General features: G+C 41.4%; 1 protein-coding gene and 1 pseudogene across 4 annotated transcripts; one reads left to right on the top strand and one right to left on the bottom strand.

The window, feature by feature from the left end:
* Positions 1 to 19,480: 19,480 nt before the first annotated feature.
* Positions 19,481 to 62,716, bottom strand: Zbtb44 (zinc finger and BTB domain containing 44). Of its 4 annotated transcripts, none has more exons than XM_032909632.1 (6): positions 62,204 to 62,716; positions 39,697 to 40,770; positions 28,023 to 28,107; positions 25,814 to 25,977; positions 23,395 to 23,695; positions 19,481 to 21,024 (listed from the first exon to the last, which is right to left on the bottom strand). In XM_032909632.1, the coding sequence occupies exons 2-6, from the start codon at positions 40,712 to 40,714 to the stop codon at positions 20,742 to 20,744; spliced, it is 1,851 nt and encodes a 616-aa protein (XP_032765523.1). In that variant the 5' UTR covers positions 40,715 to 40,770; positions 62,204 to 62,716; the 3' UTR covers positions 19,481 to 20,741. The 4 variants fall into 4 exon arrangements, with proteins under 4 accessions (XP_032765523.1, XP_032765526.1, XP_032765524.1 ...); XM_032909635.1 differs by having other exon boundaries at positions 23,612 to 23,695; XM_032909633.1 differs by having other exon boundaries at positions 25,814 to 25,926.
* Positions 62,717 to 74,689: 11,973 nt separating this feature from the next.
* Positions 74,690 to 75,003, top strand: LOC116907304 (annotated as a pseudogene).
* Positions 75,004 to 122,711: the final 47,708 nt, after the last annotated feature.

The raw sequence follows: 122,711 nt of genomic DNA, 5'->3' as shown, positions 1-122,711 counted from the left end.
TCTATGCTGTAGCAGACACACAGAGAGAAATGCACGAAAAAAACAAATACAATCGTACACAGGTTATGAAGCCAGGTCTGGCCTCTGTTGACAGATTAAACAGGCTAAGGATGGGCTGGAGAGATGGCTCAGCGGTTAAGAGCACTGACTTGACAGAGGTCCTGAATTCAAATCCCAAAAACCACATGGCGGCTCACAATCATCTGTAATGAGAACACATCTGTAATGTGTCCAAGGACAGCTACAGTGTATATAATAAATACATCTAAAAAAACCCCCAAAACCAAAAACAAACAAACAAACAAACAAACAAAAACAGGCTAAGGACCCAGAGCCAGCAGGAATGCAGACTCATTACTGAGAGGGACGAGTCACTAGTGCCACCAAAGAGCTGGGGAGACGAGGTGCCACAGCCCTGTGGGGCCATTGGCTACACAGGTCTGCAATGGTGTTGGCCCATCTTATCTTTACCGGGTGGGGGCAGGGAGGGGGTGGCTCATGGCCCAAACTGCCCTGCTGTACACATTTGCATTCTCAATTCACAAACTCTGCACTGGCAGAAGATTCAGTTTAATTAGTGTAGGCTGCTGTAGCCACAGGGCGTGGGATGAATAATGCATTCTGAGACCACTCACTGGCCCTGCAGCCCGGAGAGAAGGTGTTGAAAGCTGGAGAGAATTTTACTCTACCTAAGGCAGCTAGGCAGGGCTATCTCCCCTGTGCCTGCAAAAGCACCGGGCTCCATCTCCCCTCTGCCCCCCCACCCCCGTACTCGCTTCCACTCCTGCCTTTGAACAAGGGTCTAAATATTTTATTTTGCTCCATGGACTCTGTAGCTAGCCTCGCGCACCCTGTGCCGTTCTGTGGACAGCCTGGTGTGGGGTCAAGGGCAGGCTGGAAGAAGTGATCATGGCAGGTGAGGCGTGGCATCTAATATCTGTCACATTACACAGGTGAAAGACACCTTAAGATCCGGCGCTGTAGGGTTACTTGGCTGTAGCTGGATCTATAGGAGAGGAGGCAGAGGCAAGGCGAAGCTGGTAGCCTCCCTGATCACAGACTGTGTGCAGCTGGGCTTCCTGGAGACAGTCCAGTATTACGACTGGCCTCATCAGCTTAGCACTCACAATGGAGTTGTTCCCTGGCTGGCCGTCTTACGCTGGGAATCTCAAAGCAATTCATCCACCCCCTCCACCCCCCAAACTGCCTTGCATCTCAATTACTTTAGTCACTGAGCAAAACCTTAAAAGCGCAATGGACAAACTCAGATTCCGTTTGCCCCTGCTTCCATCAAGGTTCTGTAGGGGACACCGGGAAATAAGTTAGAGAACAAAAGCCTAGCAGAAGAGGGAAGGTTCCAAATCCTGGGTCTAGGTTTAAGACTGGATCACGGGCTGGTAAACGGTCTTTCAGGCGTTTGGCCACAAGGTGGCGATGTTGTGCTGTCACAGAAGTGAGAGCGCCTCAGGAGGTGGGGCCTCTAGTTTCCAACTACCCTTCAGTGCAGTAGAATTGGTACCTGTCTCAGGGTTAGCATCGAAGGGGCCCCAGTACAGTCTTGCTCTATTCAGTTTTCCAGCCCTCTGTCTGCAGGCAGGGCCTGCTGGACTCGCAGCACTAGAATCCGTCTTGGGAGCCCCCATGTGACTTCGAGTCCGATGTTGTCTCTAGGTGAGACGCAGTATCCCATGAGACATAACGGGTGCCTGTCCTAGCTTAGCTTGGTGCGTACCACACATGCGCATGTCTCTGTGCGCGCGTGTGCGCAGACACACACACACACACACACACACACACACACACACACACACACTTTAGGGGTGGGTGGTGTGATGTATGTTGGGATTAGAGCATGCCAAAAGACCTGGCTGTGTCACAGGGCACCTCCTCTGAAGCAACATGCGGGGTGTCTATGGATTCTAAGTCTGTGCCATGGGAATCAATGATACAACCTTCCCATTTCCAGGCTTGGAGTTTGTGTGTTGCCCACCTTGAACCTGTGTAAGGGAAATGGTTCTTTCAGCCAGTGGACCTCAGGCGGTAGAGTTTCTCGATGCTGTAAAAGTGATGGGAAATTTAGAATTTAATGAAAAACGACACCTCCTAATTTTCTTTTCCTTTCATTTTTGTTCTTTGGGTTGGGGCCTTGATATGTACCTGGCCTACGTACCCACCTCTAACCCTTCTGCCTCAGCCTCACAAGTGCTGGGATTACAAGTGGGCACTACCATGCTGGCCTAAGTGGTCTATGTATGGAATTCTGCTTAATCCTCAAGATAGTCCTACATTTTACAGAGAATGCCAGGGGACCAGGGTCTTAGATGACTTTCCCAAAGCCCACACTTAGAGGAAAGCGGACATAGGATCTGAGCACAGGTGACAGAGCCCCTGGGCCTGCACTGGGAAGCCCCACACTATCTATTGTGCGGACACAAATGTCCGTTCCAGCATATTCTGGGTGTGTATACACGCTACCAGCGCTCCACAGAGAAAGGAGACTAACACTCGGAGTGGACGAAAGTGGTTCACACTCCTAGTACAAAAGTCTGGAAATGATTTAGTTTGTGGGCCCTCTTCTGTATGTATGCCTCAGGGTAGCTGAAGGACGTGAACCAGCACGTGGGAACTCTTTGCCAGGCATGAGTCCCCCTGAGCTTCCTAAGCCAGGAGGTTCGTTTCAAGGCTGGGCCTTGCTCTAGGCTAGTGATGAGCATGTCTTCCTCTGGCTTTGCCCGCCTGGGTAGAATAGGGTCCACCTACCAAGTCAGTAGCTTTGGAGTCACCTCAACTTTCAGATTAAGGGTGAAAATTGGGATAGAATGAACAGAAAGCTCAGACCCAGCTACTCCAAGTGGGGTGACAATCAGCAAGGGATTCTGGGAAGCTGCTGAATACCACTGAGAATGATGAGACCAAACCCATAGTAAGAGCGGGCTACCCCTCATTTCCCCCACCCCCAGTTTTAGATCTTAATAAGGGAGGCCCAAGTCGCTCTTCCATAGAGGGACAAGCATGACTGGCAGGGCAGAGGTGACACAGGTGCTTGCAAACCCACTGCCAGCAAGTCCTAGTGACATCTGTGGCCCGGCTCTGCTCTGAGATGACTCCTTTGAGCTCATGACAGAGACAGTGGAAAGAGGGACACAGGAAGCAAGCAGTCCCGCTGCACAGAGGACTGTCTAATGTGTACGCCACAGTGATGGCTGCTGGATCTGTAGGCCTGCGGGGAGACTATTTAATGAAGACTCCCAACTCAGGGTTTCAGTGAGCCTCGTCCTGCTCTCCATCTCTCATTCTAGTTCTGTCACTGTGCCTGCAGCTGTGGCTTTGCCCTTTCCACTCGTGTTTCCAGGCGTGGGCGTGGGTGGAGAGGCTCCATTGTCTGTCTGTTCCATTGTCTCAGCATCTTCCAGCAGGAGGGCCCTGCTTTCCTGGGGCGCGGGCTCAACTTTCCCTTCCTCTTAGCTCATATGCTTCCCCCACACATCATCTTCAACTTCGAGGTTATCATAGCTTCTTCCACCACACCCGTGACCCATAACAGCTTATCTGTGTGCCACTCCATGTGGTCCTGCTTAACTCAACGGGGGAATTTTTCAGGTCCGGCCTAGCCAGAACTCCAAGGACATGGTGTGCAGGGACAGAGGCAATGAGAGGAGATCTTCCAGGGAAGGGCGGAGGTCCCCTCAGACGGAAGGCCATTCAGAGGCCGGTTCATAAAGGAGAGCGCACCTTAGCGCTCTCTCATGGAGGGTTAAAGCTTAGGCAGTCTACAGGACAACACAGGGACATGGACTTAGGAAAAAAGTTAATCTGCTTGAAAGATTTGTGGCAAAACAAAATGAATGCCAGGTTACTCATATAAGCCAAGTGGGAGGAGAGACTTTCTGTTCATTAACTCAGCATGGTGCCCATTGTGATTGGGACTGCGGGCACTTGATACAGGATGCCCGGCTGACTGGAAGTTAGAGGATGACTTAAGTTGTCAAGCTCGGTGGGTGGCAGCTGGACCCTATGGACTGAGCCATCTTACTGGCTGTGTGCAGGGACTTTTTGCACAACCCTTCAGCTTTTCAGTGTAACATCTTTTCTGAGGTGAGTTTAGGTGTGGAAGAATACTAGCCTCACTTCAGTGGGAAAGAACCTTAACCTGGAGGTCCCCTAGGCCTGGGAAGACTTCGAATGACTTCAAGTTGTGAGAGCAGACGAGCTTCTTGGATGGAAGACTCACTGTCCTTTCATTGTTTGCCCTGCCCTTGTCGAGTGTCCCACTGGGCCCTCTGCTGGGTATTAGAGATGAACAGGACCTGAGCTCATGGGCTCAACAGTGGCAGGCACAACCAGCAGCGTGTGGCCGACACCTTGTATATATCCCCTGCCTCATTCTCCGAGTGTCCCGGAAGTGGATCAGTCGTTCCGGCTGCAGAGGAGCTCCAGGCCCAGAGATGCCCTGCTCACGGCTTCTCAGCCAGCGGAGTACGTCCCACAGCTGCCTGAGGAACAGAGGAGCTCTGGCCCTCTCTGGAGCCTAGGTCATGTCCACCTGGGGCTCTGGAGTGCCAGAACTCTTGTGTCAGACAATAAATCCGCTGGCTGAGGCACACGTGGAAAAGGCTAGAAGAAATGCTCACTAGCTGGGCTGCACTGGCTCTTTCCAAGTCTTTCCCATTCCCATGCCTTTGGCTTCCTCCAGTAGTAGCTGCTGGGCATTTCCCTTATGCAGGGGCCAAACCATCTGCTTTCTCTTACTACTCTGCCCGGGGCAGTGTGGATGGAGAAATGGTTCCTTGAGGTCTTGGCTGTGGGCAGAACACCATGTTCCATCCTGGAGTTCAGGACCAGCCCCTGCTCCTCACCAGCCTCCTCTGAGCCCTAAACTTCTGTGGAAAACTGGCCCCAAGAGATGCTTCTGCAAAGGGAACAGAGTCCACAATGCAGGTGCCTTCGCTTTGAGCTAGGCCTGGAAAGATGGTTAAAACTCTGCTGGGGGCAGGGACCTAGGGCAGACCCCTTTGTCAGATTTCTCAATTCCAAAGGTCAATATGCCAACCATGTGGATGGGCTTCATTCTGTACCTGAGAAATAAGAATTTTTATGGAACTGGGGTAATGGAACCAAACAACCCCATTTTGTTATTAAGGGATTTTGAAAATAAGTCAAGTGACATTTGGACAAGTTCATCAGGTGCTTAAACAGAAAAACTTTAATTGGATTTTAAATGTTTTGTAAAGACAAATACAGAAAGTTCACTTTAGTTTCTACCTTGCAGTTCATTCCAGGTGAGGACACTAGGGGGCGCTCACACACCGTACTTAAGTGTGGTCAGTGGGGCACAATGAGACAAGTGCAGTCCAGAAGGAAGCTTTGGGCATCCTCCGCCAAAGCAATTATGGCAACCATGGATGCTGACCACCTGTGTCCCCATAAAGGGTGACACTGGACTTATTGTGAAGGTGGCTTTCCATAACTGGCTGTATCAGCTTTCCTATGCTGTATATTCCCATCATGTGTAAACATCCCAAGGGAGGTGGTGCATGCTGCCTGTTGTCCATGCGGCAGGGAACCTGGCAGACTCCTTTTAAGACCCAGTGGTTCCCGAGCTCTTGAACTGAGCGTCCAACACTGTTCGCACGTGCGGAAGGAGCCTCTCTGCTGTGACAGAGGCAGTTAAGGGTTGAAGATGCAGGCTTCTTCTGGGGTAGTGCTATAAATCTTTAATTTCAGCTCTTGGCATGCAAAGGAAGGTGGATTTCTATGTGTTTGAAGCCAGCCTGGTCTACATAGTGAGGCCCCTTCTTCAAACAAACAAACAAACAAACAAACAAACCAGCAAACCAGCTTTGCTGGCTGATGCCTTGGGTGGAGCTAGTCTGCGGGAGCCAGGAAAGCAGTGCATGGTCACAACTATGGGGAAGCAGTTTAAAATTGTTCTTTCTTTTGGGTGCTTGTTTTCAATACACACATCCTGACCACCATAGTTTCCCCTCCCTCCTCTCTCCCCCGGATCCACTAAGAGCAGGCCTATGGGTGGGGGCATCGCCTGAACACAGCGTTAACAAGGTACAATAAGACCAGGCACAAACCCTCCTGTGTCAAGGCTGGATGAGGCAACCCAGCAGGAGGAGAGGGGGTCTAGGAGGTTGGCAAAAGAATCAGAGACACCCCCATTTCTGTTGCTAGGGATCCCACAGGAACACCATGCTGACCAGTACAACATACAGAGGACCTATGCAGGCTCGGTGATTGGCCACCTCAGTCTGTGAGCCCCCACGAGCCTGTTTAGTTGACTCTGTGGGTCGAGTTCTCCTGGGTACCTGCTCTCTCTGGCTCACACAATCCTTTTTCCCTCTTCCTGCTTCTTCTGCTGGGTTCCCTTAGTTCCAAAGAACCTGATGGGAATCTCCAATTTGGGTTCTCTCTGCCTAATGTTTGGTTGCGGTTACAAGTGTCTGCTTACATCATTAAGCATCCTTTTCAAAATACATTTTGATTCAGTTGGGATGTGTGTGTTGGGGGATGGTAAGTGAGCAGGTGGCCAGGTAACTTGCAGGAGTCAGCTCTCTTCCTTTCACGCTGTAGGTCCTAGGGTTAGAAGTCTGTCAGTCTTTGTGGGAAATGCCTTTACCTCATTCAATGGGCCCTTCCTTTTCCTATGGCTGGCCTGGGAGTGTTCCTCATGTCAGGCCTGCTTTTCTAGCCTCTCTGCTGTTTACTAGGGCAGTTGCAGTGAGTGTAAGCCAAGCACCTCGTCCTTCTAGCACTGGAGCCTTCAGAGAACATTGAGAGCTGGGAGGAGTCTGCCTGCTCTGGGAAGATTCTAACTGGTGTGTCCTCCTTGCCGAGGGTTCAAATGGCTGGGGGGAGGAAGGACACTAAGGGTCACAACATAGTACCCTTACCCCTTTCAAAGACAGAGTCTGGTTATATTGCCCAGACTGCTCTTGGAACTCCTGGGCTTACGTGACTCTCCTGCTGCAGCTTCCAAGTCACCAGGATTTGTGGTGTGGGCCAAGTTCGTTGGCTTTTTGTTGACTTCTGTGATTGTGGCCCACGTTCCAAAAGCTTTATGTTCCCATCTCCTCATTTGGTCAACTCAAAGACAGTTGCTGATGTCTTACCAGGTACCAGGCCTGTTTTCCCCAAGCATTGGAGTGCAGCTGTGAACTCCAAAATAACATGGGAAGTGAGACATAGGGAGGAGCAGGGCTCTCATGATGGACCCAGCGTCCTGAGTGCAACTCCCTCAGCCATTCATCTTCCTACCACAAGGGTAGCAAGGCATTTGACAAGCAGCTGCTGCTGGGTGGGCCAGATTTTAAAATGCTCAAAAGATCTAAATACTTCTTGAGGTAGTACAAATGTCTCAATGTCTGTCTGTCTGTCTGTCTGTCTGTCTGTCTGTCTCTCTCTCTCTCTCACACACACACACACCCCTAGAGCATTATTCAGTCATAGAGAACAAGATTCTGTCATTTGCAAGGAAAGGGATGGGCATCAGGTAAGTGAAGTAACTTCTCCCCAGGAAGATAAGCACTGCAGTCTGTGGTACCCACTACCCAAGCGGTAGACTGTCTAGTATGATCTACACTCTGGAGTCTCGCTCAGCACGGCAACCAACCAATCAGACCTGGGGCCGGATATCTTTGCATGTGGAAACCAAAATAAGACAACCTCAAGAGAGACTATTAAGGGGCTGGGGAGAAGGATGTACAGAAGTGAAGAAAAAGAAAATGTGAAATTGTGACCATACACAAGGTATAAGCATGTATGAAAATGCCTTAGTTTAAGTCATTATTCTGTGCAATTAAGGGCTGAAGAGATGGCTTGGTACGTAAGAGCATGGACTGTTCTTCAAGAAGATGCAGGTTCTACTTATTCCCAGCACCCACACGGCAACTTACAACCACCTTTAATTCCAGTTCCAGAAGATTCAATGCCCTCTTCTGGCCTCTGCAAGCACCAGGTATATATGTGGTACACACTCATCCATACAGGCAAAAAAACTCACAGAAAATTAAAAAAAAATTCAGGAGCACAAGTGCTTCCACCACCACCACGACCACCACCACAACCACCACCCAGCTTCAGAGTACACAAAATAAGCATGTTTGGTACCATATATCCTGGCCCAATAGTCACATGTGCTAGACTGTCTCTCTCCTTGGAATCAGTGAATAAGCACAGCAGTAGCAAGAGGGCCAGACCTCTGTACTGACAGCTTCAGCCTTTCAGAGCACCGTGTTTGCCCTGCGCATCCTCCTCCATGTGAATGGGAAGGGAACTGGAACACTCACAGCACACCCTAAGCGCTGGGGCAGGCAGGGACTGGGCATGAGGGTGCTGGTGGTGGGAGAGTCAGCCCAGTGGAGAATGCTGACCTCAGGGCCTCAGAGCCAAAGGGAGGGAGGATGGAAATGTGACTGGAAAGGGTGCTGCAGGCGACAGCAGGGAGAACCCCAAGAAAGGAAGGGTGGACTCGCTGGGCTGCTCTTACCAGGCTTGGAGAGGCTTTTGGTCCGATGCCCTCGGTAGTCTGGTAGCAGTCAGACCTGAAAATGAGGCCTTACCAGACCCTAAGAGTTCAGCAGCACTGCAAGGCCTTGGAGGGGACTCAATTAGGAAAGTCCTCTTTCTTCAGCACTCCCACTTGTTACACAGAAATGTGACATGTACACATGGATGTGCATGAAGATGTGCACTTTAGTCCAAAGGGAATCTGCAGAGACCCCGCTGAATGTGTGTGCCCATGTAGTAGGTTAGAATTCTCACACAAGCCACACAGACGTGGGGTGTTGTGGACTAAAGCTCTGGAGAAACTACACATGTAGCAGCATGGGCTGGGCTCTCCAGGAGCAGTGTGCCCTTTACACATGCCCTCCCACTTTACAAAGCTGCTTCGTGTACTGGGTGAACAGAACAGCATAGTCGTTGGAGGAATACATGCGGGTGCATTCGGGACTAGCAATAATAGCAGTTTACCCAGCCAGAGGTCCTGTACCACCGGCATGCTACTCTAGAACTGAGCAAACAACTAGTTTGCAGAGTAGTGTAAACGACATATAATGCTGTTAAAGTAATAATTCTGGATACTGAGAACAAGGTCCAACACTTAAATAAAACAAAACAAAAACTCCCAAACCCAAACCTCAATCTATAATGTTATAAGTGCCTGACTGGATTAACCCAGTTGGTGACTTGCTCTGGGAAGAACAGGCCTCTGAATCTGCAGGAAGACACCCACTGGGCCTGGAAACAAATTCTGTCATTCTGTCTCATATTCTAAACCTCCCAGCAATGCCTGCTTTTAGCTTTTGTTCTGGATAACTCACTGCCTGGTCACAAGTTAAGCAGGGTAGTGAGTGTGTGTGTGTGTGTGTGTTGGCACTACCCGCTATCTATGCCTGTGTGTGACACTCATCTCCTCCTTAGTGACTTTGATTAGCTGTCACTTCTGGCCACCTAACTGCACTCAGCCTATGAACACATTTTTCTTCAGCAATTACTAATCCATATATTACATTCCTTTTTTAATTGTTGACCCTGTTCCCTACCCTCGCAGGACAACTCTATCAGGGCAAGATCTGGGCTTGCAAGCCCAATACCTGCTCTCTGGGTTCTAATGCTTATGAATAGAAAATGACTTGCAAGCCACCAACAATGTCTGGGATAAGCAATCCCATAAACCAATTCAGCAGATGAATTCTGCTAGCAAGCAAGTACATTAATACACTAAATATTGTACAGCCATAAGGAGGGACACTGCCTCAGCCGAGTACGAGCTCCTGTGACCTGCAGCGATGGTGTTCTGGCACATGCATGCACACTTCACCTCCAAGCTGCACCACAGTCCTCTTGCAGACTCTCAGTCAGAGCTCATCCTTACTCTGCTTTCTTTCTTTTTTTTTTTTTTTAAATTTTTTTTTTTTTTAGATTTATTCATTTATTATATATAAGTACACTGTAGCTGTCTTCAGATACACCAGAAGAGGGCACCAGATCTCTTTACAGATGGTTGTGAGCCACCATGTGGTTGCTGGGAATTGAACTCAGGACCTCTGGAAGAGCAGTCAGTGCTCTTAACCGCTGAGCCATCTCTCCAGCCCCTTACTCTGCTTTCTTATGGAGTTTCCTTTAAAAACAAAGCCAGGATGCCCGGGCAGTGAACAGGCTGCAGGTATAGAACGGCCATGGCAGGATCCCCCACTGCTGGGAGCCAAGACTCACAACTAAGCTCAAGGCCCACTTTCCAGCCCATCCACTAATGGCTGCTTCTCTAGCAGCCCTGCTCTCTTACCTTTTCTTGGGCTCTAACTCTGATGAACTCAAGTCTGTTATGTGCTCCCTCAGATCTTGTTCTTAATTCTAGAGATCGGATTCTGGTCTTTTGTTCAGTTAATGTGATTAGTTTTTCTACCAATTTATTTTTTATTCAGACAGTGCCTCAGTACATCCAGGCCAGCCTTAAACTCCTGCTCTCCCTCCTAGGTGCCAGGCTTTAAACTCCCCCAGACCCTCCCTTCTCCTAAGACGCTGGGATTATGGGCAAGTGCTGCAGCCTTGAACTCTGGCTTGGCCCTAGCCAAGCTTCTAACACAATCCTCGATTCCTCTCATCCAACAATGCCACAAAGTCCAGCACATTACCTTCCGCTCTTTCAGCACTCCCCCTGAAGGCTCAGAATGGACCTCTGAAGCACCCTCCTTCGTCTGTACAAACCCTTCTTCTCCCCAAGAGCCCACCGAGGTGCTGGCTCCTCCTCATGCTTTCCTCGCTGTCCCTTTAGCCAGGTTGCTACTCCAGCCCCACCCCCCACAGAGATTTTCCAGTCTTGGTTCTTTTTTTCCTATTAAAAGTCCTTCCCTTTTTGTTCTTCATGCTGTCCTGATTTGCTGTTTGTTTATGCCTTTGGAGAACAGAAAGAAGGGCTTCGGGTTTGGCAGTGTCTTCAGTAAACGCAGCGTTTGGAAGATGGGAGGGACAGGTATTGGTAGCTTGAAAGGTTTATCTGTTAGTGGCCCCTACAGGAGCGGGAGCCCACAGACAGCAATGGAGTCCTGACAAAGATCAGTTTCCTGGTGTGCTCACCATAACTCGGAGTTTAAAAAACTGGCCTAAAACTGTTCACGTGTATCTGCAGCCATAGATGAACTAAACTCCGTTCCCGTTGCCATTCCTCTCTGCAGCTTTGGTGGCAGCCCACAGCCTTTGGGCTGCCTTCAACTGGATACTATACAGAGTTCTTGCATTTCTCGGAAATAAAAAGAGTTTTTTTTATGATTCCTTAAACAGGCCATCTGACCTAGGAACTGTGGGTATATAAAATACATGGTAACTGAAGTTTCTGAGATGGGACTTGCTGTGTTAGCCAGGCTAATGTGGCTGGTGCTTGTCCCAGCACTAGGGAGGACAGACGTGTAGATTTCCTAGGACGAGTGGCCAGCCAGCCAGCCTGCTCAGGGACCCACCTGCCTCCATCTTCCTAGGCGTGGATCACCCATATGCACGGTAGGTTCTAGAATTGAATTCAGGCCCTAGTGCTTTCAAGTTAAACATGACATGAGCAGTCTCCCTGGCCCACTGTTTTACATGTGATCCCTAAAGGCATTTTACCTTTTGCCTTTTGCACATTAGTCATGTTTTGACGATGCTGCCATCCTTTGGTTATAAACTTACATGTTTTCTAGGGATATTTTGTTTAAAATGTGAATATTCTAAAAACGTTTGGAGACTAATTTATACAATTTTCTACGATCAAAGTATTTTACTAAATAGAGAACAAACTTTCAGAGTAATACTCTGTAACCTTGTGAGTTTTGGAACAGTAAATTCTGTTTAGTTACTTCAAATAAACTTGAACTTGTCAAGCATCTCCCACCCCCCCCCCCGGCCCTGCCTTCAAAAAAAAAAAAAAAAAAATCCTTCCCTTCTGAAAATTCTTTACTTTAGAAGCCATTGCCTCCAAAAGACCAAGAGGGTTCGTGCATTCTGTTCAGTCAGCCAAGGGCCTGCAAGCCATCCATGAATAAGACAGTGTCAGTGACAAGGAGTAAAGATCCAGAGTGTTATGTTAAGCTGAGAGGGAGTCCCACTGAGTGCAGGAGGCTCCCTTATCAAGAGAGGTGTGGATTGTGATGTTTGAGGAAGCAACAGAAAATTTATGATACCTCGGCCAGCTATGCACAGTCGTTCTGAGGATTAAAGGCCAGCCTATGATACTCAGCAAGACCAGAGCCAGCCGGCATCCTCCCTCTCTCCTAAAAATAAGGCTCTACTGGAGGATCCCACTGTGTATATATGTTTGGATCTTTGAAGAGAGCACTTCTGCCTTTGCCCTCAAAGTAGACAAGAGTCTGGGAACTTTTACTTGGCTGTGTTCTATAGCAACTTTTCCAATGGATGATCTCCAGTTGGCAAGAATCAAGGTGATTCATTTGAAGCTGGCCACATACGAGCTGTGTATTGAAGTGGGGTAGGTTAGGTATTGATTCTGCCTAAGTTGTCAAGTTCTCTGGTAAATGAGACTTACTCGTTCAGTAAAATAATTTCCGGTCAGAAACAGCAAAAGGGCTTAGCATCAGGAACTAGGGAAGGGGCCAAAACCACCAGGTCATGCATGATACAAAGGTAGCATGAAAAAGTCCCCTGAATAACCCAAGAAACTGGAAAAAGAGATAAGACTTTCAGAGTCAGAAAGAGAAACTCCAAGGGTTAAAGACAAAGATAGCCGGGAAGGACTGACCACAGGTGGAATTAAGAGATCTGGCAAAAATATAAACGATTCCTTCCTTCTATGAGGAGGCAGTGATCACTTCTCATTCCTAGTTAAACATCAAGATTCTCTACCACATTATCTTTTGCTTCCTATGGCTGGAACAAAGTGTGGTCTTGGAGCCTGCTGTACACTGCTAATACATTTTTTATGGGTTAAAAAAATAAAAATATAGTTGTGAGAAGGGACTGACAAATGAGGGGTCCTGTATTTAAGTACTACCAACTCTGCTCATGGCCTTTGTAATGAACTGTTCCTTATTTATGGAGAATGAATACTTACTTTTTGGTAGGAAACACCAATGAGAACTGGAGGAAGTCACAGGTGTTACAACAACAACAGCCCTTCTTGTCCAGGGGGGCTCTAATTCCACTCGGAGCATTCTCACAGGGGGACTGCTTTCTAGGTTAAACACACCTACCTGTTTTACATCTGTGAGGTTTACTGACATCCAAGAGGGTCATGTAAAATAAAGACAGATTTAATACATACCTTCCCTCCTTTAAGGTTTTTGTTTATATAATTTGAAAACTTTCTCTGTTCTGTTCATTTCTTAGAACAAACTTTCTAGTTCAAAGGCCCAGATTATTAATTCCACCAATTTTTTTTTTTTTTTAAAATTTGGAGCTGGGGACCGAACCCAGGGCTTTGCAGCGCTCTACCACTGAGCTAAATCCCTAACCCCTAATTCTACCAATTTAGAAGACACGTCTTTATTTAGTTACCACTTTTACTATCAGCCTCAGAATCTTTCAGAATTTTTACGCAAAACCTGCATTTTGACTTTTATCCCTGGCCTGTAATCCATGGTTCAGGGTTAGAGAACCAGACTGCTGACTTAGTAAAAATGCCCACTACCAAACACTTAACCCTCTGTCTTAACCTCTGAACCTAACTGACGAACATGACTGTGGCTCACTGAGCTCACTACAGTCATTTCCTCTGAGGCCCCTATGCACCACTTCTGTGATGAGCTGCTTTTCTGTTTCCCACAGTCACTACTGAAATAGCAGCACCGCATCTTCGCCTAATCAGTATTAAATACGAAACAACTTCAGAAAAAAAAAAATCACAGGCCACCATCATCCAATGAGTAACCTTACCCAGGAAGCTGGCTTCCTAGCTCTCAGACTTGATGGCTTCCCCAACTGCTCTCCTGACATTTTCCTCCCCGGCCTGGGCATGGTATGGTGGGATCTGCACTTAGGTGCACTGACAGATGCTATCCACTCTAAGTCTCCAGTCTGCACACACTCAGGGCCCAGTCCCTCCTGCTAGCCACCAGGCAATGACAACAGCAGGAGACTTATTTCATAAAACATCAGTAAGGTATTTTAATGAGAAAAAAAAAAAAACAAAACCAAAACCAAACAAACAAAAAACCCGAAACAAATCTTAGTCTCATGTTTCTATCCAAAGACACTCAAGACTAAATTTTCCCTGTCCATCCCTTCTAACTGCAACTTTATTTGTGACCATTAATAAAGGCCAGTTTAAAGATTAAAAAAAAAATTAAACCTTTTTAAAAAAGATTAAGCAATCAGGCTAGCAAAAAGGTACTCAATACATACTTTTTCTCATATCAAACAAGCTAATATTTCAATACAGTATAACTATACAGAATATATACAATACACATATTTTTCACAAAGCAAACACTAGGCTCAGAACAGATTTGAAAAAACATGATATTCACATTGATTACAATAACTCTAAAAATGATTGTAACGTTGAAACGGCACTTTAGTTTACAAAAAAGTCACAAAAATATATATATATGTATATATATGTAGTCACCAAGAACCATGGTTTCTGTAAAATACTAATAGCCAGATACTAGTTTATAAAACGTGAAGTTATGACACTGTGTACATTTTTTTTAGGAAATCAAAACAAAAATTTAAGACCATTTTTGTTATTGTAGAAAGTCAAACATGCTAAGTAATTTAGCTATGGCCACTGTCACCAAGTAAAGCCACACTTGAATGAGATGACAACTGGTACAGAGCTGGTGACGTGGGGACTGGCACAGCTGGAGAGTAGGACTGCTATAGGAGAGTGGTAGAGAACACGGGGAACATGGAACTGCATTCACACTCTCTCCTCAGCGGTTCCCTCTTTGGCCTGTCTTGTCTCCCAGATGCCAATCCCCCAAGAATCATAATGCTCTACCTGGCAGGGTAGGAAGCTTCCCTGACCTCCGTGCTGCCAGCTACAGGCAAATATTAAAGCATGCATCAGCTATATGAACACTGGCCAGCGCTGGCAGACTGTGCTGCAGTCTCTTTCTAGGCTGTTTGGATTAGAAAGGACCTCAGTTTTAAATGGGGCCAGATTTATATATTAGCCCTATAAAATAGTGAGCTACTATAGCAGCAAATACGAAATCACAGGAGCAAAACCACAAAACTTTATTTAAGAAGTTAATTTGTTACATCAAAGTAATTGTTTTCACCTTTAAATCTGTCTCCCCTCACCAGATATCCTTTTCCCTATCATCAAACTCTCTGGTTTATTACCTCAATCTGACTTTCTTATCACGGTTCTGAAAAAAGATACTCCTAAGCCTGGAAAATCTTTAGTTTACTCTTAAAAATGGGAATACAGGAACTTTAAAGTTAAAAAAAATTCGTTCTAAAAGTATCTTTCACAAATATATATATTTAAATATTAAAATACCTAAGATTTTTATAAAATGGCTTTTGAAAAGACAGTAGAGGCACAAAGAGGCCACATACCATCCTTCAAGTTGAACGTAAGGTGCCACAGGGTGCCTTAACAAAGAGGCAGGCAATATCTAGCTGATGCAACAGGAGACACCAGTATCAATAAACTAAATACATCATTAGAACTTGAGTCAAAACCAGATTTTACCTTGTCAGAGGCTGTTCTTTAAGCAATACTTTCATACATAAGCATCGGAAGCCATCATTTTGTATAAACAAAGTAACAAGTTTATGGCCTCACTTCTAAATATCCAATGCCACTCACTCTAGGGGGCAGAAAAGCAGTGCAACTTCCAAAACTGCATTCTCAGTGTCAAAGACCTTCCTATCAGCTGTCAACCGGAGAAATGCTACCTAACAGGACAAGCCCAGAGAGCACGCACACACTACTCACAGAAAAGGCTCTCTGGAAAACACCACTGCGGACAATGCTTCCATCTTGAAGCCACTCCCTCCTGTGCAGACAGCGCTGACTGCTCAGCAGGTGACGGGCTTTGGTAATGAACTCACTCACAGGGTGACTTTTCAAGCTCTAGGTATAGTCAGTCTGCCATTTGAGAAAACAAGGAATTTAGTAAAAGTCATGACACTATAGCTCCTCAAATGATTACTGGTGACTTTACTAGTAAATCATCACAACTGAGCCCAGGGTTTTTAGGCTTAGCAAAGCTTGATAACTTAGAAATAAAGAATTTAACTTTATAAATTAGGCACTTAAAAAAACTTAATTTTCTCTTATACTTTTAATAAAAACATTAATTTTAATGTTTCTCAATCAGGGTCTGAACTCCTAAGTTTTTGTAAACTGTTATGTCCACAGGAAGCCCGGTGTCTGCTGGAACCGGCCTGGGTTTCACTCAGGGAGCACTGCTAAAGTTGGAGAAGCAGTTAAAGCAACATGTTCAGACACCGCCAAAGCCAAGGCTCCAACTGCACTGTCTGGAATCTACAGTGACTACTTCCAAAACCATGGAACTATCGCTTCTATTATAAACCAGAATTACGATATGGGAAAGCATCTCACTCATCACTTCAGTAACTCCTGGTAGTGCCCAGCAGCATTCCCTGTTCTACACAGTTCATGTTTCTAGGCTGCAGCAAACATCTCAAGTTATGTATTCCGGAGTGAAACATTACAGCCTACTTCTTAACCGGCTTGCGGACTGGCTCAATGCCACTCCAGTGTTTAGCTGACCCATTGCTATTTTGGTAAATTTGTTTTGCTGAAGATTTTTCACGTAAAAATTATCCCATGTCACCACATTCTGTCAAAAACAAGAGTGGATAAATACTAGTATAAGCAAAATAAGAAATCTTAATTTTGATCTTATTTAAAACATGTAGTTATAAATATTCCTCATAGCTGTATTTACTACAACAATAACATCTCTCTACTCCCTCACTTTTGTTCCACTGCCTTCTGGTTTCTACATGTTCTCTTAGCAACTATGGAAATATAAAAAGGCATCTGATGTCAACATTTACAGTGAAAACCTATCTTCCTCCCCTACCTTTGGGCTGTCTGCTCCATTATGTGAGCTTTCCTAGTTCTTTTCCCCCACTCCTAGTTAAGAACTCACATCATTCCTTCATGTAGGTGTATACTTCAGTTTGAAGGCCCTTTGGGCAGATGAGTGATGCTGTACAATGGAAGTTTCCAATTGGCCTGGTCATTAGGTCTACAAACCAAAATCTCTCGAGTTAGAACTGAGGACTGCTCATTTGCCATTGTAAGAAAACAGTGTCTGAGATCCTGCATAACACTGTATGGTCATGTACCTTAGAAAAGCTAACAGACTAACGCCTAATCTGAAAACAGACACTCACCATACAAGTGCCTTCTACTAGTTAGACAAAGGAAAGGAGAGCCTTTTTTCAAGGAGTGAAAGACTTAACATAGCTTCTAAAGGAATGGGGGGGTTGGGGATTTAGTGGTAGAGTGCTTGCCTAGGAAGCGCAAGGCCCTGGGTTTGGTCCCCAGCTCCGGAAAAAAGAACTAAAGGAATGGGGATCAGTTTTAAAACAGGAGAGCCTGGCTCCGTAGTTAGAAGGCAACTGGAGAACCAATGACTCAGTGAACCAGAGGCCCTGACTCCTCCACTCTATTTAGTAAAACATTTTTAACAAAACACAAGTATTTTCTGTTTGTTTTTAATAACAAAGGGAATGTATCTTAACACGGATCCTATTTATTGGGACTTAAAATGTTCAAACATAAGACTGAAATGAAGCCACTTAAACATTTTAGTACATTCTGTCTTAACAAAATTGTGAACTTAAAAAAAAATTAAACTCCACCCCTGAAAAACCCGAAATAAAACCTAGTAATAATGAACTGTGATTAAACTTGAAATTAAACTCAAAATAAAAATTAGGATTGTTTAAAATGACCAATTAAGAGAAGCTCACATATTTTTGGATAATAACATTATCAATATCCATTTCTTAGAAAATTTAAATGCACAAGGTAAAGCGTCCTGTCAACTTTCTGTTTCTGAGTCAGTGGCGTCCTGACGTGACCCTCTGAAGCTGGAAATGCAAAGACTGACAGGAGGGGCTACCGCCTCCAACACGGTGAAGACTTTACCTCTAAAGCACATCCTATCTATTTGGTAGTTGGAAAAAAATTGAAAACAGAGCTTTTCTTATATAAAATGCTTAGATTTTTAAAAAGTAACTTATCTACATTCTAAAATGTAAGCCCTTTAAATATCACAAAGTTACCCTCGTAGGCCTTATGAAAGATAGCTACCTTTAAATATTTATTCTAAACAAGACTGCTTCTCTGTTTAGTTCCCCTGGTGATTTCTAGGATGGGATCACATTAACTGGCTTTCATCTCTTCACAATGTTTTCCATATGTTCTGGTGAAAAGTACACATCTAGGCATTCCCCTCTTAAATCCACTTTAAATAAACTTTAAATATTACTATATATACAATTATCTCTTGCAGTTGTATTTCCTATAATAGACCCATAAACAAAATGTCCTCAAAAAATGTAGAGTCATATTGGAACAGAAAAAGGCCTTTGTATCATTTTATATTAAACACTGGTCAGGTAACTTTATCAAAAAGATTTGGGCAGTAGGCATCTAACCATTTGTGCATTCATAGTATATTGGAATTTCTCATAGTATATTGGAATTTCTTATTGGAAAATCCACAGTGAGGCACGTCCTTCCCAAGGAAGCTAGCAGGGCTGTCCTAACTCAGAATTCCTAGGAGAGGGCATACTGAAACACTTTCACCAAAAATCTCAAAAGAATTCTTCAAATCAATTCATCTCTGATTTACTCTTATTTCTTTCTTCCTTTCCCCTTTTTCTAGCTCTTAACAAAATAAAAACAAAACAACCCAGTTTAGAACCAAAAACATTTACCTTACTAAAATAGGATTCTAATGAGTTTTAGGATTTATTTATTAGTAGGCACAGTTTTCAAAGATCATATGATAATAAAATAAAAATTACTGACTCTTTTAGTTGACTTTTCTGAAGGTCACACACATGCTTGGGAGCAAATGAGTCAGGTAAAAAACTAGAAATACGGGGTGGGGTTGGATCTAGTGATAGAGCACATGCTCATAATATATAAAGTCCTGGGTTCAACTCTCGGTATTAAGAAGAAAAAAGGACAGAGATAGAAATTAAATTGCAGAATTAATAAATTTTAAAGAGACAAATTACTAAAACATAAAGAGTAAGTAAGGTCTGGCACTGGGGTAAAAGTCAGATCATGTGTTTGACTAAGACTATAAGTTGATCTGGATGTGGTGATGTGTCTATGATATGTAATGTTAACAAGCATTGTGGGGGAACTGAGGCAAGAGGATCATGAGTTCTGGACCAACCTGGGCTACCTATGATCCTGTTACAAATATCCAAAGTCAAACAAAAAAACATATGTAGTTTTTATCTTCTAACCCCATCAGGGGCTACCATAATGATAAATGCTGGGGCTACTTTCTATATAAAAAATTACACATAAGTTCATTATTTATTGATTCATGGATACTTCAGATCAAAGAGGCTTTAATGGCAGCAGATAAAAAAGTATATCCCAATCTAGAGTATCATATAAATTTTATCATCTGAGTAGCAAAGTTTTTAGATCTTAGTCTTAACAATCGCTCCTCTAAGTTTTGAGTCATAGATGATCATTTTACCACCTCTTATCTTTCACATTATTGCTCACATCCTGTGAAAACTATGTAATAGCGGCTTTTAACAAACTTGGCAATACCTTAAAATATTTTGGAATAAGAACATTATATTGTTGTCAAATGTGATCTTGTAAACAATCTTAATTGGGTTAAGAATGTAGCCTCAAAACAGAATTCTTTTATTTTGTCCAAAACAGCACAGCATCGACATCCTCAACAATACATAAACCTATATATAAAATATAGAATATCTTCAATATTTTTCTTTTATATGGCAGCACAATAGTATATATGCAAGTGAAAGTGCTGTTGATGGGACACGAGGACACTTATGTGAGCAATGTCCTAGTTAACCAGATGTCAGCAGTCAATGGCCAGTAAGAAAAACAGTCTGAAGAGAGTTCCTGCAAAGCTGGGTATACGTACCTCGTTCTGCACCCTGCCATTCCACGCACGCCTGACTCTTCTCAACCACACCTAGCCTTTGGAGGAGTACTATAAAGGTACAGGAAATACCTGCCTGATACTAATTTTTCACCATGAAAATCCAAAATGGCTTAAAAAAAAAAAAAGAATATACTGGATTCAGAAGTTATTTACCGTCATCTGAAAAAAAAAAAAATACCGTAAATTCTTCCAAAACTACAGGGTTTCTAACACCCTGTGTCCAGGAGTAAACATTCCTTAGGCTTTGTCAAACTCTTTAGTAACTTCTCATTAGCCCTCTTATCTCAGAAAGGTCAACAACAACCCGACTTCTTTTGTATCTGCTGCTGCCCACTTTTAACAATGGGAGGAAGAACTGCCATGTTCTAAGTCAGCTGCTTTTCCTTACTCTTAAAGTTTATGTTCTGTTTCAATGTTACCTTATTGTATACATACTAAAGCAATCTCTCAGCTATGAAAAAAACAAAACAAAGAACCCTCTAGTTTCAGAGCTTACAAAGGGAACCCTTTTTTAAAAAATTAAATTAAATTTAAACATATGAGACCAAGCACAGGCACTTTCCAAAAAAACAAAACAAAACAAAAACAAAAACAAAACAAAACAAAAAAACCCCAAAACCCAGGCCAATCACAGAATCACTCAATAGTTATAGAAGACAGCTCTGCCTTGGGGGGGTCATCTCTGGGAGCATCATCGTGAGCACTGGTCTTTGGCTGCTCTTGCAGGTCCTCCTCCTTTTCTGCAAGCCCACCAAGAGACCCCAGGGGAAAAGTGCTTTCACAATTCTGGGTTGAGGAGACCTGTGAAATCACAGGCATTTGAACAGAAGAGTTGCTTTCAAAAGTATGTTCTCCAAGATCATACTGAACAAGGGTCTCTTCTTGCTCCTGGTTTAAGTAGTCCGGTACTAAGAAATCACTAAATGAGAGGCAAAGGATAAAATACAAGATTAATCTTCAAACTATAATAAAAAGAAATCATCTATAAAACAAGACTGGGACTTTTCATTAATTATTCAATGAAGTTAATAATAAATAAGCTTTCTTAATTATCAACTGAAGCCATTCAATAGAACCAAAGTACATCCCATCTCCCTGTGGGCAATAAAAAAGATTAAGGATCACTTCCAGTGATTCTCTGGACACTTCAAAGGTCTTTCTGGATCTACATATAGGAGTCTGTATATAATGTAAGTGGCATTTCACTAAAGCTGAGTAAAAGGTTTATATAAACCCATTTCTTTATTTCTACCTACATAGAGGTTAGCAAAGAAGCCCAGTCTTTATGCATACATGACCTTACACGTATTTTACTATGTGAAGTTGAAAGATATAGAAATTAAGTGTTCACCTTACTATGTATAAAAACAGTAATACATTTTGGTAAGAATTTAGAAAGAATCTCATTACATTTGGAGTGATCATTTAAAACTTTGAATATTCAGCTTGTGTGCAAAGTAATTTCTGATGTCTGTGCTCTATTTCCTAAAAAGTCTTCATGGGTTAGAGACGAGCAGTATAAGACACAGGGCCCACATGGGAAAGACCATAGGAGAGGTAAAACTGGACTAGTAAGCACATGTAGGATGATGTCATTATGCAGCAAGGCAGGTCCAGGATAAGGTGAAGCCTATCACTGAACGAGAAGAAGGGTAGGCGGGAAAAAAGTCTAGGAAGAGAGGAGGAGGAGAAGTGGGAGAATCCAGATGGAGACGACAGAGCAGGATGATCCAGATCAGGTGGACTGGATCAATTTTACCTTGTCTAGGTTTCTATCTTTATTAATTGGCAATGAGTTTATTGTGTGGATGTACTGTGGACTGAGAATTTAACATATAAATCTGATTGATACATTACAAGTTTCTAGACTTTTGATTTTACCAGGCTATAGGGGATGAGAGCAAAGTTCCTGGAGGAACAGCCTGGAGAGGGCGGCTATAGAATGCCTGGGGCTAGCATGGCATGGTGCCACGCTGGAATGGCCTTTCGGAACGTGATGTGTGTCAGGCGTGGTGACAGCCCGCCAAGGGGACAGTGTGAGAGAGCATGCGGCTCCAGCGGCTCCGCACGGGCACACCGCTGAGCCTTTTATTTTATTTTTATTTTTACCGCAAGTGTAATCTAACTTTACTGACATAACCATACATTCAGAATCAGAACTGATTAAATAAAATGAATACCTGGTCTGGAGGGAAAAATAAATCTATACATTAATAGTTTAGAATTGAAAAGATGTTTATAAAAAAAAAGGTTAGTTTAAAAGTATAAGGGTTTAGAAGGATTTTATTTTTTGAGGAACCAAGGATTCCTACAGAGGTGGAATTCTAACCATGTTAAAAATCACACATAGGGGTTGGGGATTTAGCTCAGTGGTTGCCTAGCAAGCACAAGGCCCTGGGTTCTGTCCCCAGCTCCGAAAAAAAGAAAAGAAAAAAAAAAAATCACACATAACAGAGTGTTATATCCACAGGAGGACTTAGATACTCTCCTGTTAAAGCTTGTGTTTTATCTTCAGCCAAATTTCAAGTGATACCTGACACGCTCAGTCAGCAGCAGAGCTAGAAATAGAACTGCATTTACTTGGATAACCTATAAATCATAAATATATTATTATAGTGAATCATTAATGCTAAGAAGCCAGAGCACTAAATTAAGAAAACAGGAGACTTATTGGATCTAATCATATCCATGGTAACAGGTGTCAAACAGTGTTTTCTAGGAAATGGATACTCCTTTACATAAGACTATTATGTATTTATTTTGTTTTTCCAGATACGGTTTCTCTGTAGACCAGGCTGGCCTGGAACTCAGAGACCTGCCTGCCTCTGGGATTAAGGCACGTACCACTAAACATGGATATCTAAATTTTAGAAAGAACTCTGCTAATATTTATAGTCTGACCTGTAGTCTACTAAGATACAGGTGACATGGTCTATCTGGTAATAAGATCTAGTTAAATCTAGCATATTATATATATTATAAATAGTATATGGAAATTTAATTCCATAAAAACGAAAACCCAAGAGGACAAATAGTCGTCTGTGGGGGTACTTCTACTATTTATTTTGTAGGAAATATTCTAAATACCAATAATATAACTTTATAACTTAGGAGACCTACCAAAATTTCATCTGATGATCAGGAGGTCAGAGTATGCACAGTGGCAATTTAAAGTGAATGTGAATGATTAGCTGGTAACCTGATAGTAACACAGCAGGCTGGCTGCCCTAAAAGCAGGAAGAGTTTAGAAAGCAGGTTTTCCTGATGGGGTTTTCGCTGTGCACCTCACCTGCTCTGGAAGTAGTTTGCTAGCTCTGATGCTTCATGGTTCAGACTCCTCAGGTGCACGATTAAATTTCCAGAGTTGGTGAACATGGCGCCACATGTTTTGCACTCGTAAATCCGAGGCTTGCGGATAATGTGCCGGGAAACCCTCATATGGTGTTTATACTCCCCGAAGGAAGTGAAAGTGGCACTACATATCTGGCACCGGAAACAGCGTTTACCTTCGTGCTTTAGGCGATGCATCTTTAGCGAGTAAGCCCTGGTAAACTTTTTTCCACAGCAGTCACACTGAAATGGTTTAATTCCTATAAAACAAAACAGCAAAATACCATCTGAAAAATAGACTGAGAGGTCATAAAATCACACATTTCTGAATAACATTTTTTTAACAATAATTAAGAAAAAAATGCCAATAAAACAGACTCAACATTCTTTCAGAGATGGTCCAGAATATTTGAAGTCACTACTGCTTTAAAAAAGGGCAAGATAGGGAAGAAGCAATGAGGTAATACATATTGAATTGTTTTCTGAATGATGCATTTTTCAGACTTCAAAAATTAATTAACCTAGCTAGCTTTAACTGTCAACATGACAACAGCCTAGAGTCATGTCAGAATGGAGTCTCAACCGAGGACCTTCCAGAGATCAGCTCAGCCGCATCTGTTGGGGACTGTCTGGATTGCTAGTTGGTGCAGGAAAGCCCAGCCCACTGCGGGCAGTACTACTCTCCAGAGCAGCTGGTTCTGGGTTGTATGAGGAAACTAGGGGATTACAAGCCTGTGAGTGAGCCAGCAAGCAGCATTCCTCCATCGTTTGTGCTCAGATTTCCCTAATAATGGACTATGACCCACCTGTAGGACAAAATAAACCCATTCTCCCCTAAGTTTTATCACCGCAACAAAGGAAACTAACCATTATTTCATTGTTTGTGGAACTGGGATACACTTTAGGACCTGTGCATACTAGCTAAGAGTCCAACCACTGAACCAAAGTTCTAGCTGTAAAACACACCTAAACTACACCATTTATACACCCCCAGTCCCCCCAAACAACAAATATTTTATCAGAGAGGTTTACACTCAAAGTTTAACCATCACCTGTCTGTGATGGTTAGTGCTGTCAATTAAACAAAATGTAGAATCACCTGCAAGATGGGCCTCTGGGTTTACCTTTATTAAGTTAATTGATGTGGGAAGAATCTATTAATTGCTAGTGGGCTCTTTCCCTGGGTAGGGAATTCTGGACTATATCAACAAGAGGGCAAGAAGAATCCTACCTACCATGCATGCATTCCTCACTGTTCTCTGCTCTTGACTGGACTGACATGACCCCTTCAAGCTCCTGCTGCTCTCTATGCCCTCCCTGCCACGATGGACTTACTTTAACTGAACTGTGAGCCATATGAACCCCTTTTCCTTTAGGTCGCTTTTCTCAGGATATTTTATTACAAAAGGAAAAATTCTAATATCTCTGTATATAACAATCATGATAAGCTCATTAAATGATAATTAGCTTTTCAGTATTTAAGATATTAATAAGGGAGCTATAAAGAATATTAACAGTTTCATTATAGTTACTACCACAATTTGGGGGGAAGGAGGCTAAAACTGCAGAACACAACACAACTGTGGACTTAACGAGAATGCAGGAAGTAGCACTAAGACAGAGACTGCCAGACCGCACAGAGCTGGAGAAACAAGCTGCAGCTGACACAGCCACCACCCTCTCAGCCTTCAGGCAGAGTTCTACTGTCTACCCTGTACCATCACCATAGTCAAACTTTGCTCACCACATCCATCTAACATTTTTTTCCTGTCCAAAAAACTACTACAAAGCTAACTAATCAAAAGCAGATACTGACAGAATTAAAACAAATTATGAAATCCTTCAAGCAGGTTAATTTGTCAAAAATCTCAAACTTAGGGAGAAGTTCAAAGTATTGCCTATGTATAATTTTTAACTTTATTTGCACTTGTGAAACATATACTCAATATAGCCAGTACCTGTTAACGTATACATTTACCATACATAACTGCATCTAAGTTTTAATCAGAATATTGGATACCTGTGGTAAAACATTCTAGTTTCCCAACATTTCAAAGAGAGACCGTAGTTAGCTAACTCGGTCTCATCTGACTTTTCAGGACTACACGTTTCTTTTCTGTTCTGTAATTCACCTCCCTCATCCCACCCAGCCTCCACTTCCTAAACCCTACCCCCTTGCTTAGATGGAATGGAGTCTTTCTATTATACAGTCTAGGCTGGCCTCAAATTCTAGACCTTCGTGTCTCACTCTTGAGTTACGGGATTGAAGGTATGTGTCATTATGCCTGGCACAAAGTCTTTACTTTCTATTTTAATCGGATTACAAAGCAAAATGTTTGGCACACCCCCTTAGACAACAACATTGAAGGTAACATTACCTGAGTGGATAAGCATGTGCTGTTTTAGATTCTGAATACGGGTGAAGCGAACCCCACAGGTTGGACACTGAAAAGGTCTGTCTGGACCATTTGGACTTGGTCGTTCTGTACTGCTGGTAGAAGGAGCAATGTAGAGTTGATAGGGATACTGAACATTTTCCAATCTAAAAAAATAAACCAAAGAAGACAACGAGGCTCTCATGTTTAAGTTGAATACACATTTCTGTAGCCCAATTCTTACATGAACCAATGAAGCAACAAAGACTTTTATTTATTTAAATTTATAAAGCAATGTGACTGCCAGAATGCCCAGAATCTTTAAGTGTGGATTTAAAACACAAAACATATAAGCTGTTTTACCTTAGATACCCTTCAATCTCTTGAATTCCCTCCTTTCTTCTGTTTTAATTTAGACCCTTATCATTTCCCCCTTTAAAATCTTGCGACAACTGTCTTTAGAATAAATTCTCATCCCCCACAAGAAGTGTCCAAAACTACTCATATATGAACTTTCTCTTCCCAGTCTAATTTCTGGTCACACTCCCCATGCCTCAAAATATACTTTTCCCTAAATAATCCCTCTAGTGTGCTTATGTTCTGTGCTTTCACTTACTGAACGTCCTCTATGAGCCTGCCTTCTTTGCTCAGGTTGTAGCCACTCATTTTATAAAATGTAGCTGATGTAATCATCTCCTCTTCCAGCAAGCCTGGATTGGTCTACTGCTTAAGTAGGTAACTTCCTAATGATAGCGGCAAACCCCTGCAGATTACCCTATCTACCTTCTACCTCTTCGCTTCCCTGAAAACTCATGAAGCTCTCAAGAGAAAGGCTATTTCATTTCTATACTTCCATGACTCAGCAAAGTGTTTAATAAAGAACAGGCAACTTGATTACTATTTAAAAAATTTAAATCGAAGAATAAGGGCACTTATGCTTACTTATGGTTTTATTAATTTATTCAAGTGGTTTGGTTCATAATCTTCCAGGGTTATCTACTCAAGAACACATCTTTGATCCTTCAAGTTTTCAGCAAGTACAGATATTAAGAATTAAGACCATTCTGCACTCTATCTGAGCAGCAGTTCTTCCAGTAGAATCTATACTCAGTGGTGAGAGACAACTGAGTGCTGGTTTAAGGTGGCAGTCAGTGAAGGCCTTCTCAACGATTGACACCAAGTCAATGATTTGAAGGTCAGAGTCAGAGGGAGCCGGCGCACTTGTTAAGAGCACCGGATGCTCTTCCAGGACCTGAGTTTGAGTCCCAGCACCCACATAATAGTGCCTCACAACCATCTGAAACTCCAGTTCCAGGGGATCTAATGCCCTCTAATAGCTTCTGCAGGCACCCGGCAGAGATGTGATACATAGTACACAAACATATACGCAGGCAAAACACCCATATACATTAAATTATAAAAAAATTTAAGAGTCAAAAGAGTGAGTGGAGAGGAAGGGAGAAAATATCTTAAGCAAAGGTTATGAAACAGAAAGGTTCAAAGGGAGGATCAAATATGGAGTGCTTTAGGAACTGATGAGGGCTTGGTAGAAGATTATTAAAAAGTAAGTAATTTAGCTTTTGTTTGTTTTTTGAGACAGGGCTTCTCTGTATAGGACTGCTGTCCTAGAGTTCATTTTGTAGATCAGGATATCTGCCTGCCTCTGCCTCTGCACTGCTGGGATTAAAGGTGTGTACCAGAACTGCCTGGCACACATTTAGATTTCAAGTAAAAACCATGACTTCTTAGTTAAACATAAAGTGATCTAGTAGTATATGGAGAATGGACTTAAGCAGAAGAATGAAATCAGGGACCAATAATTTCCAAACTACTAGAGTAGTCAGGAGAAAGACAGCAGTGACTTAAACCAGCATGGCAGTTTAACTAGGAAAAATGAAGTAGGAATTCTGAACACAGAATTGAAAGGACTTAAAGATTAGTTTCAGGGCCATCAAATGAGAAATGATGAAGGAAAAAGGATAATATATATAGTTCTCATAGGCTGAATGAAGACCTTGGAAATCACATATGGCACCTAGAACTATACTTGGCAAATAAGAGAGCAATCATTCCATATATAAGGTTAGGAGACTAGACAGTTTTAGAAACATGCAAAATTGTACTTAAGTTTCAATTTCTTACACAAGTTTGAATTGAGAACTATAAGCACAGTCTTCATGAGGAAAGGACATCCTACTATGTTGACACTAACCTGTCATCCTCATCTGCATGAGCATTGGTGCTAGAAGTGCTCTGAAGTGTAGGCAATCCTTCAGTGACTCCTTCATCCACTGAGCCTGCAAAAGGAAGTTTTAGAAGGAACAGCTGCTAATGTTTGGTGCAAATAATCCAAGATGTTAACTGCAAGTCACATATCAATCCTCTAACTTATCTAGTGCTCACATCTTATTAAAGTGTAGTGATGTTTTACACACACACACACACACACACACACACACACACACACACACACACACACACACACACACACACACACACACACGTTTTTCCCAGACAGGGTTTCTCGGTTCCTTGGCTGTCCTAGAACTCATGCTGTAGACCAGGTTGGTCTTAAACTCACAGAGATCCGCCTGGCTCCTCCCAAGTACTAGGATTAAAATTGTGTGCCACCATCCCCTGGCTATAAACCACCTGGCTATATTTTATTTTTGATTAAAAGTAAATCACATAGGGCCAGCAAGATGATTTAACAAATGGAACTTCAATATTTAAATTTTTCAGGTATATTTCTTTTCTAGGAACCTTGGGAAAATATGCAGAACAATCTAGTGCAAACTGAAATCCACATAAAATTACATAATACTGATACTTACCTTAAAAACATTGTTATTTTGTATCTTTTAAGAGTTACTTTATTGTCACAATTTTTACAGACAATTTAAAGGACAAGGATCTGAGAGATGGCTCAGCAGTTAAGAGCACTGGCTGTTCTTCCAGAAGATCTGGGTTCAATTCCCAATACTTACACGGTGGTTCTAACTCCAGTTTAGCATTGTCTAGTTATAAACTTGAATTATGCATTCATATATATTCATATACTGTATGTATCTTGCAGCTTCTTCACATACTGTAGGCATGTTCACATTGTCATTATTTTCACTGTTACAGAATATTTATAAGCTGTTCCCTTGTGAGGGAAGTATGGGATTTTTCTATAAACTCTGCTGCTGGTGAATGCTCTTACAGAAGTAAGTTAATGTACATGTGTAGAATTCAAGTCTCTGTCTACTGGATTGGAAATTATATACTTCCCTACTGCTTTTACTGGTTAGTTATCTTAGTCATTTCACATACTCTGGGCTGGGATGTAGTAAATCAAATGCCTAGCATGCAGAAAGCCCTGGGTTCTGTCCCTTAACAACTCCTTCTCCCAGCTCTTGGGTCAGGATATAATTTACCAAAGTCTAACAAAAACCTTCACAACTTTCCACATAACCCAAGGGTGGCTGACAGCCTGAACCCCCTTTCCTACTGGCTTTAATTCTATAGCAAATTTTCTGGCATTTTGATTGATTAGCCCTGCAGATATTACTGCTCTGTTATGTTGCTTATATTTCTTCTTTAAAGAACATGCCTGTTCTTAAAATATGATTTAATGTTTAGTTTTGCTCCATGAAAGCCATCCTTACATTTTCTAGTAATGAGTTAGTTAACTTAAAAAACTTTCCCACCTGAAAACATCTTCACTTTATTTTTTGAGACGGGGTCTCATGGAGCAGGTGGTGACTTATACCCAAGCCCTCAGAAGGTGAAGGCAGGAGCATCACAGCTTCTTATTTTTTGATACCTGAACCCCTGTATCCTAGGCTGCTCTTGAACTTATATTCCTGCCTGTACCTAGGATTACAGAGTAGGCCACTACGCCTGGTTTTCTGCAGCACTGGTGGTTAGGCCTGTAAGCTAGGCAAGCATTCTACCAATTGAGCGACATTCTATTCCTCACTTCCCCCCTTGAACTCACTGTATGTAGTAATCTGGATCAGCAGTGACTTTTTTTAGGATAACATCCCACAGACTTCTGATCTTCTCTCCCTTATGTATTTGTGTGTTTTCCCACACCCTGCTTTCTCTAATAGAGTCTTTATTTTTCCTGTCTGTCCAACAAAATATTAAAATGATTTGTTTTTAGACTTTTAATTCTTTTTTTTGCTAAATTTAATCTACTGCCAAATATTCACTGAGACTTTAATTTTGTTTTTAGCTGGAGTTTTTCTTCTAAATCTGCTGTTACTTCTTTGTGTATAATTTGCTCTCCAGTCACTGCTCAAAGTCGTTAACCGTGCTGAGTAAGTATATTTGTTAGAAACTTTCAATGGCTTTCTGGTCCCTTCTACTCCAGGTCTGTCATTTTTTCCTTGTCAATGCATCTCTGTTGCCTTGTTTCACTTCTTACCCTTGTTTGTGGCCTTGTTTTCTGTCTTTTAAAATCATTTATAAGGGACCAATTAACTGGGACTGAAGTAAATATAGTCTCTTCTGAAGCTTTATGTTTGCTTCTGCTAGGTTCTTGAATATGACTTGTGATTGCTTGGCTTGTCTACCTGTATAACCAAGATGACTGTACGTGCAAACGATCTAGTGGGTGACTGCTTTTCAGGAAGTGTCCCCACCCTTCTCTTGGATATACATGCAAATGTGTGTGTAAGACAGAGGTAGACACCTCACTCCTCCTGGAATGCACTCTATTATATACTGAACTCAACAAGATCTCTCACTTGAAACTAGAACTCACCAATTCAACTAGTCAGCCAACTTGCTCTGGAGTATGTGGGGGAGAGTGTCCTGTCTTCTTAAGCAACAACATATATGCCTCTACTCGTGGCTGGTTATATGTGGGTGCTGGGGGATCTGAATTCTGGCAAATGCTTTACTCACTGAACTTATCTCCCCAATTCCCTCCTTCCTTTTTGTCTGCCCACTGCCAAAGAGAGGACAAGCAGCAGGTTTAGCTCCAGTGATTCAGTCTTTTAAGGTGAATAACCTCTCTAAGATTGAAAAACATGCACTTTCTTGTTTAGAAATCTGGCCTCTAGGGGCTGGAGAGATGGCTCAGCGGTTAAAAGCACTCACTGCTCTTCCCAAGGTCCTGAGTTCAGTTCCCAGCAACCACATGGTGGCTCACAACCATCTATAATGAGATCTGATGCCCTCTTCTGGTGTGTCTGAGGACAGTGACAGTGTACTCATATACGTAAAATAAATAAATCTTAAAAAAAAAAAATCTGATTTCTATACCCTTCCCTCTGTGTTTGGAAAAGTATTCAACACTCGCATGCCACCCAGAGAGTCTATTTTTAGTTGTGTTTTTCTTAATAATTATGAGGCCCTTTCAGTGCAGGCTTGTTTGAGACAGGGATCTCATCTGGCTCCTGCTAGCCTTGAGTTCCTTATGCAGCAAAGGTTGGCCTTTAACTTATGAGGCTCTAGGCTCCTGCCTCCTCCTCTTAAGTGCTGGAGTACAGAATGTTGCTATTATGCCCAACTGAAAATCTGCTCATTTTTTAACTCTGTTAAGAGTTATAACAGCAAGATTTGATTTGCAATAGAAGACTTCATTTAATCTCTGAGAAAGAGAAAAAAGGAGAAGTAGAAAGGACACAGGAGGAACTTCTAGAGAGCTAGAAAAGCTTCTAGAGAAAGCTTTAAGAACTATTCCTCCTAGAAAAGAACAACAAACAGTCATGCTGTCTAACTTGATGCTTCTCACTGACTACTTCAAGGATCAAAACTTGAATAATGGTAAAGCCCTAAAGTGGAGCTGCTTCAACTTTCCATTTCTATTTAGCATTCTAAACCTTTTTGGAATAATCCACAGCCCAATGTATGATTTCTACAAACAGAAGGAAGGTATGGCATGTATACAGCATACAGCAAGGGAGGTTCTGTCATGGCAGACACCAGGCTTTCATAGTTCTTGTACAGCAGGTTCTTATGGCCAGTGTTCTTTAATGATCAACAGTAGCTTATTTGGAAGATTGCTGTTGAGAGTTATAAATGAGAAGCCATCTGGGTCACTGACAAAACTGTAGAGTAGATACTACAACACGGACAGCCAAGTCAGGGATCCCATGATGAACAGTAACTGAGAAACAGACCTGTGATGATGCTCAAGCAGGCGCCAGAGGCAGAGTCCAAGGCTTTTGAGTTCTGGACATCAGCACTTCTAAGTGGCTATATTCCTTGCTATCATAGACAGCTGGGATTTCTTGGCAATAGGCCTCTTAGGAACTAAGAAGTATATTACTTTTGGTTGGTGCTAAGGTTCACAGGCATGGCCTTAATGGCAGGCGATCTGTATAAATGAGTTTGAGGCCAGATTGGTCTACAAAGTCAGTTCCAGGATAGCCAGGGCTACACAGAGACCCTTCTCAAAAAACCAAACTCCCCCACCTCCAAAACAACAACAAAACTCAAAACCAACCAAAACAAAAAGAACCCAAAGAAAGAAAGAAAAAGAGAAAGGAAGAAAAGGGAACTACATAGTAACATTTCCAATTGTCTTGGTAAGAACTGGAAAAGTCCCTGATCATAAGACAGTATTAATGTTTATAGGTAGAAACTTGCAAAACAAAGGCAAAACCAGGTAAAGATAAGGGCAAGCCTTGCTTCTCATCATTAGACAGGTTACACTCCTAGGAGGGGTAGCATCTTGGTGAGGTAGAAATAAGAACTACTGGGTCTTGGTTTCTAGGATGTCAATAGCTTATTTAAAAAGCTGGTCAAGGTCCTGGAGAGATGGCTCAGCAGTCAAGATTGCTTCCTGTTCTTCCAGAGGACCTGAGTTCAGTTCCCAGCATCCATGCTGGATCACAACAGTCTGTAATTACAGCTTTAAATGTGATGTTCTTCAGGCCTCTACAGACAACTGCATACATGATACATACAATACACATAAAGAACAAAAAAGACTACTTCGACACAATAAAATGTCACTTATATCTTGGCCATTAAATCCTTAATTCAACAGATAGTAAGCATGCAAAAAATAAAAGTAGTTTACTCTTACCCATGGCTATCAAGTGTATCCAAAGCTAAAAATAAAATACCTCAAAGTTTCATCCATATTGTGGAAGTTTTAGTGTATGAACATATTACTTATATAACTATGAACATAAACTTAATAAACTTTTTCCTGATATGATAGTTTTTCTACCAATCACGAACCTGTGGTATGAACTAGAATCTGAATTAGATGACTTAACAACAAGCTGTACAAATTATTTATTGGCAATGTTTCTTATATTATTAAAATTTAATTTTAATGCAAGTTTTGGGTTGGAAGTATAGCATTCAGTGGTAGAGTCAAATTTACAAAAGGCCCTGGGTTCCATTTTGCTCTTAGAAGCCAGTGATGACAGCTGGGAATTTTGGACAGACTCTTCTTCAGTGAGACAGTAAAATTGATTTTGGTCACAATTAGCTTGATTTGGTAAGATCTGGCTTGTAAAATCAACCCACCCTCTTGACATAAAGAATGGTATACAAGGGGTTGGGGATTTAGCTCAGTGGTAGAGCGCTTGCCTAGGAAGCGCAAGGCCCTGGGTTCGGTCCCCAGCTCCGAAAAAAAGAAAAAAAAAAAAAAAAAAAAACAAACAAACAAGAATGGTATACAAAATAGCTTCTGTTGCATCAAGAACTCATCAGACACAGCAGCTCCCCCACCCCCCAAAAGACGGGTATACAGCCCTTTACTTATATACAGCCCTTTACTTATAGCCATAAAGTGGTACACACCTAGTACTACAATGGCATAGCCCTACACCCACCTTACAACTGATCTGTTTATCAAGGACAGGGCAGGCACCTCCTCCTTCTCAGTGCCCTAGGGCATCAGCCTGGCTTTGTTCTCCCCAAGGTTGAGAGCCCATCCACCTGGCCCCATTTAAACCTTCCTGTTCTAGCTTTGCCTTCTCACCTTGCAGCGGACTCCACTCTTTGTTTCTGCTTTCAAGTCTCTAGACTGTGGAAGCTGGTTCTTCTCTATGGCTGTTTTGGGTTCTTACTTTACCAGTACAGACTATTTCCATTTCTATCAGTCTACTTCTGAGACCTCTTCAACTCTGTTGTAGACTACTATAAATCATTCTGTAACACACACACACACACACACACACACACACACACACACACACACACTCACTCTCTCTCTCTCTCTCTCTTATTGTGTGCTGCAGGATATGAGAGATAATATTAATGATTAAAACTGGAATAAAAGAACTTGTATTCATCTTGACGGTTACCAGAGTAGGTGAGGCTAACCACTGGTAAACTGCTACCAGTGAAGCTGCGGTGTCTTGTGACACGATTATTATCAAATTCAGACATTGTCTTTAGTACAGTGTGTTAAGGACAAGAGGGCTGAAGAGCTAGTGATAGAAAACTTTTGCATGTGCAAAGCCGTACATTCACTGCCCAGTGTCAAAATGAGCAAAGGAAAAAGAAGGGAGGGAAAGAAGAACAAGCAGCCTTAACTCAGGACCAGACCAGACCCTCTCAGGAGTAGGCCTACAGCCCTTAGCTAGCCCATAGTATTGTTAGACATAACCTCACAAAGCATCAACATCAGAGTTACTCTGTCACTGTTATTAAATGTAAAAACAGAGCAGAAAAGTGCACTTTGAGACAGAACAAGCTGACTACAGTCACAAAAATATCCACATCCTTCTCCTTTCTTAGCCAGTAAGTTATAGACACTAGACTCATTTTAGTCTGCACTTCTAGAAGGTATTTATTGAGTTCAGTCATAAAATTATGCCTGCTTTCTGGTATCCATGGTACTAAGCAAACTGCTTCCTGGAACACTAGCTAAAATCACCTACCTCAGGCTTAACTCCTATAAGTTACCATCTTATCAAAAAACAAACAAACAAACAAACAAACCAACCTAAAAGCATTGTGGTGTATCTTCCTTGTTGCAAAGGAGCAATGATGTGAACGGCTCACTACAGCTGGTCTGTGGTGATAAGACTGACAGAAATAGTAGTCTAAGAGATTCTCTAGTTGCCATGTATTAGCTCTTTGAAAATACTGAAGATTGAAAATCCTTTTTGGGATGCAAACTGCCCTTGCCTGGAAGGTAAATTTATGAGCCAAGCACAAGCATTTCAGTGACTGCCCTTTGCTATTGGGTTTTGTTCCCTGTAAATAAGGTCTTTTACGAGTATTTTTGACTATGTAATCAGATACAAATTGTTCTTTGGTGAAATTGTTTTGTAGTCTTTTCAAAGACTTTTAAGTTAGTAGATAGCCAGTTACAATTGGGAATTTAACTTAGAATCTTATGATTCTAGTTGACGGATTCATGCTTCAAAAGACCTGCATGCTGCCTAAACTCTATCACAAACATGTAAGGAGCTGCTTTCAATAATATCAACTGCATCTTTGGAAATATTTTACAAAGTAATCTTTTGGTCCTCTGAAAAAGATGACTGAGTAAATTTGCCCTTGAACACCAGGCAAGTATTCCTCAGTCACTTTAATTTTAATGTAGAATTATAGAGTACAGAAATCCTTTACTAGTTCAGTGAACTGTAGCTTATCTAAAGCCATTTGTATTTGTTCTCAGTGAGCATAGATAATCAAAACTTTAATATAAATAACGAAGCACCCATCCAAGATTCATTTTTCCTTAAAATGTTCTACAAATCAATAGCCTGTGTTTAAAAACAAAAACAAAAACCTTAGGCTGACAAGATGGCTCAGTGGGTATAGGAGCTCACCACCACGGAGAATGACCTGAGTTCTAGTCCCAGAAGCCATTGTAGAAGGAGAGAACTGACCCCCACAAGTTGTCCTCTAACCTGCACGTGCCATAAATAAATGTAAACAACAACAAACCCAAAAACCTACTTTATTTTTACCTGTGTGTTCATGAATGCAGTAACTACAAAGGCCAGAAGAGGGCACTGGGAACTGAACCCATTCTGTGAAGAGTAGGAAGCATTCTCAATCCTGAACTACCTCAGCAGCCTCAGCCTTATCCTTCTGGATAAGAAGGTAACATAACAGATTTTTTTTTCTTTTAGATTTGTTGTAATTATTGTTTCTATTTACCCCATGTGCCAGGTATTAAGATTTTACAATCTTTTACTAAGTAAATTGGCAAAAATGGGAACCTTCAAATATAGGTAAAATTTCACTTGAATAAAATTCATGAGTAGTCAGATTTTTACTTCTTCAGAATCTCAGAATGCCTATTAATTAGGTATCAAATTTATCAGGCAGTAGAATGACAAGTTATCACTTTGGTATCAAGGCTTGTAGAAATGCTCTTCTGAAATACAGAGAACAAAGTGCCAAGAGTAGAACATTTATTGACTACTACAACATTCAAGGAATTTACTTTTTGGTTCATTATGGATTTATTTTAATGTAGAAATCTGTAGATGTAAGATGTTTAGAGTAATTAGTACACTTGATATGAAGGCAGAAAAAAAATCCACTTGGAGTTTATGGTATATTCAGGTCAGGTATTCCTATATTCATGCTATAGAATCCACAGTTATACAGGTAAAAACTCTTATATAACTTAAAAATTTTGTCTATTTATATTCATAAGTTCTCTATATAACCATGTTTAGTAAGACTGTTAAGGCAAAATATGAACTAAGTAAATATACTTGGAAGTAGAGAATGAAAATTTCAGTGTAGTTTAAGGTATTTAGTTAAATATTTGAATTTCTAAATTTTCAAATATTACTTAGAAGGTACTAAAATAGTTTTAAGAGTAAAGACTCAAAATAGCTTTGATCTGTGTACATTAAATACTTATTAGTTATATTTATTCAAATTACTCAAAACATTTGAATCAAACTCAAATATATAGAACTGTTTCCCAAAAGTCGATATCCTACCTTGGCTATTAAGAATAAGACCTTATTTGCAAATGGGGCCTTTGTGGGTAGACTCAAGTTAAAATGTCGTTATAGAAGACTAGGTGAGGGGGCTGGAGAGATGACTCAGTGGTTAAGAGCACTGACTGCTCTTCCAGAGGTCCTGAGTTCAATTCCCAGCAACCACATGGTGGCTCACAACTACCAATGGGATCTGATGCCCTCTTCTGACCTGCTGGTGTACATGCAGGCAGAACAATGTATACATAATAAGTAAATAAATCTCAAAAAAAAAAAGACTAGGTGAGGTCCTCCACATGCTCACTAAGGACAGATTTAGAGACAGATCTGGACACACAAAGAATGTCATGTTAAGATAGAACAATAAAGCTGCAATTTATAGGAATGTAAATGTCAGTTGCCAAGTATCAGAACTTCATGAAGAAAGGAAGGATTCTGATTCTTCCTGCAAACCTTTAAAGGGAGCAAAGATCTTTTGGCACCGTATTTTGGAGTTTTTGCCTCTGGGCTGTGAGGAAAATAAATTTGTATTGTTTCAAATTGCCAGGTTTGTGGTACTTTGTTGTAGCAGCCCTGGAAACTCAACGGTGAGTTAAAACACAAGAAATTAACAAAGCTATTATGGTTTTTGTTTTTTTTTTAACCTTTAGAGAGATCTTTACTATTGATTTTTTTTTAAAAGTAACTTCCCAATCCCGAATATAGGAATCACATAGTTTCTTAAAGTCCCAAATTCGTAAACATCACCAATCCCACCTTTGATTTGTGGCCTGACATTGCTTGGTCAGATTAAAGCAAAATTTACATATAACTGGTCCTGCTGATTACATTTAAAATGAGGCGCCTACCTTCTCTCACCAATATTCATAGTGCAGTTACTGTATGTAGATGAAAAAAATCCTATATACATTTTATAATTATCAAATTTTATGCCCTTAAGAAAGAAAAAATAACAGCACAAATTATCAACCATAAAATGTATCTGAATTCAGACAATATGCGATGAAATGAAATCCCGTTACTCAGAAACAATGAATACAATAGAAGCAGTTATTTCATCCTGAGTACTTACTTTTTCCTCACTGCACATACTCAGTATTACTATGCTGTATTGATTCATTGTTTATAAAATATAATTTAAAAAGTTTGTCTCTTGCTCTAACAGTTTTTGAGCCAAATCTCTTGCATACCAATATCAAATGCAAACTAATTCTCCTCAAGTATCTGCATACTTTTAACTCTTTAAGGCAGGCTTTTTAAGATTAGCCTATCTAAGGTGGGCAATACTCTTGCATGTTCACTATCCACTATGTTTTATTATTGTTGTTGTTATTTTTGAGATAGGGTCTTACTATGTAGAATAACAGCTGGCCTTAATTAAACTCACAGAGATCTACCTACCTGCATTCGTCTCCCTGGTAATGGGGTGAGGGCACATGGTACTAAACCCAATACTACTCTGCTCTAACTCTGTTCAAAGCAGTCATGTACTCAACAAATAATCATTTTCTCAGATTCTCTGTGGCTAAGGAAGACCATGTGGTATAGACTAACAGTTTTTAAAGAGCCTCTGGGAAACCTTAATAGTGCATTCTTGATTACAAGCACTATCCTTTTCTAGAACCTAAATCTCAGGATGAAGTGAACATTTTTAGAACTACAAAGCAAATAAGCCTACAGATGACTGATAAAGATGGGAAATTATATACAAGGGCCTAAAACACTGATTACATTGTAGATCCACATTACCAGTTCTAGACTTCCTATTTTAGATATCATGTAATTAAAAATAAGATCCTGTTTGAAAGGATCTGTTACCTGCAGTTGAACTAGTGTTCAAGGCTTTCTACAATTTGTTCTTAGCAGCTCCTTTGGACTTGCCACTCATTCCCCGCTGATCCATGTATCCCTGCTTTTCTGTACATCACTTTGCACTAGATTCACGATTACTATAACAATGCCTTTAACTTGTCTAACACAGGGTCTTTACTAGTTTTTTTGGTAGTAATTTATTGACATATCTGCTTCTCCATTTGGGCTAGTATCCTCTTTTTTATAAGAACAACAAATGCCTTCTTCTTACACACTGTATTATAAGAACAGTGTCTTCTCTTTATATAGAATCATGTTTGGCACACTGTTTAAATTTTCAATAAATATTTTGGGTTTTTTTTTTTTAAACATTTAAAGCCTGCAGATCTCTCTCTCTCTCTCTCTCTCTCTCTCTCTCTCTCTCTCTCTCTCTCTCTCTCTCTCTCTCTCATAATCGATCACAGGCTCCAGGGTTCAAACTTAGGGTCTCAGATATATCAGCAAATGCCCTTACCCATTTAAAAAAGAACAAAACAATAAGTGGATCCCCTACCCCATACACAGGGTCTAATATAGTTTAGACCTTGACTATGTAACTGAGAATGGAAGTGTGCTTACTATTCTGGCTAGTGCTAGGACTACAGCCCACATCATTAAAGAAATGCCTAACTTCTTTAAATAGATTTTCAAAGCCTATCTTCTTCTGTATTCATAACTGGGTGTGGTATATTCTTGTTATCCCAGCAACCATGAGTATGAGGCAAAAGGATCACCAGTTGAAGGCCAACCTGGACTACAATGCAAGACCCTCTCTTTAAACAAACAAAAGGTAATCCACAATTTTTATTTCTACTTTTGTCCCTTATATACTATTGAACTTTGTTCTTTCTCACGTGTAACTTGTTAAACACATACATAAAATTTATAGTGCTAATACTATTTTTTTAAAAACCCAATCATCAGCAAGATATGGCGGCTCCTGCCTTTGAGCCCAGTACTCTGCAAGCAGAGGCAGGTTGGACTTCGGTGAGTTCCAGGCCTGCCACGATTATTCACTGAAACCTGCCTCCAAAACAAACACACTCAATTATGTTTTAACTTGATTTTAATTATGATTTCTATAGAACTGAGCCCATAAAATAAAAACTTAAATATTTGAATTGACCATAAAAAGATAGGAAAATATAAGAAGCATTATACCTATAGAGGAAGACTGTGGACTAATCAGAAGGTCCTCTTGAACTGGTTCACTTCCAGGCACCGTCTGCTGATCACTCAGTGAGCTCTGAGATGCACTAACGGGCTGGGACACTTCCTCATGAACCTCCTCATCACTTAATCTTTCTACTTTGACCCGGACATCTTCTTCTGTACCTAGAGGCAAGGTAGTTTTTGTGCTCTCACAAGTCACATAGTCAGCCATCCTTCTACCTGCCTCGGATGGGCCAGGCAACTCTAAAGTCCGGGTATTTTCTGCCTGCTTTGCTTTCTCAGGCTGAATCCTCCTATCAATTCCAAAAGGGAAAGTCCATGGAAACGCTAAAGAAGAATCAACTGGCTGATTTCTATTTTCTGCATAGGAAGCTGAAGAATTCAGTACCTGGGGGGAATTTGTTTGTGTGCTACATTTTACAGGGCTCTCAGGAGACATAACAATGTAGCTTTTGCGTTTTCTCCGGGACTCTCGGCAGACAGGAATGGTCCTTTCCACAGCACTGCACTCGGAAGACACTGGAGAAATGCTTCCATCTCGAGAAGTAAAATTGCAGTTGGAACTATTTTCTTGTCCAGCATCTAGACCCTTTTCTGGTTGGCTATTAGGTGTATTCCACAAAATACTTGATTTCATGAACTCTGAGCATGTACTAGCAACACTAAACATTTGCATATAGCTGGCTGCTGCTAGAACATCAATAATATTTTCCGTGTTAATGGACAGAGTGGCTGTGTAAGCGTATTCCAGCAGAGGTATAAAGCCAGTCACTGTAACATGATGCAGATCCAACACATTTTTGTTCTCATCTTCTGTTTGGCCCACAAGTTTGGTTCGAAAGAAATCACTGCAAGCTGCTAGTACCACCTTGTGAGCCCGGAAGATTCTGTCCTGGACACGAATAGTGATATCACAAAAATGTCCGTCATTTCGTAGCATATTTAGTTTTCCCAGCATTTCCTGGCTGTGGGAAGAGGAGCTGTGAGTAAATGTTTTCACACCCATCTTTTTTCCCCCTCTTCTATTGATGTTCTTCAAGGATGCAATGAATCAGAATTACCCTAAAAAATACAAAAAAACAAAATATCAAATGACAGCTTATCAGTTGAAATCAACTATTTATACTATTTTCATATAGGCACTGTGCCAAATAAAAAGCCTAAAATAAGATACTGTGAGAGAAAAAATTCAGGTATGGAATGTATTAAAAATACATTTTGTATTCTGTTGTGATGTCAAATCCCTATAATCCTAGTACTATGAAGGTTGTGGCAGCAGGCTGCCACAAGTTCTAGGACCTCCTGTAAGTAAGTCTGAGGCCAGCTTGAGCTATAGAGTAAGATCCTGTGTCATATAAATAAAAATGAAGGCACTAATAATAAAAATACATTCTCTAAACCATCAACCAGTGGTTTATAAATTACTATATTAATGAGAGGCGTTTTAAAACAACAGTTAAATGACAATTATAGAGTCTTTTATGTGCCAGAAACTACTGTAAATATCTAACACATGATAATCTTTTGATTGTCAAAGACACCTTGGTCAGTAGGTATATAATTATTCCTTGTTCTAAATGTGAACAAGGAGCAATTATTATTAGGCAAGCATTATATAATAATTCTATCAAATATTTTATTCAGATAAATGTATAGGGAGAAATGAGAAGAGAAGAAGAAAAGATTTCAAGATTTTCAATAAGTCTACTGAATAATCTAATGACAGGAGACAAAACTGTTCCCTGTCTGACATCATGATAAAGGATAACATGTAATGAACCCTGTGCTATGAAGGTAAGAGAAATGATGCCATAGAAGTAATGACCTTGACCAGTTTTGAACCTGCTCTAGGAACACTTATTCTGTTATACGGATTAAAGAAGAAAGTCAATTAAGATATTTAAAGACAACAACTAAAAAAACCCTGCTCCACAAACTCTTAAGTACAAGTAATCACAGGTAGACAGAATAGTGCATGCCTGTGATCCTAACTAGCATTTCGGAGGCAGTAGCATTAGAAAAATTACCACAAGTTCAAAGCCAGCCTGACATACATGATGAGTTCCATCCCAACTACAGCAAGATTCTATCTCAAAAACTCAAAACAACAAACCCAAACTTAAAAACAAACAAACAAAACCCCAAAGTAATCACAAAGAGATAATATAGTTAGGATTGATCTAGGCACAAAATAATTTGATAATAGATTGATAATTTTTCTCTCACACAAACAGGTCATTGCTATATGTCAATAAACTGGCCACTTGTTTTAAAGCTGGGCCAGCAAGAATGACTGTGTTGATTTCAGTCACGTGGTTGACAGCAGAAGAATGACTTCAGAGCAAATGACACTTATGACCCAGGGACAATCTGCATGATACACAGGCATTAAAAAAAAAAAAAAAAGAAAAGTAAACATTGTAGTTTGAATGCTAAGAAGAGACCACTTCAAACATAGTTTGGGTAGATGCCCTGGTACTGTATCAGCCTTCCAAATAAGTACAAGGCTACTATTTTTGCAAGGAGGGGGTGGAAAACGTTTCCAACCTGGTGATACCTCCATTTTCCACAACCAAAGAGCTAGAAATTAGAAAAGGAGTTTTGCCAATAATCAGTAAGTTTTGAATTCCAAACTCCATTCAACTTTTTTCTTCTTTCCTAAAAGGAAAAAAATAGTGATTGCCCTCAACCACATGATCCCAATCAAAGTAATCACTCTTGATGGCCCAACTTAAAAAGCAGAGAGGCATGTTTTCTCTTTATCTTGGGCCTATTATACTTGGAAGAGCTCTAAAGGACTGAGTCTGATTTTAAAGCCAGCCAAGATGGGGAACTATACCACTATTTTCCCAACAGTACTTAACAGAAAGGGTGGAGTGATTAGAAGTACAGGATGGAACCTATACTGGACTGGCATCTTGATTACATCAGGTAGTGATAGGAACTTTAACCTTTGTACTTTAGTTTCTGTAGCAGTACAACAGGGATAATAGAACACACACACACACACACACACACACACACACACCAAGTACACGTTTCAGATAGTAACTAGCAACAGAGAAATTCAGTAGTTGGAATAGTAGTAGTCTCTCCCAATTCTAAAAGGTCCATAAACTACAGTAAGCTCCTTGGGATCCTCATGTCTCTGTGTCCTCAGCTCTGAGATCACAGGTACATAACACCATGACTGACATTTTATGTGGGTGTTGGTAAGTGGAACTCAGATCCTCATGCTTGCTTAACAAGCACTTTGCCACTGAATTATCTCTTTTTCTGTTTCTATCTTGATTAAGAATACGGTGTAAGGGATTGGTCTGACGCTGTTTGTAATCAAATACTAAATTCTGTACTATAAGATCTGGTTTCCTCAAGACAAGCATGTACACCAGCTTTTGTTATGTGAACCTTGCTCCCTTGATCAATAAAGGCTAAAGCCAGTGATTGGGCAATAGATAGAGGTAGGCAGGTTTTCAGTTACCTGGCCAAAAGTCTCAGGTAGAAAGGAGAGGATGGAGAAAGGACAGGGAGGAGGACTTAACATCTATCTCGACTCCTAACACGCCTTCCATATCCTCTATTCACAAGCAGCAATCTAGAAAAGAACCTTTTCCCCCCCAAAGATTTATTTTATGTAGGTGAGCACATTGTAGCTGTCTTCAGACACACCAGAAGAGGGCACCAGATCCCATTACAGATGGTTGTGAGCCACCATGTGGGTGCTGGGATTTGAACTCAGGACCTCTGGAAGAGCAGTTAGTGCTATTAATTGCTGAGCCATCTCTCCTCCAGCCCTAGAAGAGGACTTTTAACTGAGGCTGCCCTAACCCTAAGCTAGGCTGCAGTTACCTGCACAGGATACCAAGATCAAGCTTTAGAAACACTGCAAAGGAACAGAATGGATTAAAAACAAGCAAGCAAGCAAGCAAGCAAGCAAGCAAGCAAGCAAGCAAGCAAGCAAGCAAGCAAGCAAGGCTGCCCATCTACCACCAGCCACTGAGAGCTCGGCTATTCATTTCCTCAGTCACTCCTGAGTATGGCTAAAAGAATTAGGAGGAACCAAGAGTGGAAGAAGTTAATGAAGAATGATTCTGACTTTTCTAATAAGGAAGACATATCCTTCCTTCCAGTCAACAAAGGAAACCTCTTATCAGACTACATAATTCTTCTGTGTAGAGTGTACACCTCTTCACAATCTCCACATTCCCCCATCCACTTCTCAAACCATGAATTAAATTATAAACCTTCAGCGAGAACTGCTCTACTGGAAGGCCTGTCAGTCCTCAAGAACATCTCAGTCAACCTCCTCCTTACTCATTCAGTTGAGTGGACACTCATCTGCATAGATTTGGTAAATCGACAAACTCATATCTCAATACAAACAATATAACTGTTTATTCAACCTTACTGACACCTTTTGGTGCTGTCTAGAAGCATTTCCCTCTGAAACAAAAAATACTTCAGAAATCAACCATGTAGTCCTACAAGAGATAATCCACAGATCTGCCTGCTACTCAAAACTTCTCTCCAAAGTTATAATGGTTTGCAGTCTCTATTTCCAAAAATAATTCAACAGGTCTCATAAGGCTTTGGGTATTACCTTTATATTGTGTATAAACCCCAATCTTCAGGAAAAATCGAAAAGTTCCAATCTATCTTAAAACACCTTATCAAACCATCTCTGCAGGTTCAACAAGAGGGGTCCCAACTCAATGCCTTACTTCTCTCTTCTCTTCTCTTCTCTTCTCTTCTCTTCTCTTCTCTTCTCTTCTCTCCCCCCTCCCCTATCTCTTTCTTTTCTAAGATTTAGAGACATTCTCAAGGCATGATGGTTAGTGCTGTCAACGTGACAGAATAGAGAACACTTAGGCAATGAGACTTTGGGTATGGTCATGAGGAATTATTTTGGTTGCATAAAGGTGTTAAGCCTGGCTCACTGCGGATGACAGCATTCCTTAGTTGTTGGGACTGTACAAATAAATGAACAAAGGAAACTGGGCAACAGCACCCATTTTTTTTTTTTTGTACTCTGATTCCTGATTATAGATGGTATGTTACTAGCTGCTTCAAGCTCCTGCCACCTAACCTTCTCTGTTATGGCAGGCTTGAACTGTAAGCCAGAATAAACCTTTGGTTCCTTAAGTTGCTTTTGTAATACTAATTTGTCATAGCAACAGCAAAGAAAACAAAGATAATGAGAACTTTTGTGCTTAAGTCCTTTCAAGTTATTCTACCACAGGCTTTTTCTCAACACTCATGTCTTAGTTGGGGTTTTACTACTGTGAACAGACACCATGACCAAGGCAACGCTTCTAAGGACAATATTTAATTGGGGCTGGCTTACAGGTTCAGAGGGTCAATCCGTTATCCTCAAGGTGGAAACATGACAGAGTCCAGGCAGGCATGGCGCAAGAGGAGCTGAGAGTTCTACATCTTCATCTGATGGCTGCTAGGTGACTTCCAGGCAGCTAGGATGAGGGTCTTAGGCCCATGCCCACAGTGACACACCTACTCCAACAAGGCCACACCTCCTAATAGTCACTCCCTAGGCCAAACATATACAAATCCCAACTGGCATCCCTACCTAACTGTCCCTTGAGAAACCACCTGCCTGATCTTTGTAGCTTGATTCTTAGAAGCCTGATCAGAGTTCTAAGCTGCTCAACATCTTCTGGCTCCTTCCTTTCACCCAAGATCTTAGAATCAAACCTGGAGCTTGTATCCTCATAAAGGACACAAGGACAACCAGCCTTTCCAACAAGGTAAGGGTCTCACTGCAGCTAGGCTTTCAGGATTTGTCTCAGAACTCTTAACACAAGCTTAACCTTTCACACTATACCAACAAATCTACAGATGACCTGCTCCTCTTTGAAAAGGTAAAACGCCCATATGTCTGAAAGAACAGGGAAGGTCTTAAGAGACTTTCTACAGGAGCATTACTCAGTACTTGAGTTGTCTGCCCATGGATCAGACTATTTGGAATGCTCTAACTCTAGCCAGGAACAAACACCTTCAGGGGCATTTCTAAGATTAAGTATACTTCCAAGAAATTTAACCTTGTATTTAAAAACTGCTGAGTGGGTTGGAGTGATTTCTCAGCTGTTACAAGCACTGGGTGTACTTCCAGAAAACCTGGGTTTGGTCCCCAGGACCCACATGACAGCTCACGTTTTCAGTAACTTCAGTACCCAAGGATCAGATGTCCTCTTCTAGGCTCCTACATGCATTTAGTGCACACACATATAAGTAGGTAATATGCCCACACACATGAAATAACAAAATAATAAAAAATAAAAACTATAACTATAATTTTTAAATTTTAAACAATCCCTTTTTGTTTTTCTTGTTTTTCTCCTGGGTCAGTGTATGAGAGCTCTATCTCCAGCTATGTGGTAGTCATTTCTTTTACTTAGACTGTGACTATCTTTACCATCTGTCCTGAACTTCTTTTATTCACTGTAGGAATTGCCTACCATTTGTTATCACAAGTTACTCCACTCTGTACTACAAAACTAGCCAAAATCGCTCTGTTCCAGATTGTTGGATTTATGTCCTCACACCCCTGTCTGTAAGACACATCCTGAACTGGAGAAATGGCTTGGCAATCAAGAGCACTTGTTGTTATTAGAGAGGACCCAGGTTCAGAACGCACACTGTAGCTTACAACCATCTGTAATTCTAGTTCCAAGGGATCCAATACCTTCTGGCTATCTTGGGTACCAGGCAGGCATGTGGTATATACACATAGATACGTGTAAGCAAAACACTTATGCACATAAAATAAACATCTTTTTTTAAAAAGTGTAAAATAAAAAAGGCGTCTCACTGTAACAACCGACTGGGTAACTATCAACACTATCCTTTACATTCAAACAACGGTCATTGATATTATCATTGTTATTCATGTAAAAGATCAAATTCTCAATGACAAATCCCTACCAATATTCAGATCAATAATCTGAACTAAGATGAATTCAAGCACAGAACTTATGGGTAAGATGGTAGATTGGAAGTCCCGACAATAAGACACAATGAAAGAAAGTCAAGATAAAACACAGTAATCTTTATTCCTATAAGAGACAGTACCCGTAATTAACTTAGCTGCCCTGGTTGTGGAAGCTGGGACTGAAGTGAATTACTGTCTAGGCTGGTTCTTAAAGCCACCATGAGCTCCTACTCGTGCCTGGCTCCATCATCCAGAGAGCACCAAGGAGGAAACAGACTTGATGCAGTACAGCTGTGCCAGAAATGTCCTTGAAAGCATAACTCGTCTAAATTCCCTGGTGCAGTACACACCCCAAATCTGGTTTTATGAGTTTGAACTGGAATTGCAAGCTGAACACCTCCATGACTCAAAACTCATCCCCCAACGAAGAACACGGATACAAAAAAATGTAATCTATTATTACACTTACCCCTTGGTTTAGTATTCTTACATTTGTCTTTTTAAAAGGTATTTTAAACTTCACTCTTGCATATCTCATAACAGTCTTGCTTTAGTTTAGAATTGCTTGGATAGGTTTTAAGACTGTTCTATCCAGTCCCTGGTTGGGCACCTCTATTCCTATGCACAAGTCGTATACTTTTTTATTCCTAACCTACCTTTCTTTATACTCCTGAACCAAAAACTCCCATAATTTTAACAATCTGTAAAATCTGAAGATCAGAACAGGATCTTAAGCTTCCTCTCCAAGCTTCTCTCCCACTTTGCTTTTTTCAAAGTTGATCTAATACTTATCCCTATCTATCCCCACATTCCCCCTTCTTTCTCCCTCTATAACTGAGTAACTAAAGTCCTATCATACATCACACTATCCTTATCTTTGTTCCTTTAGCCTCCAACTGTTTAAAAAAAAAAGGGGGGGGTTGGTGGGGAGACTACTGTTGTTTTCTGGCTGGATTGGCAACTGTATAAAGGGAATAGTTGTTAAGAGTTGTGGTTGTCCCCTGAAGTTAAAATTCTACCTTGGGGGAAGATATACAGGAAGTACCGAGAACTCTGGGCCCTTGGTCTGAGATTATAACTTCTGAACTATATATATCTTAAATCTTCTACAATCTAGCCCCATTTGAACATTACAAACATTTCAACTGAAGGAATACAGCTAATAAAAATTTCAGTCAATGAAATAATCCCAACACAGTAATATGAAAAACAAGAAAAACTACAAAAACAAAATTTCTCCCAAAATTATTAATCCCATCGAGAATTATTGGCACCCATCGAGAGTGAATTAGATGAAATCCCAGGTAACAATATAATTAAATTATAGACCTGAGAGAGCAGTGAGCATAGAATACTCTGATTATTACCTTTGTACTAAAATTAACTCTACCAAATATCTGAAACCCACTACTTTAAAATTCAGCCTCACTAAAAATTTCAGGCCATAGTCACAGTGAAGGCCTGATCCTCACCCTGCCCCTCTCATGCACTAATATAACATGAATGGCATCTAGTCCACTTCCCAACAGAGATCTTGTTTCTCTCTGAAACTTCATGAGCTGGATATCTACACTTATATTTCTCTTAGCATTCTAGTTTCTTAAACTCCAACCAGATTGGCCCATTATCTTCTGCATCTAGCGATTTTCTAGTCCCAAATTCCAAACTCTATCACATTCCTGCTGGAAATCAGTTCCAAAAACTTAATTACATGGTCAGTTTTATCACATCAACACTGTGATAAACTAGTACTTCTTGGCACCATCTGTACTAGTAATTTTTTTCTTGCTGTACAAAATGCCTAGTAAGAAGCAACTAAAGAGAGGATGTTAATTTTGGCTTACACTTTGAGAAGAAGGTATATTCAAAATGCTTAGAAGTAAATGAAAATCAAAATCAATACCTTTAGGATCCCATGAATGCTGTTCTACAGAAGGAAATCCATAACTATAAGTGACTACATTAAAACAAATAACAACAAACCATAAAACCCAGATGTCTACTGAAATGGTTCATGGGTAAAGACATGGATGGGCCTGTAAGTAAAGCACTTGTTGCCAAGTCTGATAACTGAGTTTTGTCTCCAAAATCCACATAAAGGAGGAAGAGGAGAAACAAATCTACATACTGTCCTTGGGCCTCTACACACCAACACAGCAACTGTGTGCCCCTCCTTGCCTCAGGACAAAATATTTTTAAAAAACAGAGTGATTTCAAAGAAATAATTTAGTGTTCCAAGGGCCTTAAACACACACATACACACACACACACACACACACACACACACACACACACACACACACACACACACACAAATAAAAAGAAACTCAAGATCCTAACTGATGAAACTGAAATGAGGGAGAAAATATAAATCAATTAAACAAAGAAATGGTTCTTTATCTTAGCACTTGGGAGGCAGAGGCAGCCAGAACTGTGTGAGTTCTAGGCCAGTCTGGTTTACACAGTGATTTCTAAGACAGCCAGAGCTATGAATAGAGACCCTATCCCAAGGATGATGATGATGATGATGATGATGATGATGATGATAAAAATAAACAAATGAATAAATAATGTTCCAAAAAGATTAACAAGATCAAAAACTCAAAGCCAAGCTAATCACCAAAAGAAAGAGAAGACTAATTACAATCAAGAGGTGAAAAAGGAAACATTACAACAGATTCCATTTACATTTTAAAAATAATCATCAAAACTTAAAATTCCAAACATTTGGAAAATCTAGAAGAAATGGATGGCTCATGCAACCAAGATGAGTCAGACAAATTTGATCAATAGATTAGTAAAAAGCAGTATGATTGAAGAAGTAATTAAAAAAAGTAAAATCTCCCTTGGGACTGGAGAGATAGCTTATCGTTCAAGAGCACTTGAATATAGACCATAAAGATAGGTCTACATTACAGTGGCATTAAATACACTTACACTGGGAGACAGTAATCACTATCCAAAAGTCCAAAAACTTTCATTATTTCAAATTGGAACTCAGTACCCATTAAGCAACAATTTGGTCCTCTCTTCTCCTAGAAGACATTCTTCTAGTTTCTGCCTCAGAGTTTATAATTCAAAGTTTTAAGTAGTCATTTGCATAACACTCTCATAATTGTTCCATACTACAGCTCATCAAACTTTCCCTGCTCTCTAAGATTGAGTAATTTACAGTGTTGTGTGAATATACCACATTTGTTTTGCCCATTAATGAGCTCTGCTCAATATCATCCTGAGTGAGGTAACCCAAACACAGAAAAACACACGTTATGCACTCATTGATAAGTGGATATTTGCCCAAATGCTCAAATTACCCTAAATGCACAGAACACATGAAACTCAAGAAGGATCACCAAAATTCGGATGCTTCACTCCTTCTTTAAAAGGGGAACAAGAAAACCCTTGGAAGGGGATAGGGAGGCAAAGTTTAGAAGAGGCAGAAGGAACACCCATTCAGAGCCTGCCCCACATGTGGCCCATACATGTACAGCCACCAAACTAGATAAGATGGATGAAGCAAAGAAGTGCAGGCTGACAGGAACCAGATGTAGATCTCTCCTGAGAGACACGCCCAGAATACAGCAAATACATAAGCGAATGCTAGCAGAAAACCACTGAACTGAGAACAGAACCCCCGTTGAAGGAATCAGAGAAAGGACTGAAAGAGCTTGAAGGGGCTCAAGATCCCATATGAACAACAATGCCAACCAACCAGAGCTTCCAGGGACTAAGCCACTACCCAAAGACTATACATGGACTGACCCTGGGCTCCAACTGCATACATAGCAATGAATAGCTTAGTAAGGGCACCAGTGGAAGGGGAATCCCTTGGTCCTGCCAAGACTGAATCCCCAGTGAACAGGATTGTTGAAGGGAGGGTGGTAATGGGGGAAAGATGGGGAGGGGAACACCCATAGAGAAGGGGAGGGGGAGGGGTTAGGGGGATGTTGGCCTGGAAACTGGGAAAGGGAATAACAATTGTAATGTAAATAAGAAATACCCAATTTAATAAAGATGGAGAAAAAAAAAATAAGGAACCAATGTTACCTAGCAGGGTTAAAGCATTTACTCTTTGTCGCTAATATCTTACTGTGAGTAATTAAAGTACATCTTCCTTCAGTGAAGCTTTAAGAAAAAAAAAAAAAGAGCTCTGCTCAAATTCAGACTTTAGGAAAGGTGTTTTGAAGAACCATGTATTCCTATAGCCTTCTAATATACTTGACTGAAGTCCACCCAAAGATCAAATTCTAACATTTCACTAAATTTTCAGAACAGTGGTTACTTTAAATTCCTTTCTTTTCCAAGTTACCAGTCTCACTTGTATTTTTATTCTTTTAGCCATGACACAGGTGACAAGTATGGGATATATTTCCACAGGCAAAGCTGCTTTTTAAAAAATTATGCTGATAGTGTAACAAATATTATTCTGGCAATGAGTTTTAAGTGTATAGTTCAATGATTTAAGTATGTTCACACTGTTACATAAGCAGTACTCAAAACAGGGTTTCTCTGTATAGCCCTGGCTATCCTGGAACTCATTTTGCAGACCAGGCTGGCTTCAAACTCAATGATCTTTCTGTCTCTGCCATACTCAGCCTAAGTGGGACCATTTTTATCTATTTTTAAAACTTTCAGGGAACAAAAGTTAAGTAACAACACAGACCCATGGTTATATCCAAAGAATTTTACAAGATAGTACATTTAACCCACTTAAATCAAATTCTCATTTTCTCATTTTTCCCCTGTCTCTCAGTCTCTTTCTGTATGCTGAAATTAAAGGCATATGTTACCACATCTGGCACAATTTTTCCTGAAAAACCATGTATTATATCTGTGTGCGTGTTTTATGTGGGAAGGCATGCTTACATAGGTTAGGAGAACTCTGTGAAGTCAGTTTCTCTTGCTACATTTACATGGTTCTAGAGATGTTACTCAAGTTGTCAGGCTTGAGTAGTAAATGTTGAGTCTCAACAGCACAAAATTGTCATTTTTATATAGTTAATATACATTCAACCTCACTTTAAAATATCATGGATGCTTATACTAATATGGATGAATAATTATATGCTTCCTCTTTAAAAAATTATTAATGCTGGGGAGTGGAGACATGGCTTGGAAGTTAAAAGCAATTGTTGCTCTTACAGAGGACCTGGGTTTGATTCCCAGCACCCATATGGTAGCTCACAACCATGTTTAACTGTAGTTCAGAAGATCCAACATCCTTTTCTGGCCTCTATGAGCATCAGGCATATACTTGGTGCACAAGCATACATCCAGGCAAAACACCCATATACATAAAGCAATAAAACTAACAATGTTTTTATTCAGGTTAGGCATGGTGGCATATGCCTTTAATTCCAGTACTCAGGAGTCAGAGCTGATCTATAAAGAAGAGCTGGCATGTGGCTCAGTGGGTACACACAGTGTTTTTACTAACATGACCCTAAGTTGAATCCCCTGCTCTAAATAATAATAATAATAATAATAATAATAATAATAATAATAATACTATATATTAGTAATGGTTCTTTAAAAAAATTAAACTAGGAAACCCAATTCTTAAAGCTCTGATTTACCCACAACTAATTAACAGATGGCAATCATAAAAGTTTGGGTAAGATCTGCTCATTTGTGGATAGTGACTAAACTGATCAAGAACAGGACTTCAAATAGCTGCGTTGGAAATCACTAATCTATAGATAGCAACAACTACAAAGAGATGGAATTTGAATCTTAGACATAAGCTTAGCTAAATTAGTAATTTAGCAGAACTGGGAGTGGAACTCAAGATTACTTGGTTTCTAGAGTCTACAGCTTTATACACAACTCAAGTTAAAACTAGAACCTAAGGGCTGGGAAGTTGACTCAGTGGGTAGGGTCCTTACCTGAGTTCAGATCTCTAGTAGCCATGATGGGTATTGGGAGTATGGGGGACAGAGACAGGAGGATTGTTGGAGCTTGGTGCCACCTGCCTACCTGTCACTTTCCTCAAAAAACTCAAAGTTCAGAAAAACCCCATCTAAAGGGAATAATGCAGAGAACAGAGGCTACACCCTGGTGACTTCCTCTGACCTAGACATGTACATGCACATGCGCGGCTGAGGCTGGAGAGATGGCTCAGTGATGACCTGAGGTCAGACTTCCAGGACCTATGCATACAGTAGAGCAACTTGTATCAAGCTGTCCTCAGACCTCCACAGGCACACCTATAGCACTCATGTGCATGGAACACACATACACACAAAGCAAAGAAAGAAATAAAAAGCAAAATAAACATCACAAGGACAGTAACAGCAATTTGTATTTGATGCTAGAGCTTTTTTCACTATATGTACACAAGCTATCAGCTCTAATCTTTAGATGCTTTTCTAGGCTTCCACTCCTCCCTCCTCATACTTCAACATGAATTCTACTTCAGTAAAATCAACTCTGGGTCCTCATTCCTTAAATCCAACATATAGATTTCTAGTTCTCAACTTCTGGCATCCTTTTTGGAAGTTGTACTTGAATACTCTCACTAGGTTAAATTCTATTCTTTTGCCCTCTCTACCCCACATTAGTGCAATGCCTTCTATCTCTGTGTCCCTTTGCATTTATAATGCGTCTTAGCCACCATTCTACTGCTATGAAGAAACACCATGACCAAGACAACTTAGCTAACATCTGATCTGAAAGTTGCAGAGGACAGGGTAGGGGTAGGGGTTGGGGTTGGGGATAGGGACTGGGGACTGGGCCTGGCATGGACTTTTGTAACCTCAAAGTCTACCTACAGTGACATACCTCCTCCAACAAGGTCACATCTCCTAACCCTTCCCACACAGTTCTACTAACTACAACCAGGTATTCAAATACCATTCTCTTTCAAACCACCACAAATTATTCACATCTTAAAAACCTTATGACAGGGGTTGGGGATTTAGCTCAGTGGTAGAGCACTTGCCTAGCAAGCACAAGGCCCTGGGTTCGGTCCCCAGCTCCAAAAAAAAAGAGAAGAAAAGAAAAAGAAAAAGAAAAAAAAAAACACCTTATGACATCGTTGTGAAATAAATCAATCTCAGAACTTTGTCTTTTAATTAAATTCCACCCTATTTTTATTACTAGGTTATTGCTTTTTCTCCACAGAACTCCTGAGACAGTTGTATCTAGAGTATGGATGCAACATAATACTAATGTAGTTTACTAGCTCTGCCTTCTCCACAGATAATTATGATCATAATTCATTCCTTTAAAACCATTTTTTAAGTGCTTTAGTGGATTCATTAAGACCATGAGGCACTCCTATTTGAAGTATACAATTTAAGACTGGTATATCAGATATCAGCAGAGGTTTTCATTTAAAAAAAAAAAGGAAGAGAAATTATCTTATTTTCTGAAACAAGGGCTCACTATTTAGCCCTTGGCTGGCCTAGAACTCATTATGTAGACCAGGCTAGCCTCAAACTCAGAGATCTGACTGCTTCTGCTTCCCAAGAGATAAAGGCACATGCCATCATGTGTGGCTCAAAACTGGCACTGTTTTTCATTTCCTTCTTTTCATTACCTTCAAGTAAACAGATCAAGGATAGTTTAGTAATGAGGATAGAAATAACAGAAGGAAAACCTACGAAAAGTTATAATGAATAACCAGGGTACTGTGACATTCTAGAAGCCAAGAAGATTATATATTTCAAAGAGTGATTAATAAAATCAAATGCTAATAGAGCAAAGGTATAAAGCAAAGTCTTTTTGGTTTTGTTAATGCAGCCAGTAGACAGTCACTAAAGAAAAGAACTAATAAAAGCATAAAAAGCACTAGAGTTAGAAACAAAATTACAATGGGCAAAGATAATAGCCACAAAGATGGGTGGGTTGGTAAAGTGCAAGGGTGAGGACCCGAGTCTGAATCCCAGAACCCAGATAAAAGCAAGGTTGGTGGCATGCATCTGTAATCCCAGCAGTAGGGTGTGTGGTGCAAACAGGTGACTACTTGAAGCTCTTTGGCCAGATGGCCTAGATAAACTGGTGAGCTCTAGATCCAGTGAGAGAATCTGTCTCAAAAGCTAGGACAAAGGAATGGCTCAGCAGTTAAAGAGTTCTTGCACTTGCAGAAAATCCAGGTCCAATTCACAGGATTCACCTGGCAGTTCACAACTGTCCAGGACATCTAATATCTACTTCTGATTTCCACAGGTACCATGCACACACATGGTAAGACTAAGATATCCTTGCAAGAAAAACAGAGACACATAAGTACCTGTAATCCCAACACTAGGGAGGCTGAAATAGGAGTGCTGCATACGTCAGTCAGCATGATCTAGAGTGAGACTGTCTCCAACCAACCCACCCACCCACCCAGACTAGAAGGATGACAAGGCGCCACTGACAACTCAATCGAAATCAGAGATCAAAACTGGTAGAAGAATGACCTAAAACTGGGGATTTAGCTCAGTGGTAGATTGCCTACCTGGTTTCCCCAGCTCCGGAAAAAAAAAGAACAAAAAAAAAAAAAAAAAAAAGAATGACCTAAGGCTTTCTGAGTTACATTTAAGCTACACTTCATAAACTTAAATGATTCTTTTACTGAAAACAGTTGTTACTGTTTTGTTATTAGTTATTGTTACTAATAATAAGTTCCTAGCAATGTTTAAAGTATTTTTTTCACATTATAGGATTTCATTTCACATGAGATAGACATTATTTGAATCTTAATTTTACCAGTGAAGAAAATGAAGTGTCTGGGAGCACCTGTTGCTCTTTCAGAGGGCCCAAGTTCAGTTCTTAGCACTTATATAGCTCACACTGCCTATACTTCCAGTTCTAAGGGACTCGACACCCACTTCTGGCCTCTTGGGCACCAGGATTTACTCCAGAATAAGTAAATCTTCTGGCCAAGAGCATCTAAGGCACTGTTAAGTGAAGAAGCTAATGTAGCATTCAAGCAAGAATATAATTCAAACAATGTTTCTTTGTATTTTTATCCATCCATCCATCCATCCATCCATCCATCCATCCATCCATCCATCCATCCATCCATCCATCCACTCCATATCCTGGTCACAGACTTCCAACCTCCTCTCCTCCCAGTCCCATCCTCACATGTCCCTTCCCCAAGTACCCCTCCCCCCTAGGACATCATGTTAGAGCAGAACAATTATCCTCCTCCACTGAGGCCTGACTAGCTGTCAGTCCAGCTAGTGGAAAGGGATCAAGGGCAGGCAATAGAGATGGTCCTTGGTCCAATTGTGAGGAGACCTACATGAAGACTAAGTGCATACCTGCTTCAAATACGTAGGGGCCTAGGTCCAGACCCTATACACTATGGTTGGTGGTTCAGATTCTGTAAGTTCCCCCATGGGCTCAGGTTAGTTGACTTTGTAGGTCTTCTGTGGTGCTCTTGACTCCTCCAGCTTGCTTAACTCTATCCCCAACTCTTCCACAAGACCCACTCCCCACCTCCTGCCCCACCTGCAGCCCACTCTGCCTATGGCCCTGGGACTCTACATCTGTTTCCATCAGCTGCTGGAAGAGGCCTCTCTTTATATTTTTAAAGGCAAACATATAACTTGCAACACCTGCAATCTCAACACTGGGAAAACCAATATAGGACTGCCAGAAGTTTGTGGCTACATAATGAGTTCCAAAAGAGTCTATATATACACTACACAATGAAACCCAATCTCAACAAACCAGCATTAATACCAACAATCTACCCATGACTGAGACTAAAGATTTTCAGCTCATGATGTAAAATGAAGTATTTTCAATATAAAGAACAACAAACAACTTCTCCAAGACTTTCAGTTTAATCTAGATAAAGTTTAATCAATCCTTATTTAGTGGGAGAACTATTTGTTTCATAATGAACGTGGAGGCATTTAAAACAAAAACATCTAATAAAACTTACACGAATTGTGTTCTATATGATGTCAGGAAACCACATGGAGAAATTATTTTTGTTATACAAATTAGTTATAAGGGTATTTAAATTATTTTTAGGAACTTAATTAAGCGTCTCTTAAATAATGAGGAAAATTCCCTTTACAAGTCTAGGAAGAGGCTAGAGAGATGGGTTGGTGGTTAAGAGCCCTCTTACCCCCGCTGCTTGCATTTAACGCCTACCACTTATGGTAGATGGCTCACAACTACTTGTAACTGTATTCACATGCTCAGATTCCCCTTCCCCCAAGATAATTTTTTTAAAAGCTTAAAAAGAAAATCCTAGAAGGATGAACTAGAAGTTTCAGAGGATTATTGTACACAAAGACAATCTACTTTATTGGTTTTTAATCAGTTGTCAATACTTCTAATTCTTTGAGAACTTCATATATTTGATCATATTCACCCTAACTCCTCTCATATCCACCCTCACCTCCCTACCCACCCAACTTTTAGCTTTCTTTTTCTCCTCCTTTTCCATGAGTCCAATTTATGTTGCCCAATTTACTCTTAGGAGTGAGCCTTGCTCTGTAGTGCAGTCAATCTACCAAGAGTCTTAACATTAAAGAAAACCACCCAACAGCTGTCAAATATTCCCACTCCTCAGGTAGTGGTGGGATTGTGCAGATCTTGGTCATGCTGTCACAACCACTGAGCTTACCAGAACAACTGTCCTGTTGTGTACTATTTCCTTCAAGTCAGCCACCATCTTTGGCTGGCTCTTACCATTTTTCTGCACCCTCTTTGTAGAAGATCCCAAACTTTGAGAGAGAAAAACATATTCCTCTCATTTAGGGTTGGGTTGTTCTTCTTATCTCTTAGTCTCTGTACACTGACAGCATGAGGGTCTCTATTAATTACCATAATACTAGTGGTTGTTTTGAAGGACTCAAACTTTACCGCAGTTTTGAGACAGGACCTCATGAAGCAACGCAGGGTGACCAAAACTGCCTTAGGTCTAGAATGACCTTAATCCTCTTGCTTCCAACTCTAGAGTGCTGGCATTACAGGTTCATGCCTGTCACTATCTCAATTACACAGTGCAATGATCTCACATGCTGGGAGAGTACTCTTGTCCACTGAGCTAAAGCCCAGCAATACTTGTTTTTAATTAAGAATAGCTATTTATTCATCCCCCCTAACATACTACTGTGAAAAATGTCAAATATAGAGAAAAACTGTAAAACCCTTACAGCTGTTTATCTAAATAGCCATCCCTGCCTAGTTACATTCTGTCATCCACACTCTGCAATATACTTTTTCCTTCATAAACCTATCCATTCATCAATCCATCTTGATTTCTGATACGTTTAAAGTCTTACCCCACAGGTAAATCCCGATACAGGGTCAGGCCTCCCACAGTTCTTAGGAGGGGTTGAAATGTAAAGATTTATAACAGTCATGACGAGCACCTGTGACTTCGGGCATACAATTTTAGTGTTCCTATAGTATAATGTGAGTAGTGTGACTGAAAATAAGCTCCCTGTCATGGCTTGTTACACTCAGTTGTGAGATACAGAAAGTAGGTAAGCACTAGCTTTGAAAATACATTTCAATTTAAAACCCAAGTATGCCACTCACTAGCTGTGACATCTAAGATATACCAATTAATTCTCTGGCGATAGGGATCTAAATCCAAGTTTGCATGCTTGGCTTTACCATGAAGCCAATACCCATCCCATAGAACAGGATTTTTTTTTCAGTTTTTCTTTCATAAATTGTTACTTAAATTATAACACCTACAAAAGCAAGCTTCAAAGGTACTTCTCTGCAAATTTTCAAAGATTAGTCAAAGGAATCTGGATGTAAATGTAATACTTAAAAGTACTACTATATGGCTTCATCCTACCCTACTGTAACCCTCTGGCACTTGGGCCAAGCCAAGATTTTTTTATTTTTTTTGGATAGTACTGGGGTCCTCAACTTAGGCCCTTGAGTGAAATTTCTTGAGTAAAGCTTTTTTTAATATTTATTTATTATATATGAGTACACTGTAGCTGTCTTCAGACACACCAGAAGAGGACATCAGATTCCATTACAGATGGTTGTGAGCCACCATGTGGTTGCTGGGAATTGAACTCAGGACCTCTGAAGAGCAGTCAGTGCTTTTAATCGCTGAGCCATCTCCCCAGCCCCATTTCATCTTCGATTTTTGTGAAAAAAAAAAAAAGAAGATCTTGCTAACAAGAGTGTGTTTATTTACATTTTACTCTATTTAAACCATATTTTAAAATTGCAATACCCATACTTCTGATTTTTATTAAAGGTGGAGATTTATTTAAGGAATTCTTAAGATTTAAAAATTTTATGTGTATAGGTGTTTTGCTTACAAAGGTGTCTATGTGCCACATATGGGCCTGGTGCCCTCAGAGACCAGAAGAGGGTGTTTGAATCCTGGAACTTAAGTTACAGTTGGTTGGTGAACTCCCATATTCGGTACTGACTCCTCTGCATGGACGATATGCATGGTGGCTCACAACCATCTGTAATAGGATCTGATGCCCTCTTCTGGTGTGCATGAGGACAGCTACACTGTACTCAAAATAAACAAATCTTTAAAAAAAAAAGTCTGTCCTGCTAATTTCAATTGGATGTATCACACTATGAACTCAAGATTAACAACAAATGCAAAATGGCTGGGTGTGGTGGCCTACACCTTTAATCCCAGCACTGGAGAGGCAGAAGTAGGAGGATTTCGTGAATTTCAAGGCAGTCAGGAGGACTACAGCGAGACCCTAAGTAAATCCATTCTGAGTTCTAGCCTCCAAGAAACAGTAATACTCTGGTAGAAATGATGACGGCAAACTTTCAGATCTTCGTTTGTATATAGAATTTTTCACTGAAATAACCAAGATTCCCTGGATAAAAAGCCCTTTCCAAATGGCACAACAAAAACAGCCTAGAATACCCTGCATCAGAAAGTACTCTGAGACAGTGGACAACCTAAGTGTCAAAAGACAGTTTGAAAGGATTCCCATCTCCAAACTGGGGACAATGTGGCCTTCAAAAAGGAACCTGATTGGTAATAAAATGAATAAATTAAAACTCCCTGGTAGCACTAACACCCAAAATCTCATGTTCATAATGGCTATCATTAATTCCCCTAAAATGAAAAAAAAAAATCTATTTGTTCATTAGAATAACGATCTCCCCATTTCTTTAAAAATCAATAGTTCAACCGATCAAGCATTTAATCTGAATTTTTAGGAAGAACTTTAGAAGTCCTAATAAAGATACATCATCATCATGATCATCCCCAATAAAGTAAAATCTTTTTCAGGGAGCTTCAATAAAGTAACTGATTAAGAGCTAAAAACCACTAAGCAAAGTATAGTCATAGTTATTTGCTTCTCAGCAGAGTTACTACTACCTTAAGGCCACATATAATCAAACTCTCAAACCACACCTTCGAAAACGACCTTATAGTCACCACTTTAACCAAGCAATCATTTAACATTATCAATTGTGTGGTGTCATGAACTATAACCTCCTAATAGATACAATATGAGGTATCCATTTAAATATCCTTCCTAAATAAGATTTCTCTTAGCTAATTAAATCTTTGTTTCAGAGATGTCCGATCTTTTGACAAGATTATTATCATTTACAAAGTTTTCAAAGAAATCGTGCGCTCTATGAAATTACGAGCACACACACACACACACACACACACACACACACACACACAATTATTTTCAGTTTACAACTGTGTTGGGCTGTATTCATAGATTTCCTTGCCTAGAACCAAATTTTTACTTAACCAGAACATAACCAGAGCAGTAAATGAATTGACACTCGGAGGACAATGCAAAGTTCAAATGTAACTATATTCTACAGAACAATTGGTTTGGTCAGCTAAGTGCCCAGAAAATAGAGAAGTGGTCTGGGTACCACCCTTTTTAACAAAGGGAATGACTACTGTACACCAAATGCAACACAAGAATCTTGATTGACTACAGCTGTGGAGACACTTTGGGACTACTGAGTAAATTTGAATACACAAATTTTAATGGACATTGTTAATCTGACTTGGTATTTTTAGGAAATATTTAGGAATCAAACATGGAGCCTGGTGGCAGTGGCCACAGCACACGCCTTTTATTCCTAGTGCTAGGGGAGCAGAGACAGGTGGGATCTCTGAGTTCAAGGCCAGCCTGTCTACAAAGTGAGTTCTAGGACAGCCCCAGAGAAACCCTGTTTCGGGGAGGAAGAAAAGAAAATCAAACATGGTGGAAAAAAAAATCTAATTCCATCCAGCACTTAGGAGGAAGAGGCAGTCTCAACAGCAGCAACAGTAGCAAGGACAACAAAAAGCTGGCAACAATATGGAGAAAAAGGTTGATCACTAATCTGATTCATATATGTCCACTGTATTTTCCCTGACAACTGTGAAAATGAAAACCATAAAAGAAATTATATTACTACTGAGAAGTACAGCAGAAAAAGATACCTTACCCAGGAACTGTCTCCGGGTTCAATTGTCAAGCTACTACTTGGGTAACTAGGGCAAGTTACAATTAATATTACTAAGTTTCTGACAATTCTATAAAATTCAAAAGTAATTATATCATCAGGTTCTGAGACTAAGACTACAGATCTAACAAACCAAAGCACTGTTGCACACATTAAGTAAACCTGGTTTTTGTAATTAATAAATACAAATCACCATAAATACAAACATATTAAGAAAACACTCCTTTTTACATTCCACCGGGAGAACTACAAAGACGTAAATGAGTATTATAAATCAATTGGAAATCAAAGTAAATAGAGTGGAACACCCCCCAAAATCAGAATGTAGTATTTTTTTAAATCAAGAATTACCAAAAAGGCAAATGATGAAATATCAGATCTTTATCCAGCCTCTGGTACATACCTATTTATAGTGTATAGTTATATTTTGGTATTAACTTATCTCTGAGAAAAATGCTAATAAGCGGAAGTTGAGAATTTTTCCGAAAAAAACAAGCTCAACAGATTAGTATGCTTATATGCTTAAAAAAGTAGTTTTGGTCTTAATTTCTGTAAGTCCCGTGAAAGTACAAGGACATCGCGGTTTACAATAGGTTCTGGTCAAGGTTTACAAAAAACCAAACAGATGCAATTTCCTTTAATCAGCTGTAACTTAGTATCATTTCACTTGCAGGTAACCCCTGGCTTTTTTGTTAGACCGAGAGTAAAAAAGACCAGATAATAGAGTGATCCTCAGGTAGGTGGGAGGGGGAAGAAGTATTTGCATTCTCTTCCTCATTTCTTTTTAAGAAAAGTGCAGTTCCAATAGGGGGAGTGGGGCAGCCTGGGAGAGGAAGGAATAAACAGCTCTAGGGCTCTCGGGTAGACCAGGTGAGCGGGTAATAAACAACCCGCCAGCATAGCATTTGTTGTTGGGCGGATTTTCTTGCAGCTATGCTCCCCTGGAAGATCTGGGTGACTGCTTCAGGTCCACCGCTGGGACCAAGGCCAGCCCCCCTCCAAGGATTAATCGCCAATGAGGGGGACCCTGTGGGTACCTCTAGGCACGAATTAGGGTGACAAACCAGGTTTCCTTTCCCTCCCGCGTCCAGGTGGGTGACAAGTGGTGTCAGTCCCCGGACTGGCCTGCCGTCTCCCCACTGACCCTCCCCTCCCCGTTACCTGCGGGCGGCGGTGCCGGGGCCCGGAGGCCTGCAACTGCTCCTCCTCTTCCCCGCCAGGCTGGGGCGGCGAGGTGGCGGTGGCGGTAGCGGCGGCAACCCGGGGGGAGGGGGCGGAGCGCGCGGCTGGCTCCTCTCCTCCCCCGGGAGGCTCAGGGGACCCTATCTCGGGCCGCCGCGCCTAGGCCAGTGTGCAGCCTGGGACTGGGCGCGCATGGCGGCGCCGCTCACCCGCGTGCACGCGAGGTGCGAGAGTGCGAGGCGCGAGGAGGAGAGCGCCCGGCGCCCGTGGGCCTGAGGGGAGGAGCGAGGGGCCCAGCCCGCTGCGCGCGGGCGGCGGTTGGGGGCGGTTTGCCGAGGGCGGGCGATGGCTCGCGCTGGCCCGGCGGGGCGGGGTGGGGAAGGGGAAAGGGACTGAGGGGAGAGGAGGAGGCTGGGAGGGAGCCGCCGCAGCGCGCGTGCGAGCCGGCGCCGCCGTAGCCGCTCGTTTCACTCCAGCCTGTTTGGGGGCACTTTGTTTGTGTCCCACAATGCTCCGCGCGGACGGCCGGGCTAGGGAAGGGGAGAGGCGGGGCCGGCTGAAGGCGGTGCGCGCCTATTGCGCAAGCGTAGTGCAAGCTGTCCTTAGCCTGTGGTGCAAGCCAGACACTGAAGCACAGCGGGCCTTGACCCAGTCTGTGCACTTGTCTGTGTGCTTCATACGCATAGGCGCCATGAGGCCGGTCCAGTTTGTCCTCCTGTAGCTGTGGTCTGATCCTGCACCGAAGGAGCAAGCGTTAGGACGATTTACTTTTCTTGGAGCTGAAAACCGAAAGAAACTCTTTCTCTGGAGGTGTAGCAGCGCAGCACTCCAGTCTTTCTCTGTCGGGAAAGGGATTTGGGTGGTGTGGCCATTTTTTACACATGGAAACTGAGGCCTAATAGGGCGTGGCCACGAGGGCCTCTGAGAACCTGGCGAGCTCCCCAAATTTCTCCTCGATGGACAGCGATCCCTCGCAAGGGTTACTACAGAGCATCTTGGCACGTCTAACGAGCATCCTCACAGTACTTTGAGGTTGCCCTAGCATTTTTCTGATTACCAAGGTAGGAAGTGCAGTTCTGAGATGACCAAAAAAAAAAAAAAAAAAAAAAAAAAAGCTCCCATGTCTTTTTCTTTTACTCAGCACAAACTGGCTTCTAAAATCTAAAGCAACTGTGAACTATTCCTTACCTAACCATGAGCCCTATTCTATCTAGTACAGTCTCTTCGCTGCCCTTGCGGAAGGGAATGTGTGGATCACCCAAAATTGATTGTTACTGTCTAGAGGGTTACTGTCTTGAGTTTCGGTCGCTGCAAAATCAACCTTTAGGGTAGTTAAACACCCTAAGCCGTGGGTTCCTCAGACCTCAGGGAATCAGACCTGGTGATTGTGAGTGTAGGTGGGTGGGATTGCGCCCCAGAATAGTGGAGGAGGGCAGGATGCCAGTCAAGACTGCTGGAACTTGGTGGCTGGACATTTGCATACAGATGCAGTGTACCTACACCTCCAGCTTTTAAACCGAAAGACTTCTTTGTGTAAGGTAGGAGTTGTCCTCCCAGCTACAATAGACACTTGGCCACCTCTGACTTAAACCACCCCTCTACCAAGCACCAGAGCACCCTAAGCAATACAATCTTTCAAAATAAAGGCAATATTATTTTTATCATGTTTTTATTATTCTGTTTCAGCGATGAGCATAATCAGAAAAGAAATTGGATCTGGCTTTACACTGAGATTTGAAGAATCTTTCTAACTAGGGAGGTGTCTGAGCTAAAGGCCCTTGGTGGAGTATGTACTGAAATCATACGTCATGGAAGCAACTGGAGAAGAATTTAGTGGGTGTAAAGAATAAAGTAGACAAATGAAATCCATTTAATAGGATAGTCAGTAAAAGAGCATTCAATTGGACATTTCTAATTGTGACTCAAGGGACAGAGGTGTTGGCTAATGTTCATAGGACAGACAGAACTCAGGAGTACACACACACACACACAGAAAGACACACGCAAAGAGACAGACAGAGATCATGCCTTCATTCTCTTGTCTCCTCTCCCCTTTTCTCTATTTCTCATTTTGCCTCTAAAAAGGTTTTCCTCCCATCCCATTCCCACCCTAGGTCTGAAGAATTTATTAAGCACCAGATGGCTGTTGGTGTCTTAAAGGCAAAGTTCTAGATGCTTGGAGAGGGTGTGAGAGAAAATGCAAAGCCCAGCTATTGTTGGAACCCTCTTCTGTATTTTGGTTTTGGGCAGGATCAGTTTCTGTGGCCTCTTAGCCTCCCACCTTTTTTCTTCCTGTGCTAGCAGAGACTTGCCCTTGGGTTGCTAGAATAGGTAGACCTTTCTTTGACATCAGGTTGAATAATTCTACTGGGAGGATTTTGTGAAATCGGAATCCTGTACACAGGTGAAACAAACAAACTAGACAGTATGAGGAACTCTTAATTATTAACCCAGTGTAGATGATTCTGAAGAATTCAAATTCCAGAAGGGATTATTTTATCCAAGAGCTGTTTGGGAAACTCACTTCTGGCAAAAATGGTACTTTCTCATGGTAGACCCTTAACTGCTGAATGGAAACTTAGTTATTTAGACCAAAACGTATTTCAGAGAAAGAATGCTTAATACTTGTCAGAAAGGTTTCTAGCCTGACTGGAATTATTCGAACAATAGCCCATTACAATTCAGCCTTACTTCTTCCTTAGCTCCTTCCAACTATATGAACAAAAACCAGTCTCTTTTTCCTTACCCATGAAACATGCCAGTGTCTGATGTTCCACTTAGTTGGGTTAGGTCAATTTTGCCACTTTCCTACCCTACTGCATACCAACCCAACCAGACAATTCCTGTTAAAAATGCTCATCCCCCCTGCCACCATCGTAAAACATAACATGGTACCCAGTAGCAGTAATTCTTACGGGGTTCCCCCTTCTCTTCACTGTTCAAGTGGAAGGCAGATTTGTAATGCTTAGCAACCAAGTCATTCAGCAGCCCACAATTTCTATTGTTCTCAGGTAACATCCCAAGCTCTTACTGTGGCTTTCGTAACACCACCGTCTGGGTCCTTCCTTGTCTCTTTCAAGAAACATGGCAGTCGCAGAGTTACTTCTTCACCTCTAAAATATGGTAGTCTTCCTTGAATAACATCATTTCCTCTGAATAGAAATATTCCATTCTTCGCATATTCTTCTACATCCTCGGATCTCTTCTTTTACATATTTGATAGTTTTATGATTTTATATTTTGACAGTTCTATTATATTATACTTTGAATAATGTAAAATATATTTGAGACATAACTATATTGCATATAATATGTGTAAATTGTATATGCTATTTGGGCTCATTGAGAAGCTGGCTCTGGAAATGGGGTTGCCTTCCCATCCCCTGTTTAAGAGGCAAGCATGTTTTTCTCATAGTATCCTCCAAGGCCCTTTGTCTGTAGACAGCCCAGCACACATACTTCTGTAACACCAGGAGAAGAAAACAGCATAACAACCCGAGTAAAAACACCATGACTTTGAAAACAGCTCTAAGGTAAACCATTTCTAACAGAGGTTACTATTGTCTACCCCGTGACATTAAAATGCCTGGAGTGGCAATAGGAAACTGAAGTTCAGCTGACTGCTTCAGCTTGTCCAGTCAGTTTCAGCCAGATGGTGTTAAAAGTCCATTTTGATGATGTTACCTTTCTGCTGCTGCTATCTGTTCTTTTACTGGGAAGCTTCACCTGAAGGGACACTTTTACTCTCTTAGTCAGAAACTCTAGCTGGCTGACGGGATGGGGCTTTCCCACTCAGTTTCTGCTGGGTGTTTTGAGTGCCCAGTTGGATGACGTTTTGGTTTCTCTCTGCTGCTTGCCTTTCTCTTTATTCTTGCTTTTGTGTGCTATGTACTTACTAAACTCGCTCATTCCAAACGGAAAGTCCGTCTATCGTTTGTCATCTTCAGGCCATACTGGATAATAATACACTCTCTACATACTGTATATATAAAATATATAACTTATGTGTATCAGTGTTTTTAGAATACAACTTACATACCACACAATCTGCTATTCAGAGATTTAAGGTGTATTATTGAGAGATTCTTAATATTTCAGAGTTGTACAACTATCTCCACAATCAATTTTTAAGCTTTCTCATTACCAAAAAGGAAATTCAGACGTATTAGCTATTATTCTCTCTACCTTAGCGCTACAGTCCTGAGCCACCATTGACCTAGCTGCTTTCTGTTTATCCACACTCACATATATTATTTTTCTAGTTTTTTTGAGTTGACTGTGCTTGGTTGGTACATGTTTAAGGTCTCTAATTTTATTTGTCTCTTTTGGGCGTAAGCGACTGGGTTGTGACCGTGTTGTGTTTTCTGCCACAATGTGAGTTTTGACCTTTGTTGCACGTAGCAGGTATCCTTCCCTCCTGTACGTTTGTGTGAATCAGTAGTGCCATCGAGATGTTTTATCAGGCTCAATTTCGATTTAGGGCAAGATTATGTCATAGGTGGCTGTGCACGTTTCCATTAGGCAATACACAAGTGTGTGCTTGTCCATTTCTTTTTGTAATGTTAGCAGTCACTGATGAGCAATGCTCCTATCAACTCATTCATTAGGAGTTTTAAGTGGTGATATAATCCTCTTCATCTTATTTTATTAGTTACAAAGGAATTTGCTCCTCTTTTGTCTGTTGATTATCTAATAGTCTCAGTAGGAAAGGAGGACCAGGGTTTGATTCTTCCCCCCTCAGATCTGACCACTTCTTTCTTGAACTACTATGACACCAATTCAAAGTCCTTGGTCTGAACCCTTAAGAGCTACCTAAGTCATCAGGGCCTACTACTCTTTTCCAGATTCCTTTACACCATATAGCCCATCCATTACTGGCCCGTTTTCATCTCCGTCATCAAAAATCTTTCCCATCTCAGGGCATTTGTACATGAACCTTCTGGAGTGGAAACTTAATGGTTCTTTGGATAGTCGGTTGTGTTGAATGGTGTTTTGCTAAGGCAAACAATTGAAGGACACAGGTGAAAGGATGCTCTGCTAAAGCAAGCACGTGAAAGGACACGTGATGAAGGACGAAGGATTCTTTGCTGACACACATGTATTGGTCTGCCTTAAGTTTCATACTTGAACTTCATTTGTTGGGACTCCATAGAGAGAAACACAGCAAAAAAACAAAACAAAACAAAACAAAACAAAACAAAACAAAACAAAAAAACTTCTGGTGGTGTGCTGCAGTTCCTTGCTGCTTCAGCAGGCTCAGGCTGATTGGCAGAGCAATGTCAGCTGAGACAGACGCCTGCTGAGGCAAGACCCATGGAGGACATGTGATGTTTGGAGGGAGTATTAAAAGGACTCAACAGATAGTGATGGAGGATGGGCTAGGCTTGCTCATAGAGCTAGTTGTGCAGTGCTTGTTGGTCTCAAGTCTTCGCTGATCTTCCACTTTGCTGAGAGAGACACAGCTGAGAACTTTTTCTGACATTTCTGCTGGTCTTTCCTGCTACTGACTCCAGCCAAGGCTGAGGCCTGGCTGTCTCTGCTAGGACATGCCCCCACTGTTAATTCATGTTTGCTGTCCTGACTCAAGCTGCTACTGTGGATCTGTGAACTGAACTGCCAATTTCCAGACAGCACAGATGGGAGTTACTCCAAAGAACCATTTCTAAATGTCCACTTCCCCTATATCCTTTCTTTTTCACTACCTCTGGTAGGTGATGGGGTAAAAGGGAGGTTAAAATGTTTAATAACCATCATTAAAATTAGGATTTGAAAAATTAAACTTATGACTTTCTCCATTGCTAAATCTTTCTCTGATTTCCCCCTTCCTTATCTCATTATATGTATCAATAGGTGTATGCCTGTTGTGTATATATGTTACTCACAGGTATGTGGATAGGTGCATATGCAAGGTGCTTTTCTATGCTCTACTATTCATTGTAAATACAAGAAATAGATATTATAGTTATCTGTCTGACAAATAAGGAAACTGAAGATAGGGTAAGACATTTTGTTGCGGTATAATTAAGGAGCTCTAGCTGTTTCTCTGTTACTACTTTCACACACTGTCCCCTTGGTGGTTGTTACCACGCCTGAGACTCACATCACATTCCGAGGGCCATGCTAACGTGGCCCCATGCCACACTAGCCACAAGCCTTCTATAGCCCAGCATGGCTTCCTGTCACAGACTCTGTTCACACTCCCAACACCCAGTGAAATCATTATTGAGAAAACTGGAACCCAACAACCAGATTTATGTGTTAAATGCTCAATGTACAATACTTCCACACAATTAACTTGCAACCAATTGATAAGGATATAAACCACCCACTTAGATAAGATATACTTTGCTCTTCTAGATACATAAAATCCTGTACACATCCATCCCTTAAGAATATTCATAACAGGGTTGGGAATTTAGCTCAGCGGTAGAGTGCTTGCCTAATGAGCGCAAGGCCCTGGGTTCGGTCCCCAGCTCCGGAAAAAAAAAATATTCATAACAGCCTGTATCTATGTAAGGATGCATGGCAAGGATCATTCATATCTGCTTCCATGTTGCTTCTCCCGCTGCTCTCCCCTTGCTCCAGTCTCCTCTCCTCTTTAAAACTTTTCTCCTACCCATCCTTCCTTCTCATCCAACGACAGGCCTCGTTCTATCCTGTACCTGCCTTCGCCTGCATAATGACATCAACCTACAATATGTTACCAAGATCCTGTGATATTAAGTATCAAAATAGGATTTAAATATAAGTAATTTGTCTTCAGAACCCAAGAAGTCAGATATAATTTCTAATGTACTGTAATCCACAGGAACACTCCACACAAATGCATACGTGTGGACAAGTTCATACTTGAAGGTTTCCTGGCTTAGTCCATTTGACATTTATCTCTCAATTAATCAACTGGAATCAAGGCAGCTAAGGTACCATCCAATTGTATAGCTTCCATTCCAAACATGAAAGTGCAAAGTGCAGCTTCCAGAGGGAGACTCATACTAACCAGATAATTCCATAAGAGCCCAGCACACATACTTCTTTCCTCCCTCCTGTCCTCTTCCTCCTCCTTTATTTATTTATTTTTTTTTAAAGTGGGGCATTACTTTGCTGCCCAGGCCAGTATTAAATCCTGAGCTAAAGTGAAAATTTTTTTTTAATGTCCATAAGCTGTAACTGAAGATATATGCTACCTTACCTTACCTGTCTATATGCATATTTTTGTCCACGTTTCTCATTTCAGAAATGCTCTTGTCTAACATAGTATAGTTTCTCCATATAAAGCAGAAACCCTTCATCCGCATTGTGAAACAATGAAGAAACATGACCAGCTACTGTGCTAAGGACAGCCTAAATCTCTGTTAATGAGATATAATTGCATTTTTCAACCTAAGATAGACAAATTTAATGACCTTAGAAACTGTAAAAATCACACATTTGGCTTTTTGTTTTGCTTTGCTCTTTTGGTTCAAAGTTTCTGAAGTCCGCTTATGTTATGTGAGAAATTAGCTTGGGGCAGTGCTTGCCTTCAAAAGCCTTAGGCAGAGGTGTCCTAAAAGCAACAGAAGAATTGTGCCTCTGTTTCCTCCAGAGTGTACGTGACCATTTTCATCTTGTATCAGAGTAGCCGTGATCTTCCATGAGCTGCCCTCAAGAGTTTGGACAAACTAGTGTTCCCTTTTGGAAGGAGGGGAAGCTCATAGAGCTTATTTAATGTGGCTCAGAGGGCTCATGAATCTTCATGAGATCTTCTCAAAGTCTCTCTACGGTCCAAGGAGGTGAAAGGTTGACAGGGGGTTGGGAACTCCTTGATAGTACAGTTTCTCATAAGTTGCAGAAGGCACTCTTCAGGGCTGTAGCAGCCCACATTTGCCCAGGGGAATATCCTGCTGGTATTGTTGTCTTTGTCACCCATGCTTCCATGAGTAATACCAATATAATGACTGTCCCCAATCTGGACTCGGATGGAAACCTGTCTTTGGTCTGTTAGTGCCCATTCTATGTAGGTGAATAGTTTCCCTGGGAAAATTATCATGATACCTTGGATGTGAACAGGAACTGACAGACTCACAGATTGGTACAGGGTGGGGTGGCAACTTTCCTCTATGCAATATAGAATAGTTCGCTTACAAACTGTAATTGCATTTCCACAATCCCTGTTGCAAATGATGAGGCATGCAACCGAGGCTTACCTGTCTGTCTAGAGGGAATTGACCCATCTCCGGGAACTTGACCTGGAAATAATTATACAGGAGGCATTCTCCGTATTAGCAGGAAGTGTAACTAAGAAGGAGGGAGGGATGAAAGTGCTCAATTTCCAATTTTTTTTTTTTTTACCACCAGAGAATGGCAAGTTTCAGAGTTGAAAGGAAATCAGACAAATCGAGGTCACTTGATAACAAATGGGGAAGGGGATAAAAAGACGAATAGTGTGTTTATGGACCTCTGAAAGGCCTTGAAGCCTGAGCAGTTCACCGAAAAGATGGACCACTAAAAAGCACAGATGATCCCCACTCTACCAGCCACTGAGGGAGAAGATCTCATGACTTGGTAACCGCCCCAGTTGCTCCCTAATGAGTTGTCAGTAGCTGAAGGGCAAACAGAGTAACCAGAGGCCCTCACTTGGATAGGGTTTCCTGGTCGCTCGCTATTGTGAAGGCTTTAGATGTTAGAGCGAGGTACAGCTTAATCCACGGCAACCACCAAGGCAGTTTGGTGGAAGCATAGCAGTGCATGCAGAAAAGATTCGTTTGCTGTGTACATCTCTCATTGGTGTGAAAGTATACAGTGTGAGCACAGACTGCTCAGACACATCTTCCATACATTACTGGAAGCTTTCATTTGAATATATAAACTATTAAGGCGAGCATTTATGCATGGGTGAGAGGGGGCACAGACCACACCCTTCTGTAGCCCATTATGATTGGCAAAGAAAGCAGGCAGCTCCCGGAGGTAAGCTGGACCATAAAGACGTAAACAGAGATGTGGTCACTCTGAGCATGCTCAGTCTCATCTAAAGAAAGGTGTGCTCCTCATCCACAACAGTGCATTCAGCACCACTCTTGATGGGAGCAAAGACACAAGTGGTTTGAGAGCTATTTTGATGCTATATCGGACCTTCCTAACTAGTTTTTTTTTTTTTAGCAGTCCCTTAGCTACTAGATCCCAAGACCAATTTACACTTGCTTGGAAATAATGGCACTTGTGCTTCCTAGATCCTGTCCACCCACTGTAAAAAAGGTTTCATTATATAATGCTAACTCTTAAGTGTTATTGCAGCCTTGGAACAACATCCAGGAGAACAGTGAAAACGAGTTAAGGAGTCTGAACAAAGGCACCCTGTGTGGCATTCTAAAAGCCATAAGGTTATTGGTGCCAGTGATGGAGTGGGCTGCCTCTTTATATGTTGTTATACAGGGAAGCCCCTGATCTCTACCCACGCCACATGCAAGCTATTGCCGTCTTGGTTGAACACTAGAACTAGTGGGAAGTTTCTATTTCTGAAGACCCCATACAGTATTCTTGTAGTCCACAAAGAAGTCAAAAATAGGATTGTGCTGGAAGCTTCCTTCTATTGGCTAGCATTTACAGTGCCTGAAGGTGCTGTACGAGCTACTGTGATAGAATTATTATTAAAGGTCTTGCTGAGCTATGGGCCCAGTATGTTATACTATCACCATGCCTGGCAATATGTGCCTGTCGGTGCAATATTGGTACGACTGTTGTAGGTGTAATCAACTAACTTCTGGTTGGACTTAAAGCCCACTCCACGGGAGAGAGTTCATGTTTCACATTACAACCGCAGGCAAAAAATTATGGCAAGGAAAATGGTGGAGGAGTGGGGAGGCTGCTGTCATTGCTTTGTTAAACAGATGTGGTATCCTATACACTTTCTTTCTAAACATCTGTGATCCCCTCATGACAGTCACAGGCCATAGGGACTCATTTCCATAATTATTGGGAAACTTGCAATTTGTTGAACTTCTGAGTTGATCTCTATATAATCCCTGTGTATCATTACCTCTGAGGCTCAAGAAACTGGGGTGGAAAGAACCAGAAAAAAAAAAGATGTAATATATACATATATCCTCTGGATTTGACATGATCAACTTGAATCAGAGTAATACGATTATCCACAGGAAATTCTCATGACACTGGGCCCATTGTCAATCCCTCATGGAGAAAGGAGGAATGTTCACAAGGTTTGTGTGGTTCATAGGGGCATAATTCATAAAATGTATTAGTCTTCATGAAATCCCCATGAGGACTCTTCCCTCCTTGTGATACAGTCTAGAGGTCTTGACTGGATTTGTTTTCTCTGCCAGTTAAAGAGTTAGAAGGCAGGAAAAAAATTCTGGGGTGTGACAGGTAGTGGTGGAGAAATCTAACCCTGTCCATAGCAGGAGACAGAATCAGCTGTTGAAGAAAGGTATTTGCTGGGGATGAGAGAACACACCAAGGCAGCAGGCACACAGAGGAAAAGACCCTCTGCAAAGCAGAGGGGGATGAAGGAAACTGGAAAAAAAATCTAGTCTCTTTTGGAGGCTGTTTTTTTTTTTTTTAAAGTCTCTGAGAAGTTTTCCTCCTCTAATTGAAGGAAGATAGGATGGTTGACTGGGTAACTGTTGTGTAACCTTTCCTTTCCTGATCTGGTCTTGGACTTGTTGAGCCAGTCCCTCACCTAAGCAGAGGCCTACTTGCAGGAGAAAAAGCCTACAATGCCTCTGTGGGTTTTTTTTTTTTTTTTTGGTGGTACGTTTGTTTATTTGTTTGCTTGTTTGTTTGAAACAGGGTTTCTATATAGCCCTGGCCGTCCTGGAACTCACTTTGTAGACCAGGCTGACCTTGAACTCACAGAAATTTCCTTGCTAATTTCTGCCTCCCAAATGTTGGAATTAAAAACATGTGCCACCACTGTCCATCCAATGCCTTTTTTAAAAACTGCTAGTATTCTGTCTCAGGTCAGGAGGGTGAAGAAGAAGCTGGGCATCTTGGAAGGTACCTTTAGTACTTAGCCATGACCTCTGTCCCTTCTATCCTACTAGGAAATCAGTCTAACTCTTCGTCTCTCCCTTAAAGTTATATAGAAAGTTGAAGGTTGAGTGGGGTTGGTGAATCTTCAGTAGTGTAATTGCCTATAAGTTGTTCAGAGGACTCTTCAATGGTAAAAATTTTTGTAAATTGTTCCTAGTGCATATGTGACTAGTGAGTGGTATAGCTGCTTAGTATAGCTGGCTGTATATAGCATGGTCTCCTCCTGCATACTCTATCAACTATGTTACTTCTTCTTACCTTTCATTGAATCTCTTAAATTTTATAATCAACTAAGAGTCAAGTCTTATTTTAGTCTGTGTACTTTTGCTGTTGTTGTTGCTGTTGCTTGATTTTTTTTTTCTGGGAAGACAAAAAGAAACCAGGCCAGCCTGCTCTGCCTGCTCTACAGAGTGACTTTTAGGACAGCCAGGGCTATGTGGAGAAAACCTGTTTCAAACCAACCAACCAACCAACCAACCAACCAACCAACCAACCATCCATCCAACCAACCAACCAAACAAACAAACAGTTGCCTAGGACACTTCCTGGTGGCATAGTTGCCTTTGAATCACCCATATTTCTTCAACTAACCCTAATAAACTCATTGGTTTCCCATGGTTGACTTGGATAGAATACTTTCTTTGGCTTATTGATGTCCTCCTTGTCTGGTGTGAATAAGTTTCTTTTTGTCTTCCCAGAAAAAGCTAAGTACTAAAGGTACCTTCCAAGATGGCCAGCTTCTTCTTCACCCTCCTGACCTGAGACAGAATACTAGCAGTTTTTAAAAAAAGGCATTGGATGGACAGTGGTGGCACATGTTTTTAATTCCAACACTTGGGAGACAGAAATTAGCAAGGAAATTTCTGTGAGTTCAAGGTCAGCCTGGTCTACAAAGTGAGTTCCAGGACGGCCAGGGCTATATAGAAACCCTGTTTCAAACAAACAAACAGCAGGAGCAGTAACAACAACAAAACAACAACAAAACAACAACAACAACAACAACAACAACAACAGACTCACAGACTAAAATAAGAGACCTGAATCTTATGACTATGCTACCTGACTATGGATTTTACAATTCTGTTTGTCCCCTTCTATGTCTGCTTGCTTCCTTTTTGATGTGAATATGAGGATCAGAGTTCATATTTGAGTGTGGGTGTCTAATAGATAGATGTTGTATGAGCTTGTATCCTTGTGTTAGGGAGTTGGTGTGGGGGACTGCAACTGCTAGCCAATAGCTGAATTTTACCAACCAACTTGATGAGTAGTTCTAATTTGGTTCCCATTAGGGAGGTAGGCAAAGGACTAGTGAAATCAAGTGAGTGCTGATTAAAGATGTAAATGCTGCTTGTCCACCCCTGCCGCCTCCTTCTTCTGCCGCTCCTGGTGATCTGCTCCCTCTTTTGTGAAGTGGCAACCAGGGAGATTCCGGAGCTCGCCATGGCCGATGAAAAACCCAAGGAAGGAGTCAAGACTGAGAACAACGATCATATTAATTTGAAGGTGGCGGGATAGGATGGTTCTGTGGTGCGGTTTAAGGTTAAGAGGCACACACCACGTAGTAAGCTGATGAAAGCTATTGTGAATGGTAGGGTTTGTCAATGAGGCAGAGCAGATTCCAGTTTGATGGGCAACCAATCAAGGAAACAGACACACCTGCCGAATTGGAAATGGAGGATGAAGATACAAGTGATGGGTTGTAGCAGCAGACAGGAGGTGTCTACGAAAAAGGGAACCTGCTACCTTACTCCTGAATTTTGTTATAGACCAAGGATACATTCTCAATTAGAAAGCTGCAATTTGGTGCCGCCACATCCTGACTACTGCAGTATAGCTTCTCTGTTCTTTCGTCTCCCTGTCCCCATTTCTTTACCATACATAAAGCAACTGGTGTATGTGCACAAGCAAATTGCTCTTTTTTCTTTTCCTTTTTCTAAACTGAATGGCCAGTGTTCTGTTTGGTTGACATCAGATGGAGACGGTATGGGGGACAGTACTGGTTCTGTGAAAACATCCCCCTTCTCCACTGGTGGCGTGCTCATTCAATTCTTATCTTTCTATTCCAGTAAGTTACTTTGCTCTCATTGTTTTAACAAAAGAATCCAACAACACAAAATCCAAGCAATACCTTGTTCAATTGGGGAATTTTAATGTTTTTCATTTATCATTGTACCAAGGACAATTTTATAACGTTATTTTGTACATAGCTGTTACGTGTAGGGCAATCTGTCTTTAAGTAGGGATAAATTACTTTTGAACAAAATGATCCTAGATACTTTTCTCTTCAAGTCAAGTGTCTTGTTTAAATAAACTTCTTATTTAAAATGAAAAGAAAAAAAACCAGACATTAATGTTGAATGCTTAATGTGTCTCAAGACGTAGTGTGCTGGTTAGTTTTCTATTAACTACACACAAGCTAAAAGTCATATGAGAGGTGAGATCCAAGGTTGAGGAAAGATCTGGCTGTAGGCAAGCCTGTAGGGCAACATCTTAGTTAATGATTGATAGGAGAGAGCCCAGCCCATTGAGGCCTTCCTGGACTGATAGTCCTGGGTTCTATAAGAAAGCAGGCTGAGTAGCCAGGCAGTGGTGGCCCATGCCTTTAATCTCAGGACTAGGGAGGCAGAAGCAGATGGATCTCTGTGAGTTTCAGGACAGCCAGGACTACATAGAGAAACCTTATCTCAAAACAAACAGAGAAAACACACACACACACACACACACACACACACACACACACACACACACACGCAAACAAGCAAAGAACCCAACAACAATAACAGAAAAGGAAGAAGACTGAGCGGGCCATGAAGAGCAGGCCAGTAAGCAGCACCCCTCCACGGCCTCTGCATCAGCTCCTGCCTCCAGGTTGCTGCCCTGCTTGAGTTCCTGTCCTGCTTCCTCCACTGATGAAAAATGTGGAAGTACAAACCAAATAAACTCTTTCCTCTCCAATTTTCTTTCAGTTATGATGTCTCATCATAGCAATAGAAACCCCAAGACAGCAAATCATGAGTATTTGCTACACTCTGGTCCTTCCTTCTCTGTCAATGTAGGTTAGAGCATAGATTCTGTTTATTTTTATCTCTCTCTAACATGCCTCATATGCCATTTGCATCTATATTCAGTTTCAGCTGGTTTCTTCCTTTTTATTTGATTTTCTAATTAGTCAAATGAAAAAAATTCACATAACACAACAAATATGTTGCGCATGACCATGTATGGTCAAAATCGCATTTGAAGATCTCTCAACTCTCTTAGATCACTTATAAAGCAAGTCGTGTTGTATTTATGAGCCACTTGAGAGGCTGACATAGCTCTCTCAATAAGCCCAATCCAGTGGGATTTCTCTTCCACACCAGAACAGACTATGCATTCTTTCATTGAGTAGGAGAGGAAGTGAGCTCCTAAAGGCTTGACTTTAGAAACTCTAGCTTCCTATTCACAGTGATAGCCACGAATTCCAGGAAAGGTACCTAGAAACAGACCAATGGAAGGAACGGTGGATGTTGTCTTTTCCATTGTCTTAGTCAGGATTACTACTGTTGTGATGGAAACCATGACCAAATCAACTTGGGGAGGAAAGGGTTTATTCAGTTTACTTGTCCACAGCACTGTTCATCATCAAAGGAAGTCAGGACAGAATTCAAACAGGGACAGAACCTGAGACAAGAGTTGATGCAGGTTGATGGAGGGTGCTGCTCGTTGGTTTGTTTCTCTTTCTTTTTTTTTTTTTTTTTTTTTTTTTCGGGGCTGAGGATCGAACCCAGGGCCTTGTGCTTCCTAGGCAAGCGCTCTACCACTGAGCCAAATCCCCAACCCCCCGTTGGTTTGTTTCTCATAGCTTGTTCAGCCTGCTTTCTTGTAGAACCCAGGACTATTAGTCCAGGGATGACCTCACCCACAGTGGCCTTGGCCCTCCACATTGATCATTAATCAAGAAAATAGACTTGCCTACAGGCAGATCTTAGGGAGCCATTTTCTCAGTCGAGGCTCCCTGCTCCCAAATAACTAGCCTATGTCAAGTTGACATAAAACTAGCCATCTTCTTAAAGATTTATCGTATGTGTGTGTGTGTGTGTGTGTGTGTGTGTGTGTGTGTACCAGTAGAAGCTAGAAGAGGACATCAGATCCCCTGCAACTAGAGTTACAGATGGCTGTGAGGTGCCCAGTGTTGGCTCTGGGAGCCAAGCTCGGGTACTCTGCAAGAACAATACATCTCTTAACTGCTAAACTATCTAGCCTTTCTTTTTAAGATTTCAATTTTGAACAACAGTCTTGTAAAGTTGTCCAGCCTAGCCTTAAACTTATCTTCTTCTGCGGAATGAGTACCTGGAATTCTAGGCTTGTGATCCTATGTCCCGTTAGTGACAGGCATCATGATAGCATCATGGCAGACTAAACTATCGATCTGTGCTAATCTTCCTCTATTTCAGGGACGGTAGAAATGAAGCTCTTAGGGGCAAGAAGAGAAAGAGGAACGAAGACCTGGAGTTGTAACCTTGATGCTTTACCCATGGAAATACCAAAAATTAAAGTAGGAGGGAGGAGGTAAGGGAGAGAGAGAGGAGAAGGGAGGAGGGATCTTCGGCTTCTTCCCCATTCTCTCTGCTTCGGCACTGCTTCTGTCATAAGCAGCTGCACTTCTTTATGACTGGCGTCCCTGTTGGATGCCCCGCCTCCATGGCTCCACCCCTCGATGGGCTCAGACAACTCTTTCCTTTTTCTTACCACTCTGATTCTGGCTCTGTGAATAGTAACAGATTTCCAATACCAATTGTTAGTAGGAATTGACAAGATAGAATTCTTAATCCAGGCCTGGTGGCATGTGCCTGCAGTGTCCATATTTAGGAGACTGAGGCTGGAGAATGATAATTACGGTCAAGGAGTGACTTCATAGTGAGTCATAGGTTACACCGGGCCACATTGTAAGAGGAGAGTGAGGAAAGCAAAGGTTGGGGGGAGGATCACATCTTTATGCATTTTTTTCTGAATAAGACATATCTGTCCAAGGATGTTTATATACTGAACAGCCTTGGGAAATAAAAATACTGTCTCTCTGTAGAGAAACAGGCTTAGTGTTCTTTATAATAGATTAGGTTCGGTAAACCCATGGTCTTCTTGGCATAACTTAGTGACTCTGCATGTGAAAGATGTTAAATGGGTCGCTATATGTTGTTCTGTGGGAACTGAGCTTGGTGAAGTAGAATAAATGCTTTGCTGCTCAAAGTACATTATAACCCATGTACAAAAATATCACTGAAACCCATTTTTTTCCCCTACAATTAATGAATGCTGATTTTTTTTTTGAGTGCTAATACTCTGGTTCCTGAGCTTATTATGGGATAAGCTGTCCTTTGTCTTGGACACAGGAGTTGTCATGTCTTCTCTCAGAACCCATGAAACTCTTAACAGGTTACTTAGTGACCTCTCAAATCAGTAAAATCTCCAATATTTCACAGTCTTGTTAGGTAGGTAGCTTGGTACTTCTTGTTTCTGGGTCCATGTGATAACCACCTCTAAAAATAGTCCTTTCAACAAATCTATCTCAGTGAATTCTGCTTCCAGCTGGGTCCTGACTGAGACATCTAAACGCTTTGAAGTCTTAAGCATGAAGACATGTTGCGTTTGTCTTTCGTTGTGTCAACTTAGCTAGGCTGTGATGCTCAGTGTTTGGTCAAATACTAGTCTAGGTACTGCTGTGAAGATAGATGTGATTGAGTCTTTAGTCTCTTATTCATTATTTATTTTGTCTGTGTGCTTTGTATGTACCAATATGAGTGTACACATACCATGCTGTATGTGTGGAGGCCAGAGGACCTTGGGTGTTGGTCTTTACTTTCCTCTATGTTTGAGTCAAGGTCTCTGTTTTTCTGCTGTATATACTAGACTATTTGGCTCGCAAGCCTCCAGGCCTGTCTCTGCCTCCCATCTGCCCACAGAAGCGCTGGGCCAGGCTACGCTCGCTTTTTGCATTCAGCTTTTCCTGTGCTCTGGGTGTTTGAGCTCAGGCCCTCATGTTTGTGTGGCGTTCTAGTCTCCTTTCGTTGCTGTAATAAAGCACTCTAACCAAAAGCGACTTAGGGGAGGGAAAGATTTACTTCACTTCCAGGTCACAGTTCACTGAGGGAAGTCAAGGCAGGATTGGAGCAGAAACCACTGAGGAATTCTGCTGCTGGCTCCCTCCCAGGCTCATGCTTACCTACCCCTTTTTATGCCGCCCAGGACTGCTGAGGACACCACTTAACACCAAGCCTCACCCTCCTACATCAATGAACAATCAGGGGAACATCCCATGCCCACAGGCTAACCAGATCTAGGCAGTTCCTCAATCAAGTTCCTCTCAGATAACGTCAAGTTGAGAATCAAAGCTAACTAGGAGACACTACAAATGCGTTTGTCCACTGAGCCTCACCATAGAGTATTTTATATGTTTTCTCTGTGTGTACACATGTGTGTAGATGCAGCTGTAAGCTAGAGGTTAACATCATGTGCTGCCTTATTTCTTCTCCACCTTAATTAACTTTCTGTAGCGTGTGTGTGTGTGTGTGTGTGTGTGTGTGTGTGTGTGTGTGATGTGTGTGTTACTTGCTTGTGAGAGTGTGGAAACATGCATCTCTACACATGAATGTGCAGGCTGGAGCATCTTTCTCTATTGTCCACATTTTGCCTGAGATAGTCTCCTACTGAGGTGGAAGCTTGTTTCAGCAGACGTGTTGGCCAACCAGTGAACTCTTGGGATCCCCCTGTCTTTGTCAGTGCTGGGGTTACAGGTACTCACTTCCAGGCCAAGCTTTTGTAGGTGCAGAAGATCTGAATTCGGATCTCCATGCTTGAAGAACAAGTGCTGTTACCCAATTAGCTATCTCCCAGCCCTCCACCTTATTGTTTTGAGTCAGGGTCTCTCACTAAATCTGTGTTTACAGGCTGACTAGGCTGGCTGGCTAGCCATGACATGTAGGGATCCGCCTATGTCTGCCCTTCCCCAGCACCATAGTTATAGACAGGTTTTTATGTAGGATCCAAACTCAGGACCTCATGTTTGCAAACAAGCATTTTACTAACTGGGCCATCTCACCAGATCCTATATTTATATACTTGATTAAAACAGAAAAGCTGTTATGGCTGTACGTGTAACCCCAGCACTCGGGGACAGAGACGGGGATCTTGAGAGCTCACTGGTCACATGCCTGCTGAAACAAGCAAAAGGTGGACAATAGAGAAAGATGCCCAATGTCCAGCTCCAGCCTCCACATTCATGCATAGAGATGCATGTTTCCACACACTCACAAGCAAGTAACACACACACACACACACACACACACACACACACACACGCTACAGAAAGTTAATTAAGGTGGAGAAGGGAGGAAGGCACCTTATATTAACCTCTAGCCCACATCCATACACACATTACACATGTACTGCACACACAGAAAACATAAATAAAATACACTATGGTGATGGCCCAGTGGGTCTTTTGATTCTCAACTTGACATCCTAGAGCTATTTGAGAGGAAAGCCTTGATTTCACCCAGTTAGTAGTTCATATTCTAGTTTGCGTTCGGTTGCTGTGATAAACACCACAGACAACTTGGAGAGGAAAGGGTTTATTTCAGTTTACACTTCATTCTATCCCCAGGGGACATCAAGGCAGGAATTCACACAGGAACTGAAACAGAAACTAGGGAAGAAAGCTATTTGCTGGCTACTTCTTATGCTCTGCTCAGCTAGCTCTTTTGTTCAGTTCAGGACCCCTTGCCTAGGGACGGAACCACCCACAGTGGGCTGGGCCTTTCTCTATCAGTTAGCAATCGAGAAAATGCCTCACAGTCATAGTCACAGGCCAGTATAATCTTCCAGCTGAGACTTACTCAGATGACTCTGGGCTGTGTCAAGTTGACAGCTGAGACTAACTAGGAGGAAGGCCTCCAGGGATAAAACACATTTCCTGAAGGGGAAGAAATTCTTCTCCAGGACTGCAACATAGAAATCTTGCCTGCTGGTCTGCCCAGCAGATTTTAGACGTGACAGCCTCCACACTTCTGTGAGCTGACTCCCTAACATAAATATCTCTCTGGCTACATGTATATCCTTTGGGTTCTGTCTCCCTGGAGAACCCTGACTAATTTAGGCTGCTGCAGAATTTAGTGAGTATCCTGTGAACACAGTGTCAAAGTCTCCAAAGGATGAATGGGAGAGAGTCCATGACAGCAATGACATTGAAGGTGTTCGAGGCATAAGAATTCTCTCCCTCCCACACCCCTTTTTCACTTGAGACAGCGTCTCTCTTTGCAGCACTGGATACCCTGGAACTCATTCTGTATGCTAGAGAGGCCTGAGACTCCCAGAGATCCACCTGTCTCCGGAGTGCTGGGATTAAAGGCGTGTGCCACCACGCCCAGTATGAGTATGATCCAGTTCCTCAGGAGTCATCCGGATAGAACCGGCCGACTGGATGGGAAGTGTTTCTGTCACCTGTGGAGGGCAAGGTAAAGGAAACTGATAATGAGTTTCCTTCCCATAAAAGGGTAGAACATAGTGGCACTTGTTGTTTGCTTTTGTTTCTTGGTTCTTTTCTGTAAACAAGATTCCCAAAAGATTGATCTTAAATATAAGGAATTTAGGACTTTGATTTGTCACAGAAAAAAACATCTTTTTGCTTCAGGATGAGAACCAGTTGGAAAGCGTCCACACTTATCTTTAGTTGATCTATTCTCATCAGCTATTCTATGCAAAGCTGAGCGGGCAGTGGCCCATATGGTTTGATTTTTGATGTCACATAGAGGAGCTGTTCTCTTGCTTAAATTACCCAGTGGAAGAATTATATTTATTTCTAATTATAGAATTTAACTTTTAGATGTTAATTCCCTTAAAGGTCAAGCAGTTTCTCCTTTCTGTCCAGTGGGCTTTCCAATCTTTCTGCACACCCGTCCTTCCCCATACTCCACCTCATCCCACCACTGCTGTCATTCTACCAGAGCTCTTACCTCTCATCGCTAGACCCACTTTCCTTCTAAGTTTCTCATTTCAGTGAATTATTCTGCTGTTTGCTGAATTTTCCTAACTAGAAAACTAAGTGTTCCCATCACCCAAATCACGAAATCACTACTCACTAGGCTTCCGAGTCTTTTCCATTGATGTATCTTGTCTGTATTACTCTCCACAATCATTCCCTTACCTTATCCCATGCCTTTCATCATTTCTATAAGATTGTAAGAGTGGTAAGTGGTAAGTGATTACCTGCTCTTCTCACCAGGTAATCAGGGACATTGCCCTGAGGATAAGGCACAAACTCCCATTAGCATATAAGTGTTACTTTTATGAGTCTTGTCCACATCTTCACTATTATTCATTACCAGCCCCTACCAATTTCATGTATTTTACCATTTCCTCATGTTCTCTTTATTGCCTGTGCCTCCACATGTCTACTTCACACTCATTAAGACTCAGGTTAGTGACCAACTCTTATAGTTCCATGTTTAGGGAAGTGATGTTACTTTAGGAGGAGGGGTCAAATGGGAGGAATAGGTCACGTGGAACATGTCTTGGTTACGCTTGGTCTCAGGTTCCTTCTTACTCTCTGCCTTCTGTCTGCTGTGAGGCAGAGAACCTTTGCTGGGATTAGTGATATGACCCAGTGGGTAAGGGTCTTGCTATGCAAACCTGGGAACCCAAGTTCAATCCCCAGAACCCACATAAAGATAGATGTAGAAAACCAACTCTACAGAGCTGTACTCTGACCTCCACATAGTACATTTGTCCCCACCTGACCATGTGCACACATGTACAAATAATGAAAAGATATTTTAAAAGTTTACATTGGAGGCTGGAGAGTTGGCTCAGTGGTTAAGAGCACTGACTGTTCTTCCAGAGGACCTGAGTTCAATTCCCAGCAACCACTTGGTGGCTCATAACCATCTGTAATGGGATCCAATGCCCTCTTCTGGTGTGTCTGAAAACAGCTACAGTGTACTCACATACATGAAATAAATAAATCTTTAAAAAAACTTCACATCATGGAAACACCATTCCTCTGCCATGATTTATAGAAATCGCGAGCGAAATAAATCCTTGCTCCTTTAAGATGGCTTTGTGGAACATTCTGTCAGTGTCAAGAAAGTCAACTAATTCATCCATGTCTTCTCATAAGTGTTTCTAGCTATTTCTTGCCTGAGTTAATTGTTCCTATGTGTGTTCTTCCTTAACCTCTCTATGCTTACCAGTGTGGCATTCCTCATCCCATGGGCTGCCTTCTCATTTTACTCCCTTGACTTTCCGAGCAGAAATGGTCTTACATGCTGGTCTTGAATTCTTGATGTAGTCAAGGGTGAACTTAAATTGATCCTCCTGCCTCACCCTTGCATGCTGGTGTTATAGATATATATCTAATTCTGGCTCAGATTTAAAAGTCTTCTGTGGCAGAGACCTATTTTAGGTGTCTCTGGAAACTGGGGAATATTGAGAGAGTTGCCATTTTGATGGTATTCAATACCTCTTGGTTGAATAAAGGAAAATAAACTTAAACGATTCTTAATAGGTGGTAAAATTTACCATTTTACCTATGATTCCCCTCTCTTTGTGACAGCCCTGGCTGTCTTGGAATTTGCTTTGCAGACCAGGATGGCCAGGATCTGCCTCTCTCTGCCTCCCAAGTACTAGGATTAAAAATGTGTGCTGCCAAGCTGGACAAATTTAGCCAGGTCTTTAAAAAGAAGCTAATGGCATTATGTCTGTCAAATCCTAGTCCAATCACAACTGTTAACACTCTCTAGAACCGCCCAGCATTTCACACAGAAACCCCAGATCCCTTCAACAGCAGTTCCCTTTCTATGCTCTTAGCTGACAGTAACCATTTTTTCTTCTGTTTCTATCAATTTGCCAATCTTAAGTAACTCACGTAAGTATACTTATTTTTTTTTCTTTTTTTCGGAGCTGGGAACCGAACCCAGGGCCTTGCGCTTGCTAGGCAAGCGCTCTACCACTGAGCTAAATCCCCAACCCCTGTAAGTATACTTATATAGTATTAGTCTTTATGTGTTTAATTCACTCAGCATATTTTCATAATGTATACACGCCGGTTATAGGACTTCATCTATTGTTAAGTTTGAGTGTATTTCATTGAAACTTATGCTGCTTCTGTTTACCCACTCAAGTTGACGGGCATGGGTTATGTCTACGTCTTGGCTATTGCAAGCAGTGCTGATGTATCCGTGCGTGGTTGAGGCTCTGCTGTCAATCATTCGGGGTACATGCCTAGAAGTAGAACTGCTGGATAAGATGGCAAGTGTGTGCTTAGAAAAACCATTCTGTTTTCTAGAAAAAATAGAGTAGACCTTTTCTATATTTCCGCAAACTCATGCACGGCAATAGCAAGTCTTGGAATCCACGAGTGCCATTTTTCCCCATTATTCGCTATTTTTTTCAGCAACTTTTATTTATTGAGACAGTCTCATGCCTCCATAAGTTTCAGCAGTACATGTTTTCTCCTGTCATTCATTGAATGGTCTTCGGGCGCCATTGTTTTTATTTTTATTATTATAATTATTTTTGCGTACAAAGAAGTGCAGGGAGCCAAGCCCACTTTTACACCTCTGTTTCAGGAATGTTCTTAGGAATGTTTCAGGCCCACTTATGCAGCCTCTGTGTCTGGGAGACCTAGCCAGTTATCTGTTCTTATCCGTAAACCCGCAATTTACAGTTTAGGATTGCAGGAACCGAAAGAACAATGGGAGGGTGGTGACCATGATGAATTGGTCTTGGGCCCTATATGACCTTCCTGCTTGCTGTCTTTATAAGCCACTGCCCTGAAATACAGTTTGAGAGCTTGATCAGACAACAACTTGCTCTCTTTCTTTGCACCTCCTGTGCCCCGTTCTTTCACCCCCTCCTCAACTCTCCACTGAACTGAGATTGGACTGGGCAAAGAAGTTCTGGTGACATAGCCACAGGCTGTCAAAATTATGATGCTTGTGCGTCAGCTCCCAGACGCTAAGATTGCAGGCATGATTTGGTTCCACCATTGGGAATTATTTGATCATATATGCAAAGGCATACCTCCCTGCTGTCCGCTCCGCTTCATGAGTCTATACCCCCTGTACTGGCTGCTTTTGTGAGTCAACGTGACACAAGCTAGAGTCATCAGAGAGGAAGAAGCCTCAGTTGAGGAAATACCTCCACGAGATCAGGTATTTTCTCAATTAATAATCAATGGGGAAGGCCCAGCTCATTATGGGTGGTGCCATCTCTGAGCTGGTGGTCCTGGGTTCTATAGGAAGGCAGATGAGCAAGCCAGTAAGCAGCACTCCTCTATGGCCTCTGCTTCAGCTCTTGCCTCCAGGGTCTTGCCCCATTTGAGTTCCTATCCTGACTTTCTTCAGTGAAGAACAGTGTTGTGGAAGAGTAAGCCGAATAAACCCTTTCCTCCTTAACTTGCTTTTTAGGTCATGGTGTTTTGCCGCAGCACTAAAAACCCAAACTAAGACAACCCCTGTCCTTGTGCAACTGTTACACTGGCCAGATACTGTGACACCTCAACGTTTGTAACAAGGCAGTGTGAGTAGACCATTCACTATTTTTCAAGATTGTTTCACTCTTTAAGGTCCCTTGAGATTCTATTTGAACTTTAGGAAAGATTTTATTATTTTTATAAAGAAAAAATATGTGGAATTTTGATTGCATTAAATCTGTAGATTAATTTTTGTAGTATTGACATCTTGACCATAGCAAATCTTGCAATCCATGAACACTGGATTCTCCCTCTCCCCCATTTTTCTGTGTCTTTTAAAAAAAGATAATCTCATGTAATACACAGTGGCTTTAAACTCACTAGGAAGCAGAAGATAACATTTTAAACATCTGGTCAATCTTCTTGCCCCGCCTCCCAAGTGGTGGGATTACAGGTGTGTGTGGCCTTTATGTTTTTATGGTACCGCGGATCAAATTCAGGGCTCTGTGTATAGAAATCTCCAGTGTGCAAATCTTTCACTTTCTGTTTAATTTTTTCATAAGCATGTTGATGTCATTGCAAATGGAATTATTTTCTTAATTTCCTTGTATATTGTCCACTGTCTGTATATAGCAACACAACTTTATATTCTGCAAGTTTCATTTTGGTTTTGGGGGTTTATTTTTTGAGACCAGGTTTCTTTGTGATGGAGTCCAGGAATTGCTTCACAAACCCCACGAAAACCATGGTCTCAGCAAGACAGGGGTAGTTTATTGAACATTTGCCTCAGGACTGGTTGACCAGGGCCTCAGTCCAGATTCAGGAATCGAACCCTGACATTGAGTTAAGATTCTACAGGGTTTTAAATTTTAAAATCCACAAACATCTGTGCCAAGTTATTTTACCAATCAGGATTTAGGGATAGGAAACTTCCTTAGGAACATGTACACTTAGCCTGTTCCCATTGGTTGGGGGTATTTAACTGTGGCAGGGGACTTGCCTTGTCTAATATTCATGTCTTAACTTGTCTACCAGGATGAGACTTGTCTAACATTCATATCTTAACCCACCAACCAGGATGTCAGTTATCCACATACGTGTCTATTTCTGCCAAGTAAGATGCCAATTCCCAGGAATGTCTTGGGAACTTAAACTTTACCTGACTACTATTCAAAATAGAAGTCATATTCAAAATAGTGTCTTGTATTGGTGCAGGTGTCTTTTATGGTGGGGTCCTTCCTCGGGCAGTTTATAAAGGCAAATACCATAAAAGCCTATAGACAGGTACAAGGAATGCTGTTGGGTGGTTAGTTTGGGTCCAAGCTTATTGTGGGTATCTATACAAAATAATTCTTCTGTTTCTGTCATGATTGGTTTCCAAGGGCACAGAACAACAGACTATGTAATCAACTTGGCATTAGAAAGTTTCCGAGTATCAGTAGAAACATGTGAGAAAGAAATTATATTCCTTATAATGCCAGGCTAGTCAGTTAACAGTTTACCTAGGCCCTAACACTATGTACAACCTTGGCTGTCCTGGAACTTGATATGTAGACCACACTGGCTTTGAACACATAGAGATCTACCTGCCTCAGCCTCCAAAGTGCTGTGATTAAAGGTGTGTGTCACTACTGCACACCTTTAATCACACATTATGCACAATTTTTAGCTTATTACTTTCAACAGATGTTTTGTGGACTCTCTAAGGTTTTCTATGTGTAAAAGCCTGCTACCTGAAGCAGAGATAATCTTATTTCTAATATTCAAATGCGGTGCTATTTTATTTAGTTTTCTTGCATAGTTTTTCTTCCAGACATCATTTTCAGTACTGGTATAAATAGACGTAGGTGAAGAAGATTATCTTCACCATCCCCATCTCTTTCTTCATCTTAAGGAAGAAATGGTTGACAATGAAAATAGTGTTAGCTGTGAGGTTTTCATCTTCAACTTTCATTACTTTGAGAAAGTTTATTAATTAGTGTGATTCCTAGTTTATTATGTCCTTTTGAATCATGAACAGATGTTGACTTATTTTTTTCTAGTGTTTTTTTTTTTTTGCATGAACTGATGAAGTCATGTTTTTCATGAACACTGGATAAATGTGGTACACTTGCGCATGCATACAGGCAAAATCTTTATATATATCTCTATATATATTAATAAAATATCTCTAGTAAATGTATATGTACCTGTATGAGTATATGCTATATGTGTACAGTGCCTGTGGTGGCCGGAGAGGATGACAGATCCCCTGGAGCTGGAGTTACAGGTAGTTGTCAGTTGTCTAACGAGTGCTAGGAACTGAACTTGGGTCCTCTAGAGGAATAGCAAGTGCTCTTAGAAGCTGAGCCATCTCTACAGATAAAGACTAATATTTGCTTTGTCATTTTGCTATGTTTTTATATGTACTAGAGCTTTTTTAAAAAAGTAGTCCTGGCTGTTCTGGAATTCACTCTGTAGAGCAGGCTAACCTTGAATTTAGAAACCAGCCTGTCTCTTCTTCCTGGGTAGTAGGATTCAAGGCATGTATCACCATGCCCAGCTGATTTTTTTTTGTTCCTGATATATTTTGTTCCTACCTGTTTTTGTATTTGCTTGATAATTTTGGATTCTTTTCCCGTTTCCTTTCGTATATATTCTACCAAAATATTTTATGGCGACTGTAGTTATACAGCACCCCATAATTATGACTTGATCTTAATTGATGCCAACTTATTTCCAATCATATACAAAAGTCCTCTGTAGATCTGTCCTCCTGCCTCACTCTGTCACTGATGTTATAAATTGGATTTTTGTATGCTTATGTTATCTACTTAGGTGTGCTACAGTGAAATAACACAAATTGGTTTATCCATGAGAAATTGGTTGTCTCACAGGTAAGACGCCAGTAGGGCTGTCCCCTTCTGAGGCTGAGAGGAAAGCTTAAATGAAGAAAGAAATGAAGAGGGAGGCCTGACTGCTCCTAGGTTATGGTGGAGGAGGTTTGTTGTAGATAAAGGGAAGAGCATAGGTAGAGGCAGAAGCATCTGGGAGAGTTCAGAGTGAGCATGAGCTGGGTCATGTGAGCAGACCAAGAGGCCAGGAGGATAAAAATAAATCAAAGTGGGCTAGATAAATCAAAATGGTTGGATTATATAGGAAAGGGCAGCTGGGAGAAGGGTAGCCTGGGCTGGAGAATTTAGGGTAGAGGTGGAGCATGCTAGCCATATTCTGTAATAGGTAGGGACTAAAGGATGCTGGGAGAGCCTGGCGGCCAGGTTTGCTTTGATATATGAAATACGGCCATTTGTCTGGGTTTGGAACCTAACAAAGCTGTTCCATAGTCTCCTGGCAACCTTTGTTCTTTGGCTTGTGGAAAGATCCTTTGATACCAGCCTTCATTCTGACTCTTGTTCTTCTTTATGTGGTAGCCTTCTGTGTGCCTTGTCTCCTCCAATAGATGTTCCTCTGACACCCGCCCTCATTCTGTTCTTGTTCTTCATGTGGTAGCCTTCTGTGTGCTTGACTCCAATGTTTTCCTTTTATTAGGACAATAGTCACAGTAGATTAAGGGCTACCCCATTCATTACATTGTGACCTCATCAGGGGTTGGGGATTTAGCTCAGTGGAAGAGCGATTGCCTAGCAAGCGCAAGGCCCTGGGATCGGTCCCCAGCTCCGGGGGAGGGGGGAAGAAAAGGAAAACATTGTGACCTCATCTTAATTTATGGTACCTGTGAGGACATTATCCCTAACTATAGACACATTTGGATATGTCGAAGGTTGGGGCTTCAAGATATGGATTTAAGGAAAGCATAATTCACACCCTGTACTCAGTAACATAACTTTATTAAAAAAATGTTTGACGTTTGTCTTCAAAGTTCCTTGGTGAGCACAGTGGCTCACACTCAGGACTGTCTGCCTGCTAGACAGTACGCCATACCGTCCTATTAGAAGTATTTCACCATATGGCTATGAGTTTCTACCTAACATCCTTCAATTTTGACGCAGCAGACTCCCTTCAGGCCTGCTTAGGTGGTAATGAACTTTGTCAGCTTCTGTTTGTTTGATTATGTAATGCTTTGACTCTATTTTCGAGGACACGGTTTGCATGATTATTAGTAGGCAGTTTTTAATCTTTCGCGACTTTAAATGTCATTCTACATCCTCCTGGCCTGTAAGAATGTTGGTGTGAGATCTGGTGATGGTTATTGAAAACACTTCCCATGTGCTGAACCGCTCTCTTGCTGTTCTCAATGGATTTTTGACTTGAAAGTCTGACTTACAAAGTGTTTTGATGCCAGTTTGCCATACTTGGTATGCATGTGGCTTCTTATGCAGTTGTCAGATAAATGCACTTCATCAAACGTGGCTTTGGCCATGAGTTGTTTAAATACCCTCTCTCGCCTTTGAGGTGGCTGTACATTTCCTTAGTCTCCATTCGCTTTACTTTATTCTCTTTCTGTAAGTTCAGATGACCCATCCCTACTTTGCTCCTCCTTTCTTCTGATTGCTCTACAGGCTGCCAGTTCCTTCTAGTGAAAAGTTGGTTTCAATCGTTACGCTTTGTAGCCCTAGAGTTTCTGTTTGGTTTTGTTTTACACTTTCCTGTCTCGGTTAGTATTAAAACTTTAGCAATGCATCGCATGCCCTCATCTGCTCAGGACACATTAGCAGAATAATATAAAAGCTAGACATTCGATTCCCCAGCCAAAATATTGGCTGTCATGATATCGGGAGGTCGATGCCTGTGGTCCATGGTTCTCATTTTTATTTGTCTGCGCACGTCAGAAAGGGTGAGGGGCTCCCGTGGGCCTCTTTTCTAAGGCCACTAATTTCATGACACGGCACGCTCATGGTCTAATTACCTCCCAAAGGCCCAGTCCCCGTATCATAACCTGAGGTGTTAGGCATTCAGCTATGAAGTTTGGATAGACATACACTTCCAAACCATTGCATTCATTTTCTCATCTCCTTTATTTCTCGGTCCACATTTTCTTTTAACCCTTGGATCCTATTTCGACTTTCATGTAGTGAATCTGGTGTCTGGGTTTCCTCGAAGACATTGTTCTTTATTTAGATGCTTTTCTATTCTTTATATACCTTGGCCCTTTTGTTGATATTGTTGGGAATTAGAGTTTGGCAACTCTGGAAACCAAAATTCTTCTCTTGTCCCCAGGGTTCACACTTCTGTTTTTCACAGTTTGAAGGCTGTCCTAGTCTGTATGTTCGAGAGTTTTCTTAGTTACTTTTGTAGAAATTATCCTTTGCTATGTTTAATCACTGAATTCTTTACTTCCTTTGGTCATATTTTGATGGTTTCCTAAAGGTCAGGAGCTTTCCCAGTATTTAGAGGGTCCTTCTGGGCTGAGGCATTTCTTCAACCTGTATTCACCACTCTTGTGCCTCAAAAGTAGCCTGAAGGAATGATTAATGTCTTCTTGGGTCTCTTCTGACCTAGTAGTACCTTGTTTGTACATCCGTGTGTCTTCCTAAACCTTCTCATACACAGCTGTTTCAAACACTTAAAGTCCAACTTTCCTAGACATGGACGCAGCTTGTCTTCTATCCATTTATATTTCTACCTGTAATACTTTTAAAGATAATCATGTATTTACATATCCAGCAGGCCACCACATGGGGAAGTCAAAGGGCAGTTTGCAGAAGTCAGGTTTTGCCCTCTATTACACGGGTCCTGGAGGCGGGACTCAGGCTGTCAGGCTGAGTCATCTCACCATCCTGCCTCCTGTAACTGTTTTTTCTGGGAATCTGTGGATCTGCAATTTCCCTACAGCAGTAGTTCTCAACCCCAATCACAATAACTATTTTCTTTGCTATTTCATAATTATAATTTTGCTAGTGCTATGAATCGTAACATAGATATCTATGTTTCCCAATGGTCCCAGGTGACCCATATGAAAGCGCCATTTGACCCCCAAAGGGGTCTTGACCCACACAGGTTGGAGAGCTACTACCTTATAAGCTTAAGAGTAGTGCCTTCCATGTTTGCTGCTTGAATCTTGAGTTAGATAAGACAGAGACAAGTTCCCTGTATCAACTTCCACGTGTCTTCCATACAGTTTAGAATAATTATACATAATCACACACACAAAATGTTCTGCTATCTTCCCTTTGATTCAGGGGGGATACCTATACCGAGGTTCACTTCCATACTAAAGCTATGCTGGGAATGGAGGGATTGGTGGGTGGTGCCTAGTGGTAAGGTACAAAACACTCTGGTCACCATTTAATTAGTAACGGTAAACTAGCTTCCAGAGCTCTACCAGATCCATTCAAATCATTCCGCATCCGTATATGTTCCTACCAGAGAGTGAGACGCAGAATGTTCTAGGCTGTCTTGGCTAATGTCTTTCTTGTCAGCATAATTTTGCTTTTATTTGCACTGTCACCAAGGGCACCATAGGAACATGGAAAGCAACACAAATGTACAGTCATAAAACAACATGACAGCAAAGTCTGTCTTAGCTCTCTAGAGCTCCTCAGAAGGAGCTCGGTTGGTGAATTACAAAGAAGAATCTCCAAGGACACTGGTGACAGTAGAGAGCACATAAGGTTGTGAGGTGTGAGCTCTGTCTAGGTAGTAAATTGCAGAGAAGCCTGGGCTTGCTGACAGTGTGGGCAGCTGCAGTCACATGCTGAGTGGTTGGGTCTGATTTCTGGATGCGAACTTAATCCTAGCTCATGAATGGTCTTAACCAATGCCAGAAGTGACCAAGTGGAAGGGCATGCAAAGAGAATGAGATGACTTGTTCTGGAAGCACATTAGAGGCTCCCCTCAGGATTCAAAGCCCTGTCTAATTCACTCTGTTCCTCAGGATGCTTTTCATATCAGCATGTCCTAGCATGCCTGGGGTTTGTGATTTTATCTCAGAAGTGACTTTTGGAAGTAAGCTTTTGAACTGTCCTTGTCTCTCCAATTCTGTACTAATTTCTCTTTTGTATCCTCTCCCTTTTCCTCTCAAGTTTCTTCTTCAGTTTATCCTAATTTACTTTCTACCCCTCAGTGAAATATGCTTCAAAGAATAACCTGCCAAGAAAATTCATACTAGGGTAGACATGGCTAATAAGCACAATTATAAACATTTAAAGAAACTATTTACATTTGAACAGAAGTTTATATTCCAGGCTAAAAGAAGAAAAGGTCTCATTGTAAAACTACGTAGCAAATGCTTCAGAGGAAAGAGAATTTTTAAGAGGACCTTCTTGAAACTCAGAATTTCTTTTGCTTTCCAAATATAATCTAATCTAGATGGTCAGTATGAGGAAAGTCCAAGTCAAGACAGGCTTCAGAAAAACACATTCCTTCTCTTGGTATAAAAAGGAACACTGGGTACATTCCAGTTATGACATCATTTGAATCATGGCCCTTCCTACCAAAGACACAGGGGACAGACATTTTGCTTTAGAAAAAGAAAGGCCGAAGAGTAGACATCAGACATATAATTTAGGATCCAGTATCCTCTACAAGGTCTAGAACCAGCCTCTGACCTTTAGGTGGCTTTTCTTCCCAGTCATCCTCCAAGAGTCTTGTTGAGGATGTAGTGCCCAGAGAGGGGAGCCAGTGTTAGGATGATGGGTACCAGAAAATCAAAGTTAATAGAAACTAAGAGTGTAAATATCTTATCACCTGGGATGGATCTCACCTTCCTCAGCCTATCTCTTTGCTAGTGATATGGGAACACAGTAACTATTGAAGAGATTTAGAATTCTTTCTTTCATTTCAGAGAATAGGGAGCTTCATTAAACTAAACTAAATTGTAAAAAAATCCTTTAGGTGAAAGGTTTAGAATCTCTATTCTCTGAATTCAATACAAGCACTGTGAAGGGTTACTATTGCTGTGACGAAAACACAATAACCAAAAAGCAAGTCGGGGAGGAAAGGGTTTATTTGGCTTACACTTCCATATCATCACTGAAGGAAGTCAAGACAGGAACTAAACAGTGCAGAAATCCAGAAGCAGGAGCTGAAGCAGAGGCCAGCGCTGCCTACTGCCCATCATGGCTTGCTCAGCCTGCATTTTGGTAGAACCCAGAACTACTAGCCCAGGGATGGCACTACCCACAGTGGACTGGGCCCTCCCTCATCAATCAAATTAATGGATTTAGAAAATACCCTATAGGCTTGTACATAGCCTGATCGTTGGGGGAGCATTTTCGTTATTGAGGCTCCCTCCTCTGAAATGAGTTTAGGTTGTGTCAAGTTGACATAAAACTATCCAGCACAACTCCTCACAACTATAGTGGCCTGCATTGGGCTTTCACAAGACCTGTCCTATCAAGGGCAGGTTAACAAAAGGGGAAGGACTAAGGAGGCCTTACATTTTACTATTTTACATTTACATTTACATTTACATTTACATTTACTATTGGTTTTGATAGTTTTGTGGGGGGAGGTGAAATCACTGACTTGTGTACCCAGGACTGAGTCTACTCAGATCCAACTGAGAGCTCCATGCTATGGTCACACAGACAGCCATGGTTAATCTTGGTGGGCCACAAAACAAGGTGAATAGACATGAACATGAGAGAGAGGGAGAGAGGGAGAGGGAAAGAGAGAGAGAGAGAGAGAGAGAGAGAGAGAGAGAGAGAGAGAGAGAGAGAGAGAGAGAGAGAGAGAGAGAGAGAGAGAGAGATTTGTTGGAAAGAAAGTAATGGTGAGGTGGGAGAGTGCGACTGGTCAGCATACATTTCATGCACACTCAAAATTGTCCACGTACACATTTTTTAGGTTTTGTTTGTTTTTGAGACAATTTCTCTGTGTAGTCCTGGCTGTCCTGGATGTCATTCTGTAGACCAGGCTGACCTCAAACTCAAGAGATCTGCCTGCTTCTGCCTCCCAAGTGCTGGATTAAAGGCATACTTATCATTGCCTGACCAAATTTTTATTATTTAATTTATAATAATGAAAAATCCGAACAATCAATAAAAAATGACACATAAGCTTTTCTATAAGCCTTTCTTGTTAGCTTGTGAGCAAAGCTGAATACAGAGACTTAGAGGGCTTCTCTTCATTTCCTGGCCTAGCCTGTTTTTTTATTTTTCTCACACAATCTTAAGCCATGTTTTAGAGGACACAGCAATGCCTTATCTCCCAGTTTAGCAATCCCGATAGAAAGCACCCCCCCACCCTTAGGAGAACCATTTATTAGATAAACTTTTTTTTATTACATTTTATTTTTTCTTGGATATTTTATGCATTTACATTTCAAATGTCATCCCCTTTCATCCCTCTCCCATACCCCCTCCTCCTCTCCCTGCTTCTATGAGGATACTCCCATTCCTGCCCACCCACTCCAACCTAAACACCCTGGCATTGCCCTACATTGGGGAAATGAGCCTTCACAGGACTTTTCCTCCTATTGATGCTGGAAAATGCCATCCTCCGCTACATATGTGGCTGGAGTCATGGGACCCTCCATGTGTACTCATTGGTTGGTGGTTTAGTCCCTGGGAGCTCTCGTGGGGGTCTAGTTGGTTGATACTGTTGTTCTTCCTATGGGGTTTGCAAACCCCTTCAGCTCCTTCAGTCTTTTCTTTAACTCCTTTATTGGGCCCCCCTTGTTCATTCCAACAGTTAGCTGCAATCATCCTCATCTGTATCAGTAGGGCTCTGGCAGAGCCTCTCAGGAGACACCCATATCTGGCTCCTGTCAGCAAGCATTTCTTAGCATCAGCAATACTGACTGGGTTTGGTGGCTGCATATGGGATGGATCCCCAGGTGGGGCAGTGTCTGGATGACCTTTTCTTCAGTTCCTGCTCCACTCTTTGTCCCTGTATTTCCTCTTGTGAGTATTTTGTTCTCCCTTCTAAGAAGGAATGAAGCATCCACATTTTGGTCTTCCTTCTTCTTGGGCTTCATATGATCTGTGAATTTTTTTTCTTAGGTAATCCAAGCTTTTGGGCTAATATCCACTTATCAGTGAGTACATACCATGTGTGTTCTTTTGTGACTGGGTTACCTCATTCCGGATGATGTTTTCTAGTTCCACCCATTTGCTTAAGAGTTTCATGTAGTTATTGTTTTTAATAGGAGAGTAGTACTCCACTGTGTAGATGTACCATATTTTCTGTATCTATTCCTCTGTTGAAGGATATTGGGGTTCTTTTCGGCTTCTGGCTGTTATAAGTAAGGCTGCTGTGAACATAGTGGAACATGTGTCTTTGTTGTATGTTGGAGCATCATTTGGGTATATGCCCAGGAGAGGTATAGCTGAGTCCTCAGGTAGTACTATGTCCAATTTTCTGAGGAACTGCCAGACTGATTTCCAGAGTGGTTGTACCAGCCTGCAATCTCATCAATAATGGAGGAGTGTTTCTATTTCTCCACATCCTTGCCAGCATCTGTTGTCACCGGAGCTTTTTATCTTAGCTACTGACTGGTGTGAGGTAGTATCTCAGTGCTGTTTTGATTTGCATTTCCCTGATGACTAAGGATGTTGAGCATTTCTTTAGGTGCTTCTCAGCCATTTGATATTTTGCAGTTGAGAATTCTTTGTTTAGCTGTACCCCATTTTTTGATAGGGTTATTCTCTGGTTAGATTCTCTGGAGTCTAACTTCTTGAGTTCTTTGTATATATAGGATATTGGCCCTCTATCAGTTGTAGGATTGGTAAAGATCTTTTCCCAATCTGTTGGTTGCCATTTTGTCCTATTGACAGTGTCCTTTGCCTTATAGAAGCTTTGCAATTTTATGAGGTCCCATTTGTTGATTCTTTTTTTTTTTGGTTCTACACGGAGAGGTTTAATGAGAGAAGAGAAGAGGAGAGGAAAGGAGGCAGGCCATGGGGCACGTGGTGGGAAGGGGAAAGGGTGAAGGGGGAAGGGGGCAAGAACAGAGAAGAACAAAGAGAGAAGTAAGATCCCGTTTGTTGATTCTTGATCTTAGAACATAAGCCATTGGTGCTCTGTTTAGGAAAATTTTCCCTGTGCCTATGTGTTTAAGGCTCTTCCCCACTTTCTCTTCTGTTAGTTTCAGTGTATCTGGTTTTATGTGGAGGTCCTTGATCCACTTGGACTTGAGCTTTGTATAAGGAGATAAGAATGGATCAATTTACATTCTTCTACATGCTGACCTCCAGTTGAACCAGCACCATTTGTTGAAAATGCTATCTTTTTTCACTGGATGGTTTTAGCTCCTTTGTCAAAGATCAAGTGACCATAGGTGTTTGGGTTTATTTCTGGGTCTCCAATTCTATTCCACTGATCTACCTGCCTGTCTCTGTAACAATACCATACAGTTTTGTTTTTTTGTTTTTTTAATCATGATTGCTCTGTAGTACAGCTTGAGGTCAGATATGGCGATTCCCCAAGAAGTACTTTTATGGTTGAGAATAGTTTTCCCTATTCTGGGTTTTTTGCTTTTCCAAAAAAATTTGCAAATTGCTCTTTCTAATTCTATGAAGAATTGAGTTGGTATTTTGGCGGAGACTGCTTTCTGTAGATTGCTTTCATCGAAATGGCCATTTTTACTATATTAATCCTGCCAATCCATGAGCATGGGAGATCTTTCCATCTTCTGAGACTTTCTTCAATTTCTTTCTTTAGCGACTTGAAGTTGTGGTCATACAGGTCTTTCACTTGCTTGGTTAGAGTCACACCAAGGTATTTTATATTATTCATGGCTATTATGAAGGGTGTCATTTCCCTGATTTCTTTCTCAGCCTGTTAATCCTTTGAGTAGAGGAAGGCCACCTATTGTTTGAGTTAATTTTATATCCAGCCACTTTGCTGAAGTTTTTTTTTTTTAATCTGTTGTAGGAGTCCTCTGGTGGAATATTTGGGGTCACTTATGTATACTATCATATCATCTGCAAGTAGTGATTTTGACTGCTTCCTTTCCAATTTGTGTCCCTTTGACCTCTTTTTGTTGTCTAATTGCTTTGGCTAGGACTTTGAGTACTATATTGAATAGGTAGGGAGAGAGTGGGCAGTCTTGTCTAGTCCCTGATTTTAGTGGGATTGCTTCAAGTTTCTCTGTGTTTAGTTCGATGTTGGCTACTAGTTTGCTGTATATTGGAAAGCACCTCTTCTTCATTCAGAGATCCTTCTAAGGGGGATTATATTGATTTGTCCAAGACACATGCCTAACTCTCATTCAGTCACTGAGTAGTAGCAGATGCTGTTCTAGGGACTATGCTAAAAAATAGGCAGCAAACCACCTAAGTCATGTCTAAAGCCATGGCATTATATTTTTAATCACATAAACCACCCTTTTTATACTGCAGCTTCCATTAAGCCCACTCAACAGCCTTTTCTCAATTCATCTAGTCTCCTGTTCATGACTTGAAAGGCTAACAATATTCCCTACAGCAGTCAGGTCTAGTAGTAACTTAATGTCTGGGCTATACTTTCACAGCTTGTCTATCTTTCTTTGAATGTGTTGTTTAATCTAGCTGGTGGAAGATGAGAGCGGAAGGTCAGGACTTGAATTTCATGGATTGTTTAGCTTCATTTGGAATGAGAATAAAGCTTCCTCGACTAGAGTGTCTCTACCCGGCCATCTGAGCCAGAGGCTTCGCAATTGTCTGCTTCATCTGTGGTCACTGGAGGTCAGAGCAAGAGACCATAGATGGTCACTTCATTTAAATTCACTACCATCACCTAAACTTCTCACTGGCAGTGTTCTCTTCAAAACTAGAGGCTGCTATGGGTTACTGTGCACACATGGAGTATTTTAGAATGTCCAGATAAGTTTCTAGCAAGCTAGAAGCATATCCTACATACGTGCAACCCCCTTCCCATCTTTCCAGAAAACTTCTCCCTGACGTGACTAGGATGTAAACTCCCCTGAACTTCTGTGTTTTGTTCACTCTTAAGTTTTCCTTCATCCCTGTTCCTACTACTCTCTCTCCCCTTTGAAACCATTAAGTAGATGGTCTAGGGAAATACTGCGTGCACGTCCTCCATAACTCCAGTTCCTAGCGTAGCTGATGACCTTTGGAAGGTTCTTAGTGTTTGTAGAGAGATTAGTAGAGATGGGCCTATGGAGTGAGAAACTGCATAACATAGTTATCGCTTGGGTTCAGGGGATTTGGAGTCAAATGGCATTCTTTGTTTTCTAGTCTGCAGAGCTGGTGTACCACTGGGTTCTTTTGGTAACTGTTAAGACTGCTCCCTGCTCAGTTAGCCTGTACTTTGTATACAAAGGGCAGCTGGCTCACCGTAGTGGGCTGTGACAGTTCTTAGTTCTCTGCCAGACTCTTAGAGTCTTCAGCAAGTCTGACCCACAGTCTCTCTCTCACCCAGTCTGGTTTGACAGTAACTTAATCCCCTTCCTTGGATTTCTCTGATCATCTGCCCTATGTTCTCCTCTCCTCTGTCCACTGCTGTCTGAGCTACTCAGACTTCAGCAACCATGTGGGACGAAAGCAAAAGTGAGTTCATCCGCAGAGCATGTGCTTGGGCGGCCAAGTCCTCCAGGTTTGAATAAAATGACCCAATCCATTTGGTATTCACTGGGAAGTCACACAGGGACATGTCCATTCTAGGATGTCCCTCACAAGGGCCAGGTGCTGCTTCAGCTACATTTGCCTAAGGTCCTTGACTGGTACTCTGAGGGGGAGGCACTAGAGGTCAAACTCCACTTGGTATCTCTCACAGCACCCAGCCCCTCTTCCTTTTAGCCACTGGTTTTGATTTGATGATGGCTTTCAACTGGAAGTCCCATTTCTAAACCCACTTGGCCTCTTCCCAAATTGGAATACTCACCTGAGCTATAGCTGCAAATTTGATAGACTCAAAACAGACAATTTCATTTCAAAGGGGTAAAGAACTGACCCTGGCTAATGAGTGCACAGTGTCCTCTGGTTGTGTTTTATGTATTGGCTCTCTAAACTTGAAAGAGACAGTTATGTAACATCTGCTCATTAATTGAGAATAAATCCAGTGGCTCAGTACTGCGTACCAGCCAAGTGTGTTCTTCCCATAACCAATAGCTCACAATTGCTGTGTTGCCCTTGCATGGCAACTTTTCTCACAGTTAGAATAACAGAAGCAGAGACTGACCTTAATATCAACAACTTCCCATTCTGAGGAAAAAAAAAAAAAGACCCATTTAGATGGAACCGATTTGAGTTTCTTCTCCCCAGAGACTGATGATGCTTCAATGATTTTCATTATCCATTGGCCAAATATTTGGTCATGGGACTGGGACTGTTTCTTCCTAATAACCTTGGGGAATGTGTCAGACAGAAAAAGGAAGAAAGAAAGAAAGCAAGAAAGAAAGAAAGCAAGAAAGAAAGAAAGAAAGAAAGAAAGGCTTTAAGTATTTTTTAAATGACTTATTTATTTACTTTTCATATATGAGTGTATGAGTGTTGTATCTACACGTAGACCTATAAGCCAGAAGAGGGCATCAAATCCCATTGTAGATGACTATGAGCCACCCTGTGGTTGCTGGGATTTGAACTCAGGACCTCTGGAAGAGCAATCAGTGCTCTTAACCTCTGAACCATCTCTCCAGCCCTGAATACTTTAAGTATTAATAAGATCTGAGTACAAGTTACTGAAAATTTAACTTAAACTGTTTTAGGAAAGATGTTCAATTGGTTACAGAGCTGCAAAGACCTGGAATAGAATGCTTTTAGCACATCTAAGTTCCAGGGCTCAAAAACAAAACTAAAACTAAAACTAAAACAATCAAGATTTGGTCTTCTGTATCCTACACCTCTAGAGGCTCGGCAATTTCATCTCCTTAGGCTAAAGAACCTTCAGATTGTGAGAGCTTTATTCTCCTCCATTCCTACTGGAGAATAGCTCCAGAGACACAGCCACAGTAGAAATTCCAAAGCTGAATTTCACTTGGTCAGTTTGTGCCGTGGTCCTTATTCTGAGCTGACAATGGTAGCTAGAGAAAAGGCAGTTTGCTGATTGGCTCGGCCTGAGTCATTCTTGTCTCTGGAGTGGGAAGGCACGATTGAATTTTCCACCAGCATTGTGTGAGCTAAACATGGAAGCTGCTGCTGATTCTTCAAGAGAATACAGATGCTGTGCTTACAAAATTAGGGAGCAGATACTGAGCTAGTGAGAAAGGACTGAGATACTCTTCTTCCCTCTTAAGTTCAGGAATGTCTTGTAGCCTGGTACTTTAAGTTCATGATTTCTCCTAAACCCTGTCCATAATAAAGATGACTCTTCACTGAATGTCACCTTGTATACTCTCTCATTGAGTTGATTTTTGTTATTGTTGTTTTCTGAGACAGTATTTCTCTGTGTAGCCCTGGCTGTTCTGGAACTCGCTTTGTATAGTAGGCTGCCCTTGAACTCACAGAGCTCCACCTGCCTCTGTTTCCCAGTGCAAAGATTAAAGGCATGCACCACTATGCCCAGCTCCCAGCCAGTAAATATCTGTGAATGATGATCTTATCTGACAGGAATGGTCAGTCCCTTTCTTAATAAGGAAAGGAGGTATAGGAGAGTAAGTGACATCGTCAAGGATATGAGAACTGAAAGTTGGTCATTGTACAGCCCCAGGCACCTCCACAGCCTGTGTTTATTCTCCTGTGTATATACCTCAAATTTGCTCATGGGCAAGATTCTTTTTTTTTTTTATTGGATATTTTTTCTTTCTTTTTTTTTTTTTTTTTTTTTTTTTTGAGCTGGGGACCTAACTCAGGGCCTTTGCTTGCTAGGCAAGCATTCTACCACTGAGCTAAATTCCCAACCCCGGATATTTTTTATTTACATTTCAAATGTTATCCCCTTTCCCCCACCAACCGCCCACCACTTCCAGCCTCCCTTCTCTAACATTCCCTACACTGGAGAGTCCAGCCTTGGCAGCACCAAGGGCTTCTTCTCCCTTTGGTGTCCAACAAGGCCATCCTTTGCTACATATGCAGCTGGAGCCATGGGTCTGTCCCTGTGTACTCTTTGCATGGTGGTCTAGTCCCTGGGAGCTCTGGTTGGTTGGTATTGTTGTTTGTTCTTATGGGTTTTCAAACCCCTTCAGCTCCTTCAATCCTTTCTCTAGCTCCTCCAATGGGGACCACATTCTCATTTCAATGGTTGGCTGTGAGCATTCACTTTTGTATTTGTCATGCTCTGACAGAGCCTCTCAGGAGACAGCTATATCAGGCTCCTGTCAGTGTGCACTTCTTGGCATCAGCAATACTGTCTGGCTTTGGTGGATGTTTGTATATAGTCTCTGAATGGCCATTCCTTCAGTCTCTGCTCCAAACTTTGTCTCCATATCTCCTCCTCTGAATATTTTTGTTGCCCCTTCTAAGAAAGGGACTTAGGTAGTCCTTCTTGAGCTGTGGATTGTATCTTGGGTAATTGGAGCTTTTGGGCCAATATCCCCTTATCAGTGAGTGCATACCATGTGTGTTTTTGTTTTTGTTTTTGTGATTGGGTTACCTCACTCAGGATGATATTTTCTAGTTCAATCCATTTGCCTATGAATTTCATGAAGTCACTGTTTTTGATAGCTGAGTAGTACTCCATTGTGTAGATGTACCACAGTTTCTGTATCCATTCCTCTGTTGAAGGGCATCTGGGTTCTTTCCAGATTCTGGCTATTACAAATAAGGCTGCTATGAACATAGTGGAGCATGTGTCCTTGTTATATGTTGGAGCACCTTTGGGTATACATGAGCAAGATTCTTTTCTGTATTTATTAAAAATAGAGATTTTCAGGCACTCCTCCCAGGAGACTTTGATTGAGTAATCTAGGTTAGCTTTGAGAATCTTTAGATTTTACTAGGTGAACAAAGAGGAAATGTATAACCCTAGACTGCCTCTCACAAGTTAAAACTTCCAGAAAAGGCCATGCACCAAATCTAACCCCTGTTTCCTCTTCCCTTCTCCATGAAGAGAATTGCTGTAGCTTCAAAATATGCTTAGGCTATTCTCCAGGACAGCCCTCTAACCTTATTCTTCAAAAAGGAATAAAACAGGCTGAAGGGTTGGGTCCGTGGATAAGAGAGCTTGCAGCAAAATCACAAGGACTAGAGTTTGGATTCCAACACCTGTGCAACAAGCCGCACATCCAAAGGACACCAGTAACCCGCCACTGAGAGGGGAGAGTCAGGATGGTTGCTGGGCTTGCTGACAAAAACTGAGAGCACGCGGTTCAGATGAAGACACTCCTAAGTAAGATATAAGGACAGATCTCTGAAGCTAGGGAGATCATGGGCCCCAGTGGGGGAACAAGGTTGATTATTCTGCTAAATAGATATAATTTTAATTGTATACTAAAAATTATAGATACAATATTCAAATGAATAAGATTCATGAGATCTGATCGATCATGAGTTACCATACTTTTCTCTTGCTATTGATCTGGGAAACTAAAATGTAGAGCTCTTTGTTGCCCTTTAATGAAATCTCTGGCAAATGTCATTGATTTTTTCGGGCTACTCTAACCATGAAAAGCCATTCTAGTTTATGAATTAAAATACATAATTAAAGACAAAGTGTAATTCCAAGTAAAAGTCAAAGTTTCTAACCTCACTGTGATGGCTAGTCTGATGTCAACTTGACACAAGCTAGAGTGATCTGAAAGGAGAGAAATGCAGCTGAGAAAAATGTGTCACCTGTAGAGTATTTTCTCAATTAGTGATTGATGGGGGGATGACCCAGCCCATTGTATGTGGTGCCATTCCTGGGCCAGTGGTTCTGAGTTCTAGAAGGGAAAGCAGGCTGAATGACTCAGAGGGAGCAAGCCATTAAGTGCACCCTCTTTGTGCCCCCTTCATCAGCTTCTGCCACCAGGATCCTGCTTACTTTGAGTTCCAGTCCTAACTTCCTTCAGACGTGAGCCATGTTGTGCAAGTGTAAGCTGAATAAACCCATTGATGCCCGAGTTTCTTGGGGTCATGGTGTTTCATCACAGTAATAGTGACCCTAACTAAGTCACTCACCAACTTAGAGCTCCATCTGCCCACACTGAGCCTGTAGTAGGTGGACGGTGTAATGGAAATGAGGGTGCAGTTGTGTGTCTTACCCACTTTCCTTGACTGAGCCCTTTACACCTCTCCAGTAGCTCATGAATCCTTCAGAGGAAGCTGAAGTAGTGGATGGGAGAGGAGCTAGGAAAGGTTCTGATGGTCCAGCACTGTTACCCACTGGTATCTAAACATCCTGTGATAAGGCATCGGGCCCTTTTGCAGGCTTTTTATTTTTTATTGGATATATTTCTTATTTACGTTTCAAATGTTATTCCCTTTTCTAGTTTCCTGTCCATAAGCACCCTATCCCCATCCCCTCCTCCATAAGAGTGTTCCCCCCACTCTCCCTTTACTGCACCCCTATTCTCCTGTACTGAGGGTCCAACTTTGGCAGGACCAAGGGCTTCCCCTTCCACTGGTGCCCCAACAAGGCTATTCTCTGTTACATATGCAGTTGGAGCTCTGGGTCAATCCATGAACAGTCTTTGGTTAGTGGTTTAGTCCCTGGTTGGTTGGTATTGTTGTTCTTATGGGGTTGCAAGCCCCTTCAGCTCTTTCAATCCTTTCTCTAATTCCCCCAAAGGGGGTCCTGTTCTCAGTTCAGTGGTTTGCTGCTAGCATTGACCTCTTTATTTGACATGCTCTGGATGTGTCTCTCAGGAGAGATCTATATCCGGTCTCTTTCAGCATGCACTTTTTAGCTTCATCAATCTAGTTTTGGTGGCTGTATATATATGGACCACATGTGGGGCAGGCTCTGAATGTCCGTTCTTTCAGTCTCTGCTCTAAACTTTGCCTCCATATCCCCCCCTATAAATATTTTTGTTTCCCCATTTTAAGAAGGAGTGGAAGCATCTGCATTTTGGTCATCCTTCTTCTTGAGCTTCCTGTGGTCTGTGGATTGCATCTTGGGTAATTCGAGTTTTTGGGCTAATATCCACTTATCAATGAGTGCATACCATGTATGTTTTTCTGTGATTGGGTTACCTCACTCAGAATGATATTTTCTAGTTCATCCCATATGCCTATGAATTTCAGGAAGTCATTGTTTTTGATAGCTGAGTAGTACTCCATTGTGTAGATGTACCACATTTTTTGAGTCCATTCCTCTATTGAAGGGCATCTGGGTTCTTTCCAGCTTCTGGCTATTATAAATAAAACTGCTTTGAACATAGCAGAGCATGTATCATTGTTGGATGTTGGAGCATCTTTTGAGTGTATACCAAGGAGAGGTATAGCTGGGTCCTCAGGTAGTACTATGTCCAATTTTCTGAGGAACCTCCAGACTGATTTCCAGAGTGGTTGTACCAGTCTGCAATCCACCAATAATGGAAGAGTCTTCCTCCTCCTGTAGAACTGTTTTCCTGTTTTTCTTTCAGTCCTTTCTGGGAACAGGTACTCTGCACTCAGGTGTGTAGGCACTTCTGGTATCTTTCAGCTCTTGGCACAGGCAGGAATCAGATGGGTCCTGCCCCTGATTGTTCTTAGGTCCTTCCACCCAGGGGGCACAGCTGGCACTAGGCGATTCCCTCTTGGGTCAGGAATGTGGGCAGAGGGTAGTCTCCTCTTATTTCTCAGGAGTGTCTGCACTTCTGAGGGGCCAGGTCTCTCCCCCATGGAATTTGGGTGTAGGGAGCTTTTTGACTGGTTCAGTTCAGTTCAGTTCTGGGTGCAGACCTGAACTGCAGGTACCAGCAGCTGAATGTTCCTATATTCCTGTGTCCAGAGGCACTATGCAGTTTCCTCTTGGACCAAGGATGTGGGCAGAGGTGGGCAGAGGTGGGCAGAGGTGGGCAGAGGTGGGCACAGGTGGCAGTCTGTCCTGCGGTCTCAGAATGGTCTGCACTTCTGGGTGTTCAGCTCTCTTTCCCAAGGGATTTGTGGTTAGGCCTTTTATTTTTAACATCTATTCCCATTTCTGAGATTCTTCACCTGCTACTTCACTCAAAGCAGGATAGTACATTTCTCCTCTCTTTTTACTTGGGGTCCACCTTTAGAAATCAGTAAGAATTTAATGCATGTTTCTAGTTTTTGTTTTGTTTTGCTTTTCATTTTTTAAAAGTAACCTCTGTTGGCTGGATCTAAGATAACTCTACAATGGCCGTATTCTAGTATAGCCCTCAATTGACTTTTGAAAAAGTCTCTGCCTGTTTCAATACACACAAATTTTGGGTGTGTGAGATTTCCCCAGTGCCTTTCTATAGTTAGTCTCTCACCCACTATACTCCTCAGATTACACACGCTCCAGGAGATGCTATGGAAGAGTGCCTTGGTCGTTTTTCTGTTGTTCTGAGAAAATACCCTGGCCAAAGCAACTTAAGGAAGGGTTTGCTCTGGCTTACAACTTGAGGTATTGTCAATCATTGCAAGAAAGTCAGGGCAGGAGGACCTTGAAGCAAATGGTCACATTATATCAAAATAAAGGCACAGAAGGAAAGACCTCATTTACACTGTCCAAGATCTAGACAGGGAGTGGTATATTCCCACAGTTAAGATGTGTATTCCCACATCAATTAACTTAATCAAATAAGCCATCATGCAGATGCTCAAAGGCCCCCTTCCTAGTGCTTTCTAGGTTCCATCAAATTTACCAACATTACCCATCACAAGGAGATACTAAGACTTATTTTAAAGCTACATAAATTAGGACATAGTGGAAGAGTACAAGGATAAAAATTAGCAATGGAACAGAATATGAAGTCCGCAAGCAAAGTTATACCTATCTGGACATTCAATTGTCATAAAATTAGAACATATCAGTGGGCAAATAATAAGCTATTAAAACAGAGTACTAGGAAAATTGGTTATTCATTTAAAAGGTCTATTCATATCTTATATCACAGGTAGACTAAACGTCCTACAAACGAAAGAGAAAAGCTAAATGTCAGAGGAAACTGTATCATCAACAATGTTGATAGGACATATGTGACATTAGAAAAATAGAAGCATACTGGGGGTGGAAGGGTTGGGGGGAACGAGTAGGAGAGGACCAACAGAAACAAATTAAGTCTGAAATGCCATAATAAAACCCATTACTTTGTATGCTAATTATACATATTTAATTTGTTTAATAACGAAAATTAAAATTAGACACAAAAAACCTTGGGCTATAAAACTGTCTCTTAGACCATATACCAGAAACTTTAGCAGTAAAGAAAAAAAAGATTAAGATTGTATTACCTTAGGTCAGGCATGGTGGTAGTGAATGCCTTTAATTTCAGCAAAGCACTCAGGAGGCAGAGGCAGGCAGATCTCTGAATTGGTCTACAGAGCAAGTTCTAGGACAGCCAGGGCTACACAGAGAAACCTTGTTTGGGGGAGGGCAGAAATGACAGCAAAGATTGTATTACATTAAATTAAGGGTTTTTTGTTATTTTTTGTTTTATTTTATTATTATTTTGTTGTTGTTGTTTTTTGTTTTTCAAGATGGAGTTTCCTTTGTGTAATAGCCCTGGCTGTCCTGGATCTCACTCTATAGACCAGGCTGGCCTCAAACTCAGAGACCCATCTGCCTCTGCCTCTGCCTTCCAAGTGCTAGGATTAAAGGTGTGTGCCTCCACACCTGGCTTTTTTTGTTTTTTGTATTAAAGTAATTTAAAGTATAAATAGGGCTGGGAAACTCCCTTGGTCAGTAAAACACTTGCCTTGAAAATAGAAGAATCTGAGTTCCAGCTGGAACTCAGTACAGCAGTTGGGCATGGTGCTGCATGCTGGTAACACTGTGACCAGGGAACTTGCAGAAGGAAGGGCTTATTTTGGTTTATTGTCTGGCAGGATAAGTCCAGCATCATGAAGGCATGGCAGCAGGGAGGCATAGTGGTTGAGTAGAAGGCTGATACATTCTCAACTGCAAGCAGGAAGGGGGGGGCGAGAACTGGAGGTGACATGAGGCTTTAATATCAAAACATGCTGCTACTGATATACTCCCTCCCTCCAGGAGGGCTGTACCACCTGTCCACCTGAAAGTACCAGAGTTGGGATCAATCTGAGGCCAGTGGGAAAATTCCACTACAAACCTCTGAGCACAAAAAGACCCCGACCTTCCTGGAGGAGTAGAGCTAGTTTAGTTCCTGGAAGAACTGCAAGCCGACCATCAGACAAAGCCACCTGTGACTTCCCAACTGATCTCCTTGGAGAGTCCCATATGGTCCACTGACCAGGAGTCAGTTTGAAGGTCGCTTCGCCCCACCAAGAGTACCCTGCCTAGTTTCTATTGTTCAAATTCTGCCCTTATTGTTTGAAATCTGCCTCTATCAAACGTGTATAATATAACTCCCTGCTAGAATCTGCTTGGGGTCATCTCTCTCCTGAAGTGAGGCGACCCCAGTGCATTGGAACAATAAAGTTCCTCTTGCTTTTGCATATGATTGCTACCTCTGTGAGTTGCATTCAAGGGGTCCCAGAAGAGGTTCAATTTGTACCTCACATATCAAAACCTCCCCAAACTGTGCCACTAACTGGGGACCAACTCTTCAAATGCTAAAGACTATGGTGGGTATTTCTCCTTTAAACCACTCCAGTAATCTACCATGGTGTTTTTCTAATCTGATCAGTTAATTAACAGAGATCTGAAAAATCATACACAAATACAAACACACACACACACACACACACACACACACACACACACACACACACACAAAGGACTGAATGAAAAAAAAAAGAGATAATGTATCCAGGGTACTACTGCCACCAAACAAAAGGAAGGGCAATGAGGTCATGGAGATGTTTGTACAAGAAGTCTCAATTACATTTGAAATGTTTAATTTTTTAAAAATCCTGAGGAAAATCTCTCCATATCTTTGTCTTGGTGAAATGGCTGACTTTGGTTCTGGGGCCATTAGTGCACTGTAAGATTCAAACTTAAGGACAAAGGCTGCCTTAGGCAAACACCAGGAAATGAGCTAGCTGCCCTTAGCAGGGGTCCTTCACCACCCCCTCTGCATGCCAAAAGGTCTTTCCCAACCAAGGGCCTTTAATGAATTCAAAGGACAATAGGTAGCCACCAATGAATTAAAAAAGTAATAGGCCCCACCAATGAGAAATAACCAATTCATGCTGTAACCTAAAGCCTACAGCCTGAAACAGTATAAAGGGTGTGGGCCTTTGTTCTTCGGGGTCACCCCAGTGTACTGGATTATTAAACCTCTTGCTTATTGCATCGATCTCCATCTCCATGTTTTCATGAGTGGGACTTCCTGGACATAGGGCTGATTGGGTCCTACAGCACGTGCTGAGAGTTATTGTTTCAAAGATATCTGAAATAATCAACTAAGTAAACAGGTTTATTTGACTCATGGTTCAGTTCTCAGTCACCTGACCCTGTTGTTCTGTACTTGGGTCAGCATGGGATATCATGGTGGGAAGACATAGCAAAAGAGACCTGTGGTCTCATAGCTGTCAGGAAACAGAGACAGAAAGAAGGACAGGGTTCCAGTATCCCTTCCAGGTTATGCCAGTGAAGACCTAACTTAGTCAATGAGGTTCCAACTCTTAAAATACCCAATAGCATAATGGTTGGTCGATCAAGCCATTGACACATGGACTTACATGTTATTGTATTTTGATATGTATGGGTGTTTGGCTTGCATGTATGACTGCACCACATGTATCCTTGGTATCATGTACACCACAGAGACCAGAAGAGGGCATTAGATTCTCAAGCACTGGAGTTATCAGTGATTGTGAACTGCCATATGGGCAGCGGGCTTAGAGCCTGGGTTCTCTGTTAGAGCAACAAGTGCTCTTAACTGCTTAGCATTTCTACAGCCCCAACACACAGGCTTTTGCGGGCACATTTCAAATACAAATGAAATCAATGAGCTTTGAACAACTTGTTTGGCTAGAAGCTCTTTACGACTTCTTAGACTCACAAGAAGACACAGGAACCACTTAGAAGGAGCTCCTATGAGTGAAAGGGTGACAAAGTGCCTCAAAAGACAGCAATATGATATATCTTGCCCTATCAAATACATAAAAGACTGAGTTCATAACATACACAAAGACACTGGTCCAAACACCCAGTTCCAAACAACTAACAGTTTGTTGCTTTTTTATTCTGGAAGTAAATGATGAATGAGAAAACACTTATTTTTATTTTTCTTTGTCATAAATGTTTCAGAATAACAACATAGCTTGTGTCTAGATCTTGACTATATAGAACAATTGTTATCGATAAATGTAGAAGAAATGATGGAATGTTTTAAATTCATAATTTTCAATTTGCAATGAAGAAATTAATTGATAATCATTGACAGGCAATGTTTATTAGAGTCCAGGGGCTAGAGAGATGGTTCAGCAGTTAAGAACACTGACTGCTTTTCTGGAGGTCCTGAGTTCAATTCTCAGCAACCACATGGTGGCTCACAACCATCTGTAATGAGATCCCTATGCCCTCTTCTGCTGTGTCTGAAGACAGCTACAGTGTACTCACATACATAAAATAATTCTTAGAAAGACAAGTCTAAAACTATTAGCTGTAGTGGATGTGGAAAACATAAAGAGTCAGACTGTTCTTGTGTTAGCCAGGGTCCTCTAGAGTCACAGAACTTATGGGTAGTCTCTACAAAGTAAGGAAATTTCTTATGATGACTTACAGTCTGTCATCTAACTCCCCACCATTGATCAGCTCTGAATGGAAGTCCAAGGATCCAGAAGTTGCTCAGTCCTACAAGGCAAACAGGTAAAGAAGAGCAATTTTCCTTCTTCTGATGTCTGATGTCCGTATGTAGGTCTCTAGCAGAAGGTGTGTCCCAGATTAAAGGGGTGTACCACCACACCTGATTCTGGGACTTGCTTTGTCCCAGATGACCTTGAACTCAGAGATCTCCTTGCCTTAAGATCTGGATCACAGGTGAGCCTTCCAAGTCTGGATGGTAGTTCACTCCAGATATAGTCAGGTTGACAGCTGGGAATAGCCATCACAATCCACCCCTTGTCAACTTGACCAAATTATGTCTCAAGTCCACATGAAACAATAACAAGGTCATGAATATGCCTAACATGATATAACTATTTCTTGTACAACTGCAAATACACTTGTAAATTTACAGTGGGGCAATGTCCCTTGGGAACATTCTTTTAGTATCTCAGTTTAAATACCAATTGATGTTAAAGAAATTATAAGAAAACACAAATAGCTATGCAAATGTGTTCTTAACACATAAAACAGAAGCATTCATATTACTTTATAGTCCTTGTTCTGCAACTGGTTACGGGCCCTTAAATGATATTTATAACTCCCTTCCTATACTATCTGGTCTTCCTGTGTTTCCTCCACCCTCTGCAAGCACCTCAGCAGGTCTTGGCTGTTTTCCTGGAGGAGTGACCCCTACCCTCATTCCTGATGGGTCTGCATCCTTTGCTGTCCTGCTTGGATTGTTGTAGTTTCTCATTGACTTTAATTACAGGATGTGGTTGTACTAAGACACACCCTAAGGGATCTCCTGCACTCCAGACATAATCCTTCTTACCTCCATTGTGGAGAGGCAATCCAATTTCCCCATGGTAATATGTATCTATCACCCTTCCTAACACTGTTATTCCTTTCTTAGCCTCTTAGTTTAAAGGCAGGAGAAGCTTTTAGTTCAACGGAATGTTTGTTGTGGTTCCTGTTAGGAGCACTTCCCTCTCTGGAACCAAAACTTCTAAGCCAGCAGAACCTAAAGTTGTAGGGACAGGAAGCAAAAATTTTCCTAAAGGGTCACTAGGAGTGATAGTGAGTGGAACTATTCCCTTTTTCACCCCTTGATTCCTGGACCCATGGATCCTGGCTATGGGAGAAACTGTACCATATATTGGATGCTGACTCAAAGCATATACTGCCTTCGGAAGAACTTTGCCCCAGTCCTCCATGCTGCTGCCACCTAATTGGTGCTATAACTGCGTCTTCAAAAGGCTATTCCATCTTTCTACCAGACCAGCTGCTTCAGGATGATGGGGAACAGGATGAAACTAGTGAATTTCAAGATCATGGGTCCACTGTCAGACTTTCTGGCTGTGAAATGAGTTCCTTGGTCTGAAGCAATACTTTGTGGAATACCATGATGATGGATAAGGCATTGTGTAAGTCCATGGATGGTGGTTTTGGCAGAAGCATTATGTGAAGGAAAGGCAAATTCATAACCAGAATAAGTATCTACTCCAGTAAGTGGAAATGGTCCAGTGTAATCAACCTGCCACCAGGTTGTTGGCTAGTCACCTTGAGGAATGGTGCCATATCTGGGGCTCAGTGTAGGTCTTTGCTGTTGGCAGATCTGATCTGGCATTCAGTAGCAGCTGTAACCAGGTCAGCCTTCGTGAGTGGAAATCCATGTTGTTGAGCCCAAGTATAACTGCCATCTCAGCCCCCATGGTCACTTTGTTCACATGCCCATTGAGTAATGACAGGGATGGCTGGGGAAAGAGGCTGATTGTCCACAGAACGGGTCATTTTATCCACTTGATTATTGAACTCCTCTTCAGCTGAAGTCATCCTTTGGTGAGCATTTACATGGGACACAAATATCTTCATATCCTTTGCCCATTTGGAGAGGTCCATCCACATACTTCTTCCCCAGATGTCTTTCTCACCAATTTTCCAAATGTGGTCTTTCCAAGTCCTTGACCATCCAGACAATCCATTTGCTACAGCCCATGAGTCAGTGAACAATCGTACATTTGGCCATTCCTTCTTCCAAACAAACTGTAATACCATGTGTACTTACCAAAGTTCTGTCCACTGTGAAGATTTTCCTTCACCGGTATCTTTCAGGGTTGTCCTGGAAAGGGGTTGTAATGCTGCAGCTGTCCCTTCTGGGTGGAGCCTGCATGACGTTCAGAGCCATCAGTAAGCCAGGTCCTAGTCTGCCAATCATAGAGAAAACCCCATGAGTCTATAGGCACATGCTTGGCAGCATATGACACTGTAACAGAAACCATAGGCATTTGAGCAACTTCTTCATGTATCTTGCTTGTGCCTTCAGGACCGGATTGGGCCACATATATACCACTTCCATTTGATAACAGACTGCAGCTGTGCATGTCCTACTTTATGATTTGGAAGGTCTGATAACACCCCGCTCACGATGGGCAGTTCAGGTCCCATGGTGATTGGTGTCCTATTGTCAAACGTTCAGTTTCCACTAAGGCCTGATAGCAGGCCAAGAGCTGGTTTTCAAAGGGAGAATAGTTGTCTGCAGATGATGGTAGAGCCTTGCTCCAAAATACCAAAGGTCTCTTCTGTGATTCATCTACTGGGGCCTGCCCCAGAGGCTCCAAACAGCATCTCTGTACCATCGGGTCTGCTGGATCATATGGTCCAAGTGGTAGGCTGGACCTGTTGAAGAGCCATCTCCTGTTCCAGGCCCCATACAAAACTAGCAGCTTTCTGAGTCTCTTGGTAAATGGGCCTGAGTAACACACCCAAGTGAGGAATGTGCTGTCTCCAGAATCCAAATAGAACCACTAAACATTCTTTCTTGGTGGTGGGAGAGGCCAGATGCAGTAACTTATCTTTCACCTTAGAAGGAATATCTCTGCACGCCCCACACCACTGGACTCCTAAGAATTTCAATGATGTAGATAGTCCTTGAATTTTGGTTGGATTTATTTCCCATCCTCTGATTCACATACATGTTACCACATATGGTCCAATCAGCATAATGTCATCAATGTGATATTTTGTGGAGCAGACAGACGATCAAGATCCCTTCTAATTAAGTTATGACACAGGGCAGGAGAGTTAATAATATCCTTGAGGCAAAACTGTAAAGCTATACTGCTGGCCTTGCCAACTGAAAGCAGATTGCTTCTGGTGGTCCTTATGGACAGGTACTGAGAAGAAGGTATTTGCTAGATCAATAGCTGCGTACCAGGTACCAGGAGATGTGTTAATTTGTTTAAGTGAGGAAACTACATCTGCTACAGCTGCTGCAGTCACAATTACTACATGACTTAGTTTTCAATAGTCAACTGTCATTCTCCATGATCCATCTGTCCTCTGCACTGTCCAGATAAGAGACACCCATATCTGGCTCGTGTCAGCAATCTCTTCTTGGCATCAGCAATACTGACTGGGTTTGGTGGCTGCATATGGGATGAATCCCCAGGTGAAGCAATCTCTGGATGGCCTTTTCTTCAGTTCCTGCTCTGTATTTCCTCCCATGAGTATTTTGCTGTCTCTTCTAAGAAGGAATGAAGCATCCACATTTTGGTCTTCCTTCTTCTTGGGCTTCATATTATCTGTGAGTTTTTTCTTAGGTATTCCAAGCTTTTGGGCTAATATCCACTTATCAATGAGTGCACACCATGTGTATTCTTTTGTGACAGGGTTACCTTGTTCGGATGATATTTTCTAGGTCCACAATTTGCCTAAGAATTTCATGTAGTCGTTGGTTTTGATAGCTGAGTAATACTCCATTGTGTAAATGTACCACATTTTCTGTATCCATTCCTCTGTTGAAGGACATCTGGGTTCTTTCCAGCTTCTGGCTATTATAACTAAGGTTGTATGAACATAGTGGAGAATGTATCCTTGTTATATGTTATATGTTAGAACATCTTTTGTGTGTATGCCCAGGAGTGGTATAGCTGGGTCCTCAGGTAGTACTATGTCCCATTTTCTGAGGAACTGGCAGACTGATTGCCAGAGCGGTTGTACCAGTTTGCAGTCCCACCAACAATGGAGGAGTGTTCCTGTTTCTCCACATCCTTGCCAGAATCTATTGTCAGCTGAGTTTTTGAGCTTAGCCATTCTGACTGGTATCAGGTGGTATCTCAGGGTTGTTTTGATTTGCATTTCGCTGATGACTAAGGATGTTGAACATTTTTTTAGGTGCTTCTCAGCCATTTGATATTCCTCAGTTGAGAATTTGTTTAGCTCTGTACACCATTTTTTAATGAGATTATTTGATTCTCTGGAGTCTAACTTCTTGTGTTCTTTGTATATATTAGATATTAGCCCTCTATCAGATGTAGGATTGATAAATCCTTTTCCCAATCTGTTGGTTGCCGTTTTGTCCTATTGACAGTGTCCTTTGCCTTACAAAAGTTTTGCAATTTTATACGGTCCCATTTGTTGATTCTTGATCTTAGAACATAAGTCATTGGTGTTCTGTTTAGGAAAATTCCCCTGTGCCTATGTGTTCAAGGCTCTTCCCCACTTTCTCTTCTATTAGGTTCACTGTATCTGGTTTTATGTGGTGGTCTTGATCCACTTGGACTTGAGCTTTGTACAGGAAGATAAGAATGGATTGATTTGTTATTCCAAATGAATTTGCAAATTGCTCTTTTTAAGTCTATGAAGAATTGTGTTGGAATTTTCATGGGGATTGCATTGAATCTGTAGATTGCTATTGGCAAAATGGCCATTTTTACTATATTAATCCTGAGAATCCATGAGCATGGGAGTTCTTTCCATCTTCTGAGATCTTCTTCAATTTCTTTCTTTAGAGACTTGAAGTTTTTGTCTACAGATCTTTCACTTGCTTAATTATAGTCATATCCATTTTATATTATTTTTATATTATTTGTGACTATTGTGAAGGTGCCATTTCCCTAATTTCTTTCTCAGCCTGTTTATCTTTTGAGTAGAGGAAGGCTACCTATTTGTTTGAGTTAATTTTATATCCAGCCACTTTGCTGAAGTTATTTATCAGCTGTAGGAGTTCTTTGGTGGAATTTTTGGTATTACTTAAATATACTATTATATCATCTGCAAATAGTGATATTTTGACTTCTTCCTTTCCAATTTGTATCCCCTTTACCTCTTTATGTTGTCTAATTGCTCTGGCTAGGACTTCAAGTACTATATTGAGTAGATAGGGAGAGAGTGGGAAGCCTTGTCTAGTTCCTGATTTTAATGGGATTGTTTCAAGTTTCTCTCCATTTAGCTTGATGTTGGCTACTTGGTATATATTGCCTTTACTATGTTTAATTATGGGCCTTAAATTCTCGATCTTTCCAAGACTTTTATCATGAAAGGGTGTTGAATTTTTCAAATGCTTTCTCAGCATCTAATGAAATGATCATGTGTGTTTTTTCCTTAGATTTGTTTATATAGTGAATTACTTTGATGGATTTCTGTTTATTGAACCATCCTTGCATCTCTGGGATAGAGCCTACTTGATCATGATGGATGATTGTTTTGATGTGTTCTTGGATTCGGTTTGCAAGAATTTTATTGAGTATTTTTGCATCAATATTCATAAGGGAAATTGGTCTGAAGTTCTTGTTGGGTCTTTGTGTGGTTTAGGTATAATAGTAATTGTGGCTTCATAGAAGGAATTTGGTAGTGTTCTGTCTGTTTCAATTTTGTGGAATAGTTTGGATAGTATTGGTATGAGGTCTTCTATGAAAGTCTGATAGAATTCTGCACTGAACCCATCTGGACCTGGGCTCTTTTTGGTTGGGAGACTTTTAATGACTGCTTCTATTTCGTTAGGAGTTATGTGGTTGTTTAAATGGTTTATCTGTTCCTGATTTAACTTTGGTACCTGGTATCTGTCTAGGAAATTGTCCATTTCCTGCAGATTTTCAAGTTTTGTTGAATATAGGCTTCTGTAGTAGGATCTGATGATTTTTTTGAATTTCCTCTGATTCTGTTGTTATATCTCCATTTTCATTTCTGAGTTTGTTAATTTGGACACACTCTTTGTGTCCTCTGGTTAGCCTGGCTAAGGATTTATCTATCTTGTTGATTTTCTCAAAGAACCAGCTTTTGGTTCTGTTGATTCTTTGTGTAGTCCTTTTTGTTTCTACTTGGTTGATTTTAGTTCTGAGTTTGATTATTTCCTGCCTTCTATTCCTTATTCCTGGGTGTATTTGCTTCTTTTTGTTCTAGAGCTTTTAGGTGTGCTGTCAAGCTGCTGATATATGCTCTCTCCTGTTTCTTTCTGCAGGCACTAAGAGCTATGAGTTTTCCTCTTAACTTTAACTTTCATTGTGTCCCATAAGTTTGGGTATGTTGTACCTTCATTTTCATTAAATTCTAAGAAGTCTTTAATTTCTTTCTTTATTTCTTCCTTGACCAGGTTATCATTGAGTAGAGCATTGTTCAACTTCCATGTATATGTGGGGATGAACCCAAGTTCTTTCCTTATTTTCCTTATTGAAGACCAGATTTAGTCTGTGGTGGTCAGATAGGACTCATGGGATTATTTCTATCTTTCTGTATTTGTTGAGACCTGTTTTGTGACCGATTATATGGTCAATTTTGGAGAAAGTACCATGAGGTGGTGAGAAGACGTTATATCCTTTTATTTTAGGATAGAATGTTCTATAAATATCTGTTAAGTCCATTTGGTTCATAACTTCTGTCAGTCTGTCTATGTCTCTTTGTTTAATTTCTGTTTCCATGATCTGTCCATTGATGAGAGTGGCGTGTTGAAATCTCCTACTATTATTGTGTGCTTTGAGCTTTAGTAAGGTTTCTTTTATGTATGTAGGTGCCCTTGTATTTGGACCATAGATATATAGGATTGAGAGTTCTTTTGGTGGATTTTTCCTTTGATGAATATGAAGTGTCCTTCTTTATCTTTTTTGATGACTTTTGGTTGAAAATTGATTTTATTCAATATTAGAATGGCTACTCCAGCTTCCTTCTTCAGACCATTTGCTTGGAAAGTTGTTTTCCAGACTTTTACTTTGAGGTAGTGTCTGTCTTTGTCTCTGAGGTGTTTCCTGTAGGCAACAAAATGCTGGGTCCTCATTACGTATCCAGTTTGTTAATCTGTGTCTTTTTATTGAGGAATTGAGTCCATTGATGTTGAGAGATATTAAGGAATAGTGTTTGTTGCTTTCTATTATCTTCGTATTTGGAGGTGAGATTATGTTTGTGTGCTTCTTTTCTCTTTGTTTTGTTGCAAAAAGATTAGTTTCTTGATTTTTCTAGGGAGTCCCTTGATTCCTTGTGTTGGGCTTTACGATTTATTATCCTTTGTAGGGCCGAATTTGTAGAAAGATATTGTGTAAATTTGGTTTTGTTATAGAATATCTTGGTTTCTCCATCTATGGTAATTGAGAGTTTTGTTGGATACAGTAACCTGGGCTGGCATTTTTGTTCTCTTAGGGTCTGTATGACATCTGCCAGGATCTTCTGGCTTTCATAGACTTTGGTGAGAAATCTGGTGTAATTCTGATAGGTCTGCCTTTATATGTTATGTGACCTTTTTCCCTTACTGCTTTCAAAATTCTTTCTTTGTTTTGTGCATTTGGTGTTTTGACTATTATGTGATGGGAGGAGTTTCTTTTCTAGTCCAATCTATTTGGAGTTCTGTAGGCTTCTTGTATGTTTTTGGACATCTCTTTCTTTAGGTTAGGGAAGTTTTCTTCTATGATTTTGTTGAAGATATTTACTGGTCCTTTGAGCTGGGAGTCTTCACTCTCTTCTATACTTATTATCCTTAGGTTTGATCTTCTCAGTGTGTCCTGGATTTCCTGTATGTTTTGGGCCAGTAACTTTTTCCATTTTGTCTTTGATAGTTGTGTCGATGATTTCTATGGAATCTTCTGCTCCTGAGATTCTCTCTTCTATCTCTTGTGTTCTGTTGGTGATGCTTGTATCTATGGCTTCTTGTTTCTTCCTTTGGTTTTCTATATCCAGGGTTGTCTCCCTTTGTGTTTTCTTTATTATTTCTATTTCTATTTTCAATTCCTTCACCTGTTTGGTGTGTTTTCCTCTAATCCTTTCAGGGATTTTTGTGTTTCCTCTCTAAGGCCTTCTACTTGTTTACTTGTGTTTTCCTGCATTTCTCTAAGGGAGTTCTTTATGTCTTTCTTAAAGTCCTCCATCATCATGATCAAATGTGATTCTAAATCTAGATCTTGCTTTTCTGGTGTGTTTAGATATTCAGTGTTTGCTTTGATGGGAGAATTGGGCTCTGTTGAGGCCCATGTAATCTTGGTTTCTGTTGCCTGGGTTCCTGCACTTGCCTCTTGCCATCAGGTTGTCTCTGGTGTTACCTTGTTTTGCAATTTCTGACAGTGGCTTGACCTTCCTATAGGCCTGTGTGTCAGGAGTGCTGTAGACCAATTTTCCTGTTTTCATCCAGTTATGGGAACAGAGTGTTCTGCTCTCAGGCATGTAGTCGTTCCTGTCCACTGACTTACAGCTGTTCCTGTGAGTGGGAACCAGAAGGACCTGCCCCTACTTCTGCTAGGTTCCTGTGTGCAGGGGCCCCTAATAGCACTAGGTGTTTTTCTATTGAGTCAGAAATGTGGGCAGAGATTAGTCTCCTGTGGTTTCCCAGGCATGTCTGACCCTCTGAAGGTTTAGCTCTCCCTCCCATGGGATTTGGGTATAGGGAACTGTTTGACCTGGTCCGCTCAGATCCGGGTGCATTCTGGACCGCAGGGCTCCTGCAGCTTGTCTGCTCCAATCTTCCTGTGCCCAGAGGCACTGTACAGTTTCCTCTTGGGCCAAGGATGTGAGCAAAGGTGGGCAGAAGTGGTGGTCCCTCCTGCCCTGCAGTCTCAGGATTGCCCACCCTTCTGGGTGATCAGCTCTCTCTCCCATAGGGTTTGGGAGCAGGGACCCTGTATTTCTTTAAGGGAATTATTTATGCCCTCTTAAAGTCCTCTAATGTCATCATGAGTTGTGATTTTAAATCAAAATCTTGCTTTTACAGTGTGTTGAGGTATCTAGGGCTTGCTGTGGTGGGGGAACTGGGTTCTGATGATGCCAAGTGGCCCTTGGTTTCTGTTGCTTACGTTCTTGCCCTTGCCTCTTGCCATCTGCTTATCTCTGGTGTTGGCTGGTCTTGCTGTCTCTGACAGTGGCTTTACCCTTCTGTAAACCTTTGTGTCAGCACTTCTGGAGACCAGCTTTCTCCTGGTGGGATCTGGGTACAGAGAGCTGTGGGTCAGCTCTGAGCACAGGCTGAAACCTGAAGGATCTTGTCCCAGAGTGCTCCTAGGTTCCTGTGTCCAGAGGGCCCCAGGCAGGTTCCTCTTGGGCCAGGAATATGAGCAGAAGTGGTGGTCTTATTTATGCTCTCAGGTGTGACAGCACTCTTGGGAGACCAGCTTTCTCCCAGCAGGATCTGGGTACTTCTTTTTTAAAAAAAATATTTATTTTATTTTATTTTATTTTATTTATGTGTGTACACTGTAGCTGTTAGATGCACCAGAAGAGGGCATCGGCTTCCATTATAGATGGTTGTGAGCCACCATGTGGTTGCTGGGAATTGAAATCAGGACCTCTGGAAGAACAGTCAGTGCTCCCAATCACTGAGCCATTTCACCAGCTGAATAGGGCATTTCTTAAGATATTGATGTGAGAGAGCCTAGCCCACTGTGGGTGTGGTCATTCCCTGTAATATTGGTCCTGGGTTCTATAGAAAGCAGGCTAAGTGAGCCAAGAGGGAGTCTACAGAGTCCCACCTCCATGTCTCCTGCTTAACCATTTAGCATGCCAACAGGGTATTTACCCACATATGCCTATCTAAACTGTACTTAACCTTCAGAACTCAGATCAACAAGTCCATCCTGTATAAGTCTCCCCTGAACTTCCCTCTGGAATCAAGTGCTCCTTTCCTGAACTCCTGTATTGTCTTACTCTATATTACACTGTATATGACGGCTTCCTGTTTGAATGTCTTTCTCTTCTCCAATTAAAATGGAATTCTAAAGGATAGATCTTATCCTTTTGTAAATATTTTTTAGATTTACTTTGATTATTTTTAGGGGAGAGAGGGGCAGTTTATGTGGTACCCTGGAAGGCATTGGGTAACCTTGAAGCATATAGTTGTGAATCACAAAGTATGGGTGCTAGGAACTGAATTCATGTTCTCTGCAAGAATGGTATAGTCCATTATTTAACAGCCATCTCTCCAGCCCTAGCAAATGTCATCATATTCCTCATAATATTTTACACTAGCCATTTCATGTAAAATTATTTCAGTGGATATTTGTGGGGTGAAGCAGCATGTGTAAGAATGGATTAACCATCAAGAATGAATAGTTAAATGGATGATTGGTGTGCCAGTATTGCCTAGATTTGAGAAAACCAAAATCAGACCAAATGGTTGGCTGGGCTTCACTTGGATTCTTTATTAGTAGCTTCTTCTTCCAGGTGAGGCAACTGGGGCCAAGAAAGACTAAATCCTCCTAGGAGTCACACTGCCCATTCCCAATATAGAGCTCTTAATTCTAAACCATTCTGCTCAATACTGGTCTCTTATTTCTCAGTGTCTGGCACATATATCATGGAATTAACTTTAGGAACACACACGCACACTATTTCTTTTTGTACCCTTCTTACTAATACTTTCTTAGTTCTATACCTTCCTAGAAATCATAAATGACTTTACCATAACAGAAGATGTCATGCTCAGGATAAGCCTTACAGTTGTGGCAACACAGTCCAAAAAGCGTCACTTAAAATCAAATCTAATTCCCCTAGTAGAGCCTATGGGCACGCAGGGCCTTAGCTATTATCAAAATCAATGGAACCAGGCACGGTGGCACATGCGCGTGCTCTTAGTAATTGGTAGACTGAGGCAGAAGGATCTCAAGTTTGAGACTAGATTAGATTACATAGAAAGACCTGTCAGAAGAAGGAGAAGAGGTGAGTAGAAGGGAAGAAAAGAAAGAGAGAAAGAAAGGAAGGAAGGAAGAATAAAAGAAAGAACCACACAGCAGGGGAACCTAAGCAATAATCTATCATAGCTGCCTCAAGCTATTGCTTCATAAGCAAGGCCCACATAATGACAACAGCAGCTGACAAATCATTTCACAAAGCCACATTCCTAGATGAAAAGCTATAGGTGACCAATGGCTACTGATATGGAAAATCAGATTCCTCTAGAGTCTTTATCTGATAGACTGTTCAATTCTTATTGTATGTGCAACACTAATGAGGTCACGAACTTGAGCAGGGGTGAGAGGGAGAAAACTATGCATACAGTGTGCATATATAAAGTTTTTGTTTTTAGAGAAGCAGAAGAAAACAGCTTTGTGGAAGAGTCTCCATGCCTTTGGCCTTTGGTTTATAGCTATCTAAACTTGATTCAGATTCTACCAAAGGACATTCTAAGACTGAGCATTAATCTTGTCCTTCTGAAAACTGACCAGAGGAAAAAAAACACAATCCTCCAGGTCCTATCATAAAACAGTTATCATACCTAAAAGATCAGGGGCCACCCCTCTGAGACAGAGTAGACAGGTGCTAGGGAATGTTGCTGGAACACAGCAGTGCAATGACCACTGCTAAGCTTGCAGACTAAGCCCTACTCAAAGGAACTTCTGGGAAATGTTTGCACAACTTCATTTGTGTGAACAGCACTTGCTGATTAAACTCAGGATGCAGGCTGTGGCTGTTAGCACCTCTGGGCTGGGTCCTGAAACGCCCTTGATAGTCTTTCTGCATGCTAGAGAAAGAAAACTCTGGGGGCTGGCAGTGTCAGAGATCAGTCTAGAAGAAAAGATTATCTCCTGCCTAGACATTTCAAGGATAGCATGCTAAGTAACTTTGTGCCTTTATCTCCTGAAAGCCTCAAAGTTGAGCAATCCCTAAATCCCCCAAGCCACATCAAACCCAACTAGGCACTCTGACCAATAAATAAATAAATAAAATAAATAAATAAATAATAAGGAACCTTCTTCCAGGAGCCTCTGGCATCAAAGTAGTATTTCTTCCACAATGGACCCTAGACCACTTTGGGCTCCCGGCTAAACTTTCTCCTCTGGAGCCTCTACTGTGAGTTCCCTACTAAGGGTCTGTAGTGCTCTGCCTCAAATTTAAATTTTGCTGATTATATCCTTGCCATCTAAATCACTCCTACGTCCTTCACATTTTATGTAAGATAAAAACAAGTCCAAACACCTTTAAGAAACGAAGTTCAATTGTTTAGCCAAAAAAACAAAAACAAAAACAAAAAAAACCCCAGAAAACAAAACAAAACAAAAAAACAAGAGATGATTGCTGCCACATCATACAAAGAGGCACGTGATATTTGGAGTGTAATACTTTTAAGAAAAGAAGTGAATACCTTTGATTATCTTGAGCTATCAATTGTAACTGGTGATAAATTAGGTGACCTGGAGTATCCGATTTTCTACAACTTAGAAACATCTGCAGAAAATTCAGAAAATGATTTTGCTGGCTTCTTGCTCTTTCTATCTCTGGAAAAATTGATGAAGGAAAAGAATG

Source organism: Rattus rattus, chromosome 8, assembly GCF_011064425.1.
Source record: "Rattus rattus isolate New Zealand chromosome 8, Rrattus_CSIRO_v1, whole genome shotgun sequence".
NCBI lineage: Eukaryota > Metazoa > Chordata > Mammalia > Rodentia > Muridae > Rattus > Rattus rattus.
This window is presented reverse-complemented; position numbering and strand designations above follow the sequence as displayed.

Bases quoted from the DNA above. Each gene is read 5' to 3' on its own strand.
- Zbtb44 (XM_032909632.1), bottom strand. From the start codon at position 40,714: ATGGGTGTGAAAACATTTACTCACAGCTCCTCTTCCCACAGCCAGGAA. The intron at 25,978-28,022 runs GTTAGTGTCAAC...TTATTTTTTTAG, and splicing joins CATGCAGATGAGGATGACAG to ATTGGAAAATGTTCAGTATC. The intron at 21,025-23,394 runs GTGAGGTGCACA...CCTCTCATTTAG, and splicing joins GCAAACTACTTCCAGAGCAG to TGATTTCTTAGTACCGGACT.